The sequence below is a fragment of the Macaca nemestrina genome, chromosome 6 (assembly GCF_043159975.1).
Source record: "Macaca nemestrina isolate mMacNem1 chromosome 6, mMacNem.hap1, whole genome shotgun sequence".
NCBI lineage: Eukaryota > Metazoa > Chordata > Mammalia > Primates > Cercopithecidae > Macaca > Macaca nemestrina.
Genome location: NC_092130.1, coordinates 146183711 through 146301794, shown reverse-complemented (window position 1 = coordinate 146301794; position 118084 = coordinate 146183711). Strand labels below are relative to the sequence as shown.

Genomic DNA, 118084 nt, shown 5'->3' with positions numbered 1-118084 from the left:
CAGATAGATTGCCTAAAAGGCCCTCCATGACCCAGTGCCCCACTACTTTACTGGAACAGTCTTTTGTCTCCTTCCTCCTCATTCCTACTGCCCTTTGCTGTTCTTTGACCCCATTAAACTTGCTCCTACCTCAGGGCTTTTGCACTTGCTGTTAACATCTTAGAATGTTCTAGATATTTGCCCAATTTGTTGCACGATTTGAGGTCTCTTCTCAATGTCATCTTGTCAGAGAGGCCCTGTTTAACCACACTATGTAAGATAGCACACCCCTCCCGCCATGGCCACATCACCTTCTAGATCCCTCACTTGGTTTTATTTTTCTCCATAACTGTTTATCACGTTTTCGTTTTCTTTTCCTTTTTTTTTTTTTTTTTTTTTTTTTTGAGATGGAGTCTTGCTCTTGTCACCCAGGCTGGAGTGCAATGGAACAATCTCGGTTCACTGCAACCTCTGCCTCCCAGGTTCAAGCGATTCTCCTGCCTCAGCCTCCCGAGTAGCTGGGATTACAGGTACCTGCCACCACGCCCAGCTAATTTTTTACTTTTAGTAGAGACCGGGTTTCGCCATGTTGGCCAGGCTGGTCTTGAACTCCTGACCTTGTGATCCACCTGTCTCAGCCTCCCAAAGTGCTGGGATTACAGGCATGAGCCACCACACCTGGCCCACTTTTTCTTAAGGCGACTCATCTAGCTAAGGAAGTGAGTGAGTCCTGAATTCCAGCCCACTCTCTGTTCCCAAAGCTGTACTCCTTAGCAGCGGTCTGAGTCTGGCTGGAAGAAGAGGCTTTTCCCAAATTCATACAATGTTGCGGCATACTTCCTAAGCCTTATGCCTTTTTGTAACTTGAAGAGACACTATTGTTTACTAGCAGCTGTGTTTTTCTTCATCTAGTAGAACAGAAATTCCTGGAAAGCAAAATCATTCTTATTTGTTCACTTTTGCTTTCCTACTGCTTGTAACATTATCAGGCACATAGTAGGTATTCCACAAATATTTTTGTCTGGTTGGAAGGATAGATGTATGGAGACTGGAGAAACTTGCAAATAAACAGAAATGCCAGTACAATGTGAGAATCAGGATGAGCTTGTGGACAGGATACTGCGGGAGTTCAGAAGCAAGGCATCTAACCCTCTCTTGAGAGGCCTTAACAATGTGTTCCAAGAGAAAGTTTATTTGGATTTCCTTGCCTTAAATTTCACAGTTCCTGGAGATAGAATAGTTTGGAGATAATCATATTTGATTTGGGGTTGTAAGAGCCTAGAAAACTCTCCAGACTGCTTCCTCTATGCAATTTCTGCAGTAGCAATACTTGCCACCTCTACCTCCAGATCAGGGGAGAGAATGTGAATACACACAGTGGAAAAGCACTATCCACTTCGATTAGTGGGATTCCACCCCAGAGTTAGTGAACAAACCTAAAAAGTGTATATACTACAACTAAAGCTTACATTTGGGGGACAGGGTTAACGTGGCAAGGAAAGAAAATACCACAGAACTTCAAGAGTCTTCAAAGTTCTGGCTGGACGGTGGCTCACACCTGTAATCTCAGCACTTCGGGAGGCCAAGGCAGGCAGATCACCTGAGGTCAGGAGTTCGAGACCAGCCTGGCCAACATAGTGAAACCCTGTCTCTACTAAAAATACAAAAACTAGCCAGATGGTAGTGGCACAGGTACTGGCCTGTGATTCCAGCTACTTGGGAGGCTGAGGCAAGAGAATTGCCTGAATGCGGGAGGGAGGTGGAGGTTGCAGTGAGCCAAGATCACACCACTGCACTCCAACCTGGGCCACAGAGTGAGACTTCGTCTCAAAAAAAAAAGTCGTCAAAGTTCTTTTATTTTGATTTATAATTTTTACAGATGCAGGCAACGTGCTTCTGGTCAGAGCTAATGAAATGGAGGCCGAATCAGAGCGTTAGCTTCAGGAATGGGAATTCAGCGTCTGTTCTGGTTCCACTTCCCTTCACAATTATCAGCAAAAGCAAAGGTTTAGAAGACATTACCGTTAATATACTTAGAAACAATCCCATAGCCACTTCCTACAATGAAAGAACACTAAAACCTTTCAATCTGATGACCAACTTAACAAGGGGTGAGAGAAATATATGTTGGAGAACAGGAAACAGAGTCTTCCTTTTTACTGCCATACATGTTAAATACTGTTCACGGAGTCACAAAAATCGTTTACCCCTTACAGAAACCTGGAACCAGAAGGAGCTTCAGAAACTAAGTGGTACAAGTACTTTCACTGTATAGGCAAGAAAACTGGGACCCACACACTTGTCAGAACCAGAACCTTGACATTCTGAAATCAAGTTCATTGCTGTCATCATTGTTCCATGCTGAGAGTTTTCTTAGGAAAAACGAGGAAGTGGGGGAATCTTTCCAAAATTGTGACTATGGAGCTCGAAGGTACTGATTTAAATCTTGAGTTAACAGACCATACAGGCTTTACTTAAGAGATATTCAAGCAAACTCATTTAAATAACTCCTCCAAGCTAACCCTAGAAAGGCTTTCTTGGCAGTCTTGGATCAATGGCAATGAAACTTCCATCCTCGAGCTGGAAATAACAAACACCAAACGTAAATACCATCTGTCACATTCTCAATGTTCTCCTTGTCTGTCTACCTAGTCTGCTCTTTTCTGAAAACAACTGGGACACATTCACTCCAACTTGACTTGCCATAGGCCTAGTCTGTGATAGGTTTCATAATAACATCCTTCAACATAGCGTTGTTAAGAGCTGGCGCTGTTTGGGTATGGCCACAACTGCCTCTGCTCCTTCTGTGCATTACACACACTGTGTATTCCAGACACTGTGTATTCCAGGCCAACGAAGGGGTAAGATATGGCTGCATTATTTAGGGCTAAGTGCTAAATGTGCCCGACTCCCTCGCTGAACAGCTAACCATTAGCAGATCTTAGAGTAGTTGATTTCTTAGCCTACTCACTTCCTGCAATCCGCTTTCCTAACCAGGCCTAGCTCCAATCTGACTGGGTAGAACTGACGATGCCAGCACAGTCAACAGCCATATCTAAGCCTTTCCTCTGGGGTCCACGAAAACAAAACTCCCGAGGAGCTGTGGGGGTGCTCCGTAGCAAGGGATCGTCGCCGAATCCAGCCCGCACACGTCGCAGCTTTAAATAGGTAGGGTCGTGGGGCCCAGTGCTCCCTTCCATCTTTGGACGGAATGTATCTTCTCTTCCTATGCCTTCACCTCCGAGTGGTAAGGTCTCGTGAAATACAATATGCAGAGGCCAGTTTTGGGGCGAGCCGGAGGCCGTGAGCGTCTAGCCTGCGGGGACGGGAAAGCGGAGGGTGCCGTAAGAGCTGCTGTAGGCTCTAGCCAACAGGGACTCTCCGAACCGGAAGCGCCCCGCGTCGCTATGGCTACAGGCGCTCGCAGTAGGCCCGTAGCGTTCCGTCCCCATGGCAACGGTATTGTCACCTTGGCCGGAACCTGGGTTGCGGAAGATAAAGGGGACCTCGCAGGCTGTGTAACTTCTGCGAGGCACCGCTTTGGCGCCCGGACCGAGATCGGCCAGGATCAGGAGGCCGACGCAGCGGGAAGAAGCCGCGCAGTCGGGCTGAGGGAGCGGGGAGGCTGGTTCCGGGGCGTGGATTCCCCGCCTTGGGCAAGGTATGCTGTGCGCACTCGCGCGTTCTCTTAGAGCCTCCGCAGCAGGGTCAGTGCTAAGCAGAGCCCGACCTGTGGCGTCAGGGCTTAACGGAGTGACCGCGGAACCACAGCAGGAAAAGAGGAGCGATTCGTACCTGAGCGGGGGACCAGAGTTTAGTGTTCAGGGCCATGCGGAACATCATAGGAACAGAGTCCGGAAGTTTGAGAGACCAGAACGCCTTGCTGTGGGCATAGTGTTTAAAGTGGAGGTTAAAAAGAGAAATTAGTGAGTCTCCCTTTCTGATTTTCGGTTAGTGGATGCTCTGGAGCCTGGGTCAGAAAGCCACTCAGGGGTCGGCGGGAATGAGTGATTTCTGGAGGGTGAAATGAGAGGCTACTTGGTGGATGTTAACGTTCAGTAAATAACTGCGTTCGATTTGGATTTGGTTTAAGCGCCTGGCATAGCCTTCCTTGAGAGTTGAATTTCACACATACTGTATTTAGAAATCACATTTTTCGTCATGTGCTTCCGAGGTTTCCCCCATCATCTAACAGCAACAACTAAAACAGACACATGAATTTCATTTTATTGTTTTATTTTATTTTGAGATGGAGTCTCGCTTTGTCGCCCAGGCTGGAGTGCAGTGGCAGGATCTCGGCTTGCTGCGATCTCCCCCTCCCGGGTTCAAGCGATTCTCCTGCCTCAGCCTCCCGGCTGTGATGTCAAAATTCTATGATACTTACAAACTCAGCCTCCTGGGTAGCTGGAACTACAGGCGTGCACCACCACAGCGGGCTAAATTTTGTATTTTTAGTAGAGACAGGGTTTCACCATGTTGGCCAGGCTGGTCTGAAACTCCTGAACTCAGGTGATCCACCTGCTTCGGCCTCCCACAGTGCTGGGATTACAGGCGTGAGCCTCTGTACCCGCTTTGTGACCCCTTTACTAGAATCTGCTATTAATTAGTGAAATGACCCCAGCGAAAAAAAGCAGAATTAACCAACACACTGTGCTTCGTTTACCACTGAGAACTGGTTGCTTTGCTTAAATCCATCATGCCGTCAGACCTGCAAAAACAATATCTGAGTTGAGTAGGTGACCATAGTTTTGATGACCCAGGAGCTGTAAATGTGCTTGCTTTGAGACATAAAGGCCAGGGATTTTGGAGAAGTAGGGTGGAGTTGAAATTAGGGGAAATAAATTTAACTGACATTTAATTTGGCAAATTAAAGACCGTCTGTCTTCCAGCGGTCTCCATATCTGAGTATGCGTAGTCTGTGGATTTAGGATGGGTTATATATTTGAGCAGTTTTAGTTTAATGTTAATAGCATCCCAGAGGGGGAAAATAGAACAGACACCCAGCCTTTTCTCCCAAAGCTGACCTTACCTGATTCTTGGTAGGAAGAAGATGCAAGCCAGCCCCATCCGTATCCCAACTGTTAGCAATGACATCGACTGGGATTTCTGCTTCCGTATGTAAGTATCACAGAATTTTGACATCACAGGTACTCACTGGGCTGAAACACTGGGACCTCCTGCTTAAGGCAAACCTGGGTGAGGAGCTTTGCATGAACATTATATAAAAGAGAAGGGTTCAGGGCCAGCCTGGCCAACATGGTAAAACCCCGTCTCTACTAAAAATACAGAAATTAGCTGTGCAGTAGTGGCGCGCGACTGTAATCCCAGCTACTCAGGAGGCTGAGGCAGGAGAATAGCTTGAACCTGGAGGCAGAGGTTGCCGCGAGCTGAGATTGCACCACTACACTCCAGTCTGGGCAACAGAGACACTGTCTCAAAAAAAAAAAAAAAAAAAAAAAAAGAAGGTTGTCTTTCTGTGATGTGCTTTAATAATGATTCTGCTATATTATCTGTTTGTATTTACAACCTATGCATGATAGAAGGTTGCTTTTTCCTGACTTAAGGAGATTTTAGAAGTTTTTAAAATAAAAATAGATTAGTTATAACAAGATTGGCAAAGTTGTAGAGAGTTAGCTATAACAAAGTTAATGAGAAAATTAAGTTTTATGAAACAGTAAATAAAACTTTCATATTGTCTAATGCTTATTGAGCACATACTTGTACCAGGCTCTGTTCTAAGTACCTTAAACATCTTAGCTGATTTAATCCCCCCAAACCCTGTGAAGGAGGTACTGTTATTGGTACATTTTATAGATGAGTATGAATCAAAGAGATGTTAGGGAGTTTGCCCAAAGTTGCACAGCTAGTAAGTGGTATTTAATCTGGGCATTCTGACTCTAGAATCCATTCTTGTTTTGTTTTGTTTTGCTTTTAGAGACAGTCTTGCTCTGTCACCCAGGCTGGAGTGCAGTGGTGCAATTACAGCTCACTGCAGCCTTGGCCTCTTGGGCTAAAGAGATCCTCCCACCTCAGCCTCCCGAGCAGCTGGGACTACAGGCACACACCACCATAACTGGCTAATTTTTACATTTTTGTAGAGATGGGTTCTCATTATGTTGCCTAGGCTGGTCTCGAACTCCTGGGCTCAAGTGATCCTCCTGCCTCAGCCTCTCAAAGTGCTGGGATTACAGGCATGAGCCACTGTGCCCAGCTAGAGTCCATTCTTTAACCATTCTCTATACCAGGGTTTCTCAATCTCTGCACTATTGACATTGGGGTTGGATAACTGTTTGTTGTGGAGGGTTGTCTTACATACTATAGGATTTTTAGCCACATCCCTGGCCACTATCCACTAGATGCTGGTAGCACTAGCTCCAGTTGTGACAAGCAAAACTGTCTCCAGACGCTGCCAGATTTCCCTTCGGGGCAAAGTCATCCTTAGTTGGGAACCATCGCTCTATACCAGTGCCATCAAATAGAAATATAACTCAAGCCACATACGTAATTTAAAATTTTCTGCTACCCATATTAAAAGGTGAAATGAAACATATGAATTTAATTTCAATACTATATTTTCTTTATTTCAATATATACAAAATATGCAAAAATTATCAATGAAATATTTTATCTTTTTATACTCTTTAAAATACAGCACATATTTTACATTTACAGCATATCTCAATTCAGACTAGCAATATTTCATGTGCTTGATGGCCACATGTGGCTAGTAGTTGCCATATAGGATAGCATTTTGTTCTTTTTTTTTGAGACAGAGTTGTGGAGCACGAGATTCTGTCGCTGTTTGGGGGTCCCTATGTAACCTGCCATGATCCCTGGTGGACTGAACAAAGGAGGGCTGAACGCAGGAATAAAAGACAAGAGACAAAAGAGTATATTTGGAAGAAGAGGTCAGGGGGCACCTTGCCTCTAGTGGACAAGGGCCCTGAGCTGTACACAGCCCTCCATATTTATTAGGCAAAAGAGATGGTGAGAAGGGGGGTGGAAGAGGGGTCAGCTGCTCAGTCCAGAGTAGGCTTGCAAGACTGCATTCCTCGAACAACAGGCTCTAGATGTCACAGTAGATAACCTCAGCGCCAGGGAGCGATTGCCTCCAGCAAACCTTCTGTCGGCAGGAGCACTGGTGAGTTTGCTCACATCCTGCATTCATGATAAACAGTTTGCTGTTTGATCATATCGTCTCCAGTGGAATGCTGAGTTGATCACGTCCCACGGGCCTTTGGCTCCCTGCACAGAGTCTTGCTTTGTCACCCAGGCTGGAGTGCAGTGGCATGATCTTGACTCACTGCACCGTTCGCCCCCTAGGTTCAAGCTATTCTCGTGCCTCAGCCTCCTAAGTAGCTGGGATTACGGGCTCATTGTGGAATTTTTTAGGAGACACAGGGTTCCACCATGTTGGCCAGGCTGGTCTCGAACTCCTGACCGCAAGTGATCCACGCACCTTGACCTTCCAAAGTGCTGGGATTACAGGTGTGAGCCACTGTGCCCCATCTGGATTGCATAAGTTTAAATTCATAAAATATCTTGATGTTAAGGGTTATGTGACTATAAAAATTGAAGTTCATAAAAATGTTCACAGTAAAATATCTGGGAAATAATCAGATAATTTATATTGAACATTACTAATCAGAATTCCTATTTAAGATGGTAACATATGGAATAAGTTATAAGCCTGGCAAGGCAGACCTTCCATTCAATCTCCTCTTCTTTTTATTCTGACCATCCTTTGAGATGTCTGACTGGTCAGGATTCTCTAGCCATCTTTCTCACCTTTTATAACATGACGTTCAAAGCTAATTCAGGGATTTACATTCTCAAATCATTTGTCAAGACCTCAATGTTTATCATTCCTTTGAAGTCCCTAAGGTTGAAGTTTGCTACCTTCGGTCTTACCTTAATGTTATTCAAGGCTTAACTTAAAATACTTTGGGCTTATAATTTTTAATACCCATAATTAGCAATCTGTTTGGTGACTCCAATAGATTTAACTTCTGCTCTAGGTCTGTGAAATATGCAGCTTAAGCAAAATTTTCTATTGAGGTATGATCTCTTTTTTATTTTTTAACTGCTCCGTGCAGAGCAGGGCTAGCTTATAGGCAGCATGCCCAGAGTCAGCCGACTTATGATCTCTTGCCACAGATTTCTTCTCTCCTCAATAGTTTTCAAACATTCTAAAAACTGCACATTCTTTTCTCATTCATTTTTTCATCATTTAACAGGCCATTATTTGTTTTTACTGTGAGCCAGATACCAGGTTTTCAGAAACAAATGAGGCTCAGCCCCTGCCCTGGTGGAGTTTACTTTGCCAGGAGGCAAAGAATGCTCAGAAACAAGCCAAAGAAACAACAATAAAAAAAAATCAAACAACAATAAAAAAACCCCACAGTGTACTAGCGGTTTGGGGGAAATTTTTGAAAGCCCTTTGGAGGCTGCCTTTATTGCTACTCCAGTGAAAGACTTCCAGGAGTGATGACGTCTGAGTTGCATCTTGAAGGTGGAGTATGGAATTCACCAGGCAGAGAAAAGGAAGTTTATCACCTGTCTTCTGATCAGGTCGCATCGCCAACCTTCCTTGGCTGTCCCATCAAGTTAGCTTGTCTACTGAAAGCATGCTCAGCTGTGGGCAGAAGGCAAGCCTGCCTGCACTTGGGCCTGAAGAAATGTTGCTTTCCTATCTACACAACCTGGTTTGCCCATGTGCCTCTTGATAAGTTAATTAGAATAGGACTCTAGAAGAATATTAGCATGTCATTTTTCAAACCTGGTGTAAAAGATTACACGTGGCAGTTACTTTCTTTTTGTGCTTTTCTGAATGTTCGTTTATTTAAACATTGAACCTTCACTCTTTAAACTTTTTGTGCTTTTCTGAATTTTTCTTTTATTTACACATTGAACATTCACAATTTAAGCAATCACTGGAAAAGAAAGGTAAATTTTATTTTCAAAACTACTCAGTGGCTGAACTTTTGAGTTATTGTGAGTACAAAGATGAGTCCTTTGGGAGACTTATTTATACTTAAAATTTCTGTTGTTGCTCCTAAGATCTCAAAATTCTGTTTCTTCTCTAGCACTTTACTGATTTTTCTGGCAATGTTAGGATATAGTTCTTTTTAACGCAACTAAGGATATTTCTCCTCTGGCCCTGCACTTGATGTAGTATAGGGTTCCTTCACTCTCTCTGGTGGGACCCATGTCCTCTTTTCTTGGCCATCACATGTTGAAGCTTTTAAGATATGAGAAAGAAGACATGCAAAGTCTAGCCTCAAAATGTTGGTTCCCTTTCCCTTATTTCATTATATCCATTTTCTTTTCCTTGTTTGGATCAGATTTTTAGAACGCAGATGTTCCTGGGGATCTTCCAGTTCAACACCCTCATTTCTAGAAGCAGTCCTGTCCTGGAGCTAATGATATACTAATAGCTAACATGAAAGGAACACTTAGAAAAGGCCACACAGTGTGCTAATTGATTTATGAGTATTATCTCATTTAATCCCATAACCTCATCAAGTAGGCATTCATATTCTCATTTTACAGAGAACTAAATTAATAACTTGGTTAGGGTCAAGTGATTAGTAAGCAGTAGAGCTGCACCTCTATAACTAGGCTTCATTTGAACCATCACATTGCTGTCTTAATGCTAAGCTTTGAGGGTGATGTGAGTTTACTGCCTAGCTTTATTCCTTCAAGTTTATGTTTGAAAGCATGTCCCTATCCCCCAGCTGGGAGAGCTATGCCTTCAATTTTACCTTGTTTGAGATGGCAAAGATGGTTAAATCCTGAATCCCTTCTCTCATACCTACAGGTCACAGCAAACCGAGATCCCAGCTCACCAGCAAACAGATAAGTTGTATCACACCAGTGGATGTGGAGAGAGTGAAGAGGAAACTAAAGCTAAAGAAGAGGAGAAGGCCGTAGACTGTATGTCTCATCCCAAAGAGAAATTAGCCCAATCCCAGAAGAAAGTAGCTCAGCTGATTAAGGAAAAAATGGTAAAACAAAAAACTCACAAAAATTTTGCTTCCATTTAAAAATATGTTCATGATTACAGAAGCTATACCTTAGATGCAGATTGAAGCGTATGAAATAGAGGAAGGTGTCATCTTTCTTTGTAAGTAGGAGAAAACAAAGCAGAGCATACTTAGGTAGCCAGCCCACCTTCTGGTTCCAGTAGTGCTGGGATTTGAGTTAGATCTGCGTGGTTCATTGTTTGTTCCTCCTTGGGGCATTTCTGCTCCTACCTTTAAACTAAAAATTAGGGCAGGTGCAGTGGCTTATGCCTGTAATTCCCACACTGTGGGAAACTGAGGCGGGAGGATCTCTTGAGGCCCGCGTCAGTAACATAGTGAGACCCTGTCTCTATAAAAAAATTAAAAAGCAGCCAGGCATGGTGGAGGGAGCCTGCTACTTGGGAAGCTGAGACAGGAGGATAGCTTGTACCCAGGAAATTGAGGCCACAGTGAGCACATGATTGTGCCACTGCACTCCAGCCTGGGTGACAGAATGAGACTTTGTCTCTAAAAAAATAAAATAAAAATTTGAAAAACCTAAAAATTTTCATTTGGTTATTTTTGTTGCTGTTACCTTTAACTTAAAATTAAAAAAAAAAAAAAAAAAAAAAAAAAAAAAAAAAAGCCAGGCCTGGTGGCTCACACCTGGAATCCCAGCACTTTGGGAGGCCAAGGCAGGCGGATCACCTGAGGTCAGGAGTTCAAGACCAGCCTGGCCAACATGGTGAAACCCCGTCTCTACTAAAAATACAAAAATTAGCCGGGCATGGCGGGGCATGCCTATAATCCCAGCTACTTGGGAGGCTGAAGCAGGAGAATTGCTAGAACCCAGGAGGCAGAGGTTGCAGTGAGCTGAGATCATGCCATTGAACTCCAGCCCAGGCCAACAAGAGCGAGACTCTGTCTCAAAGAGAAAAAAAAAAGTGTATATATGTATATATACACACACATATATATGCATATATACATATATATACAAATACATACGTACATATGTATGTATATACGTGTGTGTGTGTGTGTGTGTATGTGTATATATATATCCATCCTGGAAGGTTTCAGGATGCTGTCTCTTGGGTAACAAAAAGGCTGGGATAGTAACGCAGGAGGTTGAGAACAGGCAGTCAGGCAGGTCTAAGATCTAGCCTGGAAAGGATATGGGTAAGATGCCCTTGGTTACAGTGGAATCATAAATAAACTAAAGGGCCAGAAACAGGAGGTCGAAGTGGAGGTCAAAGATTCCAAGTATGCATTTCTAAGAGCAAGTCCAAGACTTGAGTCAAAGATCTCAGAGCAGGTGTGTAAGCATGAGTAATCAAAATCCAGGAAACTGAGACAGCAAGACATCGACTCTCATTATTAGAACACAGGCACCCACCTGCTTCCAGAACATGATTTATCAACAGAAGAGTTTGTACCTTGACTTCCTGGATCCTCCTAGCCAAGGGGAAAAAAGTAATCTAGATAGGTTTATTTTTCTATCATTTGCCTCTGAAGTATCTCTCTAGATGGATATTTGTAAATTTATCTCTGTAAATGACCCGAGGACCTTGCAAAGGACAATCAACCTGGCCTGGACCCATTAGTGATTCACAAATTGAGGCTAGAAGGATCATTTCTAAAAACGGACAAGTACCATCTGCCATGGAGTGTAAGTGGGGGTTTTCAAGGCTTGAAAACCCCTTGGCCAGATTGGATAATGACAAAGATTTAGACCTTACGAGAGAAATCTAACTCAAATCCCAAACTCATCAAATTGTATACAGTGAACAGGTGCAGTTATTTGCATGTCAATTATAGCTCAATAAAGCTGGTTTTTGTTTTGTTTTGTTTTGTTTTGTTTTTTAAATCAAACCCAACCCAGTACTCCTAGCCCTGAAGGGCAGGGGATGCCACATCAGCAGCAGTAGTGCTGGGATGACATCTGGAGCCCATATTGGTTGTCCCAGTTTCTCCGAGTCAAGGAGTTCGAGGATGAATATACAATGTCCAGAGCCAAAGCTTTGGTCTTCCATTCTAGTGATTTTTTCATGGCATGATGCTTCTTCCTCGAAAGAGAACTTAGTATTTGCTGTGGTCAGCCCATGGTGAACTCTAAAAAATGCTGACTAAATGGATGTTTTGGAAGCATCAGGGGAAGTTTCCTTCTACCATTGCTTGCTTCTGTATATTTGAGCAGGGTTCAGGTAAAACATGAAGTTGGGTAGAAGACAGGAATCAGGAAGGAGTGCATTCCTTGGAATCACGTATGGTACTGCTATATCTTATCTAACATTACTCTTTAAATGGGTTACTTCAGTTACCTGTACATTATTCTTTTTTTTTTTTTGAGACGGAGTCTCGCTCTGTCGCCCAGGCTGGAGTGCAGTGGCCGGGTCTCAGCTCACTGCAAGCTCCGCCTCCCGGGTTCACGCCATTCTCCTGCCTCAGCCTCCGGAGTAGCTGGGACTACAGGCGCCCGCCACCTCGCCCGGCTAGTTTTTTGTATTTTTAGTAGAGACGGGGTTTCACCATGTTAGCCAGGATGGTCTCGATCTCCTGACCTTGTGATCCGCCCGTCTCGGCCTCCCAAAGTGCTGGGATTACAGGCTTGAGCCACCGCGCCCGGCCAGCCTGTACATTATTCTTCAAATGGGTTGCATTTAGATCGCACTTAACAACACTGAATCATTTTGACACTATTTTTTTTTCCTTACAGTAACTCCATGAGGTAGATGATACAGGTTTCCAAATCTCAGAAAAGGAAGCTGAGATCAAAGTGACTTGCCCCAAAGCAACACAGTCAGTAAACAAACATTAGAACCAGGGCTGAAACTTTAGCTTTTTGGTCCCTTGAAGTGCTATTTTCACTTTACCAGGAAAAAAATGCCTGACCATATCGACTGGTCCAGCCATATTGGCTGTGTTTGTAAAGTCACTGAAATATATGACGTGAAGATGCAGTTCGGTGATTTCTTAGAGAGCTGTACCTGTCACTTCTATAGGGGTAGAGGATTATTTCCCCCAACCCATCTTTAACCTTGCTAATAAATGATTCATTCAGCAAATACGGAACGTGTTACACCTGTGTGTACTGAGCAGATAACAGTGAACATGAGGAATACACTTCTGTCCTCAAGGGACTTATCTTCTATTCGGGGAGATAATAGACAAACAAAAACAATAGCTAATACAATATTAGATAGAAATAAGTGCTATGAAGAAAAAGTAAAATAGGTAATGGGATATTGAGTGATGAAGTGGCATCTGTTTTAGATAAGGTGGCCAAAACAGGCCTGTTGATAAGAAAAGTGAAAATGGAATGAGAAAGTGAATGACATGGAAGAGTGTCCCGAGCAGAGGGAGCGGCATGTGCACAGCCCTGCATTGGAAGTTAGTTGGTGATGTTCAGGAACCTCTGGTCAGTATAGTTCTAGCAGATGGAGTAGGAGGAGAGAGTGGTAGAAAATGAAGTCCAGAGGTGATTGGGATTGGGTCAGATTGTGCAAAACCTTGGAAGCCATGGTAAGGACTTTGAATTCTGTTAAGAAGAAAAAGCGGGAAGCTGTTGGAGGATTTTGAATAGGAAAGTCACGATCTAATTTACATCTTAAGTTATAAACACATAAAATATGTTTAAAAATCCATAAGTTTCTAATAATAATAACAAGCTATTTGGTCACAATTAGAGGTTGCGAGTGAACAAATTCATTTTTCTGAAAGCTAGTAAAGAAAGGGCAAGGATAAACCATGTGTCCTGCCTTTCCAATATGAACTGTACTATTGGGTAACCAAAGAGTAGAGGAGGAGAAATTCTCTTTATAGAATTATTTCAACTAATGTATGAAGAAGGAATGATAGAAATATATATTTGCATTTTATAATCTTTTGTTAATTTTCCATGTAGTTTTCCTAATATCTGAGAAAAAGAAAAAAAGAAAAAACAACCAGATAGTAGATGTATTCTGCTGGAAGAACATACCACTAACCATGAAGTCATTTTGTAAAAAAAAGAATTCAAAGCTGAAATTAACCAAACTTCTAAACCCAACTACTATTATAAAGGCAGAACAGAGAATGGAGGGACATGATGAGACGCCATGAGGATGCAGTCATCAAAATTTATGTCTGTGGGAAATACTAGACCAAATGACTCAGCTTTTTCAAATAATTTGTAAGAAAAAGAATTAGAGATGGAAAGGTAACCTACAGATGGAAAGAGACTGATCTCACAATGTGGACAGTCAAACAAACTATTTTAAAAATTAGATTTCTGTGATATTTGATTTTAAGGAATTATTGTTAATATTTTGATGAGATAATGATTTTGTGGTTATGTTTCTAAGTCCGTATCTTTTAGAGGTACTTACGAAATGTTTATAGAGGCAACAATGGAATGTCTGATTTGCTTCAATTTAAGGTGAGGATGGGTGGATGAGAGGTCTAGATAGGAAACAAGAGTGGCCAGGAATAGATCACTGATCATGCTACATATTCATTCTTCATGCTATTTTGTATACTAATAAAGTTTTTCATGATAAAAGGTTAAAAGAAGTCACTCTGGCTATTACGTAGAAAGTAGACTGTGGGGGCCAGAGAGGAAGCAATTGGAAGGGGCTGTTGTAGCCAGCCAAGTAAAAGATGAGGGTGGCCTGGACTAGGTACTCATGGCAGAAATGAGAAGAAGAGCTTGGTTTTAGGATTTAGGGGGAATGTGGATCCAACCAGACCTGATGGATTGGACACAGGATGAGAAAGAAAGAGGAGAGAAAAAAGATGACAAGTGAATTCAGTCCTGTGTTCCAGTGATAAGTCCATGGGCTAGAGACTTCTCCTCCTTTCCAAAAAGTATAATCACTTCTGTACCCTACAGAATACTCAAGCAAACAAGGAGCTGATTCGATGTGCTATCCTTTCTCGGATTATTTTTGGGGACCATCACTGGAAATGTGCACAAGCTCTGACCAACCTAGCTTATGGCTACTTGACACTGAGAGGTACTTGGTTTCCCCAGCTGGGTTTGGGTGGCCAGCCTCTGAAGGCTAAACTGAGCCCTCACAACCTCAGTGAGGATAGACATGACTAGGAGGGCCCCTTCTTTTCCCTAGCTCACACATTATCAGGAAGGAAAGTCCATGGATGAGGGAGACAGTGTGGCAAGGATCTTAGTAATAAAGATAATAATGATGATGACAGTTATTGAGTATTTAGCATGTGCCAACCTAGTCTCATTAATCCTCACAATATTCCATGGAGGGAGGTACTATTCTTATCCTCAGCTTATGGATGAGGACCCTGGGGCACAGCGGGCAAAGGACAGTATCAGGGGTTCCAGCCAGAGGACAATAGGGGAAAGACAGGCAGGGATGTACACTCAGCATCAGGCAGGCAGACCCAATAATGACACTTGAATTCAAAGGTAGAAGTCAAGTTCCTGGAAGGTTTGGCTTAGCGAAAGGTAGGGCCCTCATCCTAGAGAAATGGTACTTCTGGAAGGTACTCTAGTATAAGAGAGTAAGACAGGAATCTATTTGCTAAAACTGAACCCAAGTGAAAGTTCCATGAGAGTAGAAAGTTTGTAGTAGAGGCTGAATAAATATTGGGTGATACACTGAGGCGAGAGCACATTTCTGGAACCAGGGACATAGCCAGCTCAAGACTCTCTGTTCTTTGCCCAGCCATGTCAGAATACATTTCTACCATGGAACTCATTGTACTGTGCTCATATATGCTTTAAATGCTTCTGCCTCTGACACAGAAGCTCTCTCAGGGCAGGAACTGGTCTCATTGGATCTAGAACAGTCCCTTGTACACAATATGGATGGCATATTACTGCTTAAGAAGTGAGCCGCTGGCCTAAGGATTGTTCAAGTACCTCTGGGACCTTAGTCTGAAGTGGGACCTAACTTGTAATACAAATTAAATGCTTTGTGGGCTTAAGTGATTTGAAGGCTACAGGAAAAGGGAAGCAATATACTTAGGCCATAATGAGGCTAGATATCAGAAAGCAAAGCTTCTGAAAAAATTAAAATTCAGTTCACTTCTCAGTTATTGATCTCAGAATATATTCTCCTTCTTAGGGCTCTATAGGCGCTTTTACACCCATTTGTTTTTAATGCAACTTTAGATTCATTTATTGATGTGGCAAGATCGCGAGTAGCTGAGATCACAGCATTAGGACAGTGATGCTGTGGGTCACAGTGGGGGCACAGTGAGGCCCTTTTATGCTTTAAGAGCACATGTGTTGTGTTCTGAAATAAGGTGCCATGGCTAGGGAGAGGAGAATGTCTTTATGTACTGGCAGAGCAGGCAGCCACCTCTAGGAGACTTGAGAGTCACTAGGAAGAATCTTCCCCTAGTGGGGTTCCATGCTTCCTTACTTGGAATCTCTCTATTCCCATCAGACTGATTTTCTCAGAAACTTACTGTCTTCATGATAAGAGTCAAATTTAGGGATTTACTACTTCAGTATTTATGGAGTTATTGTTATAAGCCTGGTGGCACTTGCACTCAGTGCTGGGGATACATAAATGAATACTGCTGGTCCCTATGCTCTAGGAACATACAGGGGTCTTAGGATAGGTACCATTCTGAGGCAGGAACAAAATTCTGGAGAGTGCAAATGAGGCAGTTCAGTGGTTTTGCCATTGAGGAAAGTCAGGGAAGGCTGCAGAGAGAAAGTGATATTGTCCTGTCTTTGAAGAATGAGAATAGTTTTATCAAGTAGACTTTTTTATTTTTTATATTTTTATTTTTGTAGAGATAAGGTCTTTCTATGTCGCCCAGGCTGATCTCAAACTCCTGGCCTCAAGCGATCCTCCCACCTCAGCCTCCCAAAGTACTGGGATTATAGGTGTGAGTCATGGCACCTGGCCCCTGAGTAGATTTTGAGGGGAGAAGTAGAGAGTACAAAGTTGGTCGTTTATACATGTTGATCTAAGGCTTAGGAAGTGAGAGGATGGCATTCTGTACAAAACTCCTTACACAGAATATTGTAGCTTCTATGTAGATCCAGGGGATTAAGGTAGGATAGAAGACACCTTTGGACAGATAGCTCACGCTTGGAAATGGGACTGAAAACGTAATTTGAGCCCAGATATCAGGGAGTTTGGAGAGTTATTAAAAGGTTTGAAGTGAGGTGGTAATAATCAAGCTTGTGTTATAAAATGAGAGACTCCAGTATGGGTTGGACTGGTAGAGAAAGAAGAGGCGAAAACCAGTTAGGCCGTTATCCTGCCCAGATGAGAGTCGATGAGGGCATTGGCTATGGCAGTTGGAATGCAGAAAAGATAACCTAAAATGCAGATTTGGTGACATTTAGTGCCCCATTCAGTATGGAGTGGGAAGGACAAGGAAGAATTGAAGTTGAAGCAGGCATGACCTGGACAATTAGCTGAAATCGAGAATGAAAGGGAAAGACCAAGTGGTGGGGTGTATTAGTCTGTTTTCATGCTGCTGATAAAACATACCCAAGGCTGGGTAATTTATAAAGAAAAAGAGGTTTACAGATTCACAGTTGCACGTGGCTTATGAGGCCTCACAATCATGATGGAAGGCCAAGGAGGAGCAAAGGCACATCTAACATGGCAGCTGGCAAGAGGTCATGCAGAGGAACTGCCATTTATAAAACCATCAGATCTGGTGAGATTTATTCACTATCACAAGAACAGCATGGGAAAGCCCTGCCCCTATGATTGAATTACCTCCCACTGGGTCCCTCCCATGACACATGGGGATTATGAGAGCTACAATTCATGATAAGATTTGGGTAAGGACACCGCTAAACCACATCATGGAGGAAGGGGGAAGAAGCTACTGAGTTTGGTTTCTGACAGGCTGAATCACATCTGTATTGAAATGTTCAGTAGGCAACTGAAAGCAGGTCTAGAGCTCAGGAAAGATGTTAGTTTGGGAGAGATGAGCACACAGGAGCAAGCTGAGGCCATAGGAGTGGAGGAGCTTGATCAGAAGTAGTGTGTAGTGGTTGGGTGTGGTGGCTCATATGTGTAATCCCAGTACTTTGGGAGGCTGAGGTGAGTGGATCACTTGAGGTCAGGAGTTTGAGACCAGCTTGGTCAACATGGTGAAACCCTATCTCTGCAAAATACAAAAATTAGCCAAGTGTAGTGGTGCATGCCTGCTGTCTTAGCTACTCAGGAGGCTGAGGCAGGAGAATTGCTTGAACCAGGAGGTGGAGGTGGCAGTGAGCTGAGATCATGCCACTGCACTCCAGCCTGGGTGACAGAGCAAGACTCTGTCTCAAAAAAAAAAAAAAAAAAAAAAGGAGTAGTGTGTAGAAAGAGAGGGGAAGAGAATAGAGGACTGAAGACTGGAGAGCAAGAGCTTTGGGAATGGGTAGGATAAAGGGGGGCCAGCAAAGAAAATAGAAGACTCAGGATGAGCCGTATCATGGAAGCCAAGAGAGGAGAGAGGGTTTTGAAAAGAAGTGCAACGGTGGTTTCAACAGTTCAGATGGTAGAGGAAGGTCAAATAAGGTAAAGGCTGAGGAGAGACCCATGGATTTGGCATTTGGGAGGTCATTGCAACTTAGTTTGGTAGAGACAAGTACACTCCTTGGGCCCTGGGAGAGCCCAGATTCACAGAGACTAGCTAAGAGTCTTTCACTGGAATTCAAACTTGAGGTGATGAACTTGAACTGAAGAGGAAGGCATTTGAGAGGGAGATTTCTCTGAAACTAGGCAAGGCCAGATGCTGCCCTCTCTGTCTTGCCTTGAAGATGACTAGGGTAGGTCTAGCAGGAGGTTGGCCTAGATCTTCTGAAATCAACCCCTTCCATAATGAGCCACAAACTGCCTTTGAGTTTTACTTTTCCAATTAGATTCCAAGTTAAGTCAAGATAAGTGAACAGGTTATACCACAAAAGATGGTGATAAAACCTTTCCTCCCTAACTGACAGTTTTTCCTGCTGCATGAATAGAGAACTACGTTGGGGCAATAAGTTGGAGGAGATACAAGTTTTCCTGTACAAGAGACTTTTTTGTTTGTTTCTCCTAGATGGGAAAAGCAGCTTGCTGGTCAGATGAAATGTCCATGTGGTGTAATGGAGCCTAGACTTGAACCCAGATTTTCTGATACCAGCCTAGATTTTTTTTTTTTTTAGAATAGGTTGTGACTGTAAGCTTTCTTTGAGAATAGCCTAGTGCCTCTTATTTCAGTCATATTTTGGTTTGTTCACTTAAGCTTTTATTTCAGTTTCTTCACTTCAGCTTTTTTTTAGTGTCTTTTTAGTGTCTGGTCCATGGAGTAAGTAAGGCTTTGAAAAATGGCAGATCTTCAAGAGAGATGAAGTGCTTGCTCAGCTCCACGCGGTGTGGTTGTCATTCATCCTCTAACTGCTTTAAAATGGACAGAATATATAAGCTGGCCTCCTGTGTAGGCGGATGTGTGTGTCTGTGTGCGTTCATGCCTCACTGCACCCATGCATGTTTTATAGTCATCAGCCCTGCTTTGCTCATTTCACTCTGGGCCTTTTCCAGCAGCCAAAAGGCTGATTTCTCTCAATAAACAGTCATTCAGTGAGTACTTAGTGAGAAACCTGTATATGTGAAATGCCATGAAGAACACTGTGGGAAATGTAATGTAAAGAAGCCCTCAAAGGTTTTACAACTTAGTGTGGAAGGTGAACTACCTAGGGACATAACTATGAGGGAAGGCATTATAAGGTAAATGCCATGTAATTGATTTAAATAATGGGTTTCAGGAAGGTGGGGTGAAATCATTTCTGGCTGAGTTGATAGATTCAAGGGGGAGGTGGATTCAAGGGTTGTAAAAAAGGAGTAGGGTTTGGGTAGGTGGAAGAAGGGGTGGGCATTTCTGTTGAAAAGGGTGGTGTGGGCCAAGGCATTAGGAAGGAAAGTGCCACGTCTGTGGAGACAGCAGTAAGCAGCCTTGCCTGGCCAAGGTTAGGACTGGTAAGATGAACCTGGAAAGGAGAAGGGTACATTGGACAGGCCATAGTGTGGTTCTAAATACAGGCTAAGGAATTTGTAATTTATTTGATAGGCAAAGAGCACTAGTGGAGATTTTCCAGCAGGATGATAAAAATGTCAAAGTGTACTTTTGGCAAGGTTAATCCAGCAGTGATGGAATGGAGGCCATCTCAGTCATCTGAGTCTAAAACTAGGCTGCCAGAGAGAATGGGTGAGAAGGTAAGGATTCAAGAGTCTACGAAAGACAGATACATTTATTTTTAAACCAGAAACCCGCTTCTGGGAATCTTTCCTAAATACACACTGATAACATGGACAAGATTATTCTTTGCAGCATCGTTCATGATAGTAAAAGATTGGAAACAAGCAAGTATCCATCAACAGGAAACTAGTATATACACACAAAGGGAAATATGGAATTTTAAAAAAGAACATGAGGAATCTCCATATCCTTCTAGGGAAAGATCTCTTTAGGGAAAAGAGAATGCACAATGCAGTGTAGTGTTTATAATACGCCTCTTTTTGTGTAAGAAAGAGGGAGTAAGAAATGAGAATGTAGGCTTATTTTTACATAAAAAACACCGAACAGTACACAAGAATGAAACAAAAAATGTTACTTAGATGGTAGTTGGGGACAAAGGGAACAGGATTGGAAGTGAGACTTCTCAGTGTTTACTTTTTCATATAATTTTTAACTTTTCAACTATAGAAATGTGTTACCTGTTCAAAAATGATTATTAAAAGACAGAGACCATTAAGGAGGAGTTGGCAGGACTTGGTGTTCGATTTGGGGTTGAGTGACAGTGAGGCCCAAAGATGACCGTGATGTTTTGGGCCCCTGAAATTGCCATTTTCAGAGAGAAGTAGGTCAGAAAGGAAGTAGACTGGGAGAGGAATGCTGAGTCCAGTTTTTTTATGTATAGATTTTGAAATTGTGATAGAGAATCCACAAGTTGAGAATTGCTAATCTGAACATCTGAAATCCAAAATGTTCCAAAATCTAAAACTTTTTGAGTGCTGATGTGTCACTTAAAGGAAATGCTCATTGGAACATTTTGGATTTCAGATTATTTTCAGATTTTAGAGATGTTCGATTGGTTATCTGCAAATAATCCAAAAATGCCCCCCATCCAGAAAAAAAATCTGAAATCTGGAACACTTCAGGTCCCAAGCATTTTGGATAAGGGATACTCAACCTGTAATACATTTTCACTTGTGCTGGAAATTTGGGACCAGAACTTGGGAGGAGAGAAGGAAAGGCATAAGCATGGAGGAATATTTGAGACCAGAACTAAAGAGGGGAAATGGTAAATTATAAGCACGGAAGCTAAGGTTGAAGTAATAGGAGTTGATAAAACTTGCAAGAAGGAAAAAGAGAAGTGGAAGAAACAGAAAAACTTGGAAAATGGACACATTAATGGTAGAGAACAAAGGACCTTGATAAAGAGTTAGCAAAGAATCAATTACAGAAAGTTTATAAAGGAGAAGCAGGTTGGTGCAGTACCTTGGGAGCCAAACAGCTAAGGGTGTCTGATGCTGCAGTGAAATGCAGACTGAAAAACTTGCAGTTAGATTCATTTATTAGGATGTTTTTGAGGGGACCTCAGAAGAATAATTTCCCCATAATGGTTGGAGGAGAAGCCAGATCCCAGGGAGGAAGGGAAGCAATAGGGACCGGTAGGCTAGTGAAGATGATTTTACAAGAGAAGGAGATGCAGGAAGATTTTAGCAAAGAGGAAGGAGCCAGTTAGAAGAGAGGGTTTAAAGATTTTTTTAATGGAGTAATTGATGGAATGGGATTCACAGGAGAATGTGAGGCTTTTGCAAGCAGAGTGTATAAAAGTTGGTTGGCTTGTTAAACAGAACAAGTGACACTAGAAGTGGACCTCTATGGCCCACTGCCCTGATGATGATCCTAATAAGCCTATTGATCCAGCAGCAGAGAAAGGGCAGGCGGAGATCACCAGGGTAGTTTGGTAACTAGTGGTGCACTGTTTCCAAGTGTTCAGGAAGGAAAATATGGTAACGTGGACAAGCAGTTTTCTGAAATTCTGCTTATTAATGAAACAGTAATTTAGTCAGTCTATTATTACTGGGAATCTTCCAGGTATTGGGGCTATGTTACAAATGTTGCAAGATCCAGCAAAAGAAGCCTAAGTCATGAGCTCTGCCTTCTTTGTCTAGTTGGTTAAAATAAAGACACAAAAACTGGTACAGAAACAACAGAGAATGATAAAAACCAGGTAATCTGACCCACAAGAAGCCTGATACCTACCTGAAGTGAGTCTGCATTTGAGAATGCAAGCCTTTTACAAAGATTCTGTAAACAGCACTATGAAAAATGTTCAAAATAAGTACAAGTGTAGTAAATTACTCAATGAGAGAAGATGGACGTTGGTAATAATAATAATAATGGCTAATATTTCTTCAAACTCACTTCATTTAGGCACTATTTAATCCTTTTTTGTATTAAATTAATCCTTGCAACAACTCTACAAGATATATTTTCAGTACCATTTTGTAGGTGAATAAACAGGCACAGATAGATTAAGTAACTTTTTCAAGTCATAAGGATGTTCAAGTCATAATGACTAAACCAGAATTTGTACCTGGAGAGTGTGACTCTAGACCCTGCTCTTTTAATCACCATGCCACAGTAACTGCTTTAATATAGATGATGATCAAAGGTGACTGCTCTCTGGTGACAATAACAACCTCCAAAGATTGGGTAGCTCTGAGGAGATTTTCTCTGGCCTGAGTCAGTGTAGCAGACATCAGTGATAGAATCTCAACCCAGACTAAAGCAAAATGATTGATATGTTTGTTGGACAATCTTTGGACTCATTTTGCCATCTCATCAATATTTCCTTGTAATTTCTGAATCTTGGGCTCCAGAAGCAGGCCTTGCTGCCCCTCTGCCTTGAACCTTGAAAACTGCTGCACTGTCAGTGCAGGTAGAAGGGTGTTATCCTTGGCTTGGGACGGCAGATACAGAGAAGTGACTTGGTCTGTGAAGCATCCTTCATGGATATACACAATAATCTTATACACAGTGTTCTTTTTACATGAAAGAGGATGTACTTAGACTTAATAAACGTAAATTCATTTCAAAGTGTTACTGATACTGAATTCATAGTACTTTTGTCAATATGATTTTTTTCAAGTCTCATGGGCTGTGAAAATAATTATCACAAGTGGAGGAAGCCATGTGGTTTTTTTTAAATATAAAAAGAGCTCTTTCATACTTGAAAAGGTTGGAAAACATTTGTCTAGAGCAGGGGTCTCCAAACTCAAGAGACAGCTCCCTTATCACTAAAAGAAACTTAAGCAAACAAAGGAATTACTTTTTATATGTGTATTTTAAATAAATTGCGTACAACAGTATTGATGTGTTATGTAATATTATAAATAGTAATAAAAATAGGAAAAGGCTTCAGATTAAAAAAACAGAGAAATTTTGATTTCCTCCTCACACTCTTATGGCATATTGCATACCCATAGAGTTCATGCATTCCACTTTGGAGATCAGAGTGGATTCTGGGAAGGTGAAAGAAGTTTTTCTCCTTTAGGGCTTAAAATATAATAAATTGTTTTAAATCAAGATCCTCGTTCAGTTTGCTTAAGCCCCATGTGGCTCAGCTTTTCCATCAGAAGGCTCACAATGTGGGGCTAGTCGTGTGAAAGCAAGGAACTGTATGATTAATTCGCTGCTGGGCAGAGAGGGAAAGTATTCCTCCTGGGAATTGCACAACCAGCATGGGATACTTTGCAGGGAGGGCGCAGGCTTGCAAAGCCTCAGGAACTGCCTCAGAACAACTTTCTTGAGTGGTAGTTGTTTTATTTGACATTCACAAGCCCAGAAGGAGTGTCTGCTGATTTGGGGTGGTTTTTAGTAGCTCCTCCAGTTTCACCTTTCTTCTTCCTAAGGACCCAGGGAACTGTCTTGAGTTTGGTTTTTACAGTCCTTAATGACACATTCCCAATGGCCCACCTACTTGTGGAAAATGACCTGTGTGATCAAAACACTTTCTCAGTTTTCTACTTTATTTTCTTGGTCTAAAGTAGCAATCTTGGCTTCCAGTATCTGAAGCAGAGTTTTCTGTGAGCTAACTAGTGATGCTATCTTCTTCCTCCAGACCTGTGAAGACTCCCTGTTATGTAACAGATCTAATTCTCCCTCCTCATCTTGGCATCTGCTAAGGTCCGAGCATGTCCACTCCAAAGTTCAGGTGTTGCCACTGTGATAGCATCAAGAAGTGGGGCCTTTCAGAGGTGATTAGGCTATGAGGGCTTCTCCCTCATAAATGGGATTAAGGCCCTTATAAAAGAGGCTTTTTGTGGTGGTTGGTTCTTTTTTTCTTCCTCTTTTCATCATATGTGAACGCAGGAAGAGGTCCCTCACAAGAAGCTGGCGTCTTCATCTTAGACTTTTCAGCCTCCAGAACTGTGAGAAATTTCTGTTCTTTATAAATTACCTGGTCTCAGGTATTCTGTTATAGCAGCACATACAAATTAAGACATCATCCAAGATGCTTTACATATTCAATGCATAGCTTATACGTTTTTCTTTTTTTCTTTTTCCTTTTTTTCATTTGAGATGGAGTCTCACTCTATTGCCCAGGCTGGAGTGTAGTAGTGCGATCTCGGTTCACTGTAAGCTCTGCCTCCCAGGTTCACGCCATTCTCCTGCCTCAGCCTCGGGGGAGTAGCTGGGACTACAGGCGCCCACCACCACACCTAGCTAATTTTTTTTTTTTTTTAGTGGAGACAGGGTTTCACCGTGTTAGCCAGGATGGTCTCGATCTCCTGACCTCGTGATCCGCCCGCCTCGGCCTCCCAAAGTGCTGGGATTACAGGCATGAGCCACCGCGCCCGGCCCACTTATATGTTTTTCAATTCAGAGTTTCCTTTCAGTCATCTTTCTACCTTCCCTAACAATCCTGTATCCACCCAACCTCATCCCCCAGTGCGGCACACATATATATACATGCTTGCTTATTCTATCTTCAAGGCCTCAAGCTATTTAATCCAAGGGGAAATCCCTCCTTGTATCAGTCAAAATCCTATCCACTCTTGAAAAACAAGATGAGTCCTACTTCTTCTGTAAAGATTTTACTAACTATGTGTTTCTCCAAGTGTGGTCCTCAGACAGCCTTGCATTATTACCACGATTAGTTCTTATAGATGAGAACCCTTGGTTACCATCTGAAACATGGTTCTTGTTTTAAATGTGTATTCTTGGTTCTTATCCCAGAACTTGTGAGCTGTAACTACTGGAAGTGTAGTACAGGAATCTGCATTTTAATAGGGTGTTTATAATGCACAGTGCAATTTGAAGGCCACTCTTAACTTAGGGCACAACCCTCTCTTTCATCAGAGTCCATTTTTCTCTTCAGTCGAGACCAATAGAACAGGTATTTCTGAGTATTCTGCAGCGACTTCTTGGCTCTGGGTCACTTTTATTTATTTTTATTTTTGCAGTTTTTAATGAAAGGTGTATATAGGGATACTTTCCCCCTGCATCTTCTCAAATATTTCTTCCTCTTATCTACTATTTTTCTTTCCTACTAGGTGAGATTTGACTTTCTGCTCAAGAATCTTTTTCTGTTCTTTTCCAATTTTAGCCTAGTGATAGCTGCCTTGCTGGGGTCAATGCCCACATGGATAGTTGTGCCATTAGCCTTTTCCCACTGCACCCTGTCAGTATATGCCTTTTTTTTTTTTTCTGAAATAGTCTCGCTGTGGTGCCAGGCTGGAGTGCAGTGGCGTGATCTCGGCTCACTGCAACCTCCACCTCCTGGATTCAAGTGATTCCCCTGCCTCAGCCTCCCTAGTAGCTGGGACTACAGGTGCACACCACAACGCCCAGCTAATTTTTGTATTTTTAGTAGAGACGGAGTTTCACCATGTTGGCCAGGATAGTCTCCATCTCCTGACCTTGTGATTCGCCCGCCTTGGCCTCCCAAAGTGCTGAGATTACAGGTGTGAGCCACCACACCCAGCCAGATGCCATATTTCTTCTGATAAACCTGGATTACTTTGCCAGTTTGCTGACCTTTGTAGTGTCCTTACACAATCTGAACTTCATCATCCTTTTTGGGGGCCATGGATCAAGCATTGTACTTTTGTCTCAGCTGTTTGGAAAGAGGGGAAGACATAATCTTCTTGTGAATTTGGGAAGGTGCATTTGAAATGCTTTTTTATGGTTCTTGCTTTGGTCAGAAGTCACAAAAGAATTGAACTTCATTTTGACACTGCTGCTTAGACAATGGTTGCAAAAGGGAAAAGGGACCTGGGTCACCTCTCCCAGGGAAGACCGTGTTCCCTTTCATTGCTGTAACTAATTCAGGAGGTGCACTTAGAACACATGAGGGCACAGGAATCAAAGACAAACTTTTAAATTTATCCTTATTGCTATTGACTTGCACCCATTCTGTGAAACTAGGCTTCAGGAGCCAAAGGCAGCTTGCTGAGTAGGACTGGGGCTGGTGGTGTGAAGTGAGGATTAGGGGCACAGTGTCCTACTTGGCAGGGGTGAGTATGTTTACCAGCCCCTAGGAACCTGCAGAGAGAGGGCTGAAAGTGAACCCTACCTGTTGTTTTCAGTCTTCCCAAGTCTACCTCTGTTGACTGGACAAAGAGCAGCTCGTGTAAATGCCCAGGAACATCTGCAAAACACAAGGGGAAAAAATGAGATTTGGGGTTGCCCTTTCACCCTTCATGCAATGCATATTTGAGAGGAACCTGGTGCTAAATCATTAGATGACCTGCTTCTGGGTTAGGGTTTTGTATGTAGCAGAGCAGCTCCCTCCCTGCAGTCTATGGAAAGTCAGCCCTGGACATAAGTTTTGTATTTTTAAATATTAAAAAAAAAAAAGATAAAATCAGGGGAAAAACCCCACCAGTTCTGTCTAGCTAGGGTCTGGCCTTGCCTTTGTCTTCTTAGTTTGGGGCCTCACTGCATTTAGCAATTGCAATCTTTTTATGTGTGTTATGTGACCAGTTAGTATCACCAGATTCATCTTAGATTGAAAAAAAAAAAATCCCCAGATGGAAGTAATTGCATTCATAAGCCCTTGTATTTACAGAATGGCTTTTCCAGAATGCTCAATGCACAGCATTCTATGGCATAACCTACTTTGTTCCTGGACTATCTCCATGTGTTTGATAAGGGGCAGCTTCTATAATTATTATTGTTGTTCAACAATTGGAGGATGGAGAAGCTTTGTGGGTTGAAAAGGTCACATGGCATTAGTGGCAGGTAGAACCAGAAATAGGATACTCACCTTTCATTCCTGTCTCTATCTTGAGTTCCAAACTGAGGTCTGAAGGCTAATGTTGAGAGGGCTGAATAAGAACCACTTGTGGTGCAGATTAAAATTAGAGATCCCTGGACCCCACTTCTCTAGAGATTCCCCACTCAGTAGGTCTTGGGTGGGGCCCAGGAATCTGTGTTCTTTACAAGCATTTCCAATAATTCTGATTCACAGCCAGATTTAGGAACCAATGCTATAAACCATATGACAACTGCACTGCCCACCTTATCCCCTCCCAGGAATGTTTTTGACTGAAGCATGCCTTTTTAACGTCTGTCTTCTTGCTACCCACCCTCTAACTCCCCCAGGCCTCCCAGTTCAGGCCAAGAAACATGCTGTGTCAGCCAAGAATACACTGTTGACCTGGAAGGCAAATACGACCTCAGATAAGGAGAAAGAGGAAATCCTGGAAGCTCTGGTCATGCTGTACTACACTCTGGGGGTGGCCTGGCTCTTGCAGAACCGATATCCTTCCCTTCCCAGCTGTGTTTAGTGTTCGGGGCCACAGGCCACACATGCCAGATGGGTCATCTCATACAGGCAGGTGGGAAATGGAACCAAGGCCTTGTAGATCTGTTCCAACATCGAGGCCCTCCACAAGCCTCTCTTCTCCATCTAGAAGGGTGTGTATTCTCTTCCTGTGTCTATTCATATAGGTTCTGAGTTGAGCCATGGAAGAGATGACATATCACCTAGCCAGTCGAAGGTTTTCTGAGTCTGTTCCGCTCTTCATTGAGCACCCAAGAAAATCAGTATTAGCAATGAGGTTGCGGGTGGTGGTAGTGGTGGTGTAGGGATGGAGAGAATGGGCGATAATTTAAAGCACAATTTGGCAAACTAGGCTGCACATTGTAATCCCCTGGGGAGCTTTAAGAATTTCTGCTCTCTGTTCCTACCCCAGAGATTTTGACTGAGAGGCTCTGAGGTACATCTGTTCATTGAAATTTTTAAAAGCCCTCCAGAGATTGTAATTTGCAGCCCAAAACCACTGATTTAACTGATTCTCGATCATTTTAGTTTTTTGAAATGCTCTTGCGGATACTGCCCATGAGGCTGGAGGCCAAGCCAAATAGACAAAACAAGTAGTTCTGCAAACCCCCAGAGGGGGACTGTTATATGTGCCTTTCCTCAGAACTGGAGATTTTGACAGCCTTTTGTACCATCTCCACTGGAAAGATGTTAAGGGCATCTGATGTTCACAAATCATCATGAGCACTCCTTGAGCCCATGTGTCCCCATTCTCCTCTCCACACATCCCCCTCTCTACTTTTTTGGTCCTAATGTTCAACTTGCAAAATCTGGTATGTGGCCTTCCTCTGTTATACCCTTAGCAGGGGGCTATTGAAAATGTGGGAAATAGAAGCATGTTTGGGAATTAAAGGGATTTTTTTGCTTTTCTGCTGTTTGCCTCTGGCCCAAAACCTGCTTTGCTTGGATTTTCTAAATGACCCAGAAAGTTCCTTTCAGAGTAATTAGTTTCTTTTACCATTCACAGGAACAGGCTTGGGAAAAATGAATAACTATTGTCACGCAGTAGATGCCTCTCAAGGAAATCGAGTGTAATTTACAGTTTCTGTTCACTCCTGCAAACCCTTCCTACTCTAGTCTTGGATTCCTGCAACCACCACAGGAAACCCAAGCCCCTGTTCCTTTTCTAAAGAATTCTTCCTTCTTGACAACATAATACATGGAAAATAAAGAACATAGTTAGGTAACCATTTTTAATATTACTTCATTTTTCCAAGAGCCCCTTTTGTTTCCTTATCACCTGCTGTCCCTGTGCAGTGGATGTTAGTTTGAGTGCTTGGCATCTTCCTTGACTGTTTCACTGGCAGAGAAGCCTATTTCAACCTGCAGAAGGCAGAGAGAAACATGAAGGAGCTGAAAGAATTATATGAAGGAGGCGTTTGTGAATTACAAGTCTCTGAGAAAGACCTAACACTTGCTTTGGGCAGGTAAGATCTGGGCTTGGACAAGCTGAGGATTTTATGAATGAGGCCTAGAATTACATGATATTAGGGAGAAAAATATTTAGAGCAAAAAAACCCCAGAAACTCAAATGATAATAAAACAGGCTCATATTTACCAAATGCATACACTGTGCCTTTTGTGTACTGCCCCATGTAATTCTCACAACAGCTATTGAGGTAGTTGGTATGACTATTATTTTATTAAAGGGGGGCAGTCAAGGCGACTGAAGCCGAGGTTAAACAAATTGTCCAAGATAACATAGCTTGTAAATGTTGGATCTGTGATCTGAACTCACTAACTCTTAGTCTTCCTTACACTTGCCTCTCACGCTCACTCTAATATATTTTTTTCTGAATTGCCACCTATTTTTGTCATTACATGTGACATTTTAGATGAAGAAACACTTAATGAAGACAATTAACTGGAAGCTGTGAAAGCCATGCACAGCATGTGCATTTTTAAGGAAAGTGCTGTTCCATATGAAAACAAATTTCATGGAATTTGTTTTAAGACAGAACAAGATTTAACTGTCTTGCTGTTGAGTTAGGGATCCTCCGAGAATCAGAATATTTAGAAATGAATGTGGGCCCATCAGATTGTTAGAAGAAAAAGAATAAAGAGTTTACTGTTCCCTAGATTTTTCAAATATCTTTACATCCTTGAAAGCAATCTGTTTCCAGAACTCTAAGAACTTGGCACAGTAGGGTATATGACTGAATGGTAAGTAAATGAAATACATGCGTCATGTCTGCCTCCTCTAAACAACCATGAATCTAGAAGTCAAATGGGAAATGGGGAGATGTTGGAATGTCCAGAACTAAATCAAACTATTGACTTAAGTCCATAGGGCAATAAATTACAGTCTGGTGAATGTCTACTCCTGTCACATAGGGCCTAAAGTTTTCTGCCTTATGTGAAAGATAGCCTTATTCCTTTTTCAGAAAAACTCTGGGGCTCATTTTGTTCATCTATTCTCCAGTATTTATTGAATACCTTTTTTATGCATGTCCTGTTCTAAGTGTTAGAGTGCCTACTAAGTATAACTACATACTGGACACTGTTCTAAGTGCTTTACATAATTTATTTCACTTAGTCCTCATGACAGCCAATGAGGGTAGGTATTTCTATCATTTTCATTTAGATAGCTTTTCACTCTGTCACTCAGGCTGGAGTGCAGGGTGCAATCAGAACTCACTGAAACCTCGAACTCCCGGGCTCAGGCTCCTCCATAGCTGAGGCCACAGGCAAGACACCACCACAGCTGGCTTACACATATATTTTTAATTCAACTTAGGAATACAAATATTGGAGTGAGGAGGAAGGAATATTGATTGTGTATCCACTACGTGTTAGGTGATTTTACACTGAATATTATTCTTCACAACACACTTGCAGTATAAACTCAATTGTTTTATTTAGAAGGAAATGTTGGCTTGTAGAGTTTGATAAAGCTAATAACTACCAGAAGCAGCTTTGAACTACCCATGCTCTCATTTTGTCTTGCTGTCTCTGGAAAAATAAACCTCAATGAGATACTGTTTTATCCTCATTTAAAAAAATTATATTCCCAACTTTGTTGTGGAAAATTTTGAAAATACAGACAGGTATAAAGAACAAATAAGCCAACTGTGATACCACCACACAGACATAACTGCTATGAACATTTTGGACAGATATATGTGGATATCGATAACTATCTCTCTATGTGGATCACATTTTAAGTGCAGTTTTATATATTTTTTTCTTTTAGCACAATTTTAACATCTCCCCATATCTGTCTAAAAAGAAAACATGACTTTTAATGTCTCTGAGGTATTTTATTTATGATATGCTATAATTTATTTAATCACTCTCTTTGGGGAATATTTACATTTTTTTTTCTATCCTCTCTCATTTTTAACTGAGGAGGAATTGGCCAAATTAAATGGAACAAAACAAAGCAAAAACTTTCTTTGGCCTGAAAGAGAGAGAACCAGAGGTAATAAAATTTTATTTTGATTTTAGAAAGTCTATGTTTATGGGTAAATTATCCCATCTTGTGAATTCCTGGAAGCCATTTTTTCCATTTGCCTTTTTAAAAAATTAGACAACAGCACGACATAGTAATGAGTTTAATGAGTAGTCAGTGAAATCTGATGGATAAAATGCAGGATAATTGGAGTTTATTTACAGCAAGGCTGGATTTTTGAGCCAGCTACCAAGATGATGGGCCTACGAAGGCCAAATTCTCTAATTCTTGGAATCAGTTCCTTTTGTGTCTGCAAAGTAAGTGGCCTCTCTGTGACTTTCTACTTTCATCCCTTTTCTTGCAGAGCCTCCTTGGCCATCCACAGATTGAACCTAGCACTGACATACTTTGAAAAGGCAATTGGCGATGTTATTGCTGCCAAGGGTGACAGGACGTCAGATCTGATCAGCCTGTATGAGGAAACTGCTCAGATCGAGCAGCTAAGGAGGAACCACAACCAGGCCATCCAGTACTTGCAGCAGGTCAGTGGGTTGGCCAGAGCCCAGGCTGGGTTGCCTTGTTTGGCCCCAGGCCTGGTTCTCAGGGCCGGGGAAGCATGGGCTTCTCAGAAGAACAAGGGCTGGAATTGATTCTGTTTTAACCCTGACTTGCCTCCAGATCCACCTAAGAGCGCTTGATCAAACCTTAAATGACCAGGCCAGAGAACACTGACTCAGGTGGGTGAATGTGCTGTGTCACTGGCTGTGCAGACAGCACTTCCCCTTCCCAGGCACCCACTCTCATCTCTGTTGGTGCTGGGAAAAAGAAGCAAAATGTGAGTCTACTCCAAGGAAAAAAGATACGGGAACAACCGAACTTACATCTTCAGCAAAAACAAAGGGCCTTTTTAAAAGAAAAATCATGATATTTTAGGGTAATGCTGTCATTTGTACTTTAAACTAGTCTAGCTGATTATATTTCCAAACCTAAGGTTAAACTAACAAAAGGGCGTTTCACTTGGAGGTAACTAACTTGACAAATGCCCAGGGGAAAAAAAAACAAAACATAGGAAGGAATGTTGAGTCTATCATATGGTAACAGTTTAGGGTACTTTTATGTATCATGTAGTCGAAGCTGCTAAATTCACTTTTTCTCTCTCCAAAGGAGAATGCTGCCCATGGCTTCAAGCATCTCCCACAGCGACAAACAGATCAAAATACTGGATATCCTGTATCATAGAAAAGGTGCAATGCATTCTAACACTATACATGAAAACAGATTCGGAAGAAAAGGCATTGCACACAATCTGACAATCTACGATTAGAAACATCACACAGTGGAGAGATGTCAGAGAACACTGCTGTGAAGGCAGGGAGTCCACTGCTTACAGAAAAAGCCAGTCTGGTTTTTGTGTTCAAGACTTTCTTAAAGCAGTAGTCAGATCAGAATGAATAAAACAATAAATATCAGTGTTTCCCAAAAGCACCGAAAGATAAGAGTTAAAATTTATGGAATGCTTTTTCGGAATGAATAAAACAATAAATATCAGTGTTTCCCAAAAGCACCAAAAGATAAGAGTTAAAATTTACAGAATGCTTTTTCTAAGTGCCCTAGAGGATATATTGATTCATGTAATCTGTACAGTAGCTCTATGAAGTAGGTACCATTATTATTTTATCTCATTTTAAGGATGAGAAAACTGAAGCACAAAGAGTTTTAGCTAACTCAGCTGACACTGTATAGCTAACAAATAGTAAAGCAGGGGTTTGAACTCTAAATCTGACCATACAGCCTGTAATCATAACAACTCTATTCTGTGTCTCGGCTCTAAAGTCTTCTCTGATAATCCCTCAGCTCTTTGAAACAACTCGCAGTATCTGGCCTGTGAAATATTAAGCACAGGTGGTTCTTTTGTGGCTGGTGGGTGTGGACTCAATGTTTTTCTCTTTCTCTTTTCCAAGTGTTACTCCTTCCATTTTAGCACAAATAATATAAAATCTAACACTTTTTTAGTGCTTACTATATGCTGGGTGGTGTTCTAACCACTTTACATATATTAACCATTAATTTATTTAATATTTACAACAAGTTTTTGTAACAAGTACTATTCCAGTTATCCCTGATTTACATTTATAAGACTGTCTTCGAGACTGGAGTTCAGTCCAGTGAGACTGAGCTAAGGTTATGACTTTATGTTTGCTATGAAATCTAATAAAAATTATACTAGCTAACATTTATGAGAACTTACAATGTGATGAGTACTGTGCCCTGTGCTTTGCATATACCATCTCACTTAATCTTTCCCAAACCCTAAACAGTGGGAATTATATATTCCTTCAACGAATGAAGGTGACATTACTTGCACAAGACTCATAGCTAGGAAGTGGCAGAGCTGGGACTCAAACTCACCTCTCATCTAAATCCACAGTGAACACTGTCATTTGGGTGCTTACCTTGTCATGACTTTCTTTATTCCAGGCTCATTCTATCTGTGTTTCTTTGTTCACTGAAGTCAGCCCCAAAACTGCAGAAACGAGTGCGTTACTGGCCAAAGCTTATGCCATGTCTGGAGAGGCCCAGCACAGGGGTAGGTAAAAGAGGTAGCCTTGAAGTTATTTCCCAGTCGCATGAGGGAAGCACATTGGCAAATGGTCTATCTACGATTCTAATTAGCTATTTATTCCTGTAATGGAAAGATTAGGTGAGTCGCAGTCTCATACAAAATCAATTACGCATTAATTTAAACCTGATAATATAACTCCACATGTGTTGGAATGTCAGAAACAAATAAATCATCTGATTTCCACATTGTTGGAATGTCAGAAACAAATAAATCATCTGATTTCTATATCCTTTATTTATTTTGAATCTCAGCAAGATTCATCTTCTTAACTAGTAGATATCACACACACTGTGAAGGTGGCTGTGCAGTATCGGTTGATGAGGAAATCCAGTGATAAATGGGTAAAGCATTGGTTCCCCATCTCCTCCTCCACTTTCAGTCTCCTTGACTCTTTTCCTCTGGTTTGCAAGAGAGAACGTTTGTTAGCAGCATTTTCTTGACCTATATTCAATAGTTAGATACTGGGAGTTACAGAGAAAGCCAACTGATTAATTTATGCTTCAACAATAGTTCTTTGTCTGGCAAGGTCATCTTTCTGAAAGTGGGTGGCTTTGGGAGAGACACAAATGAACCAGTGAGGGAGGACAATGTATCATTCTCTGCTGGCTTGATCAGATTAATGGACACTGATGGATTCAGTGGCCTGTCAGGAGGAATTTAGGCTTCATGAAGAATGTAATTTGATCATTTTAAAACTGTCTGTTTTCTTTGCTTATAAAAGTAACCTTTTTCTGTATGTTATTTTCCAGTTAGAGAGATGGACAGAATTATAGAGAAAGCTTTGCATCCTACATTTTTCAATGCTTGTATTCCCCATGTCATTAAACATTTTTTTCTTTTAATTATTCTTTTAATTATTTTTTAAGCATAAATATCCATTGAAGACTTCCTGATTCTTTGTTTTCAGCTAATCGTCTTTCTCCTTTTAAGATTTCCTCCTCTATATGCACAGTATATATTCTCCATATATACTTGAGCTTTTTAAAAGTAGTCTTTGTGGTTATAAGAAATTTAGTCTGTGAATATGTACAAATTTTAGCTTTTTTTTAAAGTGAGAAAAAACAAACGTTTATGTTTATACAGTTGAGAGATTTCAAGGCCACCTCATCCTTTTCTTATATACTAATTTTTAACTTTAAAAATATAGATTTTTATATGATATCATTCACTAAATTCCAGGTGGACTAACATTTCATGCATCAAAACTAAAAATGTAAATTAACGAGAAGAAAATATAGTACTGAAATACAAATACTAAAATTAAAAATTGGAGGAAAGAACTTTTCAAAGCACACAAAGACATACCATAAAAGAAGAGTTTGAAATTAGGATAGCTAAAATGGTTTTGGAAAAGCATACAGTTGGAGGAATCATAGTACCTGATTTTAAGATTTACCATAAAGCAATAATCAAGAGAATGTGGTATATTGGTGAAGGGACAGACACAGAGATCAGAGTCATTGGCACACAGTGGAGTACAGGTCTAAAGTTTCTATCTGTCACAAAGTGCCATAAATAAAAGTAAAAACAATGTAGTCAAGATGAACAACCTGGATGGACCCGTAACTATTTCTTTTTAATAAATTTGTAGTTAATCTTTTAAGAAAGACATCTCCAGGCCCAGATGATTTCACTGGGGAATTCTATGTAACATCTAAAGAAGGAATAACACACAATTCTACATAATCTGTTTCAGAAAACAGAAGAGGAGAAAACACTTGCTAATTTTATGAGGCCAGCATTACCCTGATATCAAAACTGGGCAAAGACATTACAAGAAAAAAACAAGACAACTATAGATCAAGACCTTTCATGGGTGTAGATGAAAAAAGCAACAAAATATATAGCAATATATAAATAACATACCATGATCAAATTAGATCTGGTGTGTTTAGGGTGGTATGGTCACAGACCACTGTGATCAGTGAAGTTTTTTTCTTGAGGATGTCACACTGGTTTAATATTCAAATTTCAGTCAGTGTACCTCTACCATATTAACAGTCCAGTCATGGAAAGAGCATGATTTTATCAGTTGTTGCAGAAAAAGCGTGTGACAATATTCAACATCTATTCATGATGAAAGGAACTTCCTTAATCTGATAAAAGGCATTTACAAAAAACCCTATAGTTAATTTCATGCTTAGTGGTGAAAGACTGAGTGCTTTACCCCTCAAGATCAAGAACAAGGCAAGGATGTTCACTCTCACTGCTCCTATTCAGCATAGTACTAGAAGTCCAGCAAATGCAAGAAGGCAAGAAAAATAAAATAGTCCCTATTTGCAGTCAAAATGATTGTCTCTGTAGAAAATGCCAAATAATCTACAAAAATCCTAGAACTAATATGTTTAAGTTTAGCAAGGTCACAGGATACCAGGTCAATGCACAAAACTTAATTGTATTTCTATATAGTAGCAATGAACAACTGGAAACAAAAATTAAAAAAAAAAATCACAATAGCCCCATCCCTACAAATGAAATATTTAGGTATAAATCTATCAAAATATGTACAGTATTTATGTGTGAAAACTACAAAACTGATGAAAGAAATTAAAGATGACCTAAATAAATAGATATACTGGGTATGGATTGGAAGACAATATAATAAAGATATCAGTCTTCCAAGATTGATCTGCAGATTTAACATAATTATAAATAAAATCCCAACAGAAGCATTTGTAAATATAGACAAGCTGACTCTAAAATTTGTGTGAAAAAGCAAAGAAATTAGTATAGCTAAAATGGTTTTGGAAAAGCATATAGTTGGAGAAATCATAGTACCTGATTTTAAGATTTACTATAAAGCAGTAATCAAGAGAATGTGGTATATTGGTGAAGGGACAGACACAGAGATCAGAGTCATTGGAACACAGTGGAGTACAGAAATAGACCCATATAATTATGGCCAATTAATTTTTGATAAATGTGCAAAAGTAATTCAATATGGAAAGGATAGTCTTTAAAACAAATAATACTGGAACAACTGGATACCACATGCCAAAAAAAAAAAAATTGGACTCTTGCTCATGCCATACACAAACATTAATAATGGATCATTGTCCTAAATGTAAGAGCTAAAATTTATATTTACATAGAAAAAAATAGGCTTTAAAAAAGTACCAAGGCCTGGATAAAAAATACAGAGGCCAAGGTGAGAAGATCACTTGGAGCCAGGAATTTTGAGGCTCCATCTCTACAAAAAAAAAGAAAAGAAAAGAAAAGAAAAGCTGGGTGTAGTAGCACGTGCCTATGGTCCTAGCTACTCAGGAGGTTGAAATGGGAGGATTGCTTGAGTTAAGGGTTCGAGTCTGCAGTGAACTATAAGCCTGCCACTGCATTCTAGCCTGGGCAACGCAGTAAGACCCTGTCTCTAAAAATAATAAATAAGGCCAAAATTCATGTGGAAAAAGTTTCAATCATACTAGTAATTAAAAAATAAAAGCAAAGTTACTGTTTTTGTCTACCGAACCATCAAAATTTTTAAAAATGATAACACCAGGATTGATGAGATTTGATAAAAACTCTGGAGAGCAACTTGGCAGGATGTCACACATCTTAAAATGGTATGTATCTTTAAAAATGCAAGAGCAGAATTTCACCCATCCTATGTGAAAATTTTAAAAGTTTAAAAATATAAATTTGCAGTTGGCAAATTATGCGTAAATGGGTATGTTTATTCATAACTAGTAGGAGTGAGTGTCAATTGATATTAAATTTGGAGACTAATTTGATAATATCTAGTAAAATTTAAAGCAAACATGAATAAAGATGTTCACTGTGTCACTAGTTGTAACTGTAAAAAATAACCCAAATATTTATCGATAAGTAAAAGGAAAATTTGGTGTATTCACTACATGGAATTTTGTAGTTGTTAAAAGGACTGGGACTTGGGCCGGGGCGCAGTGGCTCACGCCTGTAATCCCAGCACTTCGGGAGGCCGAGGCAGGTGTTTCACCTCAGATCAGGAGTTTGAGACCACACTGGCCAACATGGTGAAACCCCGTTTCTACTAAAAATACAAAAATTAGCCGGGCTTGGTGGCGTGCGCCTGTAATCCCAGCTACTCGGGAGGCTGAGACAGGAGACTTAGCTTGAGCCCAGAAGGCGGAAGTTGCAGTAAGCCGAGATTGCGCCATTCCACTCCAGCCTGGGCCAGTCTCGGTCTCAAGAAAAAAAAAAAAAAGCCAGGCGCGGTGGCTCACACCTGTAATCCCAGCACTTTGGGAGGCCGAGGTGGGCGGATCACGTGGTCAGGAGATCGAGACCATCCTGGCTAACATGGTGAAACCCCCATCTCTACTGAAAAATACAAAAAAAAAAAAAAAAAAAAATTAGCCGGGCGTGGTGGCGGGCGCCTGTAGTCTCAGCTACTCGGGAGGCTGAGGCAAGAGAATGGCGTGAACCTGGGAGGCGGAGCTTGCAGTGAGCTGAGATCTCACCACTGCACTCCAGCCTGGGCGACAGAAAGAGACTATGTCTCAAAAAAATTAAAAAAAAAAAAAGGACCGGACTATACCTGTAGCTATCACGGTTAATTTTTTAAAAGTATTAAGGAAAGACAGTTGCATTTTTAGGACACACAAAATAATACTATTGTTTATAGTTACATTTAGGTAAACATTAAACTACAAAGTAAGATTTCATCAAAATGTAAACAGACACTAGACACTGACTTTGTGAAGAGGTCTGTAAATCATATCCACATATACAGTCACACAAACTGAATAAAATGAGCATAAACAACTATTTGATAGTGCTGGAAGCAGATAAAGAGAACAAATTGCAAAGCATTTATTTTTGAAAAAACTGCTGGAGCTTTGAGAAAAGAGAAAATCTGTGGCCGTCCTGCCTGGGGCTGCTTCCATCCACTGCCCCAGGTCGGTCCATGAGAACTGCAATGTTATCGCCATGGGCTGCACAGGAGAACCGGCTGCTTTGCTGGCATTGGAGGCAGACTTAATATAGGAATGAAAGGGATAAAAACCCTCAGGTTTATCAGATAAAGGGGGCAAACACTGGAGGAAATGAAAAGAGGAAAGTCTGCATGTTGACACTATCCTGAAGTTGCTGTCCTGGTTGGTGTGAGTGGCATCAGAAATTTTAATGGGGAGACCACAGAAGAGCTAAATGAGCTCTCCCCACATCCCTGGATACCCACATAACTATATATACATCTACAGGGGATACTTGGGAGCCTAATAAAGAGTAACAACCAAAGAAGACTTGAAATGTGTGAGAGCTTGGAATGCATTTTCGTCTACATACAGATCAATTGACAGGATGGGCGACTTATAGGCTGAAGGTATTTAAGCACAACCTCTGCCCAAATCAGTGGGTCAACACTAAGTTCACAGGAGTGAACCCCAGAAATCCAGATTAAAAATAATAAGCACTAAAATCTGAGCAAAAACTTCTGGTTTCTGTTCTGGTATATAAGGAGTTTGGAAGTCATCACTTCATCCAAACAACATGTAAAAAGCAAAATGAAAAATTAACTCCTCTTAGATCTGTCATAGAGAACTGAGGTCACATGGCAAACCAGTGCCCCACATATTGGAGAGACAGCAAAATAAAGAGAATCACAATGTACCAGAGTGGAAATCTATCTCCACAGGAACCGTACCATGACTTCCCTTAAAGAAATGCTAAAAGAAGTTCTTCAGAGCAAAGGAAAATGATACAGAAATCCATAGGCACATAAGGAAAGAAAGCGCACTAGAGAAGAAATGTGATAATAAAGTAAAAACCTCATTTTTCCTATTCTTAATCTAACAAATAAGTTTGTTCAAAATCATAGCAACAGTGTATTCAATTATGAATTCTCATGTAAATGAATGACAACAGTGATTAGGAGCAGAAGGCAGGGATTAGGATTATACTGTTATTATAAGGTACTATATAGTGTTATTTGCAAGTGAACTTGGAATAGTCGTAAATGTGTATTGAAAACTCCAGGGCAACCACTAAAAAGAGTTAAAAAAAAAAAAAGTGTAACTGATATGCTAAAAGGAGACACTGGAATATATGAAATGCTCAATTTAACCACAAAAGGAGCTGGGTGCCGTGGCTTGTGCCTGTAACTCTAGCTACTTAGGAGGCAGAGGTAGGGGGATTGCTTGAGCCCAGGAGTTCGAGGCTGCTGTGAGTTATGATCACACCATTGCACTCCAGCTTAGGAGACAGAATGAAATCTTGTCTCTAAAAAAATAAAAAATCAAAAAATAAATTTAGAAAGCAAAACCACAAAAGGCAGGAAAAGAGTAAAAGACAAAAACAAAGAAAAAGGATAACAAATAGAAAAAACAATATGGTAAATGTTAATCCAACTATATTAACAATTATTTTAAACATCAGTGGTCTAAATAAACCAATTTAAAGAAAGATTTTCAGAGTGATCAAAAAACAAGGCCCAACTATATGCTGTCTACAATAAATCCACTCTAAATATAAAGACACACATAGATTAAAAGGAAATGGATGGAGACAGATACACTATACTAACATTAATCAAAAGAATGCAAGAGTAGTCATATTAGTTTCAGCCAGAACAAACTTAGTGCAAGGAAAGTTATCAGGGATAAAGAGGGGCATTACATATGATAAAGGGGTCAGTTCTCCAAGAAGACATACAATCCTTAATGTGTACATGCCTAACAAGAGTTTCAAAATATTTGAGGAAAACATGATGGAACTGTAAGAAGAAATAGATGAATTCACTATCATAGTTGTACTCTTCAACACCCCTTGTATTAGGGTTCTCTAGAGGGACAGAACTAATAGGATAGATATGTATATATAAAGGGGAGTTTATTAAGGAGTATTAAACTCACAGGATCACAAGGTCCCACAATAGGCCATCTGCAAGCTGAGGAGCAAGGAAGCCAGTCCAAGTCCCAAAGTCTGATGTTTGAGGGTAGGAAGCATCCAGCATGGGAGAAAAATGTAGGCTGGGAGGCTAAGCCAGTCTAATCTTTTCACATTCTCCTCTTGCTTTTATCCTAGCCACAGTGGCAGCTGATTAGATTGTACCCACCCAGATTAAGGTTGGGTCTGCCTCTCCCAGCTCACTGACTCTAATGTTAATCTCCTTTGGCAACACCCTCACAGACACAACCAGGATCAATACTTTGCATCCTTCAGTCCAATCAAGACACTCAGTATTAGCCATCATACCCTTGTATCAGAAATGGACAAACACACAGGCAGAAAATCAGTAAGGACATAATCAAATTGAACGGCACCATTAATCAACTTAATACAATTAGCATCTATTGACTACTCTATCCAAACGATAGCAGAGTGCACATTCTTCCCAAGCTCACATGGAATATTCACCATGATAGACCACATTCTGGGCCATGGAACACACCCTGACAAATTTAGAAGAATAGAAAATGTACAATGTCTGCTCTCAGACCACAGTGGAATTAAACTAGAAATCAATAACAGAAAGATACCTGGAAAATCCCAAAATACTTGGAGATTAAACAACACATATCCCACATATGTGTGGGATAAAAAGAAATCTCAAGAGAAACTTTAAAATGTTTTGAATTAAGATTTTTTTTTGAAAATGAAAACAATGTAAAATTTGTGGGATGCAGCAAAAGTAGTGCTTAGAGGGATATTTGTAGCATTAAATTTGTATATTAGAAAAGAGATCTAAAATGAATAATCTAAGTTTCTGCCTCAGGAAGCTAGAAAAAGAAGAGCAAATTAATTCCAAAGTAAGAAAAAAGTAATAAAAATTACAGTAGAAATCAATGAAATTAAAAACAGGAAGTCAACGAAGAAAACAAAACTGAGAGTTGATTCTTTGAATAGATCAATGAAATTGATAAACCTCTAGCCAGGCTGAGGAAAACAGACAGGACACAAATTACTATTATGAGAAATGAAACAGGAGACATCATTACAGATCCAATGGACATTAATAGGACAATAAAAGAATATTATGAAAAACTCTAGGCTCACAAATTCAATAACCTAGATGAAATAGGTCAATCTCTCATGAAAGATACAATCTGCCAAAACTCACATAAGAAAATCTAAGCCATTTGAACAGATCCATTTCTATTAAAGAAATTGAATCAATAATTAATAACCATCCCATGTGGGTTCACTAGTGAATTCTACCAAACATATAACAAATTCTTGACAATCTCTTCCAAAAGATAGAAGCAGAGTAACTATTTTTAAGTCAATCTATGAAGCCAACATTACCCTAATTCCAAAATTAGACAAAGATATTAAAAGAAAACTATAGATCAATGAGAACACATGAACACAGGGAGGGGAACATCACACATTGGGGCCTGTCAGGGGCTGGGGGAGGAATAGCATTAGGAGAAAAACCTAATGTAGATGACGGGTTGATGGGTGCAGCAAACCACCATGGCACGTGTATACCTAGTAACAAACCTGCACATTCTGCACATGTACCCCAGAACTTAAAGTATAATTTTAAAAAATTATCAAGATTTAAAAAAAAAAAGAAAACTGCAGATCAATACATCTCATGAACATAGAGGCAAAAATCCTTAACAAAACATTAGCAAGTTGAATCCATCAATGCATAAAAAGACTTATACACTACAGCCAATTGGGATTTATCCCAGGTATGCAAGGCCAGTCCAGCATTTGAAAATCAATCAATGCATCACACCAACAGGCTAAAGAAGAAAAACTGCATGATCATATCAATAGATGCAGAAAGAGCATTTGGAAGAATCCAACACTCATTTATGATAAAAACTCTCAGCAAACTAGGAATACAGGGGGATTTCCTCAGCCTGATAAGTCACATCTGCAAAAAAACCTGCAGCTAACACCATTGTTCTTTTTTTTTTTTTGAGACAGAGTTTCACTTTTGTCACTCAGGCTGGAGTGCAATGGTGTGATCTCAGCTCACTGCAACTTCTGCCTTCTGGGTTCAAGTGATTCTCCTGCCTCAGCTTTCTGAGTAGCTGGGATTACAGGCACCCCCAACCATGCCTGGCTAATTTTTGTATTTTTAGTAGAGACGGGGTTTCGCCATGTTGGCCAGGCTGGTCTCAAACTCCTGACTTCAGGTGATCCACCCACCTCGGCCTCCCAAAGTGCTGGGATTACAGGTGTGATCCACTGTGCCCAGTCAACACCATTATTCTTAATGGTGAAAAACTAGAAGCTTTTCTATTAAGACTGGGAACAAGGCAGTTTCCTCTCTCACCACTCCTTTTCAGCATCATAATGGAAGACCTAGCTAATGGAATAAGAGAAGAAAACAAAATAAAAACTATAGTATAATATTTGTGAAGGAAGAAATATAACTTTTTATTTGCAGATGAGATTGATTAGAAAATTTGAAAGAATCTACAAAAAATCTGGAATTAATAAGTGATTATAGAAAAGATTCAGGATACTAGCTTAATATGCAGAAGTCAATACTTTCCTATATACCAACAATGAATAAGTAAAATTTAAAATTTAAAACAGTACCATTGACATTAGCACTCCAAGAAATGAAATAATTAGGTATAAATCTAGCAATATATTTGTGATGCAAGAAATCATAAATCTAGCAATATATCTGATGCAAAAAATCAAAGAACTAGCCAGGTATTGTGGTGTGTTCCTGTAGTCCTAGCTACTTGGGAGACTGAGGTAGGAGAATTGCTTGAGATCAGGAGCTTGAGACCAGCCTGGGCAACACAGTGAGCCCCATCTCAAAAAGAAAAAAACAGAAATCAAAGAACTAAAGTAAACTGAGATATCTTTATTTAATATCTATTCCATGTTCATAGATAAGAAGACTCAGTAGTCAAGATGTCAGTTCTTCCAACTTTATTTATCGATTCAACTCAATTCCAATAATCATCTCAGCAAGTTATTTTTTGGATATTAGCAAATTGATTCTGAAGTTTACATGGAGAGGCCAGAATAACCAACAACATTGAAGAACAAAGTTGGAGGACTGACACTATCCAACTTCAAGACTTACTAAAAAAAATCACAGAATCAAGACAGTATAGATGAGAAATCATCTTACCCTAGTCACAGTGGCTATTATGAAAAAGACAAAACAACAAAAAACAGATGTTGGTGAGGGTGCAGAGAAAAGGGAACTCTCATACACTGTTGGTGGGAATGTAAATTAGTACAACCTCTATGGAAAACAATATGGAGATTTCTCAAAGAACTAAAAATAGAACGACCATTTGATCCAGGAATCCCACTATTAGGCATCTACCCAAAAGAAAAGAAAGGTATGCCTCAAAAAGATTCCTGCACTTGTATGTTTATCGCAGCACTATTCACAATAGCAAAGATAACAGAATAAATCTAAGTATTCATCAGTGGATGATTGGATAAAGAAAATGTGGTATAAATACACAATAGAATACTATTCAGTCATAAAAGAATGAAATTATGTCTTTCGCAGCAAAATGGATGGAACTGAAAGTCATTATCTTAAGTGAAACAAGCCAGACACAGAGAGTCAAGTATCAAGGTTCTCACTCATAAATGGGTGCTAAAAAATGTGTGCACATGGGCTTAGTGCAGTGATAGATAATGGAGACTCATAAAAGTGTGATGGGGGGGTGGATGATGAGAAATTAATGAGTGCAATGTACGTTATTTGGGTGATGGATACCCTAAAAGCTGTGACTACTATGCAATTTATACATGTTACAGAATTGTACATGTGTTGTGTTTGGAAAGACACAGCATTAAAATTAAATTTTCAAGCCATAACAACTATATGTTTAAAATACTTATAAAATCACAACTTACTCCCTCCCAACCCCCCAAACAGGAACTTCAGTAAACATTACTATCAGAGTTTTATTTAGCTAAAAATATAGTCTTGCAATATACCTGGGAGTTTAATACGGTAGTTATTTGTAACATTAGTATAATAGGCCTATTCAGACAGAAGCTTTCTTTTTTGCTACAAAAAATTCCATGAATTTTTAAGGAGAATAAAAACCAAAACATCATCTGATGCCATTAAATCACATTTTAGGGCCGGGTGCGGTGGCTCACACCTGTGATCCCAGCCCTTTGGGAGGCCAAGGTGGGCGGATCATGAGGTCAAGAGATTGAGACTGTCCTGGCCAACATGGTGAAACCCTGTCTCTACTAAAAATACAAAAATTAGCTGGGCATGGTGGCATGCACCTGTAGTTCCAGCTACTGGGGAGGCTGAGACAGGAGAATCACTTGAACCCAGGAGGCAGCGGTTGCAGTGAGCCAGATTGCACCACTGCACTCCAGCCTGGCAACAGATTGAGACTCCATCTCAAACAAACAAACAAACAAAAAACGTCTTAGACTTTTAAAGAGTCCTTATGAGACCTGGCTTGAGAATAAGCATGGACTTTAAGCATGAAAATGTTAGTTGAGCCAAAGCTGATATTAGACATTTGTAAAGGTTAGCAGCTTGCCTTAAATAATTGTTTCCATTTTTCCAGATGCTGTTGAGACATATTTCATAAAAAGTATCAATGCATATCGAGCAACACTGGGCTCAGAGGATTTTGAAACACTGAGCACCACTGAAGAATTTTGCAAATGGCTTGTCCAAAATGGAGAAAAACAGGTAAATATGATCAATGCATAAACAGAATTGCTAGTTTGTTTATTAGATCACAATAGCATTTTTCATCTTACAGTTTAGATACTGGAGATCAGATAGGTCCCAGATAAAACTAGGCAAGAAACACATTGTTTCATTATTTGTTAGCATTAACCAAATTTTTTTTTTTTTTTTTTTTTTTTTTTCAAATTGGTTTCATTCTTTTGATGAAACTGAGCAACTCTGTCCAACAAGGTTTAGTTTGTACTTGGAAACCGCAAAGTAGGGTCAAAGTATTTTAGAGGGACTCGATATTGATGGCAAAAGAAAATTCGCAGCTACACGTTTGCTTCTAACGGTTCCCTCTCTGACAAACTTTTTTTTTGAGATATGGTCTCTCTCTGTCACCCAGGCTGTAGTGCACTGGGGCGATCTCGGCCCACTGCAACCTCCGCTTCTTGAGTTCAAGAGATTTGCCTGCCTCAGCCTTCCAAGTAGCTGGGATTACAGGCGTGCGCCACCACGTCCAGCTAATTTTTGTGTTTTTAGTGGAGATGGGGTTTTGCCATGTTGACCAGTCTGGTCTTGAACTCCTGACCTCAGGTGATCCACTCGCCTCGGCCTCCCACAGTGCTGGGATTACAGGAGTGAGCCACCATGTCCTGCCAGCATTGCCTTTCTTGTTTGAAATTTTACAGCTATACTTTGTTGTGTAATGTTATGGTTCCCTTTCTGTAAATTGTTATTTTTGGTGATCTAAATAAAGCCTGTTTTGTTTGGAGAAAAAAAAATAAAATAAAACTAGGAATAATACACAGGGCTTAGGTGGCTTGGAATATTAGTAAAAAAATATTTTTCTTGTATCTTGATACATGAGATCCTTCAGATCCAGGACACATGTATTCTCTGGCTTTGTATTTAATATTTTAAGTCAAAATTGGCTTCCATCTTTGGATCTAGCTACTAGTTCTTTTCTTTTGCGGTAGTGGTTTTCTCTTGATCTGATAGGTTTTTATTAGCAGCAATTTTGTTTTCACATTTTAAAAAGTTATAGAAAATAATTGTTATTGCTGACTTTTTTACTTAGAAGTCCCATGAGTCTAAGTTATCATTCAAAACCTTTTGACTTGAACTTTATATATTCAGTGCAGCATGAACACAGCGAAGACCTTTGTCTGTCATAAGATCCCACATGAATTTGATCTGACCAAGCCAACTTTATACTTCCTCAGGCGAGTGAGAAATATGGATAGATTTGACATGGTCTTATTGGCCATGTAAAAACCAGTATAAGAATAGAGTTATAGGCACATAGTAAGTAAAAATTTATTCCAGGAATGAAAAAAAGTTTTTTATATCTTATCTAGACATTTTTATAAATGGTGACATTTTCGTTATTTCAATTTTAATTGCCATTTGTAAAGACAAAAACCTTATAATGATTTGCAACCTTTTTTTTCTGTGGGCCATGATATTTTCTGTTGGTTTAGAAGATTTTTTTTTTTTTTTTTTTTGAGACAGAGTCACTCTGTTGCCCAGGCTGGAGTGCAGTGGCACGATCCAGCTCACTGCAACCTCTGCCTCCCAAGTTCAAGTGATTTTTGTGCCTCAACCTCCCGGAATAGCTGGGATTACAGGCGCCCACCATCACACCCAGCTAATTTTTGTATTTTTTGTAGAAACGAGGTTTAATCCTGTTGGTCAGGCTGGTCTTGAACTCCTACCTCAAGTGACCCGCCTGCCTTGGCCTTCCAAAATGCTAAGATTACAGGCGTGAGCCACCACACCTGGCCAGTTCAGAAGATTAATGTGAGATCCCAATGCCATGGGTTGATCTAATAATTAATTTTATTTTCAAAGATGTGAAAATACTTTGCCAGAATTTAATAGCTTATCCCTGTTATAGTCTGGTGCAGTGAATACCATGACCTTGGTTGTGATAAACCACCAGTACCACCACCAGTACCAATGCCTGATAATCCTCTGCTTCTAACCAAGTACTTTCTAGTATACCAAGCTCCTGGACAAGCTACCAAAGGACCTGAGTGACAGGTGGCTCCAAATCTAAACCATAAGCAGGACTATGGACAGGTCAGCTTTACCATTAGGAAGCAAGTGCCATGAGGGCAGGAAGTTTTGTTTGTTTTGTTCACTGCAGTGTCCTCAATGCCTGAAACACTAACTGGCACATAGAAGATGCCTGGTAACTTTTGAATGAAACTGCTGAATTTTATGACACATTTCCCATATTTAAAAGTAGCTCATTCCCCTGCCTCCAAGCTTCATGTGAGGCTCTAGGCCTGTCCTAGAGGACCATAACAGAAACTCACAAGATTTGGGAATCGTTCCCATGGAATACACAGACACATACACATGCACACACATATATATTTTGGTAAGTAGTTTAATCTGCCATGGATAAAAAATAAAACTCATTCATCTAGAACTACCTTCTTCCAGTAATTCATCAAAATGACAATCATGGCTGGGCATGGAGACTCACACCTGTAATCCCAGCACTTTGGGAGGCCGAGGCAGGAGGATTGCTTGAGCCTAGGGGTTTGAGACCAGCCTGGGCAACAAAGTGAGACCCTCATCTCTAAAAAAATTAAAGAATTAGCCAGGAGCAGTGGTGCATACCTGTGGTCCCAGCTACATGGGAGGCTGAGGCAGGAAGATCACTTGAGCCTGGAAGGTTGAGGCTGCAGTGAGCTGTGATCACGCCACTGCACTCCAACTTGGGTGACAGGGACCCTGTCTCAAAAAACAAACAAACAAAGAAAACAAAAAACAAAACAGAGAATGAGTTTGTCATCAATGCCATAAAAAGACACTATAAGAACACTACAGGTCCATATCCCTGAGGCATATAGATGCAAAAATTCTCAACAAAACACTAGCAAACCAAATTTAACAGCATATTAAAAGAGTCATATGCCATCACCAAGTGGGATTTATCCCTGGGATGTAAGAATGGTTTGGCATACGAAAATCAATCAATGAGATATACTGTCTTAACAGAATGAAGGATAAAAATCAGATGATACCCTGAGATCCAGAAAAAGCACTGGACAAAATTCAATACCTTTTCATGATAACAACAAAAAAACAAAACTGCCAACAAAGAAAGAATAGAAGGAAATTACCTCAAGATAATAAAGGCCATACATGTATGCAAAGCCTACAGCTAATACCATACTTAATGGTGAAAAACTGAAAGCTGTTCCTTTAAGATCAGGAACAAAAGAAGGATGCCCACTTTCACCACTTCTATTCAGCATAGTACTGGAGGTACTAGCCAGAGCAGTTAGGCAGGAAAGCTAAATAAAAAACATCCAAATATGAACAGAAGTAAAATTATTTCTGTTCGCAGAATGACGTGATGTTATGTAGAAAACCCTAATGATCACACACACATACACACACAACCTGTTTGAACTAATAAATTCAACTAAATTATAGGAAACAAAGTCAGCATACAAAAATCAGTTTCACGGCCAGGCACGGTGGCTCAAGCCTGTAATCCCAGCACTTTGGGAGGCTGAGATGGGTGGATCACGAGGTCAGGAGATCGAGACCATCCTAGCTAACACGGTGAAACCCCGTCTCTACTAAAAAATACAAAAAAAAACTAGCTGGGCAAGGTGGCAGGTGCCTGTAGTCCCAGCTACTTGGGAGGCTGAGGCAGGAGAATGGCGTAAACCCAGGAGGCAGATCTTGCAGTGAGCTGAGATCCAGCCACTGCACTCCATCCTGGGCAACAGAGCGAGACTCCATCTCAAAAAAAAAAAAAAAGTTGCATTTTTATATACTAACATTGAACAATTTGAAAAAGAAAATAAGAAAACCAATCCCATTTACAATAGCATCAAAAAGAATAAAATACTCAGGAATAAACTTAACCAAGGAGGTGAAAGACTTATACACTGAAAAAAATGAACAGGAAAATAATAAATTATATGCATGCTTTCTTACTCTAAGAAATGCAAAAATATTACAGTAGTAGCCTTGAGATTCCTGATTTATTGGCAGTGTTTTCTGGAAAGCAGCAATTGACATCCCTTTTATGTTTGTTGTTCTGACATGCCACATTAGGGATGATGATTACATGTTCAACCCAATTCTGAAGAAACATTCTGTTGCACCTGTCAACATAGATAATTCAGGCAGTGAGTGGGTGATGTGCAGTTCTTGAGGGAGCCAGCAATAATACCTCTTCACCTTCCCTAAAGAAAGCACATTGGGAAGGCAAATGAGTACAAGCACTGTTGTCCTGTGAATGATTTCCAGTGTATACTTAATTTATTTTTGCTGTATAGTAAGTAGTTAACAGTGAGAGCTTTGCTGAAAGACAACTGGCCTAGACATTTCAAAAATGTCAATGTTATGAAAGACCAAAAGGGCAGGAGAACTGTAACAGATTAAAGAATCATGAGAACTCAATGCAATACATGATGATTAGATGCTAGATTTTAAGGAAGTGTAAAGAACATTATTGGAAAAATTGGGAAATTTGAACATGGAGCATATATCAGGAAACGCTGTTGTACTGATGTAAGATTTATTGAATGATAATATTATTGTAGATATGTAGGAAAGTGTTTTTGTTCTAAGAAGACACACGCTTAAGTATTTAGAGCCACATGTGATGGCTCATGCCTGTCTGTAATTCCAGTAATTTGTGAGGCCAGGGTTGGAGGATCACTTGAGCCCAAGAGTTCATGACCAACCTGGGAAACATAATGGGACCCTATCTCTACAATAAATAAGTAAATAAATAAGCTGAGCAGAGTGGTGTGGAACTATAGTCCCAGCTACTTGAGAGGCTGAGGTGGAGGATCGTTTGAGCTTGGGAGGTTGAGGCTGCATGAGCCGTGATCACACCCCTGCACTCCAGCCTGAGCAACAGAGTGAGGCTCTGTCTCTTTAAAAAAAAAAAAAAAAAAACCAAAACCAAACCAAAACAAAAAGCATTTAGGGGTAAATTATCTTGATTACGACAACCTATTTTCAACAAAAATATATGTGTATATGCATGTATATATAGATAGAGACAGTATTTTTTAAGAAGAGAAAACAATAAGGCAAATGTGGCAAAACTGTGTGAATCTAGGTGAAAATTGTATGGATATTTTACTATTCTGTTAGCTTTTCTGAAGGTTTGAAAAATTTGATATAAAAAATAGGTGAACAAAAAAAGAGTGAGGGCTGTGGAATTCAGACTGCTTGGTGTTGGAATTCTGCCACTGCCAATCATAGGCTGTGTGATCTGGGGCAAGATCCTTAGCTGTTATTAGTTTCCATTCCTTCATCTGTAAAATGAGTATAATAGTTCCTCTCTTGTAGGGCAGCCATGAAGATTAAATAGCATCATATGAATTAACTATTATTAATTACAAGCTTGGAACTTTAATTCTTAATACAAAGTACTTAGGTGGCACATCACAGTGGACTGATCCTGCTGGGTTATGTCATCATTGGGTACAATGCCTTCTCCATAGAGCTCAGGGAACAGAACCAGCATGCTCCTTCGGAATTGCCAGGCTGATTTTTTTTTTTTTAGAACGTTTTATCCCTCAGGAGGCTTACAGACTGCTAAAGGCTTCGTTAAACTCCCAGGTATTCAGCTACAGTGACTATAGCAAAAATGTGGCTGACACTTTGTATAGCATGGGCAGGATCTGCTTTGCCAAAGGAGAGCCCAGAAAGGCAATTCAGCTCCTGACAAAGGTGACTATTGACTGGTTTTGTTACATTTTCCCCCAGGCTTGTAAGCAGGATGTGAGGAGGGATGTATGTACATATGCATGCATGTATATATGTATTTTCCCTTCTCTTCCATTTTATTCCCACTCTCCTTTTCTTTTTTTAAGTGATGTGTTATCTTTTGAAAATTGTCTGCTTTAGATGTGCTGAGGGAGAATATGACACAGAAACTTTTGTTGAGTCCGTGTCTGGACAAGAGTCTTAAAAGAGTAACACCCTAATCTTGGAATCCAAGTATGATAGTGGCAGAATCTCTGGAAAGCACTTCAAGGTTGGGTGGAATTAGTAATACCTTGTTTAACCATCCGTACCCAAGTACTCTTTCCCCTTCCAGAGAGCTCGTTCCCTTGCAGTGGGGTGTGGCAAAAGGTGTTCAACCAGTCAGTATACTGACAGAATGAATCTGAAGGCTTAGTAAAATAGGTGGCAATGTCTCTAAATAAAACCGAAGTTTTTTCAAAGTCAGAGGAAAAGTTGGTAAAGATCAAGGAACACTCAAGTGAGCAGAGGGTGGAGTCAGAAGCAGTCTACATCAGGTTTGCCGGGATTTTCATCTCATTTCAGGGTAACCTAATGTGATCAGAAAACAGTAAATAACAGAAGAAAGGGGAACTCATTTTGAAGATTCAGGGAAAAGAAAGCCTCCTGAAAGTAAGTTATAGGAGCCAGAATAGCTTTTCCAGGGAAGCATGAACACACGGTGGCATCTGGGTAATAGGGGTAGAAGCCTGAAAGGAGAGAAAACTTTGAAATGAAAGGATGACAATCTGAGGATAAGAAATGAGATGAAATGAAAAATGATGAGTGAAATGAGAAGGGGTTCCAGGGAAACAAGTCTAATAAAATTCAGATCCACATTGAAAATAACGAAGACGCTTAACATGGAGTGATACTGGAGTATTGTTTCTCAAATCTAGAATTGCAGCACAGTCAGTAAGAAACAAAACAAAACAAGCAAAAACAAATTCCTGAGTCTCACCCCAGACCATCTGAATTAGAAGTTTTACGAGTAGTGTACAGAATCTTTTTTTTTTAATAGTTCTAGAGGCAGTTTTAATATCCTGCCAATTTTAAGAATCAAGATTGATATAACAAACTTGAAAAGCTCTCTTAGAATGCAGAGTGAAAGAAGAGAGGGATCTCATGAGAAAGTAATTGGTATGCAGGACAAAGTAGAGATTCAGCCAAAGAATTGTATGTATTTCTGAAGAAATTATGATTGGAATAGAAGCAGTAATCAGAGATATCATTGAAGACAAATGTTCTGAAATAAAAAAAGACCGTAGCATATACATTGTAAGGATTTACCATGTTCCACACAAAATCAGTGTAAGGAGAGCCTCATATAGATTTTTACCTGGTAATGAATTTTTGATGGCATATGCAATAGATGGAATGCTTGTGTCCCTTCAAAATTCATACGTTGAAACCTAATATTCGCTGCGGTTTTATCTGGAGATAGGACCTTTAGAAGGGGACTAGGACTCAGGAGTGGAGTCTTCATGAATGGGATTAGTGCCCTTTGAAAAGAGACCTCAAAGAGCTTCCTTGCCCCTTTCCACCATGTGAGTTTACAGCAAAGATGGCTGTCAGTGAATCAGGAAGTGGGCCCTCACCAGACACGAAATGGACTAAGACAGCATGACTACATCCTCCATTTGTAATAGGGATTTAACTTGGAAATTTAGGATGCCATAAGCCTAGGTAGAGGCTACATCTTTGTTATCAGCTTAGGAAACAAATGAAATGTAGTGCAGGTATTTGAAATGTAAACTTGTAACAAGATCTCAGTTCCGCTGGTCCTTTCCTGAGTTTGGTTTGCAGTTAAGGTGCTTGCTATCTGATTCTCTTTAACCTGTTATTTCTCACCTCACCTAGTGTCTGATGATTCAAATCCTTGTATATGGAGGTGAACACAGTAAAAGCAGGGAGACAAAGAGCCTCCTTACTCTGTTGCGGAGGTGAGTTCTGGCCCTGGCCATCAGCCATGTCATCAATGTATATATATGCATGGCATGGCCTCTCCTAATTCAACCAGGTAGGGGTGATTCACCTCTTTCATTCTTGCTAGTAAGGCAAAATCCTACCTGTGTATGAATGTGGCCAAATCCTATACTTGGGAAAATTAGTTGATTTCTTACAGTCTCATAGAACCCAGTGTTTTAGGGTCTGCTGCAATAATATTTAGTATTTATAATACCCCTTTCAATGCTGAGCATTATAGAAAAGCCCTGCAAGACAAGGTTGTAGCTGATCACAGTATGATAGGTATCATATGGATTCAGAGAAAGTAAATGAGTACCTTAAAATAATTTTTCTTGCTGAACATACAAAGTCTAGGTCCCTAAACATAAGGCAAGTTTTTAGGATACAGTCTCCAAAGTTAATAATGACAGAGCCTCTTCAGATTCTTTTTATAGATGTTTAGAATTTAAGTCAAAGAGAGTTTTGTATAGACTTGCCTCAGTCTTTAACCTTGACGTTATCAATGACACATATCATTGACATTTGTTCATCTCAGAATAGTACTGACCTTGAACTGTTCTAAGAGGGAAGAGAACAAAAACTTGTTGAGTTTATACCAAATTCATAAAACTGAGCTAGGTCCTATTTATAAAGTATTTAATTTAATCCTCACAAATACCCAGTATGATAGCTCTCATTTAACAGAAGGGAGCTTGATGTTTTATAATGGAATTTGCCTAAATTCACTCAGTCTTGGAGATTTGGACTCAAATAAGTGTGACTCTAAGGCCATGTGCTTTTCCCTGAGAGCCCTCTAACAGCGCTGCATTGCTGCTGAGAGTTAGGACCCCGAATGTGTTCACCAGTGGTGGCTGATAATCGGTCCCCTTCTCACCAGGTTCACCAGGCTAGACAGGTGGGGAAGGTCATGCCATGGAGAATACATTGAGCCCTCCTCTCCACACCCACTTCACTCAGAGCCACACCTGAGGTGGGCCCCACAGGAGGCTATCTCCTGTTTTATCATTACCCAGAGGAGGACGTTCTCCAGCCTCTGTCAATAATTCCTGTTAGGAGGATATAGAGGATCAGCCACAGGGCAAAATGGAAAACTTTGCTCCCTGCCTGTTGGTGTTTTAAATAAAATCATGTCTATAACATGCATAGTACAGTGCCTGGCAGAGCATGCACTCAATAAATGTTCGTAAAACACCCTTCCTTCCCCTTCTTCACAGAAGACTGCCTTTTGCTTTCAGGGCAACAGTTCAGAATATTTGAAATCAGGGATAATTGTTAGCCACTAATACCATAGGTTAGTTTTGAGATTTTGAATCTTTGAATATATCTAAAGTAGATTTTGTGCTTTGAAGGTAATAATAATGAAACTAAAAGAACAAAATGTATAATTTCAGAGAAAAAATGCATGATGTTTCCCCAAAACTGAACAGAAGTTCTACTCAGCTTGTATTTAAAAAGAGACACTTCAGAATATCTGGAATCTCATTCTTTGGTAGCCTGAGATTGCTTTGCCTTCCAGTATTTACTGTGTCTTTTAGGTGATCTGAAATGATTCATAGAAGGAGGAAAAATTAGGAGATCTAATTCAGACCCTAGGTGGTATGAGTTTCTTTAGGTACTTGGAAGTTAATTTTTCTTTCTGTAAATTACAATGAAACCAAACCTACCAAGAAAGTCCATATAAGGGGAAAAGAAGAGTCTTTTGAAGGACTTTGCTGTAGCAGAAGGTTTTTCTTTCCCTAAAACAAGCCCATATCTCATTCCTCAAGAACTGCTGAGCAAAGCCATGGGGGAAACTGCCAAAGCCAGATGTCAAAACCCAGTACAAGGATTGCTCTCTTTGCAGACTTCAGCATCTCACTGGAGTAATCAATCCCAGATGTCCTGGAACTCTGCTAGTTTTCCGATATACTCTCCTGCTTCTTACCTCACCTCTTCCGGAAACTCGTTGACTACACTCACTGGACTTTCATTGCTAGGAGCCCGAATTCTTGGCTTCTGAAGCCTGTGCAAAAAAGCTAAAGTAGAAATGGCCCCTTGAAATCAGAGTTAATTTCAAGGTTAAATGATAGTTGCAAGGGTCTCAAATAAAATTTTGGTGTACAGAAAGGGCATAGAAAATACTGGATTTGGAAATAAACTTTCTGGTTGTTTAGTCTAACTTTTACCTAAATCACAAATGTACTTCAATTGTAATCATGTACATATCTAGCTCATTTAAGCACTAGAAATACTAATATGTTTAAGATAGAGTCCCTTATATGAAAGTTAGTCTGTATTAAGTCTTTAATAGAAATGTAAAGGAAAAGGGCAAGTAATACATCATGAGGCTAGAAATGTGAGTGGAAACTCTGCATAGGTTGGGGGCTGGGTTGCAGGGTCTTCGAAGAAAAGTAGACATAAGCAGGTAGACAAGAAGCCAGAGGAGAGTATTCCAAGTTGCATGAACAGAAGCATAGTGGCGTAGATACCCGATATCACGGAGGAAAAGCAAGTGACCTTGAGTGGTTGTAGTTTAAGGTACTTGAGGAGGGACGTGCTGGACATGAGTTTGGAAAGACAGACTGGGGCAAGATTATGGAATTTTTATGTGCTGTGCTAAGGCCTTTAGGATTTATTTAGTAGACAGAAAGCAACCATCAAAGAGTTTTGGGCAGGATATGACATGACCAATTATTGGCTTTAAAACATTACCTCTGGCAGCAATGAGAAGGATAGATGGTACCTAGGGAGAAGTGGGGAGAGCAGTTAGGAGGTAGATCTGATAGTCCAAGGGAGAGATGTTTAGACCCTTAATTATCTAAAGCCATAGTAGGAAGAATGTGTAGAGGATAGATCGAGAAGCTATATGGAGTCTGTATTGAGAGACCATAGGACCAGTCAGATGTGAGGTTTAATAGAGGCAGGAATCAAAGGTAGTGTTGAAGTTTCTAGCTTGGGCAACTGGGTGAATGGCAATGTTATTAAATAGTATTGGCAAGAGGAATAATCTTGGAGGATGTCTAGGGTGCCTGAGGGAAGATGGTTTCCACTTTGGATATGTTTGCAGTACCCACAATACATCCACTTGGCAACAGCTGTTAAGTTGTTGGCTGTATGGGCCAAGAGCTCAAAGAAATGATTCTGAAGCTAATGGAATGGGTAAGATAACCCACGGAATACATACATGTGAAACAAGAAGGCTTAGGAAAGAACTTTGGAGAATGCTTCCACTTATTTCAGAGAGAATATGGTGGTTTGGTAGCAGAACAGCTGGGGCTCAAATTTGAGCTTTCCCACTTATAGTGGGACTTCCTAAGGCTTACTTTCTTCATCTGTGAAAATGCACATAAATACAGCACTTCATTTTAAGTGCTTTACTTACTGTATGGCACATAGTAAGCTTCTGTGAAATGTTAATTATTGTAATTATCATTATTGTATTATTTAGGGGTCATGCAGAAAGAGGAACTGAAAAGGAGTCTCTAAAAAAGTCCTTAAGAATTAAGAGAGTCAGAAAAAAATAAAGGACAAAGTTTTAATGAAAGAGAGGCCAGTGTTATTGTTACGAAAGACATGAGGAGACACTTCGAAGAGGAAGAAATGCGTATGACCAATACACACACACACACACAAAGATTTCCAATCTCAGGCAGGATTCAAAACATAAAATACCATTTTTACCCTATTGTTTTAGTGGTAATGACAAATACAGGTAGTAAAACCCAGCTATGTAAAAGGTATGGGGAGCTCAGCCCTCTCAATACTCTATTTATATGAGACTGTATGTTGATTGCACCTTTTTGGTGGATATGTTGGGAAAAGTTAATAGAATGTTTAGATGCATGGAACTTTTGACTCTGAAAGACCACTTCTAAGATCTGTCTTTTGAAATCCTTGCACAAAATATGTATTTATAAATATGTGTATATAAATATACACATATACATACATAAATATGTCTTTTAGATTTGTGGGAAAAATTCAAATGTCTACCAGTAGAAATACTAGCACGTTTATTGCTGTACAATATGGTCATTCAAAGGCATGATGTAGAGCTTTAAGTGTCATGGAAGAATATTCCCATATATATTGTTAGGGCTAAAAACATGAAAAGTACACATTAGTGAGCAATATATGTAGCATAACTCATAAGTATATGTAAATATGTAGTTAGTGAAAAGAATAGTACTTATCTCTAGGACACAGGATTATGGAGGACTTTCAAATTCTATGTTATGTATTTCTGTGTCATTTTACTTTTATTTTTACAATAAATGTTATTTGTGACGATAAAAAAGATATATTTTAAGAGTATGGTATATGTGTCAAATATTAAGAGAGTGCCATGTAGTGGTAAGGAACGGACTAGTGCCAGATGGCCTGGGTTATAAGCCCAGCTCTGTCTTTTTTTTTTTTTTTTTGAGACAGAGTCTTGCTCTGTCGCCCAGGCTGGAGTGCAGTGGCACAATCTTGGCTCACTGCAAGCTCCACCTCCCGGGTTCACGCCATTCTCCTGCCTCAGTCTCCCAGGTAGCTAGGACTATAGGTGCCCACCACCACACCCGGCTAATTTTTCTGTATTTTTAGTAGAGACGGGGTTTCACTGTGTTAGCCAGGATGGTCTCGATCTCCTGACCTCATGACCTGCCTGCCTCTGCCTCCCAAAGGCTGGGATTACAGGCATGAGCCACCGCACCTGGCCCCAGCTCTGTCTTTAGCTGTGAGATCTTGGACAAATCGCTCAGTTTTCTTCTCAGTTTCCTCATCCATAAAATGGGGATGATAATAATATAATATCTACTTCATAGGGTTGTTATTAATAAATAAGTAAATAAGTTAATAAATAAGTTAAGTAAAACTGCAAAGAAAGATGCCTGGCACATAGTATGTGCTAATTATAGATGATGAGCGTGTTAATGATGATGATTGCAGATGGAAAGAGGATGACTAATAAGAAGCATTATATTGGCAAACAGAATATCATCACTGACATTGCTGATATTAGCATGAGCTGTATTGGTAGAGAAGACCTTTGAGATTACTGTTTGTCCAGTACCTGATTAAATACCTCCTATAATCAGGAATTTACTCATTATCTCTCAAGATGGCCCCTTCCTTCCATTATTGGACAGTTCTGATTGTTAGAAGAATGTAGTAGTTAAGGTCATAGACTACATTTAAAGTTAGACATATCTGTGCTTGAATCCAGGCTCTACTACTATGTACCATTAGGTAAGGTATCTTAAACCTCACTTTTCTCTAATGAGGATTAGAATAGTATCTATAATGTGGAAACATAATAAAGAGTAAATGAGATCATTCACATAAAGCACTTAGCACAGTATCTGGTATACAGTAAGTGCTCAATAAATATCAGCTATTTTAACAACTCTACCTAGTCATCAAACTTACTGGATGTATGAAAGCATGAAGTTACCAACTTTACCTTTCTCTCTGTTAGATGTCTCCGAAACAGCTGCATACTGAAAAGTTATTTTGATATACCTTTCCATGGGTATAAAGCTGTAGAAGCCAACAGAAGGAGCAGGGAGAACCATCCTTTTCTTCTCATAAGAGGGGAGCAAAGGAAGGTGCCTCAATGCCTATTAACCTATTAGTGACATACAGTCCTCTTGGTCTTGTGAACAAAATGGAACAGCCTCTTCTGGGCTGAGGGGCTAGAGAAGGGAAATAGGGTGGAAATGGGGATTTGGGAGTTGATTGTCTCCAGAGAGAAGTGAACAAGGAAAAAGAAAGGAGGTCATATGCTTCAGTACATTTTGTATCAGCCAGACCCAGTCTTAGGCAAGACCTTAGTGATGAAATGTATGTTCCATAAGCTGGGTTGTTTCCAGGCTGCTGCATTCATCTTCTTTTCCTATTATTTATTAGTAAACATTCCAACACTCCATCTACAAAATTAAGGAGAAAATATCTGGCCAAACCTTGGTATGACTGAGTGAGGAGCACAATCTGCTCCAGCAGAGCCAGGCAGCCAAACGAGGGGCAGCAGCTTTTCCAAATCAGGATTCTGGTACTAGCTGGAGGCACTGGGGCAGGTAGAGAAGTGAAAACTCAGAAGCCTTTAGTTCGCTGCTTGAGGGTCTCTTTCATGGGGAACAAGGGCTGCTAAGCCACAGTGAGCCAGCTCAGTGTACCTTGTCTTTAGCAGAGCAGTGGGGAGCTCTGCAGTCTCCAGGTACTCTGCCATGCCCACAGAAATGGTCTGACAGGTGGGGACAGCATGGAATAGGGCAGGCAGAGCAAATACATTTCATCTCATGGGCCCATTCTGTTAATGGCTTCCTGGAGTGATGCTTCAGGTTCCAGAGCAAAAGGCTGGGTTTGGTGGAGCTTGATTTATTAGTGTCTTCCACCTTGGGCTATGGGTGGGGGAATAGCGGACTTCTACCACATATTTGCTGTTCAGATATAGAGAAAAGAGCACTGTACTCTGAGTCAAGGCACCTCGTGTGTGAATCCCAGAAACCATGAGACCTTAAGTCACTTAAACATTGAGTCTCAATTTCTTCATCTGCATTCATTCCTTTAACAAACATTTGTTGAGCACCTACTAAGTGCCAGGTGCAGTTAGAGCTGCAGGTGGTAATAAAGATAAATAAAACATGGTCATTAATCTTAAGGGGACAACATTCTAGTGTAAGAGAAAACATGAAGAAATAATGAAAACATGAAGTTTAAGTTCTGGAATAGCATTCTCAGTGCAATGAAAAGAGAGACAATCTATGAGAATCGGAAAAGACTTCATAGAGAGGGTGACATTTGAGCCATTTCTTAAAGGAGAAGTAGCAGTTCATCCAGATGGAGAACAGAAGCCATTCCTGGAAGAAGGAACTCTACATACAAAGGCACAGAAGCATGACAGAGGGCAGGGTATGGAGGAATGGTAAGTAGTTTACAGCTGTTGTACAGGGCAGCATGTCCTGAAGGGGGCTGCAAGAAATGCTGATTCCAAGGGATGTGCATCAGTTCTCTGCGGGAGGGAGAAAGGCTCTGTGGCAGAAAGACAAAAATCAATTAAGGAAAAAAAAACCAGGTTTAAACAAAGTGACACAGGTTACTTTTCTGAAGGGCTTCTCAGGACTTTTAATATACAAAACCTTTGGCTGGGTTCTGTAGCTCATGCCTGTAATCCTAGCACTTTCGGAGGTTGAGGCAGGTGGATTGTCTGAGCTCAGGAGTTCAAGACCAGCCTGGGAAACACAGTGAAACCCCCAATTAGCCAGGCGTGGCAGCATGCGCCTGTAGTCCCAGTTACTCACGAGGCTGAGGCAGGAGAATCGCTTGAACCTGGGAGGCAGAGGTTGCAGTGAGCCAAGATCATGCTGCTGCTCTCCAGCCTGGGTGATAGAGCAAGACTCTGTATCCTAAGAAAAAATTTTAAAAATTAAAAAAAATTATATATATATATATATATACATATATATATATATGTATATATATATATATATATAACCTTCCCTATTGGCATGTTGGGAACAAACCAGGTTTTTAAAATTTTTATTTTTATATTTTCAATTTGTAGAGACGAGGTCTCACTATGTTGCTGAGGCTAGCCTCAAATTCCTAGGCTCAAGCGATCTTCTCGGCTCAGCCTCTCAAAGTGCTGGGATTACAGGCGTGAGCACACCACACCTGGCTGCAAATCAGTTTTTCAGAAAACATTGTATTTTACATACCTGAAGTCTTTTTGAAATGATCAGTGATTTAAATTTTGGCAAATAAAACCTTGCACTGTCTTTAGAATCGAAGTAGAGAAACTAAGATTTGGTTTTGTTGAAAGCAAAGGGTGTAGTGCATGCTCGCCCTGAGGGTATACATGAATACTTTTGCAGTTTGGTAAGGAATTTTGGCCCCATTTTAGGATATAAAGTCTTTATGAACTATGACTATCTCATCAGCTATTTAATCTGATCATAGAAATACGACTTCAGTGCATCCCTATGAATTAATCTTTTTGAGTCATGGTGGTTAAGAGCTGTAGTTCTGGAGACAGGCAAGCCTGAGTTCAAAACCCAGGACTACCACTTTCTAGCTATGGATAATCCTATAAAATGGGGATGAAGTATAGTACCTATCTCAGTGTTGCTGTGAGAATAAATGAGATAATGCATTATATGTGAAGTGCTTAGCAGAGTGCCTGGCCCCATAACAATCATGTATTAAGTAACAGCTATTTTTATTTTTACTGAAAGCTGGTCTTTGTCTTTATTCCCTTCTACTGACACCATTGTTGCATGAAGCAAATGGAGTTAGGGGCTGAATATTTTGAAAAGCTACTACCAAGCTTATGTGGAAAACATTTTTCTGGTTAACATCTCGAAAAAGATATAGATTTATCAGGTTCTGGAAACACAGATAGTATCATAGACAAGCAGTCTGACAGTCACCTAAACTCAAAGATAATATATACACTATGGAAATCAGTTATCCTTTCAGGTTTCAGGCAAGGGGAATCCTGCCACCTTGTGGTGTGAGAGAAGTAGGCCCGAGGCCAAGTCCCACTTACTATCCCTAGCAGAGATGCAGCCCTCTCACAGTTATTGCCCACCTCTGAATTTATGAGACCCCTGGGCAACTGACTTAATCTGTGCCTATTTCTTCAGCTAGTTTGGAATCTCATTATCTCCTGGTTTACTGCAAAGGAAGTTAAAGTGCCAGATCGCTTTCTATATTTTATACAGTCCAGTAATAGAGAATGAACCAGTCTTTAGTACGACTTGCATAAAAACCCCAAGTTCATAAATTTTGTATCTCATATACTACAGAACAAATATTCTTTTCAGGTAAAAAAAAAAAAAAAAAGGGGGCTATGAAAACCACACTTTTTTCAGGCTTGAGGTAGAAATAGGAGGTGACTAAAGAACACTTAATAGTAACTGTGTTTCTGGAGCTGTCTTTTGGATCATAATACATCAGAGTCCTGCTCAGCTCCTTCAGTAATGAGAAATCAGAGGACAGACATCTCAACGGCTAGAAACAAACAACAGAGATCTTTCACAGGCCTCGGGCTCTAAGTCTCTGTGTTCGTGAGAAGAAACCACTTGAAAATCATGAACTATATAAAAGGCCCTAAATTAGGTAAGTTTTCCACCTGGGATTTAAACAATCCAGGTAGCTCAACTATCCTTGGTTTGCCGAGAGCTCCCTGCTCTTTAGGAAGAAAACTCGAGACTCTCTTCAGATTTTAGAGGCCTATTAGAAGAGACAGCATTTGGAGAGTATAGTCATGTGGTGGAAAATGGTGACACAGTTGCCTCAGGCTAAGTTCAGCCTTTAGCTGAGGTAAGGTAATGAGACGTGCTGCTGGGGGAGGCAGTTGCCAGTTAGAAGGCAAGAACCAAGAAAAACGCTCATATGATTTTCTCCTTTCCTCTAGGTCTTCTGTTACCAAATTGAAAACCTTTATACACAACAGCCAACAATAAAGACAACCTTGTTGATGATAAAAATTCTCGACCACAAAATGTTTCTCAACATTGATAGCATTGGCAGATCTAAAACAGAACGGTTTTTTATTAAGGACTCTGGGAAAAGAGGTCCACTTAGCAGCAGCATTCCAGGTGAAATACCCAAGAGCCATTAGAAACTAGGATCCTGGCCAGGCACAGTGGCTTACGCCTGTAATCCCAGCACTTTGGGAGGCCAAGGCGGGCGGATCACGAGGTCAGAAGATCGAGACCATCCTGGCCAACATGGTGAAACCCCATCCCTACGAAAAATACAAAAAAAAATTACCTAGGCTTGTTAGCACGTGCCTGTAAACGTAGCTACTCGGGAGGCTGAGAAGGGGAATCACTTGAACCGGGGAGTTGGAGATTGCAATGAGCTGGGATCGCACCACTGCACTCCAGCCTGGCAATAGAGAGAGACTCCATCTCAAAAAAAACACAAAACAACTAGGATCCTGATCTATGACTTGGGGGAAAGAAATCTTTTAGACACATGCTTTAAGTTATAGTTTCTTGTGTCACTGGGACTCCATTACCTTTCATTTCCCTTTTTCTAACTCTAACTTTATTCCTTTCAGTTCTGATTTTTTAAAAAATTCTGCAATACCTAAGTAATTTATTGGTGAACACTTTCATATACTACAGTTGACCACTTAACAATGCAGGGGTTAGGGCTGCCAGTGCCCCGTGCAGTCAAAAATCTTTGTATAATTTTGGATTCCCCCAAACCTTAACTGCTAATAACCTAGTGTTAACTGGGAGCCTTACTGATAAGATAAACAGTTGACTAATGCATACTTTGTATGTTATATGTATATTATATAATATATTCTTACAATGAAGTAAACTAGAGAAAAGCAAAGGTTATTAAGAAAATGGTAAGGGGCCAACTATGGTGGCTCATTGCCTCTAATCCTAGCACTTTGGGAGGCAGAGGAAGGCAGATTGCTTGAGCCCATGAGGTTGAGGTTGCAGTAAGCTGAGATCATGCCACTGCACTCCAGCCTGGATGACAAAGTGAGACCCTGTTCAAAAATAGAAAAAAGAAAGAAAATAAGGAAATACATTTACATTACTGTACTGTATTTATTGATTCCATAAATTTACATTGTCTGTTTACAAAAAGAATCCTTGGACTGAAATGAAGGGCATCCACAGCCACAGACCTCAATCTTTGATACATATCAATAAATTCTGCTTTTTCTTGTAGTGTCATGACTTTTACTTCTTGGGAACACTTCCAGCATCACTAGTGGCACTTCGTATGGGTCCCATGGTATTATTTGAGGTTTATGGTGCACTAAACATGATGAAAAATACTTAAGAATCTCAAGAGAGTACTTTTTTCAGCCACATAAAATTTACTGGAGAGTCGAACTGCTCATACAGAGATGATGAGCATCAAACAGCGTTTTGAGCGGATATTCACAACACCTGAGCGCACGGCAGCAGCAGTAGGAGGCAGCTACAAAATGACTGCAGTACAGTGTGTACTCCCGTTGGTTTTATGTGGCTGTGATTTAACCTTGCATCTTTACATTTGTTTACATTTCTCTGGACTGTGAATGCACCATGTACTGTATATGTGTGTAAATTTTGAGAAAATTTAGCATTTTATAATAGGTTTGTGCATATTTTGTAGTAGCACATGATAAAAGACTAGTACATACATATATTTTATGCATTCATGACATACCTTTTAAATTTTTAAAAAATATTTCTAGGCAATAGCTTGTTTTTTTTAGATTGTCAAAAATCTCAAAAAAAAAAAAAAAAACTTCCAATGTATTTATTGAAAAAACTCTGTGTATTAAGTGGATTTATACAGTTAAAACCTATGTTGTTCAAGGGTCAACTGTATTTGGAAGTGTCTTTAGTCTCAGCCTGTTTGAGGTCACCAAAATTGCCTTGGAAGGAATAGTTTGATCCTTCTGAAACACTTGCCCTGATCTGATTTACTGAACTCATCATAACATGTTAAAAGTTAGAAAGGACCTATTTACTTTATAAAGAAACTAGGGATGGCGGGGCATGGTGGCTCAAGCCTGTAATCCCAGCACTTTGGGAGGCTGAGGCGGGCGGATCATCTGAGGTCAGGAGTTCGAGACCAGCCTGACCAACATGGCGAAACCTCGTCTCTGCTAAAAATACAAAAATTAGCTGGGTGTGATCGTGGGTGTCTGTAATCCCAGCTACTTGGGAGGCTGAGGCAGGAGAATCACTTGAACCCGGGAGGTGGAAGTTGCAGTGAGCCAGGATCGTGCCATTGCACTCCAGACTGGGCAACAAGAGCAAAACTCCGTCTAAAAAATAAATTAATAATAATAATAATACAGCTCAAAGACCCTGTGTCTTTGGGGATCCAAGTGTATCACTATCAATATCTATATCAATGCACTCAGTGCTTATAGAACCACATTTTGGGTCTTCATTCAGGAAATTATTTCAGTCATTTGTTCAGCCTGTAAAATTTAAGAATCAACCAGTACCTAAGGTATAGTGAGTTGTGTTCTGCTGTGGCAGAAGCACACATATACCAACTAAGCCAAAGGCTTGTCCACTGACTGGTAGGCCTTCTCCTGGCAGTTGCCGACTAACTCCCAGGATGCTTTAGGGTTGGCACTCAGGATCAAGGTCCCACATTGCAGCCCTGGCGGAAAGCAGCTATATGTTCCATTGCCCTTCTCTGTGGTGCTTATTAACTGGTCACTTGGCCTGTCATTGTTCATTTTAGCCCTGTCTGGAGATGAGGCTGCTGTTCCTCCCCAGAATATTCTGAATTGATTACAGTAGCTTCAGAAGAGTCGCTTCCATTTTCACATACGTAGTTGAAAGTGGCTTTTCAACAATGACTGACATTAAAAAAAAAAAATACCCGAAAGAAATGGCCATTTAGACTCCATTTTGGGTGGCACCAAAATTTATAAAATGTTACTATTTTGCAATCCTAAGATGTCCAAACTGACAAACCTGTATCAATAAACAGTAGCATAAGTGTAACACTGTGAAATAAAATTTTATGGTGTACCTGTTCCTGCATTTGAAAGTTGTTTTTAATGTTTAAAGTTTATTGTCACTGTAAAGTTGCTATTGTCTGGGGTTTTGATGTTAAAATGTTTTATAAAATGGTGGTGATACTGAATGGTATAATTTTATCCTTATACCTGGTAAAATAAGTTGGCACCTATGTTGGTCCCCAAAGTTTTTCCCAAAGGCATTTTTAAAGCTGTTTTAGGTTCATACAAAATTAAGGGAAAGCTACAGAGATTTCCCATTTACCCCCTACCCCCACACATACCTGGCTTCTCCCTTATCAACATCTCCCACCGGAGTGGTACATTTGTGACAGCTGATGAACCCACACTGACACACCATTATTACCCAAGTCCACAGTTTACATGAGGGTTCACTCTTGATGGTATACATTCTGTGGGTTTGGAAAAATTATAATGACATGTATCCACCATTATAGTATCATACATATTAGTTTCACTGCCGTAAAAATCCTCTGTGCCCTGCCCAAAAGTTTTAAAATTTTACTATTTTGGTGAAATCCCGAAGTCTTAACAAGCCACATTAGAAATATAAAGTTGCATTCTCACTGCAAAACCACAGAAGCTACTTTCTAAATTCAACCAATCTGGATAACCCAATCCAATCAAACACCTGACATTTCTAACAGATCTGAGCTAACATACAGAGCTCTTACAATTCTTCTGAATTAGCTAACAAGCACTGACATTTTTTAGGTGGATGAGGATTATTTTCCAACAATCTCTGTACCAAGTTAGAAAAAAATAATTCAAGCCCAGATCAAGCTGTCTCACATACAGATTTCAATAAATATTTTTATTTTATTTTTTGTTGAGACATGGTCCCACTCTCCTGCCAGGCTATAGTGTAGTGGCATGATCATAGCTCACTGCAGCCTTGAACTCCTGGGCTCAAGCAATCCTCCCACTTTAGCTTCTGGAGTAGCTGGGACTACATGCATACTCCAAACCTGGCTTAAAAAAAAAAAAAAAAAAAAAAAAAAAATTTAGAGATGAGGTCTTGCTATGTTGGCCAGACTGGTCTCAAAACTCCTGGGCTAAAACCCAATGTGCTGGGACTACAGGTGAAAGCCACCACACCTAGCTCAATGACCATTTTTTAGCAAGCAAACAAAAAAGTTTATGTAACCGGCTAGGCGTGGCGGCTCACACCTGTAATCCCAGGCACTTTGGGAGGCTGCAGTGGGAGGATCACGAAGTCAAAAGATCAAGACAATCCTGGCCAACATGGTGAAACCCCGACACTACTAAAAATACAAAAATTAGCTGGATATGGTGGCAGGCACCTGTAGTCCCAGCTACTCGGGAGGCTGAGGCAGGAGAATTGCTTGAATTTGGGAGGCGGAGGTTGCAGTGAGCTGAGATCGCACCACTGCACTCCAGCCTGGCAACAGAGTGGGACTTCATCTCAAAAAAAAAAAAAAAAAAAGAAAGAAAGAAAAAAGTTTATGTAACCTGCATTAAAGGTCCACTTAAGGCAGGCTTGACAATATTCCAGAAATAGTACTCTCCTAACCTAGTTAGCCAAGGCAACCAGAAATCCTTGGACAAAATGGCAGGAAGCAAGACCATTTTGGGATCAAGTGTCAGGCACCATGCCTAAGGGTAAAGGCCATAGGCTTCACTAGATTGTTACTTCCTTTTCACTTAAATATGAGGATTACTCTGAAATAATTTAGTAAGTTCACATATCCTGAATACCTCTAGTTTTGCCACTGAGAGCCACTACTAGTATCTATTATAATGATCAACAAGCTATGAATTTCAAAACTATACTTCACACATTTACTCTGCTGATGATCAAAACCTCTGGATGTGACTGAGATACATATAGAGAAAGCACGTGAAACCACTGCCTTTGGTCTTTCTGATTAGAATACTAGCTGTCCACTCCTGAGAGAGAAATCCTGTTAGAGCTAATGACTCCTCCTGGGGTGCTTGTAACCTGATACTAGTATAAAACAGCGCTGCCTATTCCAAAGAGAGAATGAAAGCAAATTACAAACATAATTGGGAAAAGAAAAAATACTCCACACTCCAATTTCTCAGGACCCAATAGATTTTATTTCAGGTGGGGATAAGGGACAAGCAGTGTGAAGACAGGGAAGGAGAGAAGGAAGTCTCTATGTTCTGAATGATTCCCTACCCCACTGTTGAGAGTGCCACATTCTGCCCTTTTACAATTTTAATTAATTTTTACTGGGACTTTGATAATACCACAGAAACCCTGTGGCTTCCTGTTAAAATGATTGTGTTACAAGCCTTATTTTTATTAGAAAAGTGAAATTTAACAAATATTTTTATTTGTATTATTTTGAAGCATTTCACCAATTCTAGGTGGAAGCACTACATCATTGAATGGGAAATCAACAAATGAAAAATGAAAAAAAAGATTACTTATCCATTCACAGTAAGCACAATTTTACTAGAAAGAGAGATAAACTTCAAAAAGACAGAACTAAAAGTCACATATAAGACTGTGTTCTTCTATATGCTACACATCAATTTGTAGTGGCACCGAAGTGTCGCCTGCTCTGCCTGAGGGAGCACTCCCCCTAGTGGTTTTGCATAGGAAATAAAGTTAAACTTTTATTAAAGTAAAAATGCCTGGATCAAATAGAACACACATAAGGAGGAAATTCTTTATAAAATAAGTACCTTGATGTTAGGGTGACTTAGAAACAATTCTTAGTCTCTGAATTCTAAATAGCTGAAGACATGCAGCTAAAACAATAATTTTTATTTTAATTTTTTATTGTTTTTGAGACGGAGTCTTGCTCTGTCACCCAGGCTGGAGTGCAAGGGCGCAATCTCGGCTCGCTGCAACCCCCGCCTCCCAGGTTCAAGTGATTCTCTTGCCTCAGCCTCTCGAGTAGCTGGAATTACAGACACCCACCACCACACCCGGCTAATTTTTGTATTTTTAGTAGAGACGGGGGTTTCACCATGTTGGCTAGGCTGATCTCGAGCTCCTGACCTCAGATGACCCACCCGCCACGGCTTCCCAAAGTGCTGGGATTACAGGTGTGAGCCACCACGCCCGGCCTAAAATAATAGTTTTAAATGTGCAAAAATATCCATCCTTACTGAGCTGATTTATATTTGTTTCAAATTCTTTTTAGATTCAACTTTTAAAAAATACATTAGGCCAGGCATGGTGGCTCACACCTGCAATCCCAGCCTTTTGGGAGGCCAAGGCGGGTGGATTGCTTGAGCTCAGGAGTTCAAGATTACCCTAGGCAACATAGTGAAACCCCGTCTCTACAAAAATACAAAAATTAGCAGGGCATGGTGGCATGCACCTATAGTCCTAACTATTTGGGAGGCTGAGATGGGAGGATTGCTTGAGCCTAGGTAGTGAACTGTGATCCTACAACTGTACTCCAGCCTGGGCAACAGAGCAAGATCTTGTCTCCAAAAATAAAAATAAAAAACCTTAGATCAAAATAAATTTAGAGCTAAATCATCAGAATTAAACAGTGACTAATAAGATGCTAACAGAAAATCTGAAATTGGAGATTCTTTCATATAACAAAGTTCCTAAATGCCTATTATATATTAGGCACTGTTCTTTGTTCACACTAGTAACAAAAGACAAAAAAATAACTATGCTATTTCACATTTAACAGTCTTTAGAATGTGGACTGATTAGATATTCTGTAAGTATCTTTTAGGTTTGTTCTGTTTTTGGTGTTTAAACAAATAATATTCTGACAACATTTAGTAAATTAATATCTTTCCTTCTTGAACACATACACTTTAAAAAATTCCAACTTCTTTTGTAGCCACTAGGCATGCTGAGATTGAGAGACTTATTAGTTATCAGGTACTGACCCTGGCCACCTCCCAAAATTGTCCATATGCCTGGGAAGCAGTGCCTGCCACTGTGCTGGAGTGGCCTCCTTGCAGCACACTTTGCTGTAATACTCTCCAAACCAATTTTCTCTAACACTATGTGACCTATATTGAGGTAGGGCATTCCAATATATCTTCCAATTTTGGTGAGTATCACTGAATGGTTCTCAACAATTAATACTTTGGTACACTTTTATTTGGGGGAGGTGGTGGTCACAATGACTAGCATCAGTGGGTAAGGCCCAGAAAGGCTAAATGAATCCTGCAATGGGATGACAGTTTTTTATCCTAAAGAACCATCTCACTCAAAAGGCCAATAGTGCCGTCCACGACCGGACACTGAGCTGTTGTCACCTGGTACGGTAACAAAGACAGAAGCTTCACTGTACTCATGTAATTTTTGCTACTAGAGAGTAAGTCAGATAATTTTAGTATTGTATTTTATTAAATATATTTATATGCCACAAAAATTATTTTAGTGACAACTACCAGGAAAGTACAAAATCACTTAATAACTGGTTTTCTACATCTTGATTTGTCAAGAAACTCATAGGTAAATGGAAAGTAATAAGTACTGACTGCCGTTACTTACTACAGTGAACAGTTTTGAGAACAAGAAGAAAACCTGTAACACTGAAAATTGCTTTATATCCCGTTCACAGATCTCTTTAAAAGGTCTACTTTAAAAATAAATCACATAAAGAATTGTTCAGACTTGTTTAGTGATGCCTTAACTTCAGAACATTTGCAAGGAAATTACATGTAAAAGCAATTATCTCAATACAATTAAATCCTATTAAAAAAAGTTTCAGGCCGGGCGCGGTGGCTCAAGCCTGTAATCCCAGTACTTTGGGAGGCCGAGGCGGGTGGATCACGAAGTCAGGAGATCGAGACCATCCTGGCTAACATGGTGAAACCCCGTCTCTACTAAAAATACAAAAAACTAGCCGCGCGTGGTGGCGGGCGCCTGTAGTCCCAGCTACTCGGAGGCTGAGGCAGGAGAATGGCGTAAACCCGGGAGGCGGAGCTTGCAGTGAGCCGAGATCGCGCCACTGCACTCCAGCCTGGGTGACACAGCGAGACTCCGTCTCAAAAAAAAAAAAAAAAAAAAAAAGAAAAAAAGTTTCCTATTAAAGAAAAAAGTTTCCTTTAAACCAGTGGTTCCCAAAATTTAGCATGCATCAGAATCTCCTGAGGGAAGCTTGTTAAAATACAGAATGCTGGCCTCCTCCCCAGAGTTTGCTACAAGTTTGCAGGCCGTTCTGATGTTGGTGTGGGCACAACACTTTGAGAACCACCACTTTATGATCTAGTCTCTAGAATTCAAACTAATAAGCAATGCTCATATGCCTTTGCTTTTTCTAATAGTAAATAAATAAAAGAACATTTCAGGTAGCTGCATCAAACTTTAAGCCTTTAGACTCTTGAAATGTTACATTGGCTCACATAACTGTGAGTTCAAAAGACAGAACTAAAGGACAGCCCTTAATAATCTATGACTACATGAAAACATTTATTTACATGCCCTCTACAAAACGTATTTAGAAAACACAGTAACTATTAGGTACACGACCTTGCTCCTATCTTCCCCATAGTGCTTCTTCTCTATAGAAAATCCAATATGAAATTATAAAGAGTACTGTACTCAGAATAAGAACTTCATCTGTCATAAATGTACACATAAATATCAGTGAATTGTCATACTCAAGACTCAAGATTCAGGAACTTCTTCATCAGGGCAGCAGTAATATTCCACAAAACATATTTGTCCATCTTCATTTCTAATCATATACTGTAATGAAAGGAAGCCTCTGTTATCTGTCCGAATAGATACCTTACAAGATAGGACTAATGCCTTTGTAGAGGGTTTCAGTAAAGAAATCTTGTATCTGTAGAAAACAAAATAAAAAGCTGTTATATCAACACAGTGAACACTGCTCAGAACTCCCAAGGACAAAAAGTAGCAAAACTAAGAATAAAATCAGGTACTTATCCAATTTGCTAATATTTTCTCTTGATGTTTTTAAAATTCATCCACTGTTAGAACCCTACATCCCCTAGTAAGTCCAGCACTCTACTGTTTATTTTTATAAAATGCTGTGCATTTTAATTAACAGATTGAAAGTGTTTTTATTTAACAGAAATCTGGTATTTAACCTCCTCTTTATCACCAATGGGAACCTCTATATTAAGAACTGACCTGTTGACTTGGGTCTGATTACAATGAAATGCTTCCATCAAATCAGAATCTTTGGGATAGTCAAGGTGGGAACTTCCTGCATTTCCAAAAGTAGATAACCTATAAAAAATGATTACCTCATTTATTCATTGGTCCAAAAATAAACCACATTAGGATCCAAATAAAGAAAACACTTCCTAAGAAATTCATACTAATGGAGGAAACAGACATGTACACAAATGCTTACAACACACGATAACAAGTACCATAATAAAGCTCCCACTAGAGTTCCGGGAGTTCAGGGCAACTAATCAACGGCTTTGAAGAAAATCAATTGTAAAAGGAAAAGGGTAGCGGACACTTTAATTTCATTACCCTAATCCTACTCTGAAAATGACTTTTCCTCATCCTTAAGTCAGAAATATATAATGGGAGAGAGAATTGAGGACTGATGGAAGACCTTGATCTAAGTCAACTGCAACCCTTAGGTCTGTTTCCAATCCTACACCGAGCAATTACAGCTTTTCTGTATCTTAGACTGCTCTCAAGGCTATTTCATGGTTTTCCTCACTTGGTAACACCAAAAGTTATTTGTAGACAATTTGTAAGTGTTAATATGCTGATTTAATCTGCAAGAACTTCTGAAGCATTTGCTGCAGGGTTAGCACATTGCTAACTATTATATGAGCATGGTGATAAGATCCAGGTTGGTTTTCTCTAAGCTCCATTTCTGCCCCCCATCTTCCAGGTGTTGGTTTTCCTGGGGTCCATCTTTTCTTTCTTCTAATATAATCTCTCTCTCTGACCCGTCTCATCCATGCCCAGCCATGATGATGGTTCCCAAATCTAAATTTCCAGTCTAAATGGATCTCCTGAGCACCATAACTATGCATCCAGCTACTCCCTAGTGTCACAGGTACTTAAAATTTAACATATCCAGGAAAAAATTTCAACTCCTACCTCCCCTACCATCAAATTGAACATATCCAGGAAAAAATTTCAACTCCTACCTCCCTACCACCAAATTGTTTCCCATCCTGGAGATGAAAGATATCATGGTCCATCTAGTTACCCAGGCTGAGAGAGATCACTGAGGAGATCCTCTGAAATATTGTTTAAGTACCTGAAATTTTTCACTTCATTCCACTGCTAAAGTAGGGTTTCCAATTTCCATTTTGGTTAACACTTTTATCGGACCCTGAGCCAAATTCTTAACTCCCCAAAGTCATGAGAAGGGCCTGTGATTCTTTTTTTTTTTTGAGACAGAGTGTCACTCTGTCACCCAGGCTGGAGTGCAGTGGTGAAATCTCAGCTCACTGCAACATCTGCCTCCTGGGTTCAAGTGACTCTCCCACCTCAGCCTCCCGAGTAGCTGGGATTATAGGCAAGCGCCACCACGCCCAGCTAATTTTTCTACTTTTAGTAGAGACAGGGTTTCACCATGTTGGCCAGGCTGGTCTTGAACTCCTGACCTCAAATGATCCGCCCACTTCAGCCTCCCAAAGTGCTGGGATTACAGGTGTGAGCCACTGCACTTTTACAGCCAGGCCTGTAATTCTTCTAAAGTAGTTACAAAAAGAATACCTTATTCCTTTTATTCCATATGTCTTTAGTGCCTTTATTTAACATTCTGAAATATTTCAAAAAGAGAGTATTTAGATCCTGAAATATTCTGAAAAGAGAATATTTAGATCCTCTCTCTAAATTGCTAGAATCTCTAAAGTGAGTCTAACCCTGAACAGACACTTGTGTTAAAGTATCAGGAGCAGCTTTTTTGACATGGTATTCCTGCTGAAAACTGCCCTATCTTGGGAAGCCAGCTTTGAGCAATCATCTCTAAATCCTTATATAAGCGTTTCTCAGGTATCTCTGTGTGCTATATTGGTACTTAATGGTTTGCTGTTTCACGTATGTTGGTTTCACCTTGGTTTTAAGCTGTTCTTCCCATAATGCTTAATAAGATGAATAAGCACATGGTAGGTGATCAACAGATACTTGGTGACTGAATGAACCATGTGTAGAAAACATTTTCTTCTGCAACCGGAACTTGAAAAAGATACCATAATACAAACACCCTTTCAAACACTTAAACCCAATTTTCCTCATGATGTAACCTGATCTATGACAGTAAGTAGTAGCACAATGAAAATACCACTCATTTATAAATTAGGGGACTGGGTTTCTCATCTAGATGCCACCACCACCTAAATATGACATAGTGAGTGAATCTTCCTGGGTCTTAAGTTTCTTGAACCATAAAATTATAAGGTAACAGTACAAGCTGTCTAAAGTTGTGAAAACTCTAAAAATGTGGATAATAAAAATTTTGCACCCTAAGCAAATGTCTAAGTGGGAAGATGGGAGTACAGACCACATTAACTATAACTGCACTGCTCTCAAGTACCTGAAATAAGGCTTGTCAGGAGACATGGTAATTTGTAGGACTTCACTCGTCATATCCAATTCAGAAAATGCTTCACGGAGCCCCTCTGACTGCAGAATAATTTTATTAATAACATTGGTGCTGCAGAAATCAAAATCCAAGGTCTCCTCAGGTTCCTGCGTATTGATTTTGCAGACTGTTACCACTCCTCCTTCTTCCAGAAACAGCATCAAAGGGTAACCATAACCTTGGTAACACATCCGAAGTGCAGTTAAAGTCCCTGCAATGGAAAGAAGTCATACTTGGCGTTAGCTTTATAGCTCTGGGTTCAGCTTCTCCTCGAAATGATACATCAAATTTCTCAAGAATAATTTATTCCGTCCAATTTCTCACATACATGTATTTCCTCATAAAAAGGGATTACATCTTCCCTGATGACAGTTGTGTGTAGACAATTCCAAAAATATAAGAAAACTGGGAACCAGAATAAAACGTAACATAATTCTTTGGAATCATTTTCAGGTTGTCATAAACACCTCAGAAGTAGCTTGTTGATTTTACATCCATAAAATTTCAGAATAGAGAATCTATATGGATCAACACAGCAAGTAACTAAATTGCTGCAGAACAGGGTATGCTATTCCTTGAAGGTTCAATGTGTGTAACAGTGGATTGCTATCATCTGTACTGTAACGTCAGTGTACTCACTATGACAAGGATCCTTCTAACTTTTCCAACTGGGAGATATTTATATTTCCTCACATTTTAAAATCAAACTGAGAGAAAAAGAGGGTTGTTAATGGTGGTGTAAATTTTAACACTGCAAGCCACTAGCGGCAAGGAGGACTATGACAGGATATTCAAAGTCCTTCTCCTTGCTGGACTGAGAGCCACAGTGAGGAATGGAACATGACAGATGCTTTTACGAAAAACCAGCTGGAGAACACTGTCATTAGAAAATGTGTAATTCAACAGTGGAACTGTCTGTGGAAAGTTAAAATACACTTTTCTGGAGAACTATATTGAATTTTTCCTAGCTAATCTCCAGGTTGCTTTCCTATGAAATAAAATTCTGGGGATTCCTTACAGTTTTATACCTACAGCAATTGAATTTCACCATTCTTAAAAATAATTCCCTTAACAAATAAAAAGATATACATTTTAAAGAAAATCATTTGGCAGCCGGGCACGGTGGCTCGTGCCTGTAATCCCAGCACTTCAGGAGTCTGAGGCGGGCAGATCACCTGAGGTCTGGAGTTTGAGACCAGCCTGGCTAACATGGTGAAATCTCATCTCTACTAAAAATACAAAAAAGTAGCCGGGCATGGTGGCACGTGCCTGTAATCCCAGCTACTTGGGAGGCTGAGGCAGGAGAAGCGCTTGAACCTGGGAGGCAGAGGTTGCAGTGAGCCGAGATTCTGCCATTGTACTCCAGCTTGGGCAACAAGAGAGAAACTCCGTCTCAAAAACACCAAAAAATCATTTATCAAAATAGACATAACTTATAAAATATGGCTTAAAAGAAACAAATTTTGAACACAGTAAACTAGGAGTCAGGAGAACTGGCTTTCGTTTTTCTCTGCCACTAACTAGCTGAGTAATTCTGGACAAGTTAGGGAAGAGAAGCAATTAAAACATTTCACAATGTTAAAGATATTAAAGACATGTCCAAAGTATTCTTTTGGCCAGTTCAAATTTAAAATCCCTCAAAGCCCTGTAAATTAAAAAAAGATGAATGTAAATACTTTTACAAATATGAAAGAACTATAAACATACTTGCAATTAACATTGTGAAATGTTAGAACCCATGACTGTGGCCACCGAAAAATGAATTGGCATTAGCTTTCTGAACAAATGTTTATATTCCAAATAACTTCCTGTATTTTTCTGACCACTGTATATAACACTTTTATGTCTTTATACTGATAATAGTTTACCTGGCATAGGACTTGATCCAAAAATAGACAAACAGTCTAAAAGGACAGTTAAATTAATTCGAAAAGTAACAGACTCTTCCTGAACTTTAAATTCCTGAAATATTCCAGCCTACGGAAAAAGTAAAAATGAAAATTGTTATGTAAAAGAATGAAAATATACAAGGTCCTAGATTTCACTTTATATGTTTAAAAAATACAATACTGTGCTAATCCCATGAGAATAATTTCTGATTAGCAATCAAAACATCTTAGAGACTTCCTTTGAAGCATCCTTATATCCATTCCTGGATCTAAAACTATCCCTCTGGGACTCTCCCTTATCTCGTTTTTGTGCGTATCACTACTGCTAAGGTCACTTGGAAAACAGACGGATGACTTGATAATGCATGAGCAATATTAGTTACAACTTTTATTATTATTTTTTATTGATTCGGGGGTCTCACTACGGTTACTCAGGCTGGTCTTTAATGCCTGAGTTCAAGCGATCTTCGTGCCTCAGCCTCAGTCTCCTGAGCAGCTGGAAATACAGGTGTGAGCCACTATACCATGTTGCCGCACGAGGACGAGAACCATGTCTTATTTACCTCTCTATCCCTGAGGTCATGCTGTGCACTTACGTGTTAAAAAAAATGCTTAGTTGAATTTGCAATCCTATCTGAACCATACAAATATTACTTTGGAAGAACAAAAATTCTATTACAACCAGTAAAGGGAAAAAATACTCTTTAGTAACAGCAAGGTGGTAGTATCGCAGTGGTAAAAAGAGCAGATATTCTGGAAACAAATGTTCAGGGTTCTTATCCCAATTCAGCCACTTACCAGCTGTGGGACTGTTGGCAAATCACTTAAAATTGTGCCTCGTTTCCACATATATAAAACGGGAATAACAATAGAACCTGCCTTATAGGACTATTGTTAAAATTAAATAAGTTAAACACTAAGAAGACTGTAGCCTAGCCGATAGTCTAGTTTAATAAACTTTAGTCATTACTAACCATTATCTCTGTGAAACAAGATGGGAAAAGAATTTGTTACCGGGAGAGAAAAAAAAAATTCAAGTAATGACGTTTGTTCTCTAACGTAAGACTATTAAGTTATTTATTATTTATTATGACTATTGACTATTAAGTTATTATGAGTATTAAGTTATTTATTATGTCTACTAAAACCTTCGGATTTCATTAAATTGCATTTAGAATATCTATGGCACAGGCTTAAAGGTGCCTACTTCCATACCTGAATAAAAGCATTTGCTTGCACACACTTTGCATTTTCCACTGTTACTTTGATACCATTTTTAGTTGCGAAACACGTGGCATGCTCTCGGAAATGAATAGCTTTCAAAATAGTGGAGAGATTCCTAACGTTGTCAAGGCTGGCCACAAGGCTGTACTGATCATCCTCATCTTGGATCTGCTGGGTCAGAAGGGGCATAGTCCACTGCGCATTCGGCCCGGAGGGAAATGCTCCTAGGGCCAACACCTGCTCGGCGAATCGCGAAACACCTGAAGGGACTGGACAATAAAACTCACATCAGTGCAGGCGAGGTCTGGCGAGCTCCACCTGCGCTGAGAGGTGGACGGGGGCTGGGCGGCTGAACTCAGCTGACCAGGCCGAACCCCACCTATGTCACTTAATTGTCTTTGTAATTTTGCGGGAAAATTGTTACTATTTCCTCGTCTCTGTAAGAGGACAATAACGTGAAAAGTTGTGAAGAATGAAGACACGCAACTGACACGGTATCTCCGCTTGGGGCCAGCTTCTCCCGGCCAAACAAACAGGAGCTATGAATCCGACCGCGGCACCAGCCTCGCTTCCAACAGAACAGGCGATGGGGGGGAGCGCCCAGAGTGTCCAGAAGATCCCTCAAGAGTCCCACACAAGCCCATTCACCAGCCCGCCCGCGGGACAGCATCGCTTATTAGTCTCGGGGTCCCCGAGTGCGGACACCCTACCTTTGCGGTGGGGTCTGGACGCCCGAGAGACCTTCCCAGAAAAGTCCCTGAGGAGGAGCTAGACAGCTCTGAGAAATCGCGTAGGAAGTGGAGCCGGTCCCGCCACTCTTCAGACCTGCCCTCCACTTCCGCCACCGTCACTACAGAGCTGAAGGAGGCCTAGAGAGCCGCGCGTGCAGCGCCACTGAGACCGGAAGGAGACACCGCAGACCTGGAGGACAACCGCGTAACTGAGCGCTTAGAGCCACCGAACCATAGAGATCGGAAAGAGGAGCGAGAGGCAACGCCGGAAAACAGGCCAAGAGCGCAGGCAGTAAGGCAAGATGGCGGCAACCAAGAGGAAACGGCGTGGAAGCTTGGCAGTGCAGCCGAAGAAGCCAAAAAGAAACGAAAAAGATGCCGCGCCGCCAACTAAGCGGCACACCACCGCAGAGGAGGTGGAGGAAGAAGAGAGGGACCGGATCCCAGGCCCCGTTTGCAAGGTAGAAGGGGATGCCCCCGGGCTACACCGGCGGCGGCGGCTCTGTGCGTCTTTTCTTGGGTTACTTACTTGACTACAGCTCTGCTAATTTCAGAGTAGCCAGAGTGTTAACGGTAGGTCGATTTTAGCAATCCTCCCAGCCAGACTGGGCACCGAGTTATCAGCTAATCATTGTGCACGTGTCCGCCCTCCTGGAGGCGGCGGGTTTTAAAATCTTTACCCGGCCCACGGGAAAGCGACTTACAGGGTGCTCAGATCTAGCGTTTTGTCTTCGTAGTTGTTGAGTTGTTTTGTTTTGTTTTGTTTTTTAAATATTTTTGAAAAGTAGGGCTTTTCCTTGGCTATTTCTCGCTGTTGAGTATTTCTTCCAGTGATTAGTATGCCCATATACTGCCATAGTCAGCCACTCTCAGTCAGGGATCCTACAGTTTGTTAGGTGAGCCTTTAAAAAGTTGTTGCCCTTAGGACTGTGACTCTGATTTGTTAACCAGTTTTCAACTCAAGGGATAATGAAAAATAGGCTAGGTACTATGAGCTTTACTTGTATTCAACAGACATTGAATGTGCCATGCATTTTACCAAGTTAGGCATCCTTTGGGTTTGAGATTGCAAAGGTGACTAGCATGTGACCCCTTCCTCCTGAAATGTTGGAGTTTAGGAGGAAACTTAAGAATTCAAATAAGTTGATGGTTTTTATTCAAAAGAAGTGCACGTTAGTTGGAATTAGCTAGATTTCCTTCAACTGAGAACTCATCTTAAGCTAGACAGAATACTGTGAAGGCAAGGATTATCTTTGACGTTAATTTCTGCGTCCTCCGCACTTAGCAGAGTAGTCTAGCACGCAGTAGGTGTTAAGTCAATGACCCCGTGTGGTGTGATGGCAAGCTCTAGGAAAGGAGTGTGAGCTCTGAGGAATAAAAGATAAGTGTAAATTCTAGCCCCGCTCTTTTCTGCGCTCTTTTCTGACCTGCAGATTGGGGCCGGGGAGGGGGGAGAGAATATTTACTTTTTATGAAAAATAAGCTGGGCTTGTACACTTCCAATAAATGTTAGTGTTCTCACTCTTCCCTTAAGGAGCTAGATAGTATCCATAATCTGAGCCATACTTTGATACATTCTATGGAAATGCAAGAGATGGAGATTACGTTTACCCTAGTATAATAAGATAAAGAATCATGAAGGATTTAGTCTTTAAGCTGCATATCAGAAGAAGTGTAGAATTTTGACATTCAAAAGACTTTGAAGTAGGGAAATGCTGAAAAATGTAAAAAATAGAGCCAGATTGGATTGCATTAGGCTTCATTTGGGGCAATAATGATGTAAAAATGAAAATGTATTTTACAATTCAGTGTCGAAGCTATGTCGTTTGAACTTTGTTTAGAAAACTCTGGGAAGTAAGGATGTGACTGAAGTATTACTTTAAAAATGGCCGGGCGCGGTGGCTCACGCCTGTAATCCCAGCATTTTGGGAGGCCAAGGAGGGTGGATCACTAGGTCAGGAGTTCAAGACCAGCCTGGCCAAGATGGTGAAACCCTGTCTCTACTAAAACTACAAAAAAAAAACAGCCAGGTGCAGTGGTGGGCACCCATAACCCCAGCTACTCAGGAGGCTGAGGCAGGAGAGTCGTTTGAACCCGGGAGGTGGAGATTGCGCCACTGCCCTCCAGCCTGGGTGACAGAGTGAGACTCCATCTCAAAAAAAAAAAAAAAAAAAAAGAGTAAACTTGAAAGAGCTAGTCAACTATATCCGTTGGAGGTGTTCTTCATGTCTGAGAAAGTTAGCCATTTAGGAGTTTTGCAGTTAATATAAGACTCTAAGTGCAGTGTGAATAAGAAAGGATTAAGAATTGTGAGAAATTATTATGAGACCTCTGCATGGAGAGCACAGAAATAAAAGAGGGCTAAGAAAGAACTTTCAGGGTTGGGAGGAGGAATTGGAGAGATTGAAGATGAAAAACAGGAAACCAAGGAGGGCATTTCTGGGTGGCAGATGTGGTCAGTGAATGTTGGTGAGAGATGAAATTAAAGGAGTCAGGATGGTTTGACTTGCTACCTGGAAGCTCTTAAAAAACAAACAGGGCCAGGTGCAGTGGTTCTCACCTATAATCCCAGCACTTTGGGAGGCCAAGCCGCTTGAGCCCAGGTGTTGGAGACCAGCCTGGGCAACATAGGGAGACTCCTGTCTCTACAAAAGAAAAAAAATACTAACTGGGCATGGTGGCACATGTCTGTAGTATCCAGCTACTGCAGATGCTGAGGTGGGAGGATCACTTGAGCCCAGGAACTTGAAACTGCAGTGAGCTGTGAGCATGCATCACTGCACTTCAGTCTGGACAACAGTGTGAGACCCTGTCACAAAACAAGGTCAGTTCAGTATGAGATTTTAAAATCTTTTTAACATTTTCTTTTTCTTTAGGGCAAGTGGAAAAATAAGGAACGGATTCTCATCTTTTCTTCCAGAGGAATAAATTTCAGGACAAGACATTTAATGCAGGACTTGAGAATGTTGATGCCTCATTCTAAAGCAGGTGCCTTTGTATCATATACTTTAGAAATTTCTGTCTATAAACTTAGCTATTTTTATGTTTTCACTTATTTTATATATTCTTCATTTGTTCAGTGTTTTCACGAAAAAAACACAATACCTTTTATCTTTTCAAGTGCCACAATTTTTCTAGTTAACATTTTGTAAGAAATTCTTTAGACTTCATTAGGTAGTTTCTTTACTTTTTAAAACAGATGTCCTAATATTATTGAAACATTTCTTGAAAGTCCAGGAATGCCTTCACTGGAATGTTTCTAAAGGTCCTGAGATAGGTGGGATGGTTTGTCCTAAGTGCCAAGGACTGCCATGTGTTGCTTTTTGGGCTTTTTTTTTTTTTTTTTTAACTGTTTTTGTTGAAAAATGTACCTGGGATAGAATTTGAAGCACCTTTTAAGTTGGAGTCGAAAAAAGTAAAGTAAATTAGCCAGGTGTGGGACCACTTGCCTGCAGTCCCAGCTACACAGGAGTCTCAAGCAGGAGGATGGCTTGAGCCCAGGAGGTCAAGGCTGCCATGAGCCATGATTGTGCCACTACACTTCAGCCTGGGCAAGGAGCAAGACCCTGTCTCAAAAAAAAAAAAAAACAACATTGTTTAGAACAGTGGAGTGGCAACGCATCATATTTTTGCTTATGTTGAGAGGTGTTTTGGGGTTTTTTTGGTTTTTTTTATTTTAAAAATTTTAACTTTTTTTTAGATTCAAGGAGTATATGTGCAGATTTGTTTCACAGGCATAAAGTCAGTTTTCTTTGACATCTGTGATTAACAAGTGAAAGATATCTTCATTGAAACTGGTTTCCTTTAACATAGTCTTTGGTTTGTGAGAATTTTCCCATTTTTGAAAAGGATTCCTAAAATACCTAAATACTGAGAAACACTGCTTACACTATAATTTCTAATTCTTACAGACTCTATTTTATTTTCTTTACATTTACAAAGAGTCAAGATTTTTTAAGCGATTGTTTTCAGGTCTTGTTTTGAAAATTAATAATAAAATCTCCTTTAAACTGAAGAGTGTAAAAACACTTATTTTTTAGATAGCATATGTGGTTTGATTGAAATATCTTTGAAATCACCTTTAATTTACTTGCTTTGTCTTTTTTTTCTTTTTCTAGATACTAAAATGGATCGTAAGGATAAGCTATTTGTGATTAACGAGGTAATTTTAGAAAGGAATTGCAATAAAATATTTTAAAAACATTAACAGTGGCTCATTTCAAAAATAAGTCATTCAGTGACTTTAAAAATTGTTTTGTAAAAACTATTCAGACACGTTTTATTAACTCTTCAATAACTGCTCTTCCAGATTTTTCTCCTACAGTTTAGTGCTTCAGTCATGTCTGTTTGTTTTGTCTGAACAAGCATATTGAAATCTCAGAAGGATTATGTCTCATTTTTTAACCCCGTAGTGTCTAGTATTATGCTAAATCCATAGTAGGTACTCAAAAAATGATCAGTCAGCATATATAAAGTAAAATAAGAAGTCCATTAAACATATCTATATATGTAGAAACCCCACATGATAAAAAGTGTTTTGCCAGTATTAAAAGTGATTTGTGTGGAACTGCTCTTAAGGTATTACAAACTAGGAATAGGTTACATTTTCAAAGTATACTACACTTATGTATATTTTTTTAACCTCTGGAAGCACAGAACATGAATTTACATTTTAAAGCAAAATTTTCAAAACTTAGAAGAATTAGGATCATTTTTTTCCTATTAGCCTTCTTGAGAGCACAAATTTTTGAACCTCTGCTATAATACCACATCATTCTATGTGTTGCAGAAACTGTGTTTAACAGAGCAATGTCCCTGTCATTATGGAACTTACATTCTAATGGAGACAGGCCATAAACAAGGTTTATAATTTCAAGTGAAGATAGGAGAAATGAAGCAGGTTATAGGTTTTCAGCAGCTGAGACTAGACCGGAAAAACCTGTTCAAAGGGATGATGTTTAACTTAATATTTGAGCAGAGATTTAATGAAGGAGAAATATGGTAAAAGACCATCTAGGAAGAGAAAATGGCAACTACAAAGGCCCAGAAGTGGCACAAGCTTCCCATTTTTGTGTTTATTCTAAGACCAATAAGAAACAAAAGCATTGGACCTAAGTTTTTTTTTTTTTAAGTTGTCAAGGTTTGTTTATTTGTTTAACTGGTTTTGGAGACAAAGTCTCACTCTTACCCAGGCTGGAGTGAAGTGACATGATCTCAACTCACTGCAGCCTCTGCTTCCTGGGTTTAAGCAGTTCTCCTGCATCAGCCTCCCAAGTAGCTGGGACTACAGGCACACGCCACTATGCCCAGCTAATTTTTTTGTATTTTTAGTAGTGATGGGGCTTTGCCGGGTTGCTCAGGCAATTCACCCACCTCGGCCTCCCAAAGTGCTGGGGTTACAGGCATGAACCTCATCCACCCATAAGTTGTTAGGTTTAAAGTCTTAAATAGTTTGGAGTTTATGAGTACTATATTAATTAGGGTTTATGAATACTACAGAAATATAAGACTTCACTCCTGTAATGTTTTTATATCTTCTCAAGTGTGACTTTTGTAAGCCTTGAAGACATTGAAGTTTAATTTGAAATAGGTTTTATATACTTAGGCTTTTTACCCAATCCCTTAATGACTTTATAGAACCAAATCACCAGAAATGATAGTATAAATGAAGAACAACTTAAGTTTTGTAATCTTAATATCAAAAAGCTAAAAAGTTAAAAACCAAAATAATCATTAAAAAGGATGTTTTTAGTTCTGTAAGGACTGGATTTTCGTAAGATTGGCTAAGAAGATTGATTATGAAGGATCAACATAAGATTAGTTGTGGTATTCCTTATCTATTTTTAGTCTCTGTAGTTTGTACATGGGACTATGGGCAGAAGAGGTTCCTGGCCAGGCGTTGTGGCTCACGCCTGTAATCCCAGCACTTTGGGAGGCCAAGGCAGGCAGATCACCCGAGGTCAGGAGTTCAAGACCAGCCTGACCAACATGGAGAAACCCCATCTCTACTAAAAATACAAAATTAGCAGGGCGTGATGGCGCATGCCTGTAATCCCAGCTACTCTGGAGGCTGAAGCAGGAGAATCATTTGAACCTGAGAGGTGGAGGTTGCGGTAAGCCAAGATCGTGCCATTGCACTCCAGCCTGGGCAACAAGAGCGAAACTCCATCTCAAAAAAAAAAAAAAAAAAAAAAGGAGGGGGGAGGTTTCCAGTAATCAGAAGTGAGACCATTTTAGATGCTAGGCCCAAAAATATGATAGATAATTTCATCCAAGATACGGGCAGAGCATCTAGTTTACCTTGTGTAGAATACCTAGAAGGAACTTAAAGGTAACTTCTGTGAATAAATGTTTTGGTCTTTGTAGCCTATTAGCCTGGTTAGGTATTTTTGAGATAATCTAAATGATATTAATCACATATAATTACTTTAGTTCTCACTTTTATCTACTTCATTTTCCTATACTTTGCTTCCTTTAGGTTTGTGAAATGAAGAACTGTAATAAATGCATCTATTTTGAAGCTAAGAAAAAACAAGATCTCTATATGTGGTAAGAGAATGTATTAAGATATTGGTTAAACTCCTTTATTTAAGTGGATTTGTTCTTTGTACCTTTTATGTTATAGACTCCTAGTCTTTCATGGTAAGAGGTTGAGAATGAATAAAACTTTTTTGATTTCACAAAACTTGATACCTTTAAAGAAAATTAAATATATGAATATAAGCATATTATTTATGGTGAATAGGTGGTAAGCATTGACTGCATTCGCTGATCAGTTGAAAAAGCTTCCTCTATATCTTTCAGGCTTTCAAATTCACCTCATGGACCGTCTGCTAAATTCCTTGTTCAAAATAGTAAGTTGACTCAATAAAATTTTTTAGATGAGGAAATTAAAAATAATCTTTTGAAATAGTTGTGCAAAAGTTGTAACTATTTTTGTTTTCGTTGCAATTTTTCTAGTTCATACCCTTGCTGAACTAAAGATGACTGGAAACTGTTTGAAAGGTTCTCGGCCCCTTTTGTCTTTTGACCCTGTAAGTTTCTCATTCAGTGTATGAGGTCTAATTTTCTTATCTGGCGTGGTTGTTTTTAGTAGATATAGTTGTGTAATTCAATTTAGTTTCACCCTCACCTTGATTTTATGGATTATCAATTATTTCAGGCACATTTATAATGAGGTTATAGAAACAAATGAGCAAACAGTTTTAAACAAGGCAATCTACTGTTAAATAATATGCTTCCTTTATTTTTATAGGCTTTTGATGAATTACCACATTATGCTTTGTTAAAAGAACTCTTAATTCAGGTAAATATCTTTTAGCTATCCAAAATATACATGATATGTCTTGGAATAAGGAACTAACATACACTTTTTAAACTAGATCTTTAGTACACCACGGTATCATCCCAAAAGCCAACCATTCGTGGACCATGTGTTTACTTTCACCATTTTGGATAATAGGATATGGTTTCGGAACTTTCAGGTAAGCTTTACTTGATTTTTTAAATTATACCTTCTTTTTAACGGAATTAAATTTATTTATTTATTTATTTATTTATTGAGACACAGTCTCGCTCTTGTTGCCCAGGCTGGAGTGCAGTGGCACAATCTCGGCTCACTGCAACCCCCACCTCCCGGGTTCAAGCTTCTCTTGCCTCAGCTTCCTGAGTAACTGGGATTACAGGCACCCGTAATCACGCCTGGCTAATTTTTTTAGTTTTAGTAGAGATGGGGTTTTACCATGTTGACCAGGCTGGTCTCAAACTCCTAACCTCAGGTGATCCTCCCACTTTGGCCTCCCAAAGTCTGGGATTCCAGGCGTGAGCCACTGCGCCAGGCCTAAGTTTTTTTTTATCAGAGATAGAGTGTCACAGTGTTGCCTAGGTTGATCTTGAACCTCCTGGCCTCAAATGATCATCCCTCCTCAGCATCTTGAGTAGGTGGGATTACAGGTGTGAGCCACTGTACATGACCAATTTTTAATTAAACTTTTAGATAAGGATATACAGGGTCTGCATACACAAAAAATGCAAACAATCCTTTTGTTTTAAATAGCTTCCTTTTCCCTAAAGAGATTGCTGCAAGTAACTATGTAGTGTCTTATACTTTAAGTGATCTCTACCTACTTCTATTCATGACTGTTAGTTGATACAGAGTATGGATTTCCTAATAAGCCATTATATATTTCACTTTATAGAAAAGGAATAGCTTGAAAATCCATGAGATACTTGGGTTCCTAATTTGTGGAAAGTGCTGTAAAGGATACAGTAAAATATAAGTTTCTCTCTAAAAGCTTTAAAACCACCTCAAGGGTTAAGACCTAGCAAAATGTAATTGCTATAGAAGGCATTCAGTGGCAACTGTTAGATGATGAGTCATACAGTGACTCATTCAGGAAAAAAGAAGAGGTGATTCTAGAAATCTTGAAGCAGGAGTTTGGCAGGATAAGTGCAGAAAGATGAAGAGGTGGAAGAGAACAAGAACAAAATTTTAGACAGCACATGACATAAACTGAGCTCTTTTCTGCATATTTTATATTGGATACCTGGCATGTGAGTTGAACACATCCTCCTAACCTCTGAGGGCAGACGTGCCTGAACTAATAGATATCATAAGTATTTGTTGTTCAGAAGTCACCTTTTAATTCCATAATCAGTAGCTATGAAATAAATTTGGCTACATATCCTTTTAATCTATCTTGAATTAGATTTATAAACAATTTAGGGATTGGTTTACATTTCAACAGTTCCCCCATAATATGCTTTAATACATTTTGTTAATAGTGGTTACTATTTTAAAATCCTATTTAACCACAGTTTTTCAAGGATATATGCATTGTGAGAAGCAAGATGTAAACCAAAATCGAATTACTCAATTTGAAAAGTACACACTGAAAAAACATTTTTCCATGATGACTTCCTATAAGTACTAATAGATTTCAGAAAATACTGATGATTTGGCATTTACCAAGTTTCACCCCCACCTTGATTTTATGGATTATCAATTATTTCAGGCACATTTATAATGAGGTTATAGTCAGTATACCTTTTTGGAATAATGTAACCAAACCAAAACGAAATGTTTCCTTTTTATTAAAGATCATAGAAGAAGATGCTGCTCTTGTAGAAATAGGACCTCGTTTTGTCTTAAATCTCATAAAGATTTTCCAGGGAAGTTTTGGAGGACCAACTTTATATGAAAATCCTCACTACCAGTCACCAAACATGGTAAGCTGTTGTTTTGTTCAGTAGTCTCCAATGTACCGGAACCCTTTGGCCAAAATGATTCTGTGAAGTCATTGCTGTTTTATTACCTGTGAAACTGAATTTGATTTTTGCTGCATAGAGACTTGGAAATTACTCCTTTTTTTCATGACACTGGCTGAAGGGATATAAGGTTCATAACTGAAAGTTTTTGCCTTATATAAAATGTTTATTTTTATTTCAAAAGCGTCTAACCTTTTTTTTTTTTTTAAATTTTAGCATCGGCGTGTCATAAGATCCATCACAGCTGCAAAATACAGAGAGAAACAGCAAGTGAAAGATGTGCAAAAACTGAGAAAGAAAGAACCGAAGACTCTTCTTCCACATGATCCCACTGCAGATGTTTTTGTAACGCCAGCTGAGGAGAAACCAATAGAAATACAGTGGGTAAAACCAGAGCCAAAAGTTGATTTGAAAGCAAGAAAGAAACGGATTTACAAAAGGCAAAGAAAAATGAAACAGAGGATGGACAGTGGGAAAAAAAAATAAGTCAATGGAAACCTGATTTGTTTTTCAGTTACTTTATATTTATTTTGTATTCAATGTGTAAATACTTTTATTATCTGATACTATCTTATGTCTAATTAGTGTAGCATTTAGAAGAAAGAAAAATTAAGATCTTAAAATCAGTGATTATCTTTTTCTAAATAAAATATCACCAGAATTCATAAGTTAATTTCTGATTTCTTTTTGAAGTTTATATTGCTAAAAATATAGCACACTTAATGTAGCCTGTTCTCTTGGGTTGGAATTTTTGGTTTAGCAAAGCTGAAATTCAGACATTTATTAGGTCCTATTATTTGTAAAAGCATTCAACACTTCAAGAGCATCGATTGTGGATGGTAAAGTAGGAGTAGACTGGTAGAAAGGAAAGCATCTCACTGAAGTTTACTTTACTCTGAGTCACCAGCTAATGAAGCCATTGAAGAACCAACCTCTGATCTGTCACTTCAGAAAAGAGGACATTAAAATGTTTAGATTTTGAGAATCAAATGCGTTAATGGCTGTGTCGAAAGCACTTTGTGAATTTTTTATTTTATTATATTTTATTTCTGAGGTGGAGTTTTGCTTTTGTTGCCCAGGCTAGAGTGCAATGGCGCGATCTCTGCTCACCGCGACCTCCACCTCGGTGGTTCAAGCGATTCTCCTGCCTCAGCCTCGCAAGTAGCTGGGATTACAGGCATGTGCCACCACGCCTGGCTAATTTGTTATTTTTAGTAGAGTTGGGGTTTCTCCATGTTGGTCAGGCTGGTCTCGAACTCCTGACCTCAGGTGATCTGCCCGCTTCAGCCCCCAAAGTGCTGGGATTACAGGCATCAGGCATGAGCCACTGAGCCCGGCCAAATTACATATTTATTTTAGAAGCAGTGTGTGTAGATTACTTATTTAGAAAACTAATAGTAAAAGAAGAAAAAAATAGGACAGTTGTTAGAGGGGATACCAGAACATTTGAATTTTTTCTCACATGAAAGAGAAACTGCTTATTGTGTAAGGGGGCACTGGGCTTAATATGGGTAAATTAGTAACAGGGAAAGAAAAGATTCTGAGTACCAGTGACCATGGAGGTAGGTGGCTGCTGACATAGACAGATGGAAATACAATAATATATAACACATATATCTAATGAAATTACACATGCTGTTTCATCACCTGCTTTTTTGACTGCACACTGGTTTTCTATGTGTGTGTTCTACGTGTTGACTTGCTAACTGCATAGTATTTTGTGTACCATAGCTATGTAATCAGTATTTACAGTTTTTCCTCTTTTTTTTTCTTGCTGGTATCAATGCTTGTAGTGAATCTATATATGTTACATATGTCTTTTTACACAACACTTTTGGTTTCCTAGAAGTGCAACTTAGGTTAAAGATTATGAACTCTAAGCTTTTTGCTTGCTCCCTCCACCACCATAACCTCACTAGAGGTTAGAGGGTTCATTTCCTTGTCCCCTTACCAGTTTCACTATGCATGAAAGAATCTGTCAATTTAATAGGTTAAAAAAAAAAAAAACTTTTTTTTTTTATTAGTTACAGGTTTATCCTTTTTGACTGGACTAATGTTTTTCTGTAGTAGGACTGTCTTTTATTGATTTTGTAAGCACTTTTATATAGTAAGTTTATTGTAGATATCTTTCCTAGTTCACTTATATTTTAATTTTATGTCTGTATTATTTTAAGTCTTTAGGCAGAATGATCAATATTCATGGTTTTTTTCCCTTAAATTTTTTGTTAAGGAACGGCCTTCCTGAGTGTTTAATTGGCTACTTATCTTGAAATAGTAGAAATTAGGAAACTTGAAATCTTAAAGTCATCTAAATTATGCAGGTAATTCAGGTCAGAGGTTCACTTGAAATACTTGTATGTGACTAGGGCCAAATCTGGTTAAATGGAAAAAAAAATAAAGTAGCCATTATTTTATTTAGGCAGTTGAATATAGTCTTGGATAAAAATAAGACAGCCGTATTCAGAATTTGTTTTTAAACATCCACATCTCAGGAACAAGTTAATTATAGGTTATAAAGTACATCAACAAGTTGGAAGTGTGAGTAGAGATACAAACTTGTACTTTTGATGTGTGCATTGTGCAGTTTTGGTGTAATTTCCGATTTCACAATTTTCAGTTAACAGTTTCCATATAGAGGTATCCTTACATCTCCAATTCCCTTTCACAATTATATGGATATCTTATTTGAGAATTCTTCTGGAATGGAACATCTCTAAGTCTGTGGTCATTTAAAGGGTACCTATTTAATAAAAGATGTTCCTTTATTAGCAGCAGAGTCTTGCTCTGTCACCCAGGGCTGTAGTGCGGTAGTGTGGTCATAGCTCACTGCAGGCTGTAACTCCTGGGCTCAACTATTCCTACCTCAGCCTCCTGAGTAGGTAGGACTACAGGCCCACACCACCATGCCTGGCTAGTTTTCTTTTTGTTTTTTTTTTTGGTTTTTTTTTTTTTTGGTTTTTTTTTGGTTTTTTTTTTGTAGAGGCAACCACCACGCCTGGCTAGTTCTTTTTTTTTTTTTCTGTAGAGGCAAGTTCTCACTATGTTTCCCAGGCTGGTCTTGAACTCTTGGGCTGAAGGGATCCTCCCGCCTCAAATTCCCAAAGTGCTAGGATTACAGGCAGGAGCCACCATGCCCGGTCAAGATGTTCCTTTAGACTGAAGTTTATATCCAGCATAGTTACCTTTATACAATGTTAGAGGCAAAAATCCCTCTTTCTTCAGAAGGTAAAAGAAGTGAGTGATTCCTAGAGGCTGTATCCAAAACCAAATTAAGTTGGAGGGAGAAAATACTCCAAATTAAGTTGGAGGAAAACTTTCCTTGTCCTTTTTTGTCACCCGCCCCCCGCATCCCCACTGCCCACCATCTCAATTCTGTTCTCAGGAGGGGAAAGGTTTCATATTCCCCCAAACTCAGACTTCTCAATCCTTATCCATTACCAATTTACCAACTAACTGAGACTGTGTAGAATCTTCCTCTGGAAAAAAGGAAAGTGTATGAATTCTGAGTAGTGAGTTGGTTGGTCAGTGGTTTGTGGAAGTAACCTGATGAAGCTTAGCGTTGGTTTCTTTTATTTTACCGGGGGCAGCATATTGTGGAAGAGAAGGATAACCTTCCTAAACCACTTGGGTACCCCAACCCTGTGCAATAGATATTAGCAACATAGCTAACCATACATGGTTGGTAAATACAACCCACACCTAACTGATGCATGTAAACTTTCCACATTAGAGTGAAATATATTGGCGTATTAATGCATTTTTAATAACAATTATGGTATTATTTTGATACCTTATCAAAGTGTTTGGAATAGTTGTGCAGATCTTCCATCTTGTAATACAATGTAATACAGCTAGTCAGATCAACCAAAACCTACTGGTTAAATACTATCCTTTAACTGCTTTCTTAACCTAAACCGATCTTGGAAAGGTAGGATTAGAGGCCAGAAAGTTAGGATTAAAGAGTGACGGATGGATAGATCAGCACAATTTCATCCATGGTGGTGGTAAGGCTTTTCATTATTTTTAAGTGTGTCGATGCTTCCCTTTTAAATTGTTTCAGCTTAAATAATCTTACTGTCCTTTCTTATGCATATTGGTCAAGATCAATACCAGAGATCTTAAGTGGCAGCTGAAGGGAATTAAAAATTGAGATAAAAAACCTGGTATTCTGTCCAACCGAATTCTGCTATTGTATTAGCTGAGAAGGCTTGAGTCAACCACTTGACCACTTGGAGTCTGAATCGCCTCATCTATAAAAACGGGGCTCCATTGATAAATTCCAATCAGGTATTTTCCAGAATCCTCTCCCATCCCATCTCCTGTCTCCCCCTTCAGCCCTCAGGTCGGCAGCCACTCACACTGACCGCCATTTGTGCCCCTCACAATGACACCAGCGTGGCCCTGCCTCCCTCCCGCGCGGCCCCGCCTCTCACCCCGCAGAGGCCCCACCTCTCACCCCAAGGCCCCGCCTTCCTCCTGCTCTTCCCCGCCAAGGCCTGCCTTCCTCCCACGCGGCCCGCCTCTTTCTCCGCCAAGCTCCCGCCTTTCTCCTGCGCGGCCCGCCTCTCTCTCGCCAAGACCCCGCCTTCCTCCCGCGCGGCCCCGCCTCTCACCCCGCCGAGGCCCCACCCCCTCCCTCGCGGCCTTTTCCGGAACAGAGCCCACCCCTAGCCCATGCGAAGCGGCGGCCGTCGGCACCGCCCCCTCCGCGCTCCCGCGTGCCGCATCCCGCGTAGTCTGCCGCCACCGCGCGCCTTCACTGACCCTCACCGCCGCCGCTGTCGCCGCCGCCGCGCTCGCTGGCTGGCCCAGTGCGGGCGGCGGGCTCCCGCCGGAGAAGACTGCCAGCGCCGCCGCCGCCGCCGCTTCGGCCCGGGCTCGGGCCCGGGCCCCGACCCCGTCCCGGGCCCCAGCGCCAGCCGCCCGCCCGATCGGGCGATGAAGTGTCACTATGAGGCGCTGGGGGTGCGGCGCGACGCCAGCGAGGAGGAGCTGAAGAAGGCCTATCGGAAGCTGGCCCTGAAATGGCACCCGGGTAGGTACCTGACCCGCAGCCGCCGCGGGCCCTCGGACAAGCCCGGCCCTCCCCGACTGTCCCTTCCCCGGATCGGACTCGGCGGAGGCAGCAGAGAGCGACCTGGCGGCCTAGGAGCTTCTTGCCCGGCCCGGCCGGTGCCCGGCGCTGCCCCGCCCGCCTCGGTGGGCGCAGCGCTCCGCCCAGGCGCCCCTCGGCTCACACCCCATCTCCTCATACCCGCGACCCCGGTCCCGCATCGCCACTGTAGGGGAAAAACTGAAGTCCAGCGACCTCACCTGTTCCTGCTGCCAGGTCGCAGACACCACGAGGGAGCAGTCGGGGACTCGGAACTCGGACCTGCCCCAGGCTTGCCCTTCCCTGCGTCCCTTGACGCAGTATCCCAGATACTTCAACCTGATGTATGGCTCCTTTTCTTTCTTAGTTAAGAAGTTAAGAGACGAGAGCTAGTAAAATATCTTTTAAATAGGAATGCACTTTTTTCGCTTTTTTTTTATTTTAATAGGCTGATTAAGCAGACCCTGTACCTCACTTTGGACATGATTCTGCCGAGGAAAAGTTTTAATCAGGCGGCTTCCCTAGTAAAGTTTGTATGTTTACTTAGAAGTATCCTTCCTCTGGATGTGTCATTGGACTATAATCCAGGCCTGTGTGACTTTTATGAAGTAATCTGATCTTCCAGGCTGGGAAACTAAGACAGTAGTTGACGCTCAGCTTTTTGAAGTTCATATGAAGAGGCTTTCATATTTGCATTAATCAGTAAACACGGTTACAGAGTATCCAATATATGCAAGTCACTGCTCTCTACTAAGTAGATTTGGAAATGCTAAGACAGGGATCTTAGAGTCTTGTTAGGAAAACAGCTTTCTGCTTTACACAAACGAAAAGTTAAATACAACTGCCCTCTAAAAAAAATCGCAACATACATAATTGGTGATTAGATTAATAGAACAACTAATATATGCTCCAGGAATTCAGGGAGGGAGTTACTTTGTATTGAGTCTTCCCCTTCTCAGAGGAGTTTGGACTGGATCCTAGAGGAATGCAGTTTGGAAAAGTGAGCTCAACAGTATGGAGGATAGCATGGTGGAGGACAAAAGATGTTCCAGGGGACAGTTTGGCTGAAGATGGTGTTTATTGCAGGTCTGAAAAATAAGGATTAGGAGAGGAGTGGAAGGAAAGGCCAGGGATCCAAAGTCAAAAGGTAATGGCTGTGGTTGATGGAATGAGAGAGAGAGGTGTGGGTCTGTTACTTAAAGTTAGGTTTACCAACAGAGGCATGACAAAAATGTGATTATAAATATATTAGAGCAGAAGTAAATGAACTGATGTTCATCATAGCAGAAAGTCAGAAGATACAACCAAAATTAATAAATGTAAAAATAGTATAGAAGTATATTCTTAGAGTTTGGGTTAGTGGTTAGTGTAGAAGCGTGTTCTTAGAGTTTGGGTTGTTACTGTTAGACATCGAGTTAGGAATTAGAAGGAAGTTCGCAATTCCTTGACTTTCTAGGTGGGAAAGGGTAAATGAAGTAGAGAATGCTGTGACCAAAAGCGTATATAATTTTCTGAAGAGTGATTTTAAATCAGATTGTATTTCTTGAATACAAGAGTAGTTTGAAATCAGATTGTATTTCTTGTAATCTTGAATATTAGGCCAAGGACTGTGAAATTTGCTTCGCTAAATAAGGGAGAGTTATGGCTGGTTTTATTAAGCTGCCATGGGAGGGTACTATGAAGGCAACTGAGTGGATTGAAGAGGGCTGGAGACAGAAGTTAGGGAGAGTCCGCAGTGGACAGATGGGTAAGGGCCCAGGCCAGGCTCGGGGTCAGCGGGAGGGGGAAAGCCCAAGGGGAGGAGATGTTGGGAAGGAAAAATGACCAGATTTGGTGATTAATTAGAAATCAGTGCAAGGAAGAAGCATGCAAATATGACTAAAATATCAGTTAACTCCTGTGAAACCAAACCTGTTAGGAACTGAATGCAAGTATCTTCTCTAAATATCATCATAATTTATGGCATCGGTATGATGGTAACTGAGAATGGGCAGCAGGAAGCCCTGAAGAGCCGTGGTCTATGGCTGCAAAACTATTTGTAGATAATACATTGCTGTCATGTTTCCTTATAACTTCTTGGGAAGGGTAGTATTGAGCTGTAGCTTAAAGAACTTTAGTGTGCTCCGGCCAGGCGCGGTGACTCATGCCTGTAATCCCAGCACTTTGGGAGGCTGAGGTGGGCGGATCACACCATCCTGGCCAACATGGTGAAACCCCGTCTCTACTAAAAACACAAAAATTAAATGTGCGCACCTGTAGTGTCCCAGCTACTTGGGAGGTTGAGGCAGGAGAATAGCTTGAACCCAGGAGGCAGAGCTGAGCCAAGATCGCTTCGCTGCACTCCAGTCTGGTGATAGAGCGAGACCCCACCTCAAAAAACAAAAAAACAAAAAAAAAAAGAAGAACTTTAGTGTGCTCCATAGTCAATTCAAAATATTTTACTTTCTGAATGTATTAGTTGTCTATTACTATGTAACAAATTACCAGTACCTCAGGGCTTAAGACAACAAACAACAAAAACAGCAAGCGTATATTCACTATATGGACTCCCACAGTTTCTAAAGATCAGAATCTGGGAGTGGCTTGGCTAGATGATTTTGGCTTTCTCTCATTGTCTGAAAGGACCTGCTTCCAGCTCATCAACCACCAACTCATGTGGTTGTGGCAGGCCTCAGTGCCCTGCTGGCTGTTGGCCGGAACCTCCTTCATCCCATGAGCTTCTCCATAGGCAGCCTGAGTTGCTCATGCTATGGCAGCTGGCCACTCCCAGAGTGATCAAGAGAGAGGGAAAGCCCAAGGTAGAAACTGCAGTCCTTTATAACCTCATCTCGGAAGTGAGGTACCATTACTTCTGCCATCTCCTGATGGTCACACAGACTAACCTTGCTGACACAGAAGGGACTGCACAAGGTATGAATGCCAGGAGGCAGGGTGCTGTCTTGCAAGCTGGCTACCACCCTGAGGCAAGGACGCTTTCTGAATTCCATGGTTCAGGAAGCACAGCTAAGGAAATAATAACTAATTAGTGTATATTTTTAAAACTGTATGAGATTTCTTTTGATATACATTGATGAGAAAGAAAAAAAAAATGTGAGCACTAAATGTAATCTAGCACAAAATAAGCCTTTCTAGAACTGATTTTATTTATTTTACTCCTTTTAAAACTAAAATTTATACTAAGGATTTTCCATTTGTGGATATCCAGTTGACTTATTTTACTTTTATTTTGTTTTGTTTTGTTTTGCTTTATTTTATTTTATTTTATTCTGTTTTAGAGATGGAGTCTCGCTCTGACACCAATGCTGGAGCACAGTGATGCAATCTAGGCTCACTGCAACCTCTGCCTTCTGGGTTCAAGTGATTCTCCCACTTCAGCCTCCCGAGTAGCTGGGACTACAGGCGTGCGCCACCACGCTGGGCGAATCTTTAGTATTTTTAGTAGAAACGGGGTTTCACCATGTTGAACACCAGACTGGTCTCGAACTCCTGACCTCAAGTAATCCACCCGCCTTGGCCTCCTAAAGTGCTGGGATTACAGTAGGCATGAGCCATCACGCCGGCCCAGTTGACTGTTTAGTGATGTACCAAAGCTTAGGGAAAAGCCCGAAATTTCTACTTAGGTTGATACTTTTAACAAATCTTGATTATTGACTGTTATACGGGGTCTCTCTGCTTTGATCTAGTTGTCTTTGTTTTGTGCACTTCTCATCTGTTTATGGCATTTCTGATGAAAGAGGTGTTATTTAGATTCTGTCCTCTACGTTTTTGATTGACTAAATTTCTGTTACTTTATTTTAACAGATAAAAATCTGGATAATGCCGCAGAAGCAGCTGAACAATTTAAATTAATCCAGGCAGCATATGACGTGTTGAGTGACCCTCAGGAAAGAGCATGGTGAGCATCACGCTGTCCTTCCCATCCTAGTTTATGATATTGGGAGCAATTGTCAATATAGGTGGCTTTTTTTTCAAATTTAGTACATTAAATGGTTTTTGGTGTGTCCTGAAACATCTGTCACCTAGTCATCACATAAAATCTAATGTTTGGGTCAGAAGGAACCTTGGAAATGATTGCTCCAATTATCTGATTTCATAGGGGGTGAAACAGAAAGTTTGGTGATATTTTATCATTTTAATTTTGATACTTTAGGTGACTTCTCATTAAATACCCTTTGGTGTATGACAGATTTACTGGTATCAGACAGGAAGAATGTTTTCTTTTTTTTTTGAGACGGAGTTTTGCTGTGTCACCCAGGCTGGAGTGCAGTGGCGCAATCTCAGCTGACTGCAACCTCCACTTCCCAGGTTCAAGCGATTCTCCTGCTTCAGCCTCCTGAGTAGCTGGAACTACAGGTGTGTGCCATCACACACCTGTATTGTTTCTTTAGTGGGGATGGGGTTTCACCATGTTGGCCAGGCTGGTCTCAAACTCATGACCTCAAGCAATCCACCCGCCTTGACCTCCCAAGTGCTAGGATTACAGGTGTGAGCCACTGTGCCCGGCCAATACAGTGTTTTAATACAAGAATGGTAATCCTCAAAGCTACTTTATATGAATAAATTGAATTAAGTTTCTGCATCTGTGACAGATATTACTAATGATGGTCTGATCATTTAAAATAATTTCCAGATGAAAATTACTATGTTTGAAGTTCTCAGTTTTCAGATTCTCAATTAACTTTTTGCCACAAGGAAATAGGTTGTAAGCTTTGACATAACTGTGTAAGATCCTGCTCTTACAAAGAGCTACTGTGCAAATCATCTTTCTGTTAAACAGTGTACAGCACAGGTGGCTGTCAAGAAAAAAAGGCTGTAAAGAAAACTCTTATAAAATTGTGTTTTAGAAGAAAATCAGAGAGAGGATCCTGAACATTTCTCTACCAAGGAATTTGGAGATCTGGTCTTGGAATTGCTTTTGCCTTCCTCTCAGAACTTCGAAATTCTTTCCTGACTTCCTTTTGCTTAGTCTCTTCTCAAGATCTTGGGTTGTTTTCTGATCCTTGGGATTCCTTTGTCTTTTTATTGAAAGCTCTTGCCTAGTAACTGTCTTTTTACCTGGAAGCAGTACCACGTAGTGGCTAGGAGCTGGTCTTCCCAATGTAGGAGACCTGCTTCTGAATTCTGACCTTGCTGGTTACTGGTTTTATGATCAAGGATGACAAATTACGTAATATCACTGACTTCCATTTCCTCTTATATCAAATGGAGATAACAACTGCCTTTACAGAGTTATGAGAAGTAATTGTATGTGTGTGAAGCTCCTAGATTAAGTTGACATAAATATAGGAAGAGTCTTATTCTGGTGCGTCTTGGTAAATTTCCAAATCACAGATGTGTAATGATTCTGTGGGCCCGATTTCCTATGTCCTGTTTTGTGTTTCTTTCCTGTGGAAGTACAGAACTCAGAGACAGTCATGGAAATTCCTTGGCTTTTTAAATTCCCCTGTTCATGTGGGCTAGCGTTGTATAATGTATCAGAAGTTGCAGGCCTAGTTAAAATTAACAGTTCTGTGAAAGATTATGAACTCTTTTCATGTTAATATTTCCTTAAAAGTTTTTGGTTATGGATTGGACGTATCCACAACCAAAAATGTACAGTAGTAATACTCAAAAGGAGCAAGAAATCCTTTTGAATTCTTACTTATTCAGCCTTCACTGATGATGCTAATTTTTGTTTTTCAGGTATGATAATCATAGAGAGGCCCTACTTAAGGGTGGGCTTGATGGCGAATATCAAGATGACAGCTTAGATTTGCTACGCTATTTCACCGTTACCTGTTATTCTGGTTATGGAGATGATGAAAAGGTAAGATAAATGAACTCACCCTTAATTTCTTGTCAAGTACTAAGACTCACATGCAAAGAGAGTTCTTAAAACTATTCTGTAATAGAAAGTGAAGCAGTGTTCATTTTGAAAACTGAAGCTGCATTACCTTCATGTTTAAATCGTCAGTGTATAAAAACCTCCAGTTGAAATCTAAATGTACTTTCAGGGACTGAACTTTGTCCCAAAATTCTTCAACATTAAAATTTTTCATTTTGTATTTTAAAATCTTATTCTGTGATTAGGCTGTAAAAGTGTTAAGAATTTGTTTTTGTTACTGGTTTTTTAGGGCTTTTACACGGTGTATCGTAATGTTTTTGAAATGATTGCCAAGGAAGAACTAGAATCTGTGTTAGAGGAAGAGGTTGATGATGATTTCCCAACTTTTGGAGACTCCCAGAGTGACTATGATACGGTAAAAGAAAAATGCATTGTATTCTATAATTAGTATTTATCGCTGTGCCATTTTTAAATTTAATTTAATTTTTTGGGATGGTCTCACTCTGTCATCCAGGCTGCAGTGCAGTGGTATAATCGTATCTCACAACAGCCTCAAACTCCTGGGCTTAATCCTCCTGCCTCAGCCTGCTGAGTAGCTGGGAACACAAATGTGCGCCATGACATCTAGCTAATTTGTAAATTTTTTTGTAGAGGTGGGGTCTTGCTAAGTTTCCCAGGCCAATCTTGAACTCCTGGCCTCCCTCCTTGACCTCCCAAAAGATTGGGATTACAGTCATGAGCCACAGCTCCCAGCTTCCCATTTCCTCGTTTTAAAACAATTGGTTCTAGTTCTCGGACCTATCCCATGACCTCTCTTTGTCTCTCTTCCTTTCTAAAGTAGCTTTTGGATCTCTTGCAACCTTCCCTCTACTTTTCCTTTTTTATTTTTTATTTTTATTTTTATTTTATTTACTTATTTATTTTGTTTGAGATGGCATTTCACTCCTGTCGCTCAGGCTGGAGTGCAGTGGCGCCATCTCAGCTCACTGCAACCTCAGCCTCCCAGGTTCAAGCGATTCTCCTGCCTCAGCCTCCCAAGTAGCTGGGATTACAGGCTCCCACCACCAATGCTCGGCTAATTTTTGTATTTTTAGTAGAGACGGGGTTTCGTCATGTTGGCCAGGCTGGTTTCAAACTCCTGACCTCAGGTGATCACCCACCTCAGCCTCCCAAAGTACTGGGATTACAGGTGTGAGCCACCATGCCTACTTTTCCCTTTTAATTTACTGATTATTTACTGATTATTTACTAATCACCATGGTCCCATCCAGTGATTAGTAAGGCTATTTTTATTTTCTCATTAGGTTTATTTTGAAGAGTGGTTTATTCTAGAAAGCCTTAAAAGTACTGTCTTCTCCAGTGATTAATAGAAGTGTTATATATGTGAAAAAAGAAAGCTAAAAGATGTTTTGCATCACTAATATTTACTGCTTTTCTAAAAAAAAATTTAAAAGCCCAGAAGTTAATCTGTTTTCTTTGTCGCTAGGTAGTCCATCCTTTCTACGCTTATTGGCAGAGTTTCTGCACTCAAAGGAATTTTGCATGGAAGGAAGAATATGATACACGACAAGCTTCAAACCGCTGGGAAAAACGAGCCATGGAAAAAGAAAACAAAAAGGTTCGGGACAAAGCAAGGAAAGAGAAGAATGAGCTTGTCCGTCAGCTGGTAGCTTTCATTCGTAAAAGAGATAAAAGAGTGCAGGCTCATCGAAAACTTGTGGAAGAACAGAATGCAGAGAAGGCAAGGAAAGCCGAAGAGATGAGGCGGCAGCAGAAGCTAAAGCAGGCCAAGTGCGTAGCGTGCGCGGGGCCCTCTTCTCAGTATCAGTGGGGGTCAGAGGCAGCACCAGAGGTACCTGACATGTTCATGATGGGTTCAGTCATCAGCCTGGCTTTGTCCTGCTTTTTGTTCTTTTTAAAATTGTGGCATTGGATAGTGTTTTTTCATCTACTGTATAAAAATTATTATTATTATTATTATTTTTGGGACAGAGTCTTGCTCTGTTGCCCAGTCTAGAGTGCAGTGGCACGATCTCGGCTCACTGCAACCTCTGCCTCCAGGTTCAAGGGGTTCTGCTGTCTCAGCCTACCAAGTAGCTGAGATTACAGGCTTAATATGCCGCCACACAGCTAATTTTTGTGTTTTTAGTAGTGACGAGGTTTCACCCGGTTGGCCAGGCTGGTCTCCTACTCCTGGCCTCGGGTGATCTGCCCACCTCAGCCTCCCAAAGTGCTGGAATTATAGGCATGAGCTACAGTGCCTGGCCTAAAGTTTTTATTTGAATTGCATGTTTTCCTTCAGAGACCCTTTACATTTGAGAGATCCTTTAGACTCTTGTAAAATTTAATAATTTTAATTAATAACTAACGTTAATTTTATTCTTCCTCTATGCAAGGCTGTGTTCTAAGTGCCTTCCTCACAGCAATGCTGTGAAGTAACTTATCCTCCTTGTTCTTTCAAGGAAACAAGGCAGACAGGCCTAAGATCACAGAGCCAGTAAATGGTAGAGGAATTGAACCTGAGAATTCTGACTCCACACTTTCCTGCTTTAGCCACCGTGCAGTACTGCCTTTTGGTCAGTGTACTCTCAGATACTCTGTTCATTTTAGTTCCTCTAAAGTTTTGTTATTAAAAAGTTACTGTAAAAGCATTCTGTCCAGAGCATTATAGCATTCTTTTAAAAATTACTCACTTCTTAAGAATCCTAACTCATCCCACCCTCATCTTTTGAAAATTAACACTTTACCTACACGACTTAAAATTGTCTGAAGATTTTTAATAAGTTGCTGAGTTACGTGTTTCAAAACCTATTATCTACTGCTGGAGCAATTAAAATCAACCATGTAACAGGTAACAGGTTTAAGTGACTTTGCCTTGGTTTTAACTAAGCACAGCTTTTAAGTTTGTAAGCATGGATAGGTTGGGAGCAAGCTCTCTAGGGGGAATGGATTTTAAACCTAAGTAGTAAGTATAAACCATGCAGAGGCGTGCTTGTTGCTATGAGACTGTGCTGTATGTGTCCAGACTGGCGGAGCAGTACAGAGAACAGAGCTGGATGACTATGGCGAATTTGGAGAAGGAGCTCCAGGAGATGGAGGCACGGTACGAGAAGGAGTTTGGAGATGGGTCGGATGAAAACGAAATGGAAGAACATGAACTCAAAGATGGGGAGGATGGTAATGTTGTTTTTATACAGTGTGTACTTCTAGCTGTGTAACATGACAAATGGCCATGTTTACAAGTGTGACTATTAAAGAAAAAATTAAGTGGTAGGTCAAGTTTTAATAGTAACTATTTCTAGAAAAGCTGATATTGCATGAGAATCTATGTGTTGTGTATAAATTCTTCCTCTCCCTTGTGACTTTGTAGAGGGGCTCCTCTTCGTGTGCCAAAATGTTGTTTTCTTTGCCGCTATCATTAGAGCACAGGTATTTGACTTCCTTAAAAGGCAAGGATAGGGCATTTTTGAGAATAGCTGTATTTTCCCCACTGTCTCTATAAAATTGACCCAATTTTACCTTATCTACAAATGTGATTTTTCAGATTAGTAGCCCAAATGATAAAATGATAAACTTTTATTTATTCAAAATGACTAGGAAGTGTTTTATTAATGAATCAGAAGTAATACTTGTGAACGTACTTTGAAAATTAAAAAGCACTCTATAAATGTGAGATGGCCTAATTTACATCGAGTTTTACAATTTATAGCGTCCTTTCACATCCAAGATCTCACTGGATCCTCACACAATCCCCCTTACATGGAGGTTTTGCTCATGGAATTGTCTCTATTTTGCCGTTGTGGAAACTAGGACTCTGAGAAGCTATGAGATGTGCCTGAGAACGTATGACCATTTTTAGATCCAGAGTTTTTGCTTCAAATCCAGTATTGTTAACTATTTGATTAATTAAAATTTCACATATACGATATATTGAAAGTCTACAATACCATAATGGAAAGTTAACACCGTATATTAAACATTAACACTAGATAGGGTATATTTTGATCATTTATGATTTCAGTGAGATAGTCCTTCAGAATCATACTGACATCAGTTATAAATAAGCAACATGGACATGGAAGAGATACCTTGAGATATTTATTGGTCCCGTAATAAATCCCAAATGACAGTTTACCTGTTTGTTTCTTCCAAAATAGAATATGGGTTTGTGAAAATAATTTCAGTTGAGCTTTTTAGTCACTTAGTTTTTGTGGACTATACTGATAGTAATTACTCAGTTGTAATAAAGCCAAAAACGTAAAAGTTTATAATGTGAAACTTTACATGTAGTATGTTAACTTATGGCCTATCTGTCTTATAGTGATGGAATGTTATAAACTAAATTTATTAAGTATTTAAGAGTAATTCACAGTTTTAAATGTGTTTGGACCAAACCCTGCTCAAGAGGTAAACTAAGGAAAGACCTTTGTTGAAAAAACTGCTTCATGGTAGATCTATTAAAGTGGGATTTAATTTTTTAAACTTAGCTCACATCCAAGACTTTAAGGATGTTTTAAATCTTCTTTTAAGTAGACTTAGGAAAAGAACTTGAAAGGTAAGGTGCTTTTTTTGGAAGCCTTTCCTTATAGTACGGTGCTTCTTTTAAAAAGCCAACTCAAATCCTGATAGCATTTTTTTTTTTTTTGGTAAAGAAATAAAATTTAATTTATAATTTATGTGCGAGTTTAGATCCTTACCAAAGAGATGAAATTTGTCAGCATATTTTAGATTTGTGCTCTGATCAGAAAGGTTTCTTACTGTAGGCTTCCCTCTTATAGGTAAAAACAGTGATGAGGCTGAGGACGCTGAGCTCTATGATGACCTCTACTGCCCAGCATGTGACAAATCGTTCAAGACAGAAAAGGCGTAAGTTTATTTATTTAATTTTATTTTATTATTTTGAGACAGGGTCTCACTCTGTCACCAAAGCTGGAGTGCAGTGGCACAATCATGACTCACCGCAGCCTTGACCTCTTGGACTCAGATCATCCTCCCATGTCAGCCTCCTGAGTGTCGAGGGCTACAGGCACCTGCCACCACAGACAGCTAATTTTTTTAATAGGCTGGTACAAAAGTAACTGTGGTTTTTGCCATGACTTTCAGTAGCAAAAACTGCAGTTACTTTTGCACCAACCTAAATATTTTCTGTGGAGATGGGGTTTTGCCCTGTTGTCCAGGTTGGTCTTGAACTCCTGGGCTCAAGCACTCCACCTGCTTCAGCCTTTCAAAGTGCTGGGGTTACAAGTGTGAGCCACTGCATCCAGCTAAAAGGAGTAAGTTTAGTATCTTTGAACTTGTGTTTTCTTTTTTTTTTTTGAGACAGAGTCTCACTCTTGCCCAGGCTGGAGTGCACCGGCATGATCTCAGCTCACTGCAACCTCCACCTCCCGAATTCAAGTGATTCTCCTGCCTCAAGCTCCCGAGTAGCTGGGACTACAGATGCAGGCCATCGTGCCTGGCTAATGTTTGCATTTTTAGTAGAGACAGGGTCTCACCATGTTGGTCAGGCTGGTCTCAAACTCCTGGCCTTGGGTGATCCACTTGCCTCGGCCTCCCGAAGTGTTGGGATTACAGGCATGCGCCACAGCACCTGGCCCTTGTGTTTTCTTTTGAGTTGAAGTGTAACACTTTGAACGTTCTGAAGAGAATGTGCTTGCAGTAGTTGATAACTAGCCTCACATACTGTCTTGGGGGATTCCTTTCCAGCAGCGGAGGAAGAGGTATTTGTCCCTGCTATTAAACCTGTTGTACTGATTCTCACTCATCCCAGTATTCCTACATAAGAGCTGCTTTTAAAACACATGCACTGTCTCCAGAAAGAAACGTTGCTTGTTTTGGCAAAGAAGACACAGTCACATGGGCAAAAAGTCTAGACCATATCTAATCATCTCCCTCCATTGTTGATGTCAGACCCAGCATCACTGTCACATGCAGGCTGATGCTGCCAATATAGGGACTTTAAACTTGTCCGGCCCAGAGTATCTTTGCTGAAGTGGAAGCACTTTATCTTAGGGGGACAATGATGAAGAGAGAAGTGTTAAAAAGGATACCATTATTATAAAGGAGGGAGGAAAGAACATGGGAGAAAATGAGAGTAGAATCAGCAAGGGAAAAGAAGCAAAATGGGCAGTCAGAGAGAAAGGAGGCCAAAGGATGAGAATGGGGCTGTGAGAGTCATAAATGGTATTACCATATGACCTCAGGGAGAAATAACAGAGTAGTAAGGGAAGGGGAAAGGGGCAGAAAAATTAGAAACAAGCAAGAAAAAGGTCAGCAATGAAGGAGGTTTGAAAATTTTTTTTTATTTGGAAATAATGACACACTTAAAGGTAAATTGCAAGAAGAGAATACAGTGTGTCTGATTGACCTGTTACTAACATTTTGCACCATTTGCATGTCCTCTTTCTCTCTACACATTCACACACACAGTTTTTTTCTGAATAATTTGAAAGTAACTTACATATATAGTGTTCTCTGAATACTCTAAATACTTCACTATATCTTAAGAATAAGGTTATTCTTGCTGGGCGCAGTGGCTCATGCCTGTAATCCCAGCACTTTGGGAGGCTGAGGCGGGCAGATCACCAGAGGTTCAGAGTTTGAGACCAGCCTGATCAATATGGAGAAACCCCGTCTCTACTAAAACTACAAAATTAGCTGGGCATGGTGGCACATGCCTGTAATCCCAGCTACTCAGGAGGCTGAGGCAGTAGAATCGCTTGAACCCGGGAGGCAGAGGTTGTGGTGAGCCAAGATCGTGCCATTGCACTCCAGCCTGGGCAACAAGAGTGAAACTCTGTCTCAAAATACGAAAAAAGGGTAAGGTTATTCTCTTATGTAACCACGCTACAGTGATCACATAAAAGTAATTATTAACATTGATATGGTATTTTTATCTAATTTATTACCTGTATTCCAATTTTGCCAATCAATTGTTTATTAATATAGAATTTTCTCCACTTCAATACGGAATGCAGTCTAAGATCATAATCTGGAATAGCTTGTCTTGTCTTTTATGCTGTTTATATTTTAGAAGTATACTGTTTCTTTAAAATACTTTTTTCATAGAATTCTTCTCATTTGGGTTTGTGCATTTCCTCATGATTAGATTCAGGTTATGCAGCCCTAGGTGGGATGCTGCACAAGCGTGTTGTGCTCTCAGGGATTCATAGCTGGAGACATGTAAAGTCCTTCTGCCCCTCATTTGTCATGATAATTTTCATCACCCAATCAAAGTGTCATCTAATTTTACTACTATACTACTAATTTTACTATAGAGTTAGTATTTTTTCCCTTGCAACAAGCTTTCCCTTGTAACATGTTTAATCTGTGAGGAGACACTTTAAAACTATGCAGATATCGTGCTTCTCATAAAAGTTTTCCTTGTAACTTTGGCATCTGTTGATGGTTTTAGCTTGCATCAGTATTTTTTTTTGGAAGCGGAGTCTCTCTCTGTCGCCCGGACTGGAGTGCAGTGGCACGATCTTGGCTCACTGCAAGCTCCACCTCCCGGGTTCACGCCATTCTCCTGCCTTAGCCTCCCGAGTAGCTGGGACTACAGGCGCCCGCCAGCACGCCCGGCTAATTTTTCGTATTTTCAGTAGAGACAGGGTTTCACCATGTTAGCCAGGATGGTCTTGATCTCCTGACCTCGTGATCTACCCACCTCAGCCTCCCAAAGTGCTGCGACTACAGGCGTGAGCCACCACGCCCGGCCACATCAGTCTTTTTTATGATGGTTGCAAAATGATGCTTTTCCAGTGCCAGCGCCCCCTCCAGTTTTTATCTGTTAGTACTTGGCCTTTTGCTGTAAACTGGAGCCTTCCCTTTTATCCATGAAAAATGTGTCTGTTATCAGTTTGAATGTATGAATTTTTTTCAGTGTCGTATAATTCATTACCGACCTTTTCTTGCTCAAATTTTTCCAGAATTGGTTAGTGAGCATTCCTTCAAGCCAGTTTTTGTGTCCTTTTGACATGTGCCTCTATCTTTTTTGGAGGACTTACTTTCAGACACAAGATCTTCCAGTATCTATCTCCAGGGCAGCTTGGTCTCAGGGAGAATTTTAGTGGGAAAGAAAAATAGCAACTAAAACTATAATACCAAAAGCCTAAACAGATGAGAGGAAGTAGATAGTTGACAAAGGTTCCTCCTTGTTAGTTGATATAACTCTTGTAGCTTATGTTGTCAACTCTGTTTTGTGGAATGCTTGTTAGCTGCCTGTAGGTGTGCTAAGTCAGACATTGCCAGCAGGGTTTTGAACAGAGGGGTAGAGATGTGTCTAAACTTGAGGAAGGAGACCTCTCCTGAGAAGGTGAAAAGCAGCTGGTGAAAAAGCAAGAGGCAGTAAACTGCTCTTGTATTTCAAGCCCTCCCACCACCATTTCTCTAGTCCAGGGGCCTCTTCCTTTTAACATTAGAATGTGTGTTTTCTAATTTCCCAGTGATCCCTCCAAGTCTGTGGGATGGCCTGGAACGTAAAAACACTTAGCAAATACTTAGCAATTAAAAGGAAACAATGAAGGAAGCTTTAAGAATTGAAAAATCAAAATAATAAGTAGAGAATTTGGCCAAACCTCCCCCTGCCAACATTCCCCCATTCCCAGAAAGGAAGAAAATGTATGTAGATAAAAGAACAGAGAAAGACAGGGAAAGCTGTGGTACTAGAAGAAAGAGCATGGGCATGAGCTTCCAGTGTGCTTACTACCGGAGGAATCCTGACACGTTCTGTTTCTCTGTATAAAATCATGAAAAAATTAAAAAAAGAAAAAAATTTAAAGTAAGTAAATAAAATAAAATCATAAACTTTTTGCTTAGTGGGAAAAAAGCAAATTTTATCTTGGTTGCAGTTATCCAGCAACATTATCTGGACACCTGAACTAATTTTAGTGCAGCTGCTCACGTCAGATTGCTCTTTCAGCATGAAAAATCATGAGAAGTCAAAGAAGCATCGGGAAATGGTGGCCTTGCTAAAACAACAGCTGGAGGAGGAGGAAGAAAATTTTTCAAGACCTCAGATTGATGAAAATCCATTAGATGACAATTCTGAGGAAGAAATGGAAGATGCACCAAAACAAAAGTACTTCTAAATATTAAATGTCGCTAGAAATACTTATCACATTCAGAGATTGCATTTAAAGATTTTGTTTTTCGTTTTTTTTTTTTTTTAGATGTAGAATTGCTCTGTCGCCCAGGCTGGAGTGCAGTGGCCCAGTCTCAGCTCAGTGCAACCTCCAACTCCCGGGTTCAAGCAATTCTCCTCCCTCAGCCTCCCAAGTAGCTGGGACTACAGGCACACACCAGTACGCCCAGCTAATTTTTGTATTTTTAGTTGAGACAGGATTTCACCATGTTGGCCAGGCTGGTCTTGAACTCCTGATCTCAGGTGATCCACCTACCTCGGCCTCCCAGAGTGCTGGGGTTACAGGCGTCAGCTACTGCGCCCGGCCTTAAAGTCTGTTTTATCCCAAGGAAGTTACTCAGTTATGCTAATATTGTCTCCATATTTTCTAGTTCATGGAACTTTATAGTGTTGAAGTGGATACAAACAGAATGTCAACTATAATATTTATAGAACATATTATCGCTATATTAAAAGCAGTTTTTATACCTGGCAATTGATATGCTAATTACTATCCATTGAACTACAGCCTTTTGTTATTCTCTAAAATGACAATGTGAATACTTTATTTTCCTTTTAATGCTTTATGATATTAAATATTTTTAATCTTTTCTATTTTACTACTTTATCACTAGTGTTTCAACTTTTTTTTTTTCCACTTGATCTTCACAGAGTCAAGTATTTGACATTTCAATTTATATTTGCTCTTAGGCTTTCTAAAAAACAGAAGAAAAAGAAACAGAAACCAGCACAGGTATGTTAGAAAGGTTTTGTTAATATTAAATGCCAGCTGTAAAGTCGCAGTGCTCTTATTTATTCAGTGTCGTCTGTATTAAGGAGAGAGACTTATACTCCATAATTTTATGTTGGTTGTAAGGTTGATTAAAAGGAATTGGAAATATTTTCCTTTTTTAGTGCTTTCCTCCCTTGCATGTATGTAATAACTAACTTAATTATGACTGCCAGTGTGTTTAACAGGTATGCATGTGGAATTCCCCTGGTATGAATTAGCTGAATTTTCAGTATTAAAAATCTGAATACGTCTCACAAAAGGGCTTTTAAGTCAGGATAACAATTAAAGTCTTGAAATAGGAAAATCTGGGATTGGTCATTTTTTTATCTAAGTTTATTTCTGCCAACAACATAAACATTGCAAAAGGAACATTTGGTTAGAAACTTGTAATGATTATGAGTCTTGAAAAAATGTTTCTGTTTTTCAGAAGTTTTAAGTAATTTAAATATTTCACAGCTGAAGTCCAAATTCATTATCTTAAGGACTATTTTTAAATAAAATGATATTATGTTGTTACACCTATAAAAATAAAGTGAATTTGTCCATTTTAGCAAGGATATTTGGTTTTATGCCATTTTAGTATAATCTAGTTATATTAACTTACATTAAGTATTAAATATTTTTAATAAAATGCATTAATGCTTTTTAATAAAACTTTATATTTGGCTTATTTATCCAAATGGTTATAATAATATATTTGATAGTCTTTTTAAAATCAGTTTCCTATTCCAAAAATGATACATAACACATGAGTTAATCACTTAAAATTGTAATTTGGAACTTTTTGCTTCAGTTATAAAACCACATAGCAAATATGTGTTCTTTTTATAAATTGACGCCTACCATCATCCATCCAAACACCTTATAATTATTAGTTTGGAACACTTTCTCTTTCGTTTGTGTATGTCAGTACCACTACAGTAAGGAAAAAATAAATGGAGAGAGATTTATATTTAACCTGAGCCTGTATTACCTTGATTAATGGAGCATAGATTCTATTGATTGCAACCATAAACACATATATTAGTATTTTCTTACTGGTGAAAATGCTTCAAATGAACACCCCATTGTTTCTCACAAAAGCTATATTCCTTTAATAGCATTCCTCGTTTATGATTCCTGATTGTAGCAAGTTCAGACCTAGCTTGATGTAGCACTTTTCCTGATATTTTCTAAGATATTTTTGAAGGGAAGGGCAGTGTGGAGACGTGTACTGATAGATTTAAGAGCATATGGCAGCAAATAATGAGTATCTTGAAACTTGAGATTGGGAAAGTTTTCCGTATGGCCAGAAAAATTCCATAAACAACAAGGATTGTACAGGAAAACACTCCCAAATTAAAACTGAATGTAAATAGAAACAAATGACCCTGACTGACAGGAAAGAAAATTTAATTCAGGTAACTCAAACATAGTACTCTGACTGAATATGTTCCATGGGATATAGTTGAAAGATAAAATTAACTGCCAAAAAAGTAAGTCCTGAATTTGGTATTTTTTGGGTGGTATTGGTGTGGTATTTTTGAAAGTAAATGAATAATATTTTCACCAATTTCATAGGAGGCATTGTCACTATTGAATTTTTTTTTGATATGCAGAAAATTTGAAGTATTATGTAGTTAAATTTTTCTGTTCTTTGTTGATCTGTGTTTAATGTTGTGTCTAAGAAAATGATGCCAAGACCCATGTCATTTCTTTCCCCTATATTTTTTCTAAGAGATTTGTTAGTTATTTCTTATGTGTAAGTATTTTATTTAAAATATTTTTTGTATGTGATTCAAGGAGAGGATCCAGCTTTATCAGTGTAGATATGCAGTTTTCAACATTTTTTTTTGAAGTGATTATCTTTTCTCTATTGTGTGCTCATGGCAACTTTGTGGAAGATCATTTAATCATGTACAGAAGAGTTCATTTCTGTGCTCTATTCTGTTCTGTTGTCTGTTTATCTGTCTTTGTGTCAATACCACATTGTTTTTATTATTGTAGATTTTAATATGTTTTGAAATCAGGAAGTATAATGCCTCTTCTTTTTTATGAGTGCTTGGCTAGTTATAGTTCATAATCAAATTAAAAAATTTTAAACAATAGGTCTGTAAAAAAATCCTGTGCTATTGGGATTTTTATAGAAATTGAATTTGTTCACAATGTAGGTTGTATTGACATCTTTAAAAAATTAAATTATTTGACCCTTGACCCCCCCCAAAAAAAGGAATTAAATGAATAAATTGTTACTGGGAACCATATTCTTTTTGTGGGAAGAGGGAAGTACAAACATAGGGAGAAAGAGAAGAAGAATACTGTGGAGTTGGATTGAAGTGGAGATGTTGGTGTGAGCCCATCATTTAAAGAAAGTAAGTGTGTGAGCAGTGTGCATTGTGAGGACCTAGAAGCAGTGACACCCCTAGCATTGAGCACACCTAGTGCACACGTATTGGTTTTTAAGTTTCCTTTTCCATGAAAAGGAAACAGGCTTGATCTTTGGAGAAGTAGCTGATTTCAGGGCTGAGACTGGGAAAGTGGAACATGAGCCTAGAGCATCTTATACTAGAAACTAAGGAAGAGCTCAAAAACTGATAGGGATACATTAGAAATACTCAAGATCCAGCTTGCGGGGCCTGCCAATTTGGGAAAATTTGAGTCATCAAAAGGAATAAAGGTAATAGATCTTCATACATTGCATTTGTTAAAAATAAATTTATGTATCTATATTGACTTTTAAAAGAGTGAGAGTTGGCCAGGCGTGGTGGCTCACACCTGTAATCCCAGCACTTTGGGAGGCAAGGGTGGGTGGTTCACAAAGTCAGGAGTTCAAGATCAGCTTGGCTAACATAGTGAAACCCCATCTCTACTAAAAACAAAAATTAGCTGGGCATGGTGCCACGCGCCTGTAATCCCAGCTGTGGAGCCTGAGGCAGGAGAATCGTTGGAACCCTGGAGGCTGAGGTTACAGTGAGCTGAGATCCCGCCACTGCACTCCAGCCTGGGCAACAGAGCAAGACTGTCTCAAAAAAAAAGAGTGGGAGTTGGAGAAAGGAAATGGGAAAGCTTTATTATTACAGGAGAATATTAATTAGTACAAGTGCAAATGACAGAAGTAATAGAGGGAGAAAATCACTCTTCTACATCCACCAGTATATAAATGTTTCAGGCAAGAATCATCAATAGATGCCAAGTATATTCAGTAAATGGTTATGGGGACAGGATATTTACATAGTCTCAGCGTCATGCTCTAGAGATTATTTATTAATTAAAAAAGGGAAAATGTACTTTATAGTTGAAAAATCTGGCAATACCACCCCAACCAAATGATCAAACTTATTAATATCACTGAAAAATGTGACAAACGCATTTTGCTTCCTGGGATTATAGTATTATGCTAGAAATGTTTAACCTGAATCTGATCATTTGGAAACAACCAAACAAAGCCAAATTATGGGACACTCTACAAAACATCAAATTGTCAACACCATGAAAGACAAAACAAAAAAGTGGGGGAACTGTTCTAAAATAAAGGACATTAAAGATACCTGACAACTAAATGCAACATGTGATCCCTGATTACACCCCCTATCCTGTATGTCCCAATAGGGGAAAAGGATTAATTGGTAAATTTGAATGTGGGTTGTGTAACAGATAATATCAGCATTAGATTCTTGAGCGTGAGTATTGTGCCAGAGAATGTTTTGATTCTTAGGATGTACCTGGCAAAGATTCATATCTGCCTGCAAGCTCACTTTCAGATGGCTTGGGGGAAAAAGTGTGTGTTGGGAGAGAGAAGAGGTGGAGAGAGCGAGCACAAATGTGCCAAAATGTTGCTTGAAAACAGACAGGTACACTTAGGATAGGTTTGCCCGGTGTCTTTCTTCTATAATGCCTGTTTGTTGTTGCCGTTGTTTGTGACTATAGAAAAATAGTTGCCCATTGCTTATCATTTGGAAATATGGAAAAATATCATCCTCAATTTTACCTGTAGAGATTACTTAATAAAGAATTAAATTGTGATTACAATTTTCTCTCTTCTGCTTTTGCTAATATGTTGTATTTTTTCACATAATTGAATATCTTTGGAAACATGATACTTAAGCACTTCAGAATTTTTCTTCATATATTCAGCCTTTCACTTTTTGAACATTTGGATTGTTTTCAGATTTCTGCTAATTTACTATCTCTGTAATGAGCATCCATGTTCTTAACTTACCTGCTTCCCCTTTTTATTTCCCGAAAGTATATAACTATTTGGCAACATAACATAAAAAACTAGTAGTAGTAGATTTATTTTGTAATGGCACATACGTTTTATTACCTAGAATTATGATGACAATTTCAATGTAAATGGAACCGGAGAAGGAGTAAAGCTTGATCCAGAAGATACTAACTTAAATCAAGACAGTACCAAAGAATTGGAAGATAGTCCTCAGGAAAATGTCAGTGTCACAGAGATCATTAAACCATGTGATGATCCAAAAAGTGAAACTAAAAGGTAAGTCAAAGTTGCGTATTATTTGTAAATTACCGAATATTGATAGTAAGTATATAGCTTTTCATATATCAAATAAAATCTTCTTTCCCATGACTGACCAAGTAATTTAGATGTATCTGTACATATTTGCATATAGATACACACACATATGTATACAGATGAAGAGCATTGAGAAGAGGATGCTAGAGGAATGTGCCCACACACATCTCAGCAGCATGGCCAAAATCAGAAAGATGTCACTTTGATCCAGTTCTTGTTTCCCTTATCCTGCTGTGGTGCTGATTTTGTCGTGGATCATTAACCCTTGACACTCACATGAGAACAAGACTCCTGCTGCGTCCCTGGAGTGTTACTAACCAAATCTCCATGCTCATGACAGCAGCTTGTGTTGGGCCCCACCATGTTGTGAGGATGCATGGCAGCAGCTGGGGCCTTTCCTGCTTAGGGGAGCCCTGGACTCTTGGTGCTGCACAAGGCCATGGTGTGGCCTAGGAGGAGGTCTCACTCAAGGGAGGTAGCCAGTCCTGTCCTCTCCTTCCTCCTCTTGTCTGACTTTCTTTTCCACATCCTCCTCGGTTCCTCTAGAACAGAGAATCATTTCTTGTTTCTTGAGGAAAGATCTGATAGTGAGGAGCTTCAGGTTTCTGTCATTACAGAATCCTGAAAAGAATAAAAGTGACAGAGCAAAGTGGGAGCATGAGGTAAAAATGCTAACACTGGAGCAACAGTGATGGGGTGGGGGAGTGTGTGTACTTTGGCGTTTAAGGCACTTAGGGGTTTAAGGAAGGAGGAAACAGATGTGACTGAGGCCTACAATATGGCTTTGGCTGTAGAAGAAAGTATATAAAGAATTACACAAACTGGTCATGTTGAAGCTTTGAAGAACTTTGGAGAGTAGAAGCCTAGAAGGGGAAATTCATATTTATTTCACTCTGACACCAGGTGTTTGTTCCCTTTCTGCTAATGGGGAAACTGAATTTCAGGTTAATTGTCCAAAGACAAAAGCTGTTGAGTAGAAAGCCTGACACTTCATTCCATCTGCCTGACGACTTGAAGGCACCCAGATCATCTGGCTCCACGGAGCCTGTGTGTCCTTTGGGATGGGTGCAAGGGTGGGCCAAGAGGTGGGGCTGTGGGCCTCTGAACCCCTTCTTCATCTAAAACTAAAATTTTTCACTTCTTTTCCATGTTACTTCTTTTTTTTTTTTTCGGAGATGGAGTCTTGCTCTGTCACCCAGGCTGGAGTACAGTGGCACAATCTCGACTCACTGCAATCTCCGCCTCCTGGGTTCAAGCAATTCTCCTGCCTCAGCCTCCCGAGTAGCTGGGACTACAGTCGTGCACCACCACGCCTGGCTTTTTTTTTGTATTTTAGTAGAGACAGGGTTTCACCATGTTACCCAGGCTGGTCTCAAACTCCTGACCTTGTGATCTACCTGCCTCGGCCTACCAAAGTGATGGGATTACAGGCGTGAGCCACCATGCCCAGCCTCCATGTTACTTCTACATGAGAATTGGTCTGGGGAGGAAGAAGGTTCTCAGACTTGGGCAACCACTGATACAGTTCAGCTCTCTCATTTCACTGAGGTGAGAAAAGGATTCAGAGAATTCAAGTGACTTCTTCACAGCTGCAGCATGGCAGGACTAAGACAGATACATTACACCCACCACCCTCCCCACACTACTCCTGTCCCCTGGATCCAAGGCCTTTATGCTGGACTCCTCTGCTGCTTCTCTGGAGTGGTGTGGACACTGGCCACCTACTGAGACATGTTTTTTTAAAAAATTGTGTGTGTGTGTGTTTAGTATTTCTAAAAAATAAAGGTCTTAGATATCAGTTTCAGAGATGTAACTGTCTTTCATATTATAAGTGATGTTTGCCAGGAATATTATCCTAAATTTGTTAGACATATTTGTGTCATATCTGTGATGATAGTTTGAAAATTAGTATGTATAGGCCGGGTGCGGTGGCTCAAGCCTGTAATCCCAGCACTTTGGGAGGCCGAGACGGGCGGATCACTAGGTCAGGAGATCGAGACCATCCCGGCTAACACGGTGAAACCCCGTCTCTACTAAAAAATACAAAAAAAAAAAATAGCCGGGCGAGGTGTCGGGTGCCTGTAGTCCCAGCTACTCGGGAGGCTGAGGCAGGAGAATGGCGTAAACCTGGGAGGCGGAGCGTGCAGTGAGCTGAGATCCGGCCACTGCACTCCAGCCTGGGCGACAGAGCCAGACTCCGTCTCAAAAAAAAAAAAAAAGAAAATTAGTATGTATTATTTGTTGCCTTTTATGCCATTATATTCTTTTCTTGATGTTTTCAAAGCTGGCTGAATCCTACACAATATGTTACACTCCTAATCTGCATCTTTTAAATGCATAGGCCATTTAACTTAACACAGACCATTGACCTCTGCTTGAAGAATAGTATGCCTATAAACCAGAAGCATTATCATAACTTACTCATTATAACCCATCCTGTCTGTTCTGTACAGTATAGTTGGACCCAGATTTTTACCCTATGAATTTGGTTAGCACAAATGAGGGAAGGTATGAAATGCCTAAGGACAATTGAAATTCATGTAGGAGATGAGTAGAGGAATGTTCAGCAGTTCAGGCAGAATAAGAGGAACCCAGCGACATCATTTCTGATCTAAATGATACGGTGGGGAAAAACCATCAGATCAACAGAAAGGACATAATTTTTAAATAACAGTAAATTCCTTACATTGAGCAAATTTAATTTTATGAAAAATGTATTACAGAGTCTTTGTTTCACTCATTTCTCTGTGCAACTATTGAAATGTTTGTTAGACTGGATCACATTCAAGAAGTTAATATTAGGCCTGGCATGGTGGCTCACGCCTGTAATCCCAGCACTTTGGGAAGCCGAGGCGGTGGATCACGAGGTCAGGAGTTTGAGACCATCCTGGCCAATATGGTAAAACCCTGTCTCTACTAAAAAATACAAAAATTAGCTGAATGTGGTGGCACGTGCCTGTAGTCCCAGCTACTCAGGAGACTGAGGCAGGAAAATTGCTTGAACCCGGGAGGCAGAGGTTGCAGTGAGCCAAGATCACGCCACTGCACTCGAGCCTGGGCAACAGAGTGAGACTCCATCTCAAAAAAACAAACAAAAAAAAGAAGTTAATGTTTTTGGGGAACCACACTTCATGTCAGATCATTTATGATTACTATTGGTTGGTTATGAAGATGGTTTGCTTCTTTAAATGGAATATTGAGTGCTTCGTGCTTTTTTTTTTTTCTGAAACAGAGTCTTGCTCTGTCACCCAGGCTAGAATGCAGTGGTACAATCTTGGCTCACTGCAGTCTCTGCCTCCTGGGTTCAAGTGATTCTCCTGCTCCTCCTTCCAAGGAACTGGGATTACAGGTGCCTGCCACCATGCCCAGCTAATTTTTTGTATTTTTAGTAGAGACGGAGGTTTCACCATGTTGGCCAAGCCGGTCTCAAGCTCCTGACCTCAAGTGATCTCCCCGCCTTGGCCTCCCAAAGTGCTGGGATTACAGGTGTGAGCCACTGCGTGTGGCAGTGCTTTGCTTTTTATGAAAACACTGTATAAAACATTCAGAAATATTTTAAGAACCTTGTTTTAACTTTGTTTCAACTGTTTTAAGTAAATTCCTTAATTTTTATGCCAAATTTGATATTCAATTTGATTTCTGAAGTTGCTTTTTAAAGCTGTTCATTTGAATGTAAAGATTATTTAAATTGCCTTTAAAATTAATGAATTAACCTTTAAAGTGCATTTCACTTTTTTGAGTGTTCTTTAGAGCACTCAAATAATGATGATTAAAAGGAGTATGTTTTTTTTTATTATGCTGAATTATTTATTTTCCAGTGTTCCTAAACCCAAAGGAAAGAAAACCAAAGATATGAAAAAACCTGTCAAAGTACCTGCTGAACCACAGGCAATGGTAGGTCAAAATCATATTTGTATCTGTTTAGCATGTCTTGCTGTTTAAGCAATATAATGATCTAAAGATGGAAATGTGTATTTGGTGAGCCATTCCCCAAAGAACCTGCAAAGACGTGGATCCATCAACAGTTTTGTTTGATAAAGGTAGAATTTGTATACATAATGTATCTTTTTTTCATTAAAATAAAAAGAAGCACATTGGAAATGCTCGACTGTACCAGAACAGTTACTGTTGCTTTCTATTACTTTTCAATCTAAAGCCTTGGTGGTAAGAATTACATGTGTCAAGTTCTGGAGATTAATTGTGAAGCATAAACTCTTCCTCCGTTCTAGTCCATGGGGTACATGCTATTGAAAGTCTCAGGACCCTTAAAGTTAATTGTGTTGATTCGTGGGATTTAACCTCCAAGAACATCTGCCTTTGTTGGACTTGTTTATTAGCTGTCCACTCTGTTAAAACATCTTTATTTTACAATTGTTTGATGCTTAATCTTGACATTAAAACCTAAAACACTACTCTTAAGTGATGATGCTTACTTTTATTTATGATTTTTTGCCCTTCTCAGAGTGATGTTCTTATCAGCTGTACAACCTGCCATAGTGAATTTCCATCCCGGAATAAACTTTTTGACCATCTAAAGGCCACAGGTCATGCAAGAGCACCTTCATCATCATCTTTAAACAGTGCAACAAGTAGTCGAAGCAAGAAAGAGAAACGTAAAAACAGATAGAGATTCTGCCTGTGCTTTTGTTTGACTGTCTCTAGATCTTGAAACCAAAAAACTGAACTGAAATCATCTAAAGAGTTAAAATTTCAATGATCTGCAATTAATTACATTGTGGAAGATTATTTTTTATCTTGTAAAAACATTTTTTTGGTTTAATATATATTTTTAAAACATTTCACTAGTGATTGAATTCTACTTTTGCCATCTGAATTGACTTGAATGTCTTAAAACAGGTAAATACTGTAAAGTGTGTATTCTTGATGTTTGTTGGCTCATGTGGACAGAAATGTACAGGGAGAATTACATTATTTTAACACAGAAGTGCTCCTTTCTGCTTTATTTTGTGAATTTCACATTACTTTTACTTAATGCTTTTGTATTTTGTTAATCCTTCACAATATATGAAAAACTCGGATCTTTTAAAAAGCATCACAGATCATTTTTCCACATGACACTGGATCCGATTTTAAAAATTATTTTTAAATAACTGATTATGGATTATTGTGTTTTTGTCTCAAGAGCAATGATAGGTAGAAACTAATTGAACATTTGTAGTTGTGTTTCAAGAATAGTATCTCTTCAAGATTTTACTTGATTTAATTTGATATTTTACTGGTTTACCAGTAAAATATTGTTCTGTAAAATATTTACTGGTTTACCAGTAAAATATTGTTCTGTAAAATATTTACTGGTTTACCAGTAAAATATTGTTTTACCAGCAAAATATTGTTCTGTAAAATATTTACTGGTTTACCAGTAAAATATTGTTTACTGTTTACCAGTAAAATATTTTTCAGTTTTTTGCTCTGATTGGAATTGTGGAGGTGGAAGCAAATTAGTTTACATGGCATGTCCTCCCTAGGCACAGTGACAGCTGTAAAGTATGACGGAACAAGGTAGCAGATGGTA

At 39.8% G+C, this 118084-nt stretch overlaps 4 protein-coding genes across 16 annotated transcripts; 3 read left to right on the top strand and 1 right to left on the bottom strand.

The window, feature by feature from the left end:
• Nucleotides 1-3490: 3490 nt before the first annotated feature.
• LOC105473055 (tetratricopeptide repeat domain 23 like) lies at nt 3491-64210 on the top strand. 10 transcript variants are annotated; one of them, XM_011726646.3, is made up of 12 exons: nt 3492-3640; nt 5023-5097; nt 9800-9986; nt 14857-14980; nt 27558-27714; nt 29079-29204; nt 31533-31710; nt 33647-33755; nt 45245-45372; nt 46495-46580; nt 59881-59986; nt 62480-62616. In XM_011726646.3, the coding sequence occupies exons 2-11, from the start codon at nt 5030-5032 to the stop codon at nt 59960-59962; spliced, it is 1245 nt and encodes a 414-aa protein (XP_011724948.1). In that variant the 5' UTR covers nt 3492-3640; nt 5023-5029; the 3' UTR covers nt 59963-59986; nt 62480-62616. The 10 variants fall into 10 exon arrangements, 7 of the variants coding, with proteins under 7 accessions (XP_011724946.1, XP_070955136.1, XP_011724948.1 ...); XR_011625083.1 differs by lacking the exons at nt 46495-46580; nt 62480-62616 and adding an exon at nt 51679-51765 and having other exon boundaries at nt 3493-3640; XR_011625082.1 differs by lacking the exons at nt 46495-46580; nt 62480-62616 and adding an exon at nt 50912-51078 and having other exon boundaries at nt 3493-3640.
• Nucleotides 64211-69641: 5431 nt separating this feature from the next.
• Nucleotides 69642-92582, bottom strand: LOC105473058 (RAD1 checkpoint DNA exonuclease). 4 transcript variants are annotated; one of them, XM_011726660.2, is made up of 6 exons: nt 92516-92582; nt 77196-77473; nt 75960-76068; nt 74044-74302; nt 71661-71759; nt 69642-71349 (listed from the first exon to the last, which is right to left on the bottom strand). In XM_011726660.2, the coding sequence occupies exons 2-6, from the start codon at nt 77391-77393 to the stop codon at nt 71172-71174; spliced, it is 843 nt and encodes a 280-aa protein (XP_011724962.1). In that variant the 5' UTR covers nt 77394-77473; nt 92516-92582; the 3' UTR covers nt 69642-71171. The 4 variants fall into 4 exon arrangements, with proteins under 4 accessions (XP_011724962.1, XP_011724963.1, XP_011724961.1 ...); XM_011726661.3 differs by lacking the exon at nt 92516-92582 and adding an exon at nt 91967-92092; XM_011726659.3 differs by lacking the exon at nt 92516-92582 and adding an exon at nt 77915-78048.
• On the top strand, nt 78132-87877 carry LOC105473057 (biogenesis of ribosomes BRX1). The gene is made up of 10 exons (XM_011726658.2): nt 78132-78396; nt 80812-80923; nt 82054-82097; nt 84414-84484; nt 84740-84789; nt 84896-84969; nt 85191-85241; nt 85318-85419; nt 87035-87163; nt 87419-87877. The coding sequence occupies exons 1-10, from the start codon at nt 78238-78240 to the stop codon at nt 87686-87688; spliced, it is 1062 nt and encodes a 353-aa protein (XP_011724960.1). The 5' UTR covers nt 78132-78237; the 3' UTR covers nt 87689-87877.
• Nucleotides 91985-117279, top strand: LOC105473056 (DnaJ heat shock protein family (Hsp40) member C21). Its single transcript, XM_011726656.3, has 12 exons — nt 91985-92237; nt 96096-96189; nt 97977-98100; nt 98408-98533; nt 99605-99909; nt 101144-101295; nt 102897-102984; nt 107039-107197; nt 107951-107993; nt 112340-112512; nt 116370-116445; nt 117014-117279. Exons 1-12 carry the CDS (start codon nt 92141-92143, stop codon nt 117176-117178), a joined length of 1602 nt encoding a protein of 533 aa, XP_011724958.1. The 5' UTR covers nt 91985-92140; the 3' UTR covers nt 117179-117279.
• The last annotated feature ends 805 nt before the right edge of the window (nt 117280-118084 follow it).

Excerpts from the sequence above, each read along its gene's own strand:
- LOC105473055 (XM_011726645.3), top strand. The coding sequence starts at position 5,030 with ATGCAAGCCAGCCCCATCCGTATCCCAACTGTTAGCAATGACATCGAC. Across the intron at positions 5,098-9,799 it reads TGGGATTTCTGCTTCCGTAT|GTCACAGCAAACCGAGATCC; the intron begins GTAAGTATCACA and ends TCATACCTACAG. Across the intron at positions 45,373-62,479 it reads TCCAAAATGGAGAAAAACAG|GTCTTCTGTTACCAAATTGA; the intron begins GTAAATATGATC and ends CCTTTCCTCTAG.
- LOC105473057 (XM_011726658.2), top strand. The coding sequence starts at position 78,238 with ATGGCGGCAACCAAGAGGAAACGGCGTGGAAGCTTGGCAGTGCAGCCG. Across the intron at positions 78,397-80,811 it reads TCCCAGGCCCCGTTTGCAAG|GGCAAGTGGAAAAATAAGGA; the intron begins GTAGAAGGGGAT and ends CTTTTTCTTTAG. Across the intron at positions 84,970-85,190 it reads CCCTTTTGTCTTTTGACCCT|GCTTTTGATGAATTACCACA; the intron begins GTAAGTTTCTCA and ends TTATTTTTATAG.
- LOC105473058 (XM_011726660.2), bottom strand. The coding sequence starts at position 77,393 with ATGCCCCTTCTGACCCAGCAGATCCAAGATGAGGATGATCAGTACAGC. Across the intron at positions 71,760-74,043 it reads CCTGACAAGCCTTATTTCAG|GTTATCTACTTTTGGAAATG; the intron begins GTACTTGAGAGC and ends CATTTTTTATAG. Across the intron at positions 71,350-71,660 it reads AATCAGACCCAAGTCAACAG|ATACAAGATTTCTTTACTGA; the intron begins GTCAGTTCTTAA and ends TGTTTTCTACAG.
- LOC105473056 (XM_011726656.3), top strand. The coding sequence starts at position 92,141 with ATGAAGTGTCACTATGAGGCGCTGGGGGTGCGGCGCGACGCCAGCGAG. Across the intron at positions 98,101-98,407 it reads GTTATGGAGATGATGAAAAG|GGCTTTTACACGGTGTATCG; the intron begins GTAAGATAAATG and ends CTGGTTTTTTAG. Across the intron at positions 98,534-99,604 it reads CCCAGAGTGACTATGATACG|GTAGTCCATCCTTTCTACGC; the intron begins GTAAAAGAAAAA and ends CTTTGTCGCTAG.